This window comes from Aquarana catesbeiana, linkage group LG10 (genome assembly GCF_042186555.1).
Source record: "Aquarana catesbeiana isolate 2022-GZ linkage group LG10, ASM4218655v1, whole genome shotgun sequence".
Classification (NCBI taxonomy): domain Eukaryota; kingdom Metazoa; phylum Chordata; class Amphibia; order Anura; family Ranidae; genus Aquarana; species Aquarana catesbeiana.
The window spans coordinates 171,272,286-171,416,464 of NC_133333.1; the positions used below are offsets into that span (position 1 = coordinate 171,272,286).

General features: G+C 43.0%; 1 protein-coding gene across 1 annotated transcript; it reads left to right on the top strand.

Moving 5' to 3' along the window:
- The first annotated feature begins 7,928 nt into the window (after positions 1 to 7,928).
- On the top strand, positions 7,929 to 102,422 carry LOC141111035 (uncharacterized). Its single transcript, XM_073602962.1, has 9 exons — positions 7,929 to 8,131; positions 15,896 to 15,989; positions 47,645 to 47,798; positions 60,766 to 60,911; positions 62,408 to 62,584; positions 79,549 to 79,668; positions 87,376 to 87,462; positions 89,039 to 89,186; positions 91,422 to 102,422. Exons 1-9 carry the CDS (start codon positions 8,118 to 8,120, stop codon positions 91,451 to 91,453), a joined length of 972 nt encoding a protein of 323 aa, XP_073459063.1. The 5' UTR covers positions 7,929 to 8,117; the 3' UTR covers positions 91,454 to 102,422.
- The last annotated feature ends 41,757 nt before the right edge of the window (positions 102,423 to 144,179 follow it).

Sequence of the window (144,179 nt, forward strand, 5' to 3'; positions counted from 1 at the left end):
CTTGTTTTTTGTTTACTGGTTGGGGCCATTTTTGAATTGCCTCAACCTTATTGGTCTGAGGCTTGACCAGTCCCCGGCCAATAACGTACCCAAGGTATTTGGCCTCCTGCAGGCCTATGGCACATTTTTATGGGTTGGCCGTGAGACCTGACCGGGTAAGGGGGAGAAAAAGTCTATTTTTGTATACAAACACCCTAACGTCACTTTGTTGTGCCACGGACAGTGAATCTGTTATGGGGACGTCAGGTGTCACGGATACCTAGTCTGTTGGAGGCGGGGATGCAGTCAGTAAAGTCTCCCCGTCCTTCCAGGGCTTTAAGAGATTCACATGATAAATTTGGTGTGGTTTCCTTTTCCCTGGCTGGTAGACTTTATAGTTTACCTCCCCCACCCTTTCAACAACCTCAAAGGGACCCTGCCACTTAGCTAGGAACTTACTTTCCACTGTGGGAACCAGTACCAACACTCTGTCCCCGGGGCTGAAAGTATGGACCTTAGCACCCCTATCATAGACCCTCCTCTGGGCCTCCTGGGCTCGCTCCATATGTTCTCCTACCAGGGTCAGGACAGCTGCGATTTGATCCTGCATCAAGGAGACATGCTCTATGATGCTTCTATATGGGGTGGCCTTCCCATGTTTCTTTGGCGACATCTAGTAGCCCTCTGGGATGTCTACCTTACAGGAGCTCAAAGGGGGAATAGCCTGTGGATGCCTGCGAAACCTCACGTATGGCAAACATGAGATATGGTAGCAAAAAATACCAGTTTCTCCCATCTGTGTCGACTACCTTTTTCAGCATACTTTTCAAAGTTTTATTAAATCTTTCGACCAGACCATCCCTTTGTGGGTGGTAGACAGAGGTACGGAGATGGGAGATTTTGTATAACTTACACAGTACCTTGGTAACCCTGGACATAAATGGAGTACCCTGATCGGTCAAGACCTCTTTTGGGATCCCCACTCGACTAAACACCTGGACTAACTCTTTGGTAAAAGCTTTAGCCGAGGTGTTACGCAAGGGAATGGCCTCAGGATTGCGTGTTGCATAATCCAGGATTGCCAAAATATGCTGGTGACCCCAAGCAGACTTCACTACCGGCCCCACCAGGTCCATGCCAATCCTCTCAAACGGGACCTCGATTATTGGTAGAGGAACAAGGGGACTGCGAAAATGTGGCGATGGTGCCGACATTTGGCACTCAGGGCATGATTCACAGTACTCTCCGACATCTGCATACAATCCGGGCCAGAAAAATCTCTGGGCGATTCTCTCCCTGGTCTTTTCGATACTGAGATGTCCCCCCATTACATGACCATGGGCCAGGTCTAGCACCACCCTACGGAAGGGTTTGGGAACCAGTAGCTGTTCTACCTCGTCCTCTCCCCATTTCACTACCTGATACAGTAAGTTGTTTTTAAGGGCCATGTAGGGGGATACACCCCCCCAGTTAGGATCCACCGGCTCCCCATCCACCATCTTAATGTTTTCTCTGGCTCTCATGAGGGTGGCATCTCGGAGTTGCTCGCTACAGAAATCCTCTCTCCTTACCTCTAAGTCGGGTACCACATTCTGGCTACTCTCACTGTCAGGGTCAGTGCTCTCCTGTTCGTTAACCTCGGGCTGGCAGCTAGCTTCCAGGTCCTCCGGCTCCCCAGCCATGACAGGGAAAGGAAGAGGATATCCGGCTTCCTCGCTCCCACCACCAGCATCCCCTTCCCTTTGGCAAAAAGAGTCTGGTGAGAGTTCCCGTGTTTCCCCAGCAGGGGGACCTCTGTCTACCAGCCTCCCTTTGCTCTCCCATAAATTCCAAAAATGGGGAAAATCTCTCCCCACCGCTGTCTGGTAGTCCTGAGTGTCCCCATGGGTGCAAATTACCCCAATAGTACTGGGGTGTAGTTTTGTGGGGTTTACACAATCATTCCTGACTAGAGTCAACACACTACCAGAGTCTAGCGGGGCTGTGAATGGCTTCCCATCCACTGAAATAACACACATTTGTTTTTCAATGCGAGTCTGACCTGATGCAGTACATGCGACCTGTGCAAACAGATATGTGTCTTTTCATATAAGCATAAACGCATTGCATAGGTTCATCATTTATAGGACAGTTTGCAGCAATATGCCCTAATGTATGGCAACGAAAACACCATATATGCTCTACCCCCAGTCCTCTTAGCGGTCCCAAAGACCTTCCTGGCTTCTTTGGCCAGTCTCCAGGTCTAGGACCCACAGTCTCATGAGCTGAACAACAGTCTTATCTAACTTCTCCATGCTCTTGAACCCCGGAACATTCTTACAAGAACCGCTGGGCGATCTTGCACCCCTAGATACACCGAAGTTGGGCATAGACGGGTTCACCAAGTCCTCAGTAGCAATGTACCTCTCCACTAGGTCCACCAAACGGGTTGCAGTTTTGGGATCCCCCGTTGAACCCACTTCCTCAGAGCAGAAGGGAGCGCACGCAGGTACTGGTCTATTACCACATGCTCCACAATCTGAGGGCTTGTCAAGGTCTCCGGCTGCAACCACTTCCTGGAGAGGTGGACCAGGTCGAACATTTGAGAACGGGGTGGCTGGTTGCTGGAGTAGGTCCACTGATGCACGCGCTGGGCCCAGACTGCCATAGTGACACCCAAGCGTGCGCGTATCTCTGTCTTCAGAGTCTCATAGTCCTGGGCCTTATCTGATTCCAAAATAGGCCTTTTGAGGTTGTCCTGTCAGAAATGGACAGCAACTCTCTCAAAAGTCGCAAGGTATGCCCCAGCATCATCGGCAGGTGTCATTTTCTGTAGGTGGTAGGAGGTACGTACCACCTACAGAAAAAGACTGTTCCGGGGTTCAAGAGCATGGAGAAGTTAGATAAGACTGTTGTTCAGCTGATGAGACTGTGGGAACCTTTTTGCAGTTCCACTAGAGCCTCTGCGAACTGCCGATTCATCTCCTGCTTGGCCGCCTGTTGTGCTGCAGCAGCCTCTGCGACTTGGTGGTTGGTTTCCCACTGAGCTGCATTGGCCTGTAGCAGGGCCTTTATCATTTCCTCCATCTTTAGAAATTGCCCGTTGAATCCACCACGTGTGGGAGATTAGCTTGTGGGGATCACCTTTTCTCGAAATGGAGGCCAACGTGCAGGCAGTTTCTTTAAAATCTGGCGGGTTGCCAGCTTTATTTACAAGTGGTTTGCAAAGTCATAAAAAAATAAACAAAAACAGTAAAACAAATCCTTGCCGTCCGGCGCTAAACTAAATAGTAGATTGCTCTCTATACGGTGTGGGGCTGGTCCCCATCACCCACAAAACAAGAGGTAAAGCTAACCTTCTTTTCCAATCCAAACAAACAGAGCTCCTCTCGCTCAGATTCCCTTCTGAGGCTGGATTCACACCTATGCATTTTTAGTGCTTTTTGCATTTTGCAGATTTGCATCACAGTCCATTCACCATGGTTTCCTATGAAACACGTTCTGTAGTGCAAATCTGCAAAATGCAAAAAGCACTAAAAATGCATAGGTGTGAATCCAGCCTAAGACTGGCCATACACTATTCAATTTTCCTGTTCAACTTTCCTTTAGATTTACCAAAACCATATAATAGGAGGTCAAACCTAAACACTTTCAATTTGGATGCAATCAGGCAGGCCCTTGTACTACATAGTTGAAGGTAAATCTAAAGAAAATTGAACAGGAAAATTGTATGGTGTATGGCCAGCTTTAGTCTCAGGCCAGAGCACTACTGTGCTCTCTTCCTGGTCATTTAAAGTCCACCTGAGCATGGACTCAAGTGGACCACAACACCCGGACCGGAACTAAGCCTGCCACAGAGGCTGGAAAAATTCCGGTTCAGTCTCTTACAATAGAACGAATGCGAGGTGAAATATATTGATTATCGATGACCTCACCTCGCATACCGTCACAATATATATATATATACCACATAGTTTATAGACGCTATAACTTTAATGGAAACCAATCATTATACACTTATTGGGATTTTTTTAAACCAAGGGCATGTAGCAGAATACATTTTGGCCAAAGATGTGGAAGAAATGTGATTCTTTTTATTTTTTTTTATTATATACAGTGGGAACGGAAAGTATTCAGACCCCCTTAAATTTTTCACTCTTTGTTATATTGCAGCCATTTGCTAAAATCATTTAAGTTAATTTTTTCCCTCATTAATGTACACACAGCACCCCATATTGACAGAAAAACACAGAATTGTTGACATTTTTGCAGATTTATTAAAAAAGAAAAACTGGAATATTACATGGTCCTAAGTATTCAGACCCTTTGCTCAGTATTCAGTAGAAGCACCCTTTTGATCTAATACAGCCATGAGTCTTTTTGGGAAAGATGCAACATGTTTTTCACACCTGGATTTGGGGATCCTCTGCCATTCCTCCTTGCAGATCCTCTCTAGTTCTGTCAGGTTGGATGGTAAACGTTGGTGGACAGCCATTTTTAGGTCTCTCCAGAGATGCTCAATTGGGTTTAAGTCAGGGCTCTGGCTGGGCCATTCAAGAACAGTCACGGAGTTGTTGTGAAGCCACTCCTTCATTATTTTAGCTGTGTGCTTAGGGTCATTGTCTTGTTGGAAGGTAAACCTTTGGCCCAGTCTGAGGTCCTGAGCACTCTGGAGAAGGTTTTCATCCAGGATATCCCTGTACTTGGCCGCATTCATCTTTCCCTCGATTGCAACCAGTCGTCCTGTCCCTGCAGCTGAAAAACACCCCCACAGCATGATGCTGCCACCACCATGCTTCACTGTTGGGACTGTATTGGACAGGTGATGAGCAGTGCCTGGTTTTGTCCACACATACCGCTTAGAATTAAGGCCAAAAAGTTCTATCTTGGTCTCATCAGACCAGAGAATCTTATTTCTCACCATCTTGGAGTCCTTCAGGTGTTTTTAGTAAACTCCATGCGGGCTTTCATGTGTCTTGCACTGAGGAGAGGCTTCCATCGGACCACTCTGCCATAAAGCCCCGACTGGCGGAGGGCTGCAGTGATGGTTGACTTTCTACAACTTTCTCCCATCTCCCGACTGCATTTCTGGAGCTCAGCCACAGTGATTTTTGGGTTCTTCTTAACTCTCTCAACAAAGCTCTTCTCCCCCGATAGCTCAGTTTGGCCGGACAGCCAGCTCTATTAAGGGTTCTGGTCATCTCAAACGTCTTCCATTTAAGGATTATGGAGGCCACTGTGCTCTTAGGAACCTTAAGTGCAGCAGAAATGTTTTTGTAACCTTGGCCAGATCTGTGCCTTGCCACGATTCTGTCTCTGAGCTCTTCAGGCAGTTCCTTTGACCTCATGATTCTCATTTGCTCTGACATGCACTGTGAGCTGTAAGGTCTTATATAGACAGGTGTGTGGCTTTCCTAATCAAGTTCAGTCAGTATAATCAAACACAGCTGGACTCAAATGAAGGTGTAGAACCATCTCAGGGATGATCAGAAGAAATGGACAGCACCTGAGTTAAATATATGAGCGTCACAGCAAAGGGTCTGAATATTTAGGACCATGTGATATTTCAGTTTTTCTTTTTAATAAATCTGCAAAAATGTCAACAATTCTGTCTTTTTCTGTCAATATGAGGTGCTGTGTGTACATTAATGAGGAAAAAAAAATGAACTTAAATGATTTTAGCAAATGGCTGCAATATAACAAAGAGTGAAAAATGTAAAGGGGTCTGAATACTTTCCGTCCCCACTGTATGTTTTATAGCAGAAAGTAAAAAATAATGTATTTTTTTTTCTAAATTGTTATCCTTTTTTCGTTTCTATTGCAAAAAATAAAAATAAACAGTGGTGATCAAATACCACCAAAAGAAAGCTCTATTTGTGTGAAAAAAAATCAATAAATTTAATTTGGGTACAGTGTTGCATGACCGCACAATTATAATATAGAGCAGTACCAAATAGCAAAAAATAGCCTGGTGGGTAAAATCTTCTGGAGCTCAAGTGGTTAAAAAAAAAAGCTTGTAATCACTTTAATTAGCTCCACTTTCGTAAAATACAAACTGTCAGTATTTTATTTAGAATTTGTGTCACATTGTAATAGTGTTGCATTTCAGAACTGTCTGAATTGGTGTAAGGCTGGGCTGGGCTGCGATGTTAGACATTGCATGCGATTCGCACTGCACTGCTGTGCAGATTGCATGCAATGTCTGTGCGATGCAAATTCAGCCATACAGATTGTATGGCTGAATTTGCATCACATTCGCACCAAAATGGTGCAGGACCCTTTTTTTGGTCCGCACTGGAATTGGATCGCATGGGTGTTCACACTGATTTGCTCGCCACAATGTCACAGTCCTGCTATAAGCCGCAGTCGCCGCATTACTAGTAAAAAAAAAAAAATTTAAATTCCGTTAATCTATCCCAAAGTTTGTACACGCTCAGGGGCAGACTAACCATTTGGCCACTCGGGCACTGCCCGAGGGCCCTGGGCCTAGGGGGCCCCATCAGGGTTGCCAGCCTCAGTAAAACCAGGGACAGTATGTAAAAATCTGTTTTTTTTTTTTTTTTTTACATCTGTCTCTGAAATGTCCCTTACTGACATCCTTTTGGTCTAAAAATCCAGAGATTATAGCTGCCCCACCTCTCCAGTACCTTCTCAGCCAATAGAAACATGTCTGTGTATACTGTGTGATTGTATACTGTGTGTGTGTATACCGTGTGGCCCCATAATCTCTGATTACCTGGGGGCCCCATAATCTCCTATTGCCCGGGGGCCCCATGAGTTGTCAGTCTGGCCCTGTACACGCTATAACCTTTGCGCACACCAATCAATATACACTTATTGGAATTTTTTTTTACCAAAAAATGTAGCTGAATACATATTGGCCTAAATTGATGAAGAAATTTGATTTTTTTACATTTTTTTATTGGGAAAGTTTTATAGCAGAAAGTAAAAAATATTTTTTATTTTTCAAAATCCTTGGCCTTTTTTTGTTTATAGTGCAAAAAAAAAAATAAAAAACCGCAGAGGTGATCAAATGCCACCAAAAGAAAGCTCTATTTGTGGGGAAAAAAGGAAATCAATTTTATTTGGGTACAGCATCGCACGACTGCGCAATTGTCAGTTCCACTTACACTTTAACGCTTCATGTTTTCAGAATGTGATCAGCATTATGTGCTGTCCTTAGTATTATTTGCATAGGTGTTTGAGGGACGTTAGAAACGCCTGCCTCTAATGCCAGTGTGAACTAGGCCTTAGGCGTTGACACTGCAACTGCCTCCATTCCATTCACTTCTATTGAAATGCACCACAGTCACACCTTAAAGTGTTGTTGCAAAGTGTCTAAAGCGATTATTTCCCATTTTAGCCTTGTAAAAAGAAAAAACCAACACGCAGAGCATTTGAGAAGTGCTGCCTGACACAACATGAACGCCTGTACTACACACCCTAAATGCTCATTAGTGTAGGTTTACACTGATGCGGTTTGGAAAACAGCTGAACTCGCACGATTTCCAACCCGCAAGTCAGTCCCGACTTTGGGAGCGATTTCAGAGACATGTGTGTGGGTTCCTGCACAGATATCTATTGAAATCGCCCCCGAAGTCACCAAAAGTAGTGCAAAGTCGGCGTCGCACCCATTGAGGCGGTGCTATTGCCGGAAATAGGTGGCGATTTGACATATCAAATCGCATGTCACAATGGCCCGATGTGAACTCGGGTTTAACACTATAGCTGTGTTAATGCGCTTTTAAAATTTAACGCAAAGGTGAAAGAGCCCTAATAAATAAAACAAAAATCACTTGGAGGGCGTCTGGGGTGTGTTTTTAACGCATGTTATCAATATAGGTTCCTTGGTTGGTGTTAGTGTTTTTTTGAAAGCATGAAGTTATCCTGACAATGTAGAGAGTGTGATTTCCTGGAATCAGCCTGAGCCATGACTCTTCCACCCACACATGCCTGGTCTGTGCATAGCATTGCTATGGGTCACCTTTCAGTCTGCTCTCTATACACAAGGAAGTGGAGGAGATCCCGCAGACTACATGTCCCATGATGCACCGGGAGCCCAGCTAGCAGGCCGGGCACATACACAATCCGGGAATAGAGCGCTAGCCCGCGGGGCCGTGCACAGCTGATCGTGCCGTGTACACGGATCTGGCCACACCATGGACGATCACAGGTATCTCCCGGCGAGGGGGGGAGGGGGGTGACAGCACCGCCTCCGGGGTGCCCAGCATATACCGCCTGTACAGATGAGGGGTGCATGGCTTACTGATCACCCTAACCAACCAATCAGATGCTTCACTGATGGGGCCACACTCTGATGAGGTCTGCTTTGGGGGGGGGGGGGGGTCATCATGGTAGCCGTACACAGTGCGATGAAGCTGATCGATCAATGTCCAATTCAACAATACGATCCAATCAGACATCGCAAGCGAGACGAGAATGGGACGATCAGCAACAGTGATTTTTTTTCATCGACCCAAGTTGATCGGTTGTGGCAGGAAAAAACTGATTGTACCCGGTCGATCAATGGCTTTTTACAAATGGTGGACCGAAAATTTCAGAATGTTATAAACCAAAATGGGACAGTTTTTAAAATATCTATCTATCTATCTGTATTCTATTTGACTTTTTAATAGTTTTAGAAGTGTTTTTGCGTTAAAAATAGCATAAGAAAAACGCATCCCTTTAAATTCTATATATGTCTTCCCACAGGTCCGTTACGCTTCTGTTGCCGCATTTTTTATGCATATTTGGTCAGTTACAAAAATGCACCTCCCCATTGAAATTGCGGTAAAATCTTGCAAATTTTACGGTCGCCACGATCAGCATCTTTTATTTTCTATCAGCAAAACATTGATAACCCTATATCGGTGCATCCCTACAGTCAGTCTACGCGTAAGGGCGCAAAAACGCCACCAGTTGCCCTTCTGCAATTTTTTATTTTTTTATTTTTTCACCTCAGCTGTCACTCTATATAGCGATGTAATTTTATGTCTCAGGTGATTGATGTCCTCTTCGATTGTTTTGTTGATCAGTTTTATTGCCCTGTGCATGGCTGCTAATCATAATGACGATGAAGTTCCCAGGCTGTGGATGAGGAAGGTGCGTCCCTACCAGCATCCAGAAGGGACGGGTACAGCATCCAGCCCCTTTGCCTGTCATTGCCTATGATAGGGCTGAATGCTGTACAGAGTGGTGCCGGCATTCAGGGAATGTAGAGGACACCCACCACTCAGAGTGAAACTTCTGTGGCCAGGCTTTAGGGAAGCTGTAGCTGGACTTCAGACGTGATTCTTATTGCTGTCTTCTTCTCCGTTATGTAGAGTCATCCTCCCTGTCCTGTTTACCGTTATCCTCTAAAGTGAACAAACCTGTCAGATTGGCTGTATAGGGGCCCCCGTGGTTTCTAACAGCAGCCCTGCCTCTTTTACTCTATCCAGAATGGGAAAAAGTTGCCTTTAGTTCTACTTTAAAGGAATTTCATTTTTTTTTTTTTAAACTATTGGAGCCCCCTGACCCAAAACTATTGGGGGGCCCTGACTGCACTGCAATTGCTCTTGTAAAAGTTATAAAACTAAAGCCGGCCTTAGACGGTACGCATCTTGGCCGTTTTGTCAGATTCGATCATCTGGTGGCAGGCTGATTGTAGCTATGTTGATCGATTGATTGGGTACAACAAACATGTTGGATTTTTTTATGCCTTTATTGCCATCAGCTAGATTCACTAGCAAAAATCACTGTGGTTTCCCCCCGCCAGGAGAACACAATAGCTCAGCTGGAAGGATTTCCCCCATCAACACTGAGCCTTGGTTCACACTGGGACGACTTGTCAGGCGACCTAGGTCGCCTGACAAGTAGCGTCCCGTTCAGTACAATGGAACCGTTCTAATCGGAGCGACGCAAGTATCTCCGACTTAGAAAAAGGTTCCTGTACGACTTTGGGGGCGACTTGCATAGACTTTTATACAGAAGTCGTTTTGCAAGTCGCCCCGGCAGTCGTGTGCAGTGTAATGCAGTGTTCATTCAGTCCCCAGCACATGGGTCATAGAGGTTTCCCATCCATGTTGCATCTCTGACCAAGGGACCGGTCTAGGTGCAGTGCATCCGTCTTGCTGTTTTAGTGTGCCCAGAAGAGACCGTTGCAGTTTCCAGCCCTGCTGCCTGCAGCTTGTCCAAGTGTATGGCATGCTGTGGCTGGACAGACCTGAACGCTGTACCAAGTGGTTTAGGGCACTGTGTATTCAGGGGAGAACGTCTGGAACAGAGGCTTTCTTCTAAAACGCTAGGAGGGCCTCAGTGGACCTTGAGGACCCCATGTGCAAGAGGCCTAAGGCCCCATTCACACCTAAACGTTTTGTAGCTTGAAATAATTGCTGGGAGGAAAAATATAAATAATACTTCCTTAACCAAGCAATAGATACCGTCACCTTTATTATAATTGTATTGTGAGGTGTGTTCCTCTGAATTCAAAGTCCGCATGTAGAAAAAAGGGGGAAAGAGATCCCAAGAATTCCTTTAAAGAGAAACAGCCGGTATTATCAAAAAAAGATATCTTTATTGAAAAATCCCACATAAAAACTGATAAAAATAGCAATAGGTATAACCTCCACCACATTCAATTAAAATTAGACAACATTGTCTGAAGGCACAGACATTCACTCCGCTCATAAATCATGGGCCACTAAGTCCACGTGGGCCGGCTCTAATAGGGGATGAATCACAAGACTGGCAGAGCAGATCACTCAGTATAAAATCAGTGTGATACTCCGCAAAAGAGAAATGGCAGCTCCACAGATAATTCCAGTGGGAGATACATGAGTGTGGTCAGTGTTGTGGACATTTCTCGATGTAAGAAATCATATACATCAGTAGGTTCTAAATAGAGAGGCAGCGGAAGTTTGGCAAATGAAACCGCCTAGGTTCTCACAATTGGACAGTCTAGGCTTGTGGTGCAGATACCACCAGGGCTGGTGGAAAGACTGGTAGATGTTTGTATGGAAGGTGAGTGTATATAGGTAATCAATTCCCAGCCGGGACTGCCTGGAACGAACTGGGAACTTAGAGAGCGGTGAGCTGTATCTACATTTACTACACCGGGCTGGGAATTGATTACCTATATACACTCACCTTCCATACAAACATCTACTAGTCTTTCCACCAGCCCTGGTGGTATCTGCGCCCAGAGCCTAGACTGTCCAATTGTGAGAACCTAGGCGGCTTCACTTGCCAAACTTCAGCTGCCTCTCTTTTTAGAACTTACTGATGTATATGATTTCTTACATCGGGGAATGTCCACAACACGGACCACACTCATCTATCTCCCACTGGAATTATCGGTGGAGCTGCTATTTCTCTTTTGTGGAGTATCACACTGATTTTATACTGAGCGATCTGCTCTGCTAGACTTCTGATTCAACCCCTATTGGAGCCGGCCCACGTAGACTTAGTGGCCCATGATTTATGAGTGGAGTGAATGTCTGTGGTAGCTACCTGTGCCTTAAGACAACGTTGTCTAATTTTAATTGAATGTGGTGGAAGTTATACCTATTACTATGTTTAAAGCGGAGTTCCACCCAAAAGTGGAACTTCCGCTTATTTGTCTCCTCTCCCCCTCCAGTGCCACAATTGGTACCTTTCGGGGGGGGGGACAGGATACCTTTCTTTGATAGGTATCTTGTTCCCACTTCCGGGAGTTCAGGCCGTGGCCCGTGACATCACGGCGGGGCTCCCTCCTGCTCCCTCCTCCTCTCCCTGTCGCCCGGCCAGTAGGAGAGAGGAGTGGGGCCTCGCGCATGCGCATTAGGGTAAGGCTACACTACCGGGTACTCTTACCCGCAATGGCGGCGGCAGCACCTGACAGCTGATGGAAATGGAATCGGCTGCAGTGCCGACATCACTGGACTCCAGGACAGGTAAGTGTTCTATTGTTAAAAGCCAGCAGCTGCAGTATGTGTAGCTGCTGGCTTTTACTTTTTTTTTTTGGGCGGAACACCGCTTTAAGTGGCATTTTTCAATAAAGATACATTTTTTTTTCTAATACCGGTTGTTTCTCTTTAAAGGAATTCTTGGGATCTCTTTCCCCTTTTTTTCTATATGGAGTCCTCTGTGCTTGAACACGGTTTGTGCTCACACTGAGACTATAAGTGAACCATGCCCAGGATCAACTCTTCCATACCCGGGCACAGTTTGGAGGACTTGAACCACACAAATGAATCGGACCAAGGCAGTACGATTTAAACTGCCAATGTGCGTACATCCTAAGACCCAACCGAAAGGGGGGAGCAGGTGAATGGGTTGGCTGGAGGGTGAGTGCCAGGGGTCTGCTATTGTCATTAAAAAGAATATATTTCTTAGACCATTAAAGTAAGTACCCAGAAAAGTAATAGAGGTGAAATTTTCCATCGGGACACTAGTTCTGGTGACCAGTGGGTCCCCAAGGGGTTCCCTTAATTTACAGGGATTTCCCCACACTTGCTGTTTGGCTGTGGGACAGGAAGTAAAGAGAAATCTCAGCAATGTGACACAGATAGCGAAAAAAAATTTGACCGAGGTTATAACCCTCCCCAAAACGAAAAAAAAAAGTTTTGTCTATAGTTCCACTTTAAGGGGAAAGTGACAGGTTCTCTTGTAAGAACCCACCCGCTATGCTTTCCTGGCTCTCCGTGTGAGCATTTGTTTGAGTCACAGACCAGGAACAAGCATGCTGAACAGAGTTGTCAGAAAAATTGTACATTTGTTATTGCTAAACCTGTACCAAATCAGTGACTCAGGGAGAATTGAAGCCTAAGGATCAGCATAACAGCTAAGGGACTGGCATTCCCACAGTCTTCACCGTGGCAGCCTGCATAATTCATTTCTGACAATTCTATTCTTAGCAGAGTTGGGCTTCAGTGAAAGCTGCATGACAAAATGATTTGTAGATCCAAGGACATGAGTGGCTGAGGGTATATGCAAATCCTGACTTTTCCTGTAAAAGTCAAGCTAAGCCACACTTGAGCCTCTTTATTAGTCGGGGAGGGCCCCACTTTTTTTTAAAGGACCAATAAGAAAGCTTGAGAGGTGGAGGGGGCTGGGTCTAGCATGACGTTTTCAAGAAAACTGGAGCTCTCCCCATCTCTCAGAAACTTGTACAGTAAAACCTTTGATTGCCAGCATAATTCATTCCAGAAACATGCTAGTAATCCAAAGCACTTGTATATCATAGCAAATTTCCCCTTAAGAAATAATGGAAAGTCAAATGATTCCTTCCACAACCATTTATTCATAGGTCCTTCAGTTTATAGTCCATATAAAAAGATTATAGCAATGTGATAGGTTGTGGAACCATAAAATGTCAATCCACAATTGGCAGCCTCCACAAGGGGATTGGAAGCAAAATCCAGCAGGAGGGACAGAGTATAAAAGAGAAGAGAGGCGCCTCTAATGCCCTCTACACACGATCGGACATTGATCGGACATTCCGACAACAAAATCCATGGATTTTTTCCGACGGATGTTGGCTCAAACTTGTCTTGCATACACACGGCCACACAAAGTTGTCGGAAAATCCGATCGTTCTGAACGCGGTGACGTAAAACACGTACGTCGGGACTATAAACGGGTCAGTAGCCAATAGCTTTTGTCACTTAATTTATTCTGAGCATGCGTGGCACTTTGTGCGTCGGATTTGTGTACACACGATCGGAATTTCCAACAACGAATTTTGTTGTCGGAAAATTTTATAGCAAGCTCTCAAACTTTTGTGTGTCGGAAATTCCGATGGAAAATGTGTGATGGAGCCCACACAAGGTCGGAATTTCCGACAACAAGGTCCTATCACACATTTTCTGTCGGAAAATCCGACCGCGTGTACGGGGCATAAGTGTAGCAATATGTTGCGAAATGTTGTAACTTCATTAAAATATTGCTACACTTAGAGCCGCCTCTCTTCTTTTATTCTCAGTTTGTGAAGTGGCGCTACTTGTATATCAAGACATCGCTTGTATATCAAGTGAAAATGCATTTAAAAATTTTGCTTGTCTTGCAAAACGTTCTCAAACCAAGGTTTTACTGTACCTCCATTTAAGTGTCTTTATCATTGTATGTGAAGTTTGTACAGCCATATTTAGTTCCTGGCTGACCTGGATTAACAGGAAATCACCCTGTAGCAACCTTAACCACTTCAGCCCCTGAAGGATTTACCCACTTCCTGACCAAGCCATTTTTTGCGATACGGCACTGCTTCGCTTTAACTGACAATTGCGCGGTCATGCTAAGCTGTACCCAAACAAAATTGATGTCATTTTTTTCCCACAGATAGAGCTTTCTTTTGGTGATATTTGATCACCTCTGCTTTTTTAATTTTTTGCGTTTATAAACAAAAAAAAGCGACAATTTTGAAAAAAAAAAAAACACATTTGTTACTTTCTGCTATAAAACATTAACAAAAAAAATGTAAAAAAACTAATTTATTCATCAGTTTAGGCCGATATGTATTCTGCTACATATTTTTGGTAAAAAAAAATCCCAATAAACATATTGATTGGTTTGCGCAAAAGTTATCGCGTCTACAAAATATGGGATAGATTTATGGCATATTATTATTATTTTTTTTTTTAACTAGTAATGGCAGCGATCAGTGATTTTTAGCGGGATTGTGGCGGACAGATCGGACACCTAACTGACATTTTTGACACTTTTTTTGGGAACCAGTGACATTATTACAGTAATCAGTGCTAAAAATATGCACTGTTATTGTACTAATGAGACTGGCAGGGAAGGGGTTAAATGTGTTCCCACACTGTGTGTTCTAACTGTATGGAGGACTGTGTGACTGGGGAAACACACAGATCTGTCATCCTGCATAAGAGAAAGACAGGATCTGTGTGATCTCCCCTATCAGAACAGAGATTTGCCTTGTTTACGAGGCAGATCCCGGTTCTGTCACTGCGGGGAACAATCATGGGAGGCCAGCGTACATTGAGTCCGCTGGACCCGCTGATTGCCTCCCCCTCTGGCCAATGGGAACATGTGCGGCTGGTCAGGAAGTGGTTAATAGGCATTTCCTGTTGACAAATTCCCATAATAAAAGAAAAAGAGAAGTATGAAGTAGTAATAGGAAGCGATATGTTGTGGCTGTATGTGCTGATCACTGAGATTAAAGCTGAACTTCAACCTTCCCTTTTAGTGAAATTGATTAGTCTGAATTTACTGTACACTGTGAGCTTCTCACAATGTGTATTAGTAGCTTCAGCAAGTCGGATAGAGCCCACCTCATTTCCTAGACATCTAGCATCATCTAACACTTTCCTCCCCACCCTGATTGTCCCTGGCCCACCCCTTTCTTTATTGCCTTTCAGTTTTTTCAACCAATGGAGGCTCTGCAGGACAGTGATGCAAGAAAGAAACCCGACATTGTATGCACAGTCTAAACTTAGTGTATAAGGGTGAGAGCACCACAAATTAGTGCTAGTCCAGTAGAATTTTATTATTCTTGATAAAATTTAGAAGATAAATCCAGCACGTTTCAGGGGCTCAGAACTCCCCCTCCATCAAGGCTCAGAAGCAAAATGATATAAAGTCATACAAAAAAGATTCATATGTAATAGAAAGTACACAATATATATTTCCTATTTTTTATTTTCCCACTTGGGTCCACCGCTCCTACACATCTTCTGCAATTGTATACACAGTGAGACAAACTGCGTAATTTACCGGCCTGCGCAGTATGCTTGAATTTACTGTATAGATATGGAACATATACCGTAGACTTCCACTTTAACTGAACCCCAAAAAGGAGCATTTCTCTTGGTCCCCTTGTAAGCAGCTCTTTGCAGTGTTTAGAGGATTGTTGTATCTGTATGGTCATAGCTTTGTACCAACCTGTAGGGTCCCATAGTTCAGATTGTTTTGTATCATTAGTGTCATCTCGAGTTAATTGTTTTTTTCTCTTCCACAGGCCGGTCATGTCGCAAAACAGCGATTCTTGTGATGTGCCTTTGCCAAATCTTCAACCACGACACCAGGAACTGATCCCTACACCGTTTGGTCCCGTAAGTACCTATCAGAGGTCTGGTATCACATGCCATGGAACTACAAGAGAAGCTACTGTCAGTGGAAGCCATTGAAATGTTTATTTTTCTAACCTACACAAAGCGATTGATTGCTGGAAGATGATTGGTTGCCATGACACAGCCACTTACCCTTTCCTTTTTTATGATATCAGTGCATTATAAACAACAACATAAAATCAAATTTCTATGACTTTAAAACTATAACCACAAAAAACACATTTTTGGACTTTACTGGTATGAGAGGGGGTAGACACGTGTATGTATATAAAAATACAAAGAATTTTCTTACAAAATTTAAAAAAACTTAAAAATATGCGAGATTCCTTCAAAGCAATATTTGCCATGTACACTATTCACAATATTTATGCTAGATACATCCTAAGAGGTCGACGTGTTTCACATCAAATAGCTTCTTCATGACCTTATAGTCTTTAACCACTTAAGGACCAAGCCTATTTTTTGCACTTGGTGTTTACAAGTTAAAATACAGTTGTTTTTTTTTTTTTTTTTTTGTTGCTAGAAAATTACTTAGAACCTATATATATATATATATATATATATATATATATAATTTATATATTTTTTCAGTCACCCTGAATAAAATGGCGGTCGTTGCAATACTTTGTTACACTGTATTTGCGCAGCAGTCTTACAAACGCAATTTTTTGGGAAAAAATACACTTTTGTGAATTAAGAAAACAGTAAAATTAGCTCAATTTTTTTACATTGTAAAAGATAATGTTATGCCGAGTAAACTGATACCCAACATGTCATGCTTAAAAATTACGCCCGCTTGTGCAATAGCGACAAACTTTGACCATTAAAAATCTCCTTAGGCGACGTTTAAAAATTTTATACAGGTTACCAGTTTTGAGTTACAGAGGGGGTCTTTTGCTAGAATTATTGCTCTCGCTCTAACGATCGCTGCAATACCTCACATGTGTGGTTTGAACGCTGTTTACATATGCGGGCGCGACTTGCGTATGCGCTCACTTCTGCTTTTTATTTTTACACTGTCCCTTTTAAAAATGTATTCCTATTACAAGCAATGTAAACACCCCTTGTAATAGAAAAAAAGCATGACAGGATATCCTGACTGTTAGTATATGGGAAAAAAATGAGAAAAATAGAAATAAAGTAAAAAAATAGAAAACGAGAATAAAAAACAAGACATGGCATATTCCTTAGATGTGGTCTGAGACTAGATGGCAACCAAGTAATCACAACCAGGTTTGTCGAAAAAATAGTAGTAATCACAACCAGGTTTGTAAAAAAAATATAGCTACACCAGATAATGTGGGGAGGGAAAGAAGTGTATGGAAAAATGGATGCGACAATCCAATATCTGTCTATGTCCCTTAGGGGTTCTTCCAAAAAGTGGGAATAAAAAGTGTAAATATAAACAATACATGAAACGAACCCCTATTTAATAAGAGACAGCTCAAGATTGATTTATAAAGGCATTGATATCCCAATCAATGTTGAGTCCATAGGGTATATAACATTTAATTTGGTGTATCCAGAAGGTTTCTAACCTGGATACACCTCTCAGACTGGACTCCCCTCTCCAGTGAGGTACAAACTTGTCTATGATTTGGAATGTAGAACCCATTGGGTTTTGATTATGGCAAAGTAAATAATGCTTGGATATGCTGTAATTTGTGCGTCCTTTCTTTATGGCTGTAATATGCTCATTAACTCGTATGGCAAAATTACGTATTGTCCGGCCTATATATTGCTTCCCACAAGGGCAAGTAATAAGATATACAAGATATTTCGTTACACAGGTTGCAAATTGCTTCATCTCATATTCTCCTCTCGTAGAGGAAGATGTAAAGGTTTCAATTTTACACGCTTTGCACTGTACACTTGCGACATGGGAAGAAACCTTTCATGTTATGAAAGAAGGATGGAACAGTGGGGGGGGGTCTATTACATTAGGTGCAATTTGACTCTTAACAGATAAGGCACCTATATAGATCACTCCAGCTCGTTCAGGGAGTAGAGGGCCTATTATGGGATCATTTTTTAACACTTTCCAGTGTCTACAGATAATATCTTTGATCTGTTTATGTTGGATCGAAAAATTCGTCGGGAAGGACCATTTATGTTTATGTTTTTGAGATCTCTTTGGCTTCTCGACTATCAAGGATGTTCTATCAACCAAGGCTACCCATTAAATTTCTTCATTGATCTGGGAGATATCATATTCTTTATCAGTGAACCTGGATTTCAAAGTTTCTGCTTGTTGGAAGTAGTCAGAAAGATGTGAACAATTCCGTCTAATCCTCAACAATTGACTTCTAGGCACTGATTTTAGCCATGCTGCATGATGGCAGCTGTCAACCGGAATATATGCGTTGCGATCAGTAGCCTTGAAGAAGGTTTTAGTCTCGAGTTGACCATTAGCAGCATTGATTTCCAAATCCAAAAAATGGATCGTAGAGACGCTCGCTTTATATGATAAATGGATACCCACATGGTTATCATTCAATGTGGACATAAATCCATCTAAAGATTCCATACTGCCCCTCCATAGCAGGAGGATGTCGTCAATGTACCTAGCCCACAGGGCCAATTCTGGCGGGTCCAGGGCATAGACGACATCCTCCTCCCATTTGGCCATAAAAATATTAGCCAAGCTGGGGGCGTATTTAGCCCCCATGGCTACACCCTTCGTTTGTAGGTAGAATTGATTGTTATACCAAAAGTAATTGGACCTAGTGGCAAATCGTAGGAGATCCATGATAAACCTCTTCTGAGTTCTGGGGATGGTCTTGTCCCTCGACAAAAAAAGTTCTACCGCTCCTAGGCCCAATTCATGAGGTATACACGTATACAAGGAGGTAACATCGGCAGTAACCAATATCAGATCCTCACTATATGCAACTTGTTGTAGTTTTGCAATAGTGTCTCTGGTGTCTTTTAGAAACGATGGTATAGATTTGACTATAGGTTGAAGGTAATGGTCAATGTATTTCCCTATATGTGAGGTCACTGAGTTGATCCCACTAATAATGGGGCGACCTGGGGGTTGGGTCACATTTTTATGTACCTTAGGCAGATAATAAATTATAGGGATCCGTGGAACAACCAGAATCAAGTAATTCTTTTCTTTTTTATCTAGAATACCCAGCTGTGAGCCGGTATCAACCAGATCAACCAGTCCTTCTTGTCCGTTTTCTATATATAAGGAAACTTAGCAGAGAAATCCCTGCCTCATTAAAATAGTGGAACCATGACTCAACGTCTAGGTCTCCCTGCGGCACCAGAGGGGGGCGGCGCACCAGGCAAAAGAAAACGATCATAAATGATAATGGTATATTTCATTTGAGCAAACCTGGTTGTGATTACTTGGTTGCCATCTAGTCTCAGACCACATCTAAGGAATATGCCATGTCTTTTGTTTTTTATTCTCGTTTTCTATTTTTTTACTTTTTCTCATTTTTTTTCCCATATACTAACAGTAAGCATATCTAATGGTGTCTTTATTTTTATTTGCTTAAATGGAGATTTAGTGTGTCACACATATCTTTCGATTTACCATTATTTTTATATCATCCATCACATATGGTAATAGGATAACTGAGGTTACCCCTTGCCTTTCAGTTTTCAGTTCATTTTGTATTTTTATATATATATATATATATATATATATATATATATATATATATATATATATATATATATATATATATATATATATATATATATATAATATAACTTTAGTGTCTAATGTGCGGTCTGACAGCCTTCATTTGGATTAGAGTTATTATTCATATCTTTAGGTTTTATGATGGTTACATCCATCCATTAGATAGCCATTCTGGTTATAGCAGCTTACATCTGTCTAGTGGGAAGTCTGTTCCGGGTTTATGGGCTCTTTGGAGCGCATTTGCGTTCCAAATTGAGCTGGAATAAGTTCCTGCTTCCTGCCTCCGATGATACAGTCTCCCTGGGCGCACATTGCGTCATCACGCTGGCACTGGAGCATGTAGTTGTCAGGTGATTCTTCTCACCGACGAACACCAGGGAGAAGTTGATTGGAGGATGATACGGAGGCTTGGCTCCATATCATCTAGTTCACACATGATTGGCCTGTAAAGTGTCACATGATAACTGACGAAAACGGACGTCAGCAAACCCGGAAGTCATGCCGCACATGTGTTTTGAATGGATGTTTGATATTTTTATATTTTTATTCATATATAAGCGCAGTTGTTGGCTGGTTAGCCCATACCCCAGCAGAAGTCTTAGCAGACGAAACACGTCGGGTTCTTTGTGCTACCCCAGCCACCATTCACTGCGCTACTCTCTGTTCAATTGAACCAAATTTTTATCGCGCTTTTTTATCTGTTGGAAATATTTTTTACAAATACATTTTTCCTTGCTCAAACGGACTTATACTATGTGGAGGCTCTTTTTTCCTTCTTGTCCCTCAATGCCCACACTCTGAGGTTTGTTGATGGTCCAGTTAAACCGGTAGATGATTTCAGCTCTCACTGGGATAGGAGACCAGAGTCAGGAGATCTTTCCTGTCCACCACACACTTCTCCTGGATTGGAACTGGATTTAACCCATACCGCTTTGACGGTAAAAGCCTATATGACTCTCCGCCAACGGCCTGTGAGTCCAACATCTCCGGTAAGGGCATTACATTTCTCTTTACTGGATTGTTTTTTGTGAAGATCTGGCTTTACATGCTGGTATACCTTATATTTCGTTGTGAGAAGCATTCCCACAAGTTTGGAGCATCTTGCATCCCCAAGAATTTCCACTATACACATGGACTTGTTTTAATATATGATGTTCACATATTATATAATTTTTAGTGATTTACTTTTTTCTCTTGACTATTTTGTTGGTGCACTTGTGTCATGATAGACATATGCTACAATCGTTTTGATGTTCACAGTACCAATGCAATTTTTTAGATCACTCATTGCATTTCTGGCTGCAAGCTTATATATGGTTTATTCAGCTTTCCAATTCACTTTTTGGTTTGTTTGATGTCACATCTAGTGAAACACATACACAAGGTTTATGTTCCCTTACTGGATGTAGTATTCCTTGACATAGTAGTCCTCAGTTCGATGGTATATGCCCTATAGGAGCTGTGCATATACCTGGACACTACTGTGTTCCTACATTCATGTAGATTTCTCAGTTTTGTCATAGCGCTATTTGTTTTTCATTTTTCCTTTCACAATTAGTCTACCTGGTCACTACTGTGTTCCTACATTCACTTAAATGCAATAAAATAATTTTTTTTTTTTTTAATAAAAAGAAATGATCCCCTTTAAGGCCGTTGGGTGAAAGTGATGTTTTTATGTCGCTTCCGTCATTCAATGGCATTAAGTTGAGTGGGGGACATCATTCCCTCACTCGACTGCCTGCCTCTCAGGGGACGGCATCGGATCGTCTTCACCGTTACCGACGCCTCCGGTAAGTGGTGGAGATGACCAGGACATGGCAGGAGGGCACCTCTTCCGCCACCGATAAAAGTAATCTCTCGGCGAATCTGCCGCGGATACCACTTTTTTATCACAAATCGGACTGCCACCGTTGAAGGAAATACCGGGGATATGGCAGCTATCTGCTGCCATAACAACAGTATTTAACATCAAAGGATCGACGTATATCGACGGCGGGTGGTCCAGAAGTGGTTAAAACTATTTTCGTTTATAATAATATATGTAACAATATATTTGCTTTCCTCTAGACCAGAGGCCTCCACACTGCAGCCCAAGGGCCAAATGTGGCCCTTTGCTAACCATTATCCAGCCCTTGGGGCACTATTTTTCCCATTCTTACAATTCACGAATCCTCCCACTAATACCAATGATGGGGCACTCTTTCTCCCACTGATACCAACAATGGGTCATTCTTCCTTCCACTGACACCAACGATGGGGAACTATTTCTCCCACTGATACAAAGCACTAGTCTTCAAACTGACACCAGTGATTTGGACTCTTCCTCCCACAGGCACAAGCAATGGGGCCCCATTCCTCCCATTGATACTAATGATGGGGCATTATTCCTCTCACTAATACCAATGATGAAGCATTGATTATATCCATTTTCTGCTCCCACTGGGCAAAGTCCAGGCCCCCTACAGTTTGCAGGACAGTAAACTGGTCTTTTGTTTGGAAAGATTGGAGACCCCTGCTCTAGATCAAAATTCTCATGCCATATGGGCACCAAAAACACCACATTTGTAGGTGTTCATGCATTTTTTAGTGTGCACACAGGTGGAGAAATATCAGAAAACTAGCGCCGTGTCTGCATTACTGGTCAGTATTGTACAAGTGAGTATGCGCATAAATCACACCTCCCCTGTTGAATAGAAGGTTATAAGAGTTTTCTGCACATATACGTGCACATACCCGTGTTTTTTGAGCAGGAACTTTCTGCCATGGAGATACAGCAGTACCATATGTAAGAACCCTAAGCCAGGTTCAATTCATGTCCACCTTTCTGCATTTTTCAAAAAAAAATTTTTTTAGACTTTGCCTGGCACTCACCATACGTGCATTGTAATAGATGTCTATGTGCCTCTCAACACATGAAAATGCTCTAAAAAACAGACATGCCACATTTTTCAAAAAGAAGCGTAATGCATAGATGTGAACAGTATCATTGGTTATTTTGAGTTCCTACAATATATTCATTTTGTGGCATTTCGGTGGGCGCATTAAACACAGTTACAGTAGTTACGTGAACGAGGCTTTGTCTAAGGGTGGACAGAGTAGGAGTTCCTAAGGCTGGGAGAAGTCCTGGAGGTGAGCATGGCAGGAGGTAATGTGGGAGCTAGAGAGCAGGAGGTTTTCAGAGGAGCGAAGAGGACGGTTTGGTTGATATTTTGAGGTAAGGTGTAGCTTCTGTCGGAGTTGAGGATGACTTTGAATGTTGCTGTTGATATTTTGAATGTTATTCATAGGATGAGTAGAAGCCAGTGAAGGGATAGGCAGAAACTGACTGCGGACACTAAACAGTTAGTAAGTGAATGAGTCTGGCAGCAACATTTGTGAGGACATGGCTTGTGCAGAGGTAGGACCATGAGGAGCATGAGGAGAGAGTTGTAATATGTCAGAAGAGGTACTCACCGAGGCCGAAATGCCGAGAGCGGTTCACCCTTGCGACTAAGCGCAGTCCACCCCCTGGAGGTGTGACAGGGAGTGAATGCACAAAGAGGCACAGGCTACCCAGGAAACAGGTGGTTGCTGGCGTGAAGTCCTTGTCAGAGAGGAGTAGCTGTGCAGCGACCGGCAAGTGGAGTATCACCCGAGCAGGTACAAGAGAAAGTCCAGAACCAGGCTGAGGGTCAAACACACAGGTTAGAATATCCAAACACAGGCAGGTAGATACAAGAGAAGTCCAGGATACAGGCAATGGTTCAAGGGCAAGGAGACAGTAGGCAGGTCCGGGTCACAGGCAGAGGGTCAAACACTGGAGAAGGGCGAAATCCATTTAACAAGCCAAGGGTCAGGTTCAGGAGACAAGCAGAGTAGTCGAGGTCAATCCGGGTCAAAAGCAGGTAATCGGGCAACAATCAGGAAGCAGAGATACACAGAGATACACAGGAAGCTGAAGACAAACCAGCAAAGATCCTGTGTGCCAGAGTCCTTTTTATAGGCAGCCCAAGGGTCATGTGGGATGTGCGCATGTGCGTGCGCCGGATTGCCGGACCGCAAATGCGCATGCGCCGGAGCGCCGTTCCGCCGCGCATGAGCGCAGGAACACGGCTTTGATGCCTGGAAACACTATTTCCCTGACATAATAGTTGAGGTGAGACATAACAAGGGAGTTAGTAGATTAGTGGTGTAATTGGTTAAGAAGGGGCATATGTTGGAGATTTTACTGTGGAGAAGGTGGCAAGATTGGAGCCATAAGGAAAGGTCAGTGTCCAGAATTACACCTAGTACCCTTGTACAAGGAGAGGGACTGATTATTGTTCTATTAATCTCGATGCAAGAGATGGGGGGGGGGGGGGGGTAGAATTTTAAAAAGTGGTATAATTTTTGTACTGATATGTCCATTAGTAATGCGCAAGGAGAACAGAGAGAGATTTGGATGTCGGAATTAGATGGTATTGGAGGACATTGGAGTCGGTGATCTAACCAAGGAAAAAGGTGTAGAGAGAGAATAGAGGGGGTCTGAGGATAAAGCCTTGGGGGGACACCTACGGAAAGAGGGTTGGCAAAGGAGGAGGTAGAATTGTAGGTGACACTGAAGAAAGACAGGAGGCCAAGGAAGTGGAGTTTTTTTGAAGATGAGCAGGTGATCAACGTTATCAAAGCAGAAAAGTCTAATAGTTTGAGTATGGAGTGGCCTGTGGTCTTATGCATTATAGGGTTAATAGAGGGCCAGAGAGCAGCATGTGACTAGGGTAAAGAAAACAGCATGTACAGAGTGGGATGGGGAAGAGGTTAAACGGGTGGTGATTGAAAAAAAAATCCTGGGCTGAATTAAAACCCCCTTTAGCATTTAGTACTACAAGGCCAGTTCTATGGTGGCTTTCAAGCAGCCTGGGCCATGCAGAGCACCATATGGCCCAGGAAAGAAGCTCCTAACATGGCAACAGCACTTAAAGCGGTGCTCCACCCAAAAGGGGTAATTCTGCTTGTTTGCAACCTCCCACCTCCACTGCCACATTTTGGACAGGTACCTGCTCCCACTTCCGTCTCAGATCATCATAGCGATCTGAGCTGGAAGTTCTGCCCCCCTCCTTTCCCTGCAGTCTTCTGGGACACCTCACAGGTCCCAGAAGACTACGGGACTACACAAGGTGAAGCGCCGCTCGCACATGCACAGTAGGGAACTGGCTGTGAAGCCACAAGGCTTGAGGTGCCTGCACCTGAATCCGATTGAAGAATTGGTTCAGGTGAGGAAATCGCTGGATCCCTGAAGGGTAAGTGTCCTTATATTAAAAGTCAGCAGCTACAGTATTTGTAGCTTCTGACTTATTTTTTTGAGGGGAGCCTGGTGCTAAAAAACTGGTATAAAGTGGAGTGATTAGGCATAATTTGCCTTAAAGCTGTTAAACTGCAATCGGACTTCAAAATCCGAACTGCAGATCTGAATGATTTTTCCTGGTTTATGACTAGCATTATCCGATGAAGAGTTCAGCAATAACTGCCTACTCATTTCTCACTGTAACATCTATAGGAAATGGACACTTTCCAGAGCTTGCATTGCTTCATTCTGAGATGTTGTAATCTCTGTATGGTCACTGATCTTACTGGAGAAAAGGGAAGGAAGGGGCTGCAGCTCACACCCTGCAGGTGCTGTCATCTAATACTAAGGGGAAGATTGCAATGTGGATAAAGATCTGCTTATCTTTGAAGCTAGTCATAGATGGGAAGTAGACATAGGTGAATTTTTTGGGATTTTTAAGATGCAAAATAAGGTATAGTGATCTCGAGATAATATAAAAAGTTTTATTTAAAGACCAAATAAAACATTGTTTAACCACTTCAGCCCTGGAAGGTTTTACCCCCTTCCTGACCATAGCACTTTTTACAATTTGGCACTGCGTCGCTTTAACTGCTAATTGCGCGGTCATGCAATGCTGTACCCAAACAAAATTTGCGTCCTTTTCTTCCCACAAATAGAGCTTTCTTTTGATGGTATTTGATCACCTATGCGGTTTTTATTTTTTGCGCTATAAACGGAAAAAGACCGAAAATTTTGAAAAAGAAAAAATGATATTTTCAACTTTTTGTTATAAAAAAAATCCAATAAACTCAATTTTAGTCATACATTTAGGCCAAAATGTATTCGGCCACATGTCTTTGGTAAAAAAAAATGTCATATTTATTGGTTTGCGCAAAAGTTATAGCGTCTACAAACTAGGGTACATTTTCTGGAATTTACACAGCTTTTAGTTTATGACTGCCTATCTCATTTCTTGAGGTGCTAAAATTGCAGGGCAGTGCAAAACCCCCCCAAATGACCCCATTTTGGAAAGTAGACACCCCAACAAAATTGCTGAGAGGCATGTTAAGCCCATTGAATATTACATTTTTTTTGTCCCAAGTGATTGAATAATGATAAAAAAATTTACAAAAAGTTGTCACTAAATGATACATTTCTCACACATCCAATGGTTATATGTGGAATTGCACCCCAAAATACATTTAGCTGCTTCTCCTGAGTACGGGGATACCACATGTGTGGGACTTTTTGGGAGCCTAGCCACGTACGGGGCCCCGAAAACCAAGCACCGCCTTCAGGATTTCTAAGGGCGTAAACTTTTGATTTCACTCCTCACTACCGATCACAGTTTTGGAGACCATGGAATGCCGAGATGGCACAAACCCCCCCCCCCCCCAAATGACCCAATTTTGGAAAGTAGACACCCCAAGCTATTTGCTGAGAGGTATGGTGAGTATTTTGTAGACCTCACTTTTTGTCACAAAGAAGAGTGAATTCAAAAATTTACACCCTTAGAAAGCCTGAAGGCGGTGCTTAGTTTTTGGGGTCCCATATGCGGCTAGGCTCACATGATACCTCACATGCATGGTGCAATTGCTGTTTACATTTGACGCCAGACCGACGCTTGCGTTCACCTTTGCGTGAGAGGAAGGGGGACAGGGGTGCTTTTTTTAATTTATTTATTTATTTATTTATTTATTTATTTATTTATTTATTTATTTGCTTTTTCTTTCTGCTTTATCTTATTTTTAATCTGTTCCTTTCATTTTTTTTTTTTTTTTTAGCATTTTTATTGTTATCTCAGGGAATGTAAATATCCCCTATGATAGCAATAGGTAGTGACAGGTACTCTTTTTTGAAAAAATTGGAGTCTATTAGACCCTAGATCACTCCTCTGCCCTCAAAGAATCTGACCACACCAAGATCCGTGTGATAAAATGCTTTCCCTATTTCCCAATGGCGCTGTTTACATCCGGCAAAATCTAAGTCCTAAAATGCTCATAGCTGCAGGTTTCTTAGGCCATAGAGATGATTGGAGCCATTCTGGTCTCTGATCAGCTCTATGGTCAGCTGGCCGAATCAACGGCTGCATTCTCAGGTTCCCTGTTGGGACAGGAGAGCCAGAGAAAAACATGGAAGATGGTGGGAGGGGGGGACATTCCTTCCCACTGCTTGTAAAAGCAATCTAGAGGCTAATTAGCTGCTAGGATTGCTTTTACATGAAAGCCGAACCCTGGCTGAAAAGAATGATACCAAGATGATACCTAAACCTGCAGGCATCATTCTGGTATAACCACTCAAAGTCCAGCAACATACCAGTACTTTGCTGGTCCGTGTTGGGCATATATTGTAAACTTTTTTTTTTTTTCATGCAGCCTGTGGGCTGAACGAAAGAAGAGATTGATCGGTGGGTATGCCCACCATTAGAATACCTCCCTTCATCCACCCACTTCTAATGATGGGCATACATGCACCGTTTATATATGCCGAAGCATGGGGGCATCCACCACAAAACATTCTCCGCCCCTGCTACCCCCATGCTTCGGCATATATGCTCTTTTTTTTTTTTAACTCTGGTGGTGAAATCACCTCCTACAGCACTGGAGTCACGGCTTTATGTATCGTTGGAGCAAACGCTGTTGCTGTCAAGATAAATAAATCCGCACTGCAACTGAATGGCGTACCTGCTAAGCAAATGATGGTTAACAATAAAACAAAATAACATTACAGTAATGCCCCGTACACACGGTTGGATTTTCCGATGGAAAATGTCCGATCGGAGCGTGTTGTCGGAAATTCCGACCGTGTATGGGCTCCATCGGACATTTTCCATCGGATTTTCCGACACACAAAGTTGGAGAGCAGGAGATAAAATTTTCCGACAACAAAATCCGTTGTCGGAAATTCCGATCGTGTGTACACAAATCCGACGGACAAAGTGCCACGCATGTTCAGAATAAATAAAGAGATGAAAGCTATTGGCCACTGCCCCGTTTATAGTCCAGACATACGTGTTTTACGTCACCGAGTTCAGAACGATCGGATTTTCCGACAACTTTGTGTGACCGTGTGTATGCAAGACAAGTTTGAGCCAACATCCGTCTGAAAAAATCCATGGATTTTGTTTTCGGAATGTCCGAACAAAGTCCGACCGTGTGTACGCCCTATAAGACTTACCATACCTGCAAAGCAAATACAAAAATCAATAGTAAAAAAATAAAACATTTTTTAACGCAACCTGTACCTAAAATATATATATGCCGAAGCATGGGGGCATCCTACCGCAAAAGGTAGGAGCAAATCGTTCCCCTGCCCCTGTTGCCCCCATGCTTCAGCATATATGCTGAAGTATGTAACTGTGGTGGTGAAATCACCTCCGACAGCGCTGGAGTCACGGCTTTATGTATCGTAGGAGCAAACGCTGTTGCTGTCAAGATAGATAAATCCGCACTGCAGCTAAATGGCGTACCTGAAAACAAAAAAATGGTTAACAATAAAACACAGTACAGTATGCTCTACCCCAGTCGTCTCCGGGTGCAACATAAAGGTACTGTGAAATTTTTTGAAACCCCACAAGATGCTAATGACTGGCTAGATCAAAATCTGTGACAACGTCGTCATTTGCAGGAATGTTTTTCAGTACAGTTTTGCCTTTTGTTCACTTTGTTTTCCCTCAGCATATAATACCTGGTTTTATGCTCAGGCCTGCTCCATTTTTTAGTTATATTTTTTCTTTCGCCCCTTTTGTCATTGCATGTTATGCAGCAAAAATTTCTACCTACCTGACCTGATCACTGGGGGAAGAAGATCCCCTGGGAGGTGGAGTGGGGAGAATGATAACACTGGCTTGCTAATGCTTGTGGGAGTCATCCACAGGCTGTATCACACTTTAGCTGCGTGGCCTTATCCGTCATACGATATTCACTAGTTGGAGCCGTGGGGCCTATATGTTTGTGTAACACCAGAACGCTCTTCATCAATACTACACCATATTCGGCATAGTAAGATACAATCGGCTGTACTTCTCCATGGAACTTATAAGGAGTCTTCAGAAGCACAAGAAGGAAAGGAATTTTTCCCCTTTTTTTTTTTCTTTTTTCCCCTTTATGCCGAACTATCGACACTTTTGGTCGAGCTCTTTTGGAGCTTTATGTTACAGGGTGAAAGCTGCATACCGGACTTTTTTGGTTTTGTTTTTTTGGTTTTTGGTTTGTTCTGAAGTTATTAGTTTCTGGTATAACAGCAGGGGGGGAAAGTTTAAACAGCAGTCATATATGTTGCATACCGATTACAGCAATGGTTCATTACCTAAGTACACTCTCAGACGTATATTGTTGGGCTATCACTGTGCTAATGTGGGGAATTGTGGTACTTTAGCTATAACTTATATTATAGATGGAGAATAAGATAAAAATCATCTCATGGAACGTTAGGGGGCTAAACAACAAATTTAAAAGAGCGGCTGTGTTCCAATATCTTAAACAGGTGAAGCCACATGTCGTTCTCCTTCAAGAGACACATTTGGATGGAAACAAAACACTTGCATTGCGCAGGCCCTGGATACAGAGGTCCTTTCACTCATCATACTCAACGTATGCTAGAGGCACAACCATTTTGATCAGCAAGGCGGTTGCATGTAATATCCATCAGGTGTTTACCGATCCAGGAGGACGATATGTGGCACTGGTGTTAGATTTGGCATATCACAAAATACTGCTTGTAAATGTTTACATACCTCCGCCATTTAAAGTACAGTTATTATATGATCTGTTAAACATGCTAGCTTCATACCTACATCTACCTACGTTATTTATGGGTGACTTTAATAGCATAATGGATTCCACACTAGATACCTCTAATGCTGTTAGGACAGCCTCAGCAGATCTCTGCACATGGGCTTCGGTGGCGAACTTGACGGAGGTGTGGAGATGGAAAAACCCCGGGGTTGTGTCGTATTCACATTTGTCTACCACCCACAAATCATCAGCCAGAATAGACTTAGCATTTGGGAATGCCCAACTCCTGCACAGTGTATGTGCATCTGATTACCTAGCCGGAGGGACTTCGGATCATAATCCTCTGTTGGTCACAATGTCATATCCCACTAGAGGACACAAGGGGGGTTGGAGATTGGCACCGGGATGGTTGCAAGAGGAGCAAGTAGCCACGCCTGTTCAGGCTGCCATTGAAACCTTCTGGGTGACAAATGTGGATACGGCTGATCCGACAATAGTATGGGATACTTTGAAAGCGGTAACAAGAGGTGTATTTATATCAGCAATTAAAGCAGCAAGGACGGAACATAATCAAGAAAAGGAAACTCTTTTGGCTAGAGAAAGGGAATGTGCACAGCTCCAGGCGAACTCCCCTTCGGAGACAAACTATGCCTCCGTGCTACATAGTAGAAGAGCAATAGCAGTCCATTTCACAGAACTGGCGCATACCGAGGCAAGAAGAAGGGCAGAAAACATTTTCACTGAGGGGGACAAAAATGGCAAGTTGCTGGCAAACCTAGTGGCAGAACAAAAAATCCCTGTCAGTATACCGGTAATAAAGAATAATGCAGGGATATTGTTATCGGATCCGGGGGAAATTTTGGAAGAATTTGTGGGATTTTACAAGGCCCTATACTCCCCAATACAGTCATATGATGTGGCTGAAATGGAGGAACTTCTTCGGAGCCTCTCCATGCCTAAACTAGTTGATACAGATGCCACTCGGTTGGAGGCAGAGATCTCTGTGCTGGAGGTTGAGGCAGCTATACTTTCCTTCCCTCCAGGTAAAGCCCCTGGCCCAGACGGCTTTCCCGCTGATTTCTATAAAGCGCACATGTCACAATTGGCTAATAGATTGACACTACTATTTAAATTCTGCTGGGAGAATGGTTCCTTGCCGGCTTCAATGATGGAGGCCTATATGATACTTCTCCCGAAGCCAGGCAGGGACCCACAGTTGTGCTCGTCTTATCGCCCAATAGCTTTACTTAACTCGGATTTTAAAATCCTTGCAAAAATTTTAGCCACAAGGCTAGCCACGGTCATATCGACTCTGGTTGACATTGATCAAACAGGGTTTATACCAGGTATGTCCACGGATACAAATTTAAGAAGGCTATTTACGCATATTCAAATAGAAAATGCTGAGTACCCGGCAAAAGTGGTTGTCTCCATTGATATCGAAAAAGCCTTCGATTCAGTGGATTGGCAATATATGCATGGGGTTTTGGAGAGCATGGGATTCGGTCCTGGTTTTCGTCGCTGGGTCGGCTTGCTTTACAGTAGGCCGAGGACGGCGGTGAGACTGGGTTCCATGGTTTCTGATTTCTTTTGTATAGGTAGGGGCACCAGGCAGGGGTGCCCCCTCTCACCATTCCTTTTTGCCCTGATAATTGAGCCATTGGCTAGGGCCCTCCGGCGTTCGGAGGGGGTGCAGGCAATTCAAGTGGGATCAATCGGCGAGTGTATTGCATTATATGCTGATGATCTGCTTCTGTTTCTTAGAGACCCGGGTCCGTCTCTTAGGGCGGCGTTGGAGATTATGGACAGGTTCGCCACTTTTTCGGGGTTAAGAGTTAATTGGAGTAAGTCATCCATATTACCATTAGGTAAAGAGGCTAAAAAACTGGCTGACGATACCTTACCATTGCAATGGGTATCCTCATTCACATACCTGGGGGTTAGGGTCACAGCTAATATCCAAGATTATCTGTCTCTGAATCTCCTACCCTTGATTAGTAGGCTTAAACAAAAAACGGCGGTATGGAAGACCCTCCCTCTTTCCTTGATCGGGCGGATTAGTCTAATAAAAATGAAATACCTGTCAGTGATCCTATATTTTCTACGACACTCCCCGATATGGATCCCCAAGGGCTATTTTAAAACACTAAATAGTATCATTGGAACATTTATATGGTACCCAAATTCCCCACGTATAAGTATCAAAATATTGCAGGAACCATGGGGACAGGGGGGGCTGGCACTGCCTGACTGGCAGAAATATTTTCTTGCCGGACAGATGGTAGTCGCTAGGAAGTGGTTAACGGCGGACTCTGGTGATTCTGCCACAGTAGTGGAGGCTGCACATCTGGGATCATACGAAAGTTTAAAATTGGCTTTGTATAGAGGTCCGAAATCCTGTCTTCCTCTGACAGAGTCAATGAAAACAACAATTAAGGCCTGGGAAGTAGCCACTACATTAATGTCTCCCAGTTACGTAGGAATTACACCTTCAGCCCCCATATGGATGAACCCGAAGCTTCCGCACTTTTTCTCACTCCCTGACCCTATGATTTGGGCGTGTAAAGGCATTAAGACCTTGCAGGACATTACATGTGAGGGGGATCTATGCACTTTTGATCAGCTAAAGGCTAGGCATGACCTTCCCAATTCCTTTTTTTTTCGTTACTTACAACTGAGGCACGCTTTTAAAGAACAAACGAGAGAGCAAAGGGTCGAATATTTTCCTTCATCATTGGAGTCCATGTTGACAGAGGAGGACCTGGCCAAACCGTTGTCCTCGGTATACAAATCCCTATTTAATAAAACCCCCCTAGGAATTACTAAGTGTAGAGAGAGATGGGAGGGGGAGATCGCAGATATTCAGGGGGAAGATTGGGATGACATGTGGGATCATCCATTCAAACACCTAGTTTCAGCCAGGGATCGCCTAATTCACTTCAAATTCTTACATCGGATATATCTCACCCCGGATAGGTTGTCCCGTATCTACCCATCAGTGAGTAATCAATGCTGGCGATGCTCACATGCCCCAGCGGGCGCAGAACACGTCTTCTGGAGCTGTGCACACATTCAAAGATTCTGGTCAGAAGTAACAGAATGTCTAACAGAGGTATTGTGTGTACCAATCCCATTAACACCTAGAGTATGTTTGATAGGACTGGTGGAGGAGGTGGTTCCGACTCGGGCACATCGCACCCTACTGAATATAGGATTGTTTTATGGTAGAAAAGCAATATTACTGAACTGGAAAAAAACTAATGCCCCTACTGTATTATTTTGGAAAAAACTGATAAATTCGGTCATCCCGTTATACAGAGCAGCGTATCACGCCAGAGGTTGCCCTAAGAAATTCTCAAAGGTTTGGCAGGCGTGGCTGGACTCTACAGCTACAGTGAGTTAGGAAGATACGCAAGTGTAAGAGGTAGGGAGTGATATGGAATGATGTTCCATGCTGGATGTTGGGTGCTAATATATGTAAAACCCATCTAAAATGCTCTGTCCTATAATGCACTGTACTCATGTACATGGGGAGCTGAGAGAAGATGGTTTGTTTAAACTTAAATTTATGATGTATAGTTTTCATTTTTGCTGTGTGCTACTATATGACTGCTGTGTGGGTGGTAGTGGGTGGGGGGAGGGGTTAGGGGAGGGGGGAACTCAAGGTTGGTTAGAAGTTATAGCGGCCCTGCGTGGTCGGCTCGATTGGTATGTTGCCAATCAAACTGTATGTGAATGTATGTTTGTTTACAAAATTAATAAAAAGAATTTATAAAAAAAAAAACAATAAAACACAGTAAACAGTAAAGTATAAAAAAATTACATGCCTGAAAAGCAAGCATGATAAAACATAACAACAATAAAACATTGCAGAATAGAATACAGTAAAAAAGAGCAGAACAATAGAGAGAGAGAGAACAAATAAAACAACTATTTTTTTTTTTTTATTTTATATTTTTTTGTGTATTTTTTTTTTTTCTATAACTTTAACTTTTGTAACTGTAACCGGTTCCAGGTTTTGGTCTCTCAAAATGCGATGGCATCTTGGGAGACCCTGTGAAAGTGTGTCCTAGTCTGTGCAGTGCTGTACCCTACGCTAAAACTCAATTAGTGTATGGTAGCGCTCAAAACATTCACCAATGCAAAGACCAGGATTGTCAGGACAGGAGGGACAATAATAGCGGGTGTCACGCCTAGATCCACGCTTTCTGCAGACACAACATTTTCTTTGGGGGGCTCGTTGGGTAGGGGTACGTGGGAGGACATAAGGAAAGTGCCTCTCATGCAGCCGGCTTACTGCATTTGGATTGGGAAGGTGAGGTGGAGCACCATCTGGAAACAGAAGGGCTCTGATGATCTCTTCCTGGAATTTAAGGAAGGATCCAGTCCGTCCTGAAGCTCTGTATAGCACATGAGCATTCAGCAAAGCCAATTGAAATAAGTATACAGACACTTTTTTATAACAGCGTCTGGCCTTACGGGCAACTAGGTACGGCGCCAACAACTGGTCGTTGAGGTCCACCTCTCCCATATTTTGGTTAAATTCGTGGACACGGAGGGGTTTTTCCACAACATCAGTCGCCGTAGTAATTTGGACCATCGTGTCTGCATGAAGGGAGGTAAGAACGAAAACATTCTTATCCCTCCACTTCATAGCGAGCAAATTATTACACTGCAAGCAGGCTCTCTCCCCCAGCCTAAGACGGTAATCTACAAGCCGCTGGGGAAAGCCCCGGCGATTGGGTCGCACGGTGCCACATGCTCCAATCTGATGATCAAAAAGGTGTAATAATTGTGTAACAATTGTCCACATATAAGTGGTACCCCTTTCCGAATAAGGGTGACACCAAGTCCCACACAATCTTGCCAGCACTTCCTATGTAGTTAGGGCAGTTTGTCGGCTCTACGTGGCTATCTTTTTCCTTGTAAACCATAAAACTACATGTATAGCCTGTGGCCCTGTCACAGAGCTTATACATCTTGACCCCGTATCTGGCACGCTTGCTGGGAAGGTACTGTTTGAATGACAAGCGGCCAGAAAACTTAATCAGGGACTCATCAACGCAGACAACTTGATGGGGAGTAAACAAGTCTGCAAAACGTTGGTTGAAGTGGTTTACGAGAGGCCGAATTTTGTAGAGCCGATCGTATCCAGGGTCTCCACGAGGACAACAGAGTTCATTGTTGTTGAAGCGCATGAACCGCAAGATCTGCTCGTATCATGCCCTGGTCATGGAGGCAGAGAACACGGGCATATGATGAATTGGGTCAGTGGACCAATATGACCGCAACTCACTCTTTTTAGTTATGCCCATGTTGAGGGAAAGGCCCAGAAAGAGCTTAAATTCGGAGACCGTAATTGGTCTCCAATCTCTGGCAAGGGAGGACTGGGGAATAGTGGCGATGTGTTGACCAACGTACAAATTGCTTTGGTCCACAATAGATCTATAGAGATCTTCGGTGAAAAACTGAATAGAAATCAAGTGGCGTAAAATCAACTGTTTCCACCTGAATGCCGGGTTGGCCAGTGAATGGGGGCAGTATGGGTGCTGCAGTGGTGGGTTCCCAATTAGGATTGGCGAATGCAGCAGGAAGGGCACTGTGTTCGTCTTCTTGGTGGCAGCGGGACACTACTTGTGCTTGCCACATCACCAGCTTGAACTGCACTTATGGGACTCGCCAAGTCACCAAGTGTTACTGCAGTGCTGGATGTACGACCAGGGTGTACTAGGCCGCTGGTGCTTGCCAGTTCACCAGAAGGAATAGCAGCGCTAGTACTGCTCTGCTCCATACGAGAGCTCTGCGGTTCCTGCACCTCAATAGCAGAAGAAGATGATTGGGGTCTGGTACGCCTGACCTTGGCAGGGACCACAACTCCGTCGTCAGAGCTATCTGTCATGGAGCTGCTGCTGTCTACAGGTTCTTATTCTGAGCCTGAATCTGACAGATGAGTGACTTCCTCTTCACTATCTGTCATGCTCAGAAACCTGTAGGCCTCTTCACTAGTGTACCTTCGATTTGCCATTTTGGGCTCTAAATTTAGTGGTACACTAGTGAGACTCACAGGCAAAAAAGCTCCTGACTGTTAGCGACTGTATCAAAATGCTACCAACAAAAACTGTTAGCGATCGCAGGGATCAGGCCTGACTCTGCGAACGCTGCAGTTATGTGTTTAGTGTTTAGTAAGTGACAGTGATCGATCGATACTGTACTTGGGTGGGCTGGGTTGGGCTGGGCGGAGGGGCAAAACGCAGGTGCTAGCAGGTATCTGGGCTGATCCCCCTAACACTGCGTTTTTGGGAACCCTAAACTGCTGGGGACGCTAGTATAGATCTGATCGGATCAGATATTGGTACTATACCACTAAGGGAGGTGTATGCTGCATGCGTGGGTGTTAGCGGTACTGACGCTCACCTGACGCTGCCTGGGGCGACGCAGACCCTATCTGATCCTAAAACCTAACTTATATTACCTGCCGAGCGATTAGGGGGTTAAGCCTTTAGGTAATAAACGGCGGGTGCCCTGAAACTATAATAAACAAACTAACAAGCGTCACCCGTAACAGTTATACTGTGATCACTGGTGAAAGGGTTAACTAGGGGGCAATCAGGGGGTTAAAACCTTTATTAGGTAGTATATGGGGGTCCCTGACGCTATAAAAAGCTGACGGCGAACCTAAATACTTACCTCCCTAACTAGCGTCACCTGTGACACTAATACAGCGATCAGAAAAACGATCGCTTAGTGACACTGGCGACGGGGTGTGATCATGGGGTTAAAACTTTATTAGGGGGGTTAGGGGGGTACCCTAGACCTAAAGGGGCCTACCACCAACTACCCTACACCTTATAACTGTCACAAACTGACACCAATACAATAATCAGAAAAAAAAACTGCTATTGGTGTCACTGTGACGGGGTACAGGGGGGTGATGGGGGGGGGGGGTGACTGGGGAGTGAAAAGTGTGCCTGCGTGTTCTACTGGAAGTGTAGTGTTGGTGCAAACTTACTTGGATGTCTTCTCTCCTCGGGAGCCGGAACGAAAAGGCTTCCCGAGGAGAGATGACATCACTTCCTCTGCCGCTGTTTACATTACAGCAGCAGAGGAAGCCTGTCATTCGCCAGGAGCGATCGTGAGGGGGTGGCCATGAATCAGTGGCCTCCCCCTCACCTCGGATCGCTCCTGACGAGAATCCGACCGCCGCAGGCACCAGGGGGGTCCGATAGGGCCCCCCGCCTGCAGGCAGGCAGGGACGTACAGGTAAGCCCTTATGCCTGCCTGTGCCATTGTGCCGATATACATCGGCGTGCGGCGGTCGGCAACTGGTTAAAAAGAATTGTGGCAAGTACATAAGACACAGTTTTATGGATACAGCACTTTGAATGGATTCCCAACATGTTTTGCCCATATTCCGGGCTTCTTCAGGGGATGTCTTCTAAATAAGTCAGACATAAGGGAAGTGCTGCCACTAGCACTTTAAAGTGATTGTTCAGGCATGCATCTATATTTTTTTTAATAGCAAACATCTTATACTTACCTGCTCTGTACACTCTGTGGCGGGTTTGGCGGGCGTGGGGTTCCCCTTTAAGATCCTTAGAGCACAAATCGGGTCATCATTATCCGACTTGGATGCGACTTCTATTCAAATCAATGGGCTAAAAGTCGGATCAGTTAAGACAGCTCTCATAGGAAATCATTGATTTTGGGTAGAGGCAGAGAAACGCTGCTAAAAATGAAAGTGGCTAAACATGCGTTAATGCCAATGCAAAAAGCTACTAAAAGCGCATTTTTACAGCTGCTTTTTCCTGGCGTTGGTAGTGGCTTTTCAGGTCGTTTTTTCTAACGCCCATGTGCATGAGGCCTAACAAGCATGCTTTACTGCATATACAGACTGATTTTACTGTTGTGGGTTTAGTAACACTTCAAGTCCCGTTTCTCATTGAAGAGAGAGGAAAGGATCAATCTAGGCTGCACAGAGACTCTTTGACAAACTGGAAATTGCCTTTGAGAAGAGGTCAGAAGCGCTCTTTATTGCCTCTTATGCCCCGTACACACGGTCGGATTTTCCAACGGAAAATGTTTGATGGGAGCTTGTTGTCGTAAATTCCGACCGTGTGTAGGCTCCATCGGACATTTTCCATTGGAATTTCCATCACACAAAATTTGAGATCTGGGTCTGAAATTTTCCGACAACAAAATCCGTTGTCGTAAATTCTGATCGTGTATACACAATTCCAATGCACAAAGTTCCACACATGCTCGGAATCAAGCAGAAGAGCCGTACTGGCTAATGAACTTAATTTTTCTCAGCTCGTCGTACGTGTTGTACATCACCGCGTTCTTGACGTTCGGAATTTCCGACAACATTTGTGTGACCGTGTGTATGCAAGACAAGTTTGAGCCAACATCCCTCTGAAAAAAGCCATGGATTTTGTTGTCGGAATGTCCGATCGTGTGTACGGGGCATTAGAGTAACGCTAAAATGTTTAAACCCCACTGTGCCAAAAATTGGGCTTTATACGACAACTGTTAGGATCTGCCTGTCAATGACTAAGATATTGGTGGCTTTCAGATCAAGATGAGCTTCTATGCTTCCAAAAATCAGGAAAGCTGAACCTAGACCTTTTCTAAGCTTTCCTGAAATTGGGGAAGCAGCTGGGAATTAGCGAAGTGACTAATTCTTATATATAGTATTTACTAAGTGTTCTCGTCATGTTGCAGTGATGACATACCTGACCTCATGACTTACTGACACTGAAGGCTCCAAGTAAGAGAATACAAATGGCAGAGACTATCGGGTCTATTTCACACAGGTTTCCCACATTTTCATATTGAATTTCATTGGTAAATGTGTAAATGCAGTGTGAAAGTCAATGTAAAGCTAAGGCTTCATGTACACGGGACGTTGTTTAACCTGTCCTGAACAATTTAAAGCAAAGTTCCACCCTCACTTTCACTCCTCACTGTGCAGCACTAATGTGCATCCTTAAAATGAAATGGCAATTTATTATTTTTTTTTCTGTTCACTTACCTGATTTAAGCCTATATTTAATTTCACTTCCTCCTTTAGCAGCCGCGGCCGTAAACGTCATTTCTGATTTTTGCATTGGCTCCTGGGAGATCTTGGTCAGCTTGGCATGGCACTGCTCCAGTAACATTTAACATTGGCATCTGTAACGAGCCCCTGCTCGCTCGGTTCTACTCTCCCGACACTCCTCTGCTGCTAGAAAATCAGATTGCAGATCGCAACATCTGATGGTTCGGTCATCCGATGCTCCGGGATTAGAACTACAGCTATGTGCCGTTCTAATCCAGTTGTGTAGCTCAGAACAAACACCAGGCAGGCTGTATGTAAGTTCAACCAGGAATCTCCCTTTATTGACAGGAATACAGTCTCTTTTATACAGTAAAAGAGGAGGTTAAGACCTCCTGCTCATATTACTCTAACAATACACCTGTAACCTAATTAACCTAATTAACATGGGCTAATTAACTAATCCCTTTAGTCAGCCTAGATGACTCAGACATGACCTTTAGGCCAGACTGGCCTTCTTGTAGCTCAGAAAACCCAATCAACATTATCACAATAGCAGATTTATTTAACACAAACAACAATGGGGATCTAATGACTCTTAGATCCCATACTAGAGACTTATTTACAATACACATTCTAGCAGGCAACAGACAGGTGGCTGGAATTGACACCAGCACCTCCCAACAGTATTTGTCCCAGCATTATGAAACAGCCACTATTTCTAATATGGCGAATCCAGGGTCCTCAGAGTCTGTGTGTCCTGGGAGACCAGGACCCGAATCCACAGTAATACCACCTCAAGGATCCCCAGGCACACAGCTCACAAAGAGCACCGTTCCCCCAAATGCCATGGCCCATGATCGATCGGCAAGAGGCTAGCATTCAGTCCCCTCCAAAAGTCTCTCCCGGCTAGGTCTGTCACATTTCTCCCCTTTCGGCAGGAGACTAACACAGGAGGAGACCCCAGACGGGTTGACTCCGAAGTTAGTCAGTAGTTTCGGTCCTCTAATGCCTGTACCCACACAGTACCCCAAACAAATTGTTCCAAGCAAAGCATTACCCACCCAGCCAACCTCTGCCTCTCTCAGAGAACATATCTGCCGCTGGGGAGAGGCCTGGACTGGCCCTTCTCCCTGGAGTCCTTTCTCCTGCTGGAGAGAAGACGGTGTCTGGGCTCACTCCGTCATGCTGTTGGGGATCTGGGCCGACTGCCCAGCATCCCTGGGGTATACAGGTGGAGACTGAAGTCCCATCCACCTTCACAGGAAATCCATCCTCTGTTAGTTGAGGGCAGAGTCCAGCAGTATTCGGCCCTGTTGCCAGCCCTTCTGCTGGAAACCCAACACCATCTGCTCCGGCTAACTGTTGGGGCAGGAGGCTGGCTTCCTCCACTCCCAAACTGTGTAGCTGCCATTGGGGAGGTGAGCCGGCTGCTTCCTTTTCCATTCCCTCATCTGGATGTTGGGACGATATGTCTGTGGTACTGTCTCCCAGGTGCACGGATCTTTGCTGGGGAGGAAAGACCACTTCCTCCACCCTGGCCAACTGTTGGGGAGGGACGACGAACACCTCCTCTCCCTTCTCCCCCTGTATCCTGATCTGCTGCTGGGAAGTGACCACCTCCTTCTCACCCTGAGCCTCCGGAACCGCCGTAGGTGTAGGGCAGAGATCTTGGACCCTCTGCCCGGTTGCCAGCGCTTCAGCTGGGGAAGTTCCTTGTAACTTCACAGATACTTCTGTTGGTGCTGGGCAGAGCACAGTGAAGTTTGGCCCTAATAACAGCTCTTCTTCTGCTGGAGGCTCACCAGGTTGTTCTTCCTCAGCAGAAGTCTATCAAATCCCCTGTCTCTGCAACTGGTGTCTGGGGATAAAGGTTCACCATCTCCTCTCCGTGGAACCCAGAAGATGCTATCAGTGCTGGGCAGAGCACAAGGAAGTTTGGCCCTAATAACAGCTCTTCTGCTGGAGGCTCACCAGGTTGTTCTTCCTCAGCAGAAAAGTCTATAAAATCCCCTGTCTCTGCAACTGGTGTCTGGGGATAAAGGTTCACCATCTCCTCTCCGTGGAACCCAGACGATGCTATCAGTGCTGGGCAGAGGTTAGCAGAGCTCTGCCCTGTTGTCAGCACTTCAGGTTTAGGGACGGCAATCTTCAGATTTTCCACTGCCGATTCTCTGGCATGCTGCTGGATAGGCATACTCCTCCATCCAAGATCATCCCATGCAGAAACAGGATCATCAAGGTCAGTCAGCACTTGCTGCATCCGCCATAAGACCTCCGCCTCCATAGCTGCGGGGGCAGGTTGGCAAAGCACACTGTTACTCTGCCACATTGTCAACTCTTCAGCCACGATTTCAGAGTTGTCAACTGGTATTTCCTGATAGTCCCAGGCAAAGGGAGCCCCACCCTGCTGCTGAGCAGAGTCTAGCAGCTGTCTGTAGGCCATCTCAAGCTCCCATTCCTGAACGGCCAGAAACTCCAAATCTTCCTGTGCCCAGTGCACTTCTGAGACATTCAGTCTTCGCTCTCTGTGCTCCATTATTTCCTCCAAACGCCATTCCCGATCACTCCCAAAGTCAGGGTCCTCGGACAGCCTCCAGTATAACAATCCCAGGCCATCGTAGTCAAAGCCCTCCGTGGGGCTGTCATCCGCTGTCCACGGGCACACTTGGGCTACATACCACCGGAGGGCTCTGTAGCTCTCGTCCAACCGCATTTCTGCCCGGATCAGCCTGCTTAACTCGGCTGTCCACTCCTGGTTCGGCTGTTCCCCCAATAACAGCATTCACACTTCATACTGCGACCAGTACCTTACATGGATGGAGGGGAGAACTTTTCCCTGGTTTCGCTGCTCACGGGCTGGCGCTTCCTTCCAGAGTTCACAGCAGATAGAATCAAACCATCCTAGCAGGACCTGCTCTGATACTGGTCCTCTGTGCTGTATCTGCATCTCTCATCCATGGTGGCTGGTATCTCTCCTCTCCTGCTATCTGGACCTTGGATCCAGGTGATGGTTTGGATGTGTTCACGGCAAGGAAGCATGATCCCACCATTCCCTCCACGGCTCTCAAGTAAGTCTTTCAGCGTGGCTCTCCTGCAGGCTGGTTTGGAGTGTCCCAGTAACTGGAGAGCAAATCCCACAGCTGCCAACCAATGTAACGAGCCCCTGCTCGCTCGGTTCCACTCTCTCGACACTCCTCTGCTGCTAGAGAATCAGATTGCAGATTGCAACATCTGATGTTTACTATGTAGCTGGGCGATCCTCAATATAATACAGCACCTCATCCCAAGATTTAATGATTAAACCAGAGAAAGGGGATATAGGGATTATGACGGTGCCAGGAAGAACACAATATGTTCCAATATTAAAATAGGTAATTTTTATTAATACACAAAAGTTGTAAACAATAGAATCACAAAGACATGGTGTGCATAAATGCTAAAAACATATCTGTAGCGAGCTTCACGTCACTTGGTCTCATGGATGTAACGGCCAATGCAGTAGGTAGGTATTTTAAGTACCCGACATGTTTCGCCAGTATTGGCTTCTTCAGGGATAGGTTATTAATACCTAGAGCGCTACAGTAATTCTATGAGAGAAATATGACAATCAATGAATGTAGTGGGACAAATGATACATCGAATACAGGAAAAATATCAAAAATCCAAATATATACATGTTTGCGAGCTGTCAGTGTAGACTAACCCCCGCCACCAGTCAAAGAGCACCAAGGGGACCTTCTCACATATACAACATCGGGTAGCCAGAAACCCCCCCACCCCAAAACAACCACTCAAACAGACATTCTACAGATGGAAATGAGGTACCTGCAAGTCACCAAGGGGGTGCCACACACTTCCAGGGCTAAGCCTCCAGCAAAGATCACAGTAGGTAGCTGCAGGGGGCAATAGGAAGGACCTGGCCAGATGTATATCTAGAGAGGTATAATTGTTTGCAATGAGTTCAACATCTGATGGTTCGGTCATCCGATGCTCCGGGATTAGAACTACAGCTAGGTGCTGTTCTAATCCAGTTGTGTAGCTCAGAACAAACACCAGGCAGGGTGTATGTAAGTTCAACCAGGAATCACCCTTTATTGACAGGAATACAGTCTCTTTTAATACAGTCCTGCTCATATTACTCTAACAATATACCTGTAACCTAATTAACCTAATTAACATGAGCTAATTAACTAATCCCTTTAGTCAGCCTAGATGACTCAGACATGACCTTTAGGCCAGACTGGCCGTCTTGTAGCTCAGAAAACCCAATCAACATTATCACAATAGCAGAGTTAATTAACACAAACAACAATGGGGATCTAATGACTCTTAGATCCCATACTAGACTTATTTACAATACACATTCTAGCAGGCAACAGACAGACAGGTGTCTGGAATTGACATCAGCACCTCCCAACAGTATTTGTCCCAGCATTATGAATCGGCCACTATTTCTAATATGGCAAATCCAGGGTCCCCAGAGTCTGTGTGTCCTGGGTGACCAGGACCCGAATCCACAGTAATACCACCTCAAGGGTCCCCAGGCACACAGCTCACAAAGAGCACCGTTCCCCCAAATGCCAGGGCCCATGATCGATCGGCAAGAGGCTAGCCTTCAGTCCCCTCCAAAAGTCTCTCTCCCGGCTAGGTCTGTCACAGCGTCTATGGAAAATCTTGGTCAGCTTGGCATGGCACTCTGACCAAGATTGCACCGCACTGCACATGGGTAGTCTGCATGCACAGAATCCAGGAAGGAGGACACTGTAACTTCAGATGCCCACAATGGAGATGGCAGTGCTGTGCAGGAACTTCACAAAGTAAGAAAACGATGCTGCACAAATAGAAAACTGGGCCTAGTTTACAGCATACCTTTGCTACATTGCACGTAGCATGAGTATTCTAGGGGTATATTTATCTTAAGAGTCATGTTTTGGCCGGAACTCCATTTTAACTTGACAGCTAAAAACCGACTTCTAAAAACGTCCATTTAGCAGCGTTTACATGCCATGTTTGGCCGTGTTTGCGTCTAGAAGTGTTTTAAAAAAAAAAAAAAAAAAAAAAAACTCATATATATTATTTTTTTTTGTTAAAATGAAAAACGTCTGCAAATGAAACACTGCTAAACGCGAGTTACTGCATTTACAGGCTGTTGCGGGCATTTGCGATTTCAAATGCCTCTGAACATCTGTCCTGAATGCATTTTTTTGCGTTCCAAAAAAAGCTTCTAAACTCAACTGCCTAGAAAATACCATAAACAACCCTGTGTACATGTACTGATAAGATAACATAGAGGAGAGTTCAGGGGCAGCTGAAAAAAATGCCCAACTGCTCCTAAATATCCGTTTACCAGCAGCAGTGTACGTGAAGCCTAAGAGTGTTTCCTAAACATCTTTTACCACTAGAGGGCACCATTTGTTTATATTTTCATTTGACAGCCATTGATATGGCCATAAGGAGAAACAAGTATTTTAATGTGAATTTTTCATCAGATTTATGCCCGGTTCACACTGATGCAGGAACCACAGAGATTCCTGTGCGGATTCCTGCACCACATCAGAATCACAGGCAGTTCACACTGTGCTTTGCAAACTGCTGCGGGTGTCAATATAAAGTTAATGACACCCCCAAATCGGTTTGCAGAATGCAGTGCGAACTGTGGAATCGGATGGAATCGGTTCGCATGGGTCTGAACACCCATGCGATCCGATTTCAGTGTGGACGAAAAAAGGGTCCTGCACGCCTTTAGTGTGGATTTAGTCCGAATGGAGCCATACATGATGTATGGCTCAATTTACACCGCACTAAATTCGCATGTAGTTTGTACAGGAATCCTGCATCATTGTGAACCCACCCTCAAAAAATTATTTTAGTAACCTGTAATAACTTTATGGCACTGTATAAACATTTTTAAAATGATGTGGATAGTCTCATGCCCCGTACACACAATAAGAAAATTGAGCAAACCTTTTTATCTGAGGAACGATCGTACAATTTTCTGATAGTGTTAACACAACTTTCGACAGCTAATTCCGACCTTCCGAACAAAAATTTCCGAAGGGACCAACTCCAAAATTGTTCTCGTATGGGAACAGAACAAGCAATTTTCCTTTAATGTGTACCATTTTCGTACGATTTTGGTATGAGAAATATCAGATACGGAAGACTGCGCATGATCAAAAACAACAATAAAAAGCCTTTGTCGTACGAGAATTTTCATACATTATTTCTAGCCTTGGTTCTGACTTGTTGTGAAACATCGGGAAAAAACGGCCAATCGTTTGCCTGTGTTCAGTTTCCGTGACACAGGACTGGCTTACAGATCATTTATCAATAGAGATTTGCACGGATCTAATACTTGTGACTTGCACCCACCCTCCACCTACATTGTACTTTTGAACCCACATGTGCCTGTATCCTGACCAGACCTGAAGAATGTGTTGCTGCAGTCTAAATTTACTTTTGCCCAGTGACCATAAAGAGAGTTGCCATCATACAAGAGATAGCCATGTTGGTGAGAAATAATGAAGTATATAATGAAAACGGCAACCCCCCTCCCTCCTTTGCCTTCAGATCACATTTTTAATTACAGACCTCAGATGTAAATGCATATACCCTCTCACTACCAGGACTAGCATAGTGCCAGCCATTATTTGTTTGCATTTTGCAGCACTCCAAGCTCCTATAGTCCATACTCCTCTTACATGTGATGAGCCTAGAGCATTATATACAATCTCAAGCTAGGAACAGGTCGGTGATTATTCCCTATGACTGCTTCCGGCACACACAGGGACAAGAAATATGGATTTCAGAAGTACAAAGTCTTGCAAAATGTAGAAACAGCCCTGCAGTACTACTTTTTTGCCAGTAGATAGCCTCAGTTTTCAGATTGAATGAAGACCCGCATTGTTTAACCTGGCGTCCGAGCCCAGGCTGTAATCGACACATCACACTAAAACACAAAATAGAACAGAGGGCGCACAGGCCTAGTGCATTATCCTCAGTATAAAGCTTTAAGCAATAAAAAAGGGGTGGGTATATACTCTCAAAAGCAAGCTTATATCACAGCTTATCATAAAAACAGCAGCATCAAGTCCATGATAAAACATAGTATGTCGCAGATCAAAAGTCCAGTAGGATAACGCATTTCAAGGCCTTGCCCCTTCTTCAGAGCCAACGTTCTGGAGCAAAACCATGGCTCTAAAGAAGAGGCAAGGCCTCGAAGCGCGTTAGCCTGCTGAACTGTTGGACTATTGATCTACTAATTGATCTACGAAATGCTATTTGTGAGCATATACCCACTCCTTTTTATTGATTGGAGCTTTATACTGAGGATAATGCACTAGGCCTGTGTGCCCTCTGTTCTATTTTGTGTTTTAGTATATTAAGACTTCGAAAGTCGTTTGAGGGCAGCAAGGCATGACCTAGAAAGGACCACATTTGGGCCCACTTCTAAGTGCAGGAGATGTATGTTTTAGAAGTTTGAATTGTCAGGCACACATTCCCTGATGAGCCAAGATTATGCATCCTGGGTTTAAAGTACTGCAGCACAGAACACTGCTCACATATCGTTAGGAGAATCAATCTTTGTTGTAGTAAGGACAACTTGCTGTCACCAGACAGGAAGAGAAAGGATTCAAGATGTCATCAGACAGGCCAGAAAAAGCTAAAAAGTCTTGGGAAAAAAGGTATGCAAACAGATCAGCCATAAATTTATGACCACCCACCTAATAATGAATCTTTTGCCAGCAAAACAGCCCTGACCCTTTGAAGCATGGACTCCAATACACATCTGAAGGTATTTTGTAGTATCTGGCACCAAACCACCAGTAGCAGATCCCTGAGGTCTTGTAAGTTGCGAGGTGGGGCCTCCATGGATTGGATTTGTTTTTCCAGCACATCCCACAGATGCTTGATTGGATGGAGATCTGGAAAATATGGAGTCCAAGTCAACACCTCAAACTAGTTGTGTTCCTCAAACCATTCCTGAACCATTTTTGCAGTGTAGCAGAGTGCATTATCCTGCTGACAGAGGCTACTGCAATCAGGGAGTATCGTTTCCATGAAGGGGTGTAACTGGTCAGCAACAATGTTTAGGTAGGTGATATGTGTCAAGTAACATCCACATGATTGGCAGAAGCCAAGGTTTCCCAGCAGAATATTGCCCAAAGCATCACACTGCCTCTGCTGGCTTGCCTTCTTCCCATAGTGCATCATGGTGCCATCTCTTCCCCATCTCTTCCCCAGGTAAGCGACACACACCCCGCCATCGACATGATGTAAAAGAAAATATGATTCATTAGACTAGACCACCTTCTTCCATTGCTTCATTGTCCAATTCTGTTACTCACATGCCCATTCTAGGTGCTTTTGGATATGGACACGGGTCAGCATGGCCACCCTGACTGGTCTGTGGCTACACAGCCCCATACACAACAAAATGTGATGCCCATTTTTTCTGCTTTCAACACATCAACCTCAGGGACAACATGTTTACTTGCTGCCTAATATATCCCATGACTTACAGGTGCCATTGTAACCAGATGATCATCGTTATTCACATGGCCTGTCAGTGGTCATAAAGTTATTGCTGAACAGTGTATATTGCGACTTATGCAAAGCTAGACCATTGGCTCCCGTTGCTGTCAATCACCGCCAGGGAGCGGGGGGGGGGGGGGGGGGACACTGAGCCAGGGTGCCTCCAGGGCAGGCAGCGTGCTATGGGGGGCACTCGGCAAGGGGGAGGGGCCAGAAGCTCCAGCGGGGGACCCGAGAAGAGAATGATCGGGGTTGCTTCTGTGCAAAACAACTGCACAGAGCAGGTAAGTATGATGTGTTTTTTATCTTAAGCGAACCTTTTAAAAATGCTTTGACAAATTTTTTTTATTTCATTTTATGTTTGTTTTTGTTTTTTTTCCCCCACAGATAAAACCCTGGGCAGAACTACCATGGCCAATAAAAACATATTTTTGCTTTGCCATCGTCTCCCTTCTTTGTGTGCTCGGTTTAACGATCGCCAACCTTGTGCAACAGAGTAATGAAGATTCCACAGTGTCCCTCATACAGCTGATCGGAGTTGGTAAGTGTATGACATATAACTAGCTGCCCATTTCAGATCATAATCCTTTGAATCTAATCTCAATGAAGTGAAAGCATCTAGTTAACAAAAATGTTGTTTTATCTATATGCTGCCAAGTGTCTCAAAAATGCTAATAAATTCCGAATAGCTGTGTCTTTCAGCGTTTTTTATCGCTTTTAAGCTTTTATCAGAGTTAGAGCCTCTTAAAATCCCACTAGTTCGTTTTTTTTTTTTCCAGCCAGAAATCACCCCTGCCAAAATACTCTGATAACAGCCTATGTGTGCATGGACACATAGGATAACATGCTGGGGAGTTTACTGGCTGCAGAAAAAAAAGTTCTGAAGCCAAAACACAGCTGTTGTAAAATGTCCAGTGTGCATGAGGCCTAATAAGCATATACAGTAAAACCTTGGATTGAGAATAACTTGGTCTGCGGGTGTTTTGCAAGATGAGCATAAATTTTGACTTGATAAACAAGCGATGTCTTGATATACAAGTAGCGTCATGTCACCACTGAGTATAAAAGAGAAGAGTCTAAAGTGGGTGACTCACTACAAGAAAATCGGGCGCTCGATCGAAACCGATGAACGAAAATTTGTACGAAAATTCTTGTACGACAAAGGCTTTTTTTTTGTTGTTTATTGTTTCTGATCATGTCTTTTTTTTCTGATATTTCTTGTACGAAACTTGTACGAAGACGGTACACATTAAACGAAAATCGTTCGTTCTGTTCCCGTATGACAAAAATTTTGGAGTTTGTCCCTTTGGGAGTTTTCATACTGAAAGTCAGATTCGGCTGTTGAAAGTTCTTGTACACCATATGAAAATCAGACAAAAATTCTTTGGATGAAAATGTTCGCCTGATTGTCTTATAGTGCAGGGATATGCATATTAGTGGACCTCCAGCTGTTGCAAAACTACAAGTCCCATCATGCCTCTGCCTCTGGGTGTCATGCTTGTGGCTGTCAGAGTCTTGCTATGCCTCATGGGAATTGTAGTTCTGCAACAGCTGGAGGTCCGCTAATTGCATATCCCTGTTATAGTATGTACAAGCCTTACGGGGGTTTTAAACCCTCACGGTTCTTCACCTTAATGGATACTATCCATTAAGGTGAAAAACCTTCTGTAGTGCAGCAGCCCCCCTTTCACTTACCTGGACCCATTCGTTCCAGCCACAGGGACGAGCACAGCAGCTCCAGCCACTGTTTTGGGTCCTCATTGGATAGATTGATAGCAGCAGGAGCCATTGGCTCCCACTGCTGTCAAATCCAGTGACACGGGGGGCGGGGCCGAGTTCTGCTGTCTGTATCAATGGACGCAGCAGCAGGACTCGGGAGAGCGCGCCCGCACGAGTGCCCCCATTGAATGTGGCTCTCCTTGTGGGCACTCAAGAAGAGGAGGAGCCAGGAGCGCCGCTGAGGGACCCCCAGAAGGGGAGGATCTGGGCCACTCCAGTGTGAAAGTAGCCTTAATGTAACCATATTACTACACTTGGAGGCGCCTCTCTTCTCTTTTATACTCTGTAGCTCCTGCTGGATTTTGCTTCTAATCCCCTTGTGGAGGCTGCCATTTGTGGATGGACGTTTTATGGTTACACAACCTATTATATTGCAATAATCTTTTTATATGGACCATAAACTGAAGGACTTATGAATAAATGGTTGTGGAAGGAATCATCTGAGTTTCCATTATTTCTTATGGGAATATTTTCTTTGATATACGGATTGGATATTGGATTGATATTGGATTACAAGCATGTTTACGAGCAAATTATGCTTGCAATCTAATCTTTTACTGTATTGGAGTTCCTGGGACGATATCTAAAGCTGGCCATACAAAACAACCACAGCTACTCTTGTTAGGACTTTGAAGGCAACTTTAGATTAAAATGGGTAAATTTAAAATATCAACATTTATTATTCCAATTTAAAAAAGTTTACCACACACGATTACATTACATAATATATAAAAATGTACAGAGTTGGATTACAACATAATAGATTACAGATCTGAATGTTATCCCCCACAGCTGATAATTGGTTTGCAACCATCAAGCTTGCTTGTTGACCCACTCAGCCTGGGGACTCCAATGCGTTTCAAAAATATTTAAAATAATCTTCCTCAGGGAATACCATTCTGGAATACAGATAATATTTTACTGTTCAATACATTACAGTATACATTTACATATAGCATACCAATAGTTATGATATGTTTTAAAAAAAGCTTACATGATCCCTTTACATTGATTTTGTGTGGAAGAAGGATTTCCAGATCCCCATAAAAGAACTCTCAGATCGCCAGGACCATCATTAGCGCATGCAAGGACCACCATTAGTATATATTATGGGCTGTTAAGGTATACAGAAATATTCCAATGAAAAAGTCCCCCATACCGCTTGCCAAGCATAATCTTTATATCACTAATACGATGATTAATGGGAGGTCTGCCACAGACTATCCCTCAGACCCACTTATTGGGCCATCTAGTGTGGGGAACACCAGCCCAAAGCTGACCCCTGGAGAGTGGGTTAACGTAGGATAAAGTACTTCTAATCTCATGGCTAAGGAAATTATAGAATAGGAAATTACAGAAGCAGCAGTACAAATGCCTACAGAATGTGTGGGAAATGTATAGAAACGCATGTAAAATGAATCTGCTATTTAGAATCCCTGTGTGAGTACTTTTAGCTGCAGAGTTATGACAGGATACATTAGGAAAGACATTTCCTTAGTTTGCTTTTGTACGAAAGTAACTTACACATTTGTGGTTATTGAACCATCTCTGCTTCGACATGAATACGCCTTCATTTGTTTCCTCTTTTCGAAGTAAACAAGACTGTCACATTTATAGATTACTGAGGAAATCCTGCATGGGAGAAAAAAAAAAAATACACAGTGCCTTGAAAAAGTATTCACACCCCTTTCTGTGAAGCCCTCAGAGGTTTGTTAGAGAACCTTAGTGAACAAACAGCATCATAAAGGCCAAGGAACACACCTGACAGGTCAGGGATAAAGTTGTGGAGAAGTTTAAAGCAGAGTTATGTTCTATAAAAATTTCCTAAGCTTTGAACATCTCACAGAGCACTGTTCAATCCATCATCCGAAAATGGAAAGAGTATGACACAACTGCAAACCTACCAAGACCTGGCCGCCCACCTATACTGACCAGCCAGGCAAGGAAAACATTAATCAGAGAAGCAGCCAAGAGGTCCATGGTAACTCTAGAGGAGCTGCAAAGATCCACAGCTCAGGTGGGAGAATCTGTCCACAGGACAACTATTAAGCCCCATACACAACATCAGATTTTCTGCTTATTTTTGTCTTCAGATTTACCAAAACCATGTAGCGCAAGGGCCTGCCTGATTGCATACAAATTGAAACTCCTAAGGTTTGACCTCATATTATATGGTTTTGGTAATCTGAAGACAAAAATCAGCAGAAAATCTGATAGTGTGTATGGGGCTTTAGTCGTGCACTCCACAAATCTGGCCTTTATGGAAAAGTGGCAAGAAGAAAGCCATTGTTGAAAGAAAGCCATAAGAAGTCCTATTTGCAGTTTGCGAGAAGCCATGTGGGGGACAGAGCAAACAAGTGGAAATGTGAAAGAAGGTGCTCTGGTCAGTCTGGTCTGGTAACTTTTTGGCCTAAAAGCAAAATGCTATGTGTGGCGGAAAACTAACACTGCACATCATCCTGAACATACCATTACACCATGAAACATGGTGGTGGCAGCATCATGTTGTGGGGATGCTTTTCTTCAGCAGGGACAGGGAAGCTGGTCAGAGTTGATGGGAAGATGGATGAAGCCAAATAAAGGGCAATGTGAGAAGAAAACCTGTTAGATTCTGCAAAAGACTTGGGACTGGGGCCGAGGTTCACCTTCCAGCCGGACAATGACCCTAAACATACAGCCAGAGTTACAATGGGGTCTTCAAACTATGGCCCTCCAGTTGTTCAGGAACTACAATTTCCATCATGCCTAGTCATGTCTGTGAATGTCAGAGTTTTACAATGCCTCATGGGATGTGTAGTTCCGCAACAGCTGGAGGGCCGTAGTTTGAGGATTCCTGGTTTAGATCAAAGCATATTCATGTGTCTGAACCAGTCAAAGTCCAGACCTAAATCCAATTGAGAATCTGTGGCAAGACTTGAAAATTGCTGATCACAGACGCTCTCTATCCAATCTGACAGAGCTTGAGCTATTTTGCAAAGAAGAATGGGCAAAAATGTCACTCTCTAGATGTGCACAGCTGGTAGAGACATACCCAAAATAACTTGCAGCTGTAATTGCAGTGAAAGGTGGTTCTACAAAGTATTGACTCAGGGGGGCTGAATACAAATGCACACCACACTTTTCACATATTTATTTGTAAAAAAATTTATGAAACAATTTATCATTTTCTTTCCACTTCACAATTATGTGCCACTTTATGTTGGTCTATCACATAAAATCCCAATAAAATACATTTAAGTTTTTGGTTGTAACATGACAAAATGTGGACTGTACATGCAACTTACCCATACCTCCCAAATACAACTATTTCGGCCAAAATGGCGTGTCTTAGTGTGGTGTAAAATCTAGGGCAGTGTTAAGTCGGCCATACATGGATAAAAATGCGTCTGATTCAGCAGGGATTGGTCAAATTTCGATCCATGTATGGATACCCTGGTTGTAGAGAAGTCGATCTATCGGTCAACTTCTGTGCAAGCACCTTGTCTGTTTTTTGCCAAACGATCAGTGCCAACGCTATAGCCGGCAACCCTGATTCTTGTGTTCTGACAGCATGGAAGGCTCTCTGACGCGAGTACGCAATAGCTCAGTAGGAGTGGTTCTCCCATCCATCTTGAATGTGTAGATGGAGGAATCGGCCCCTTTTTTGTTTTTTTCACTCAACCCGGTGGTTAAATGAAAAAAAAATATTTAATGTTTGGGCTCCTTCAGTGAAAGCAAGCACCTGACCCCTCGTTTCTGATACATACGACCAGCTGCAGCTGCTCTCTCCATTTCGGTGACTGGTTGTGACACAGTCCCCCCCCTATTCTTTAGTCGTGCAAAGCTGATGTGCTGTAATTATGTGGATGAATCGTTATTCATATTCCTCTATCTTTACCTGTGACAGCAGCTTGCAGCAAGGGGGTGGTGACAGGGAGAAAAGAACTCCCCTGTCAGCGTCCAAAAAACGTCACTGCAATCCCAAAGGTTGAGGCGATATGTGGTTATATATGACACATTGTATTGTGGTGATCAAAATCAGCACAATTGGCATACACTGTTAACAGAAATATTCATATACACACTATATTGTCAAAAGTATTGTGACACCTGCCTTTACACGCACATGAACTTTAATGGCATCCGAGTCTTAGTCCGTTTAATATTGAGTTGGCCCACCCTTTGCAGCTATAACAGCTTCAACTCTTCTGGCAAGGCTGTCCACAAGGTTTAGGAGTGTGTCTATGGGAATGTTTGACCATTCTTCCAGAAGCACATTTGTGAGGTCAGGCACAGTTGTGGAGGAGAAGGCCTGGCTTGCAGTTTCCACTCCAATTCATCCCAAAGGTGTTCTATCGGGTTGAGGTCAGGACAAGTTCCTCCACCCCAAACTCGCTCATCCATGTCTTTATGGACCAGCATAATAATGCATTTCATCCAAAGCCATGGTCATAGCCATGACCAAGGCTTTGGCTGAAACCTGTTAGAGTTCTGCTAGCTTTATTTGGATGTCCCGGTTGGCATATTTTTTACCAAATAAAGTATTGTGAAGGATTGTTATCCAAATACCCAGCTGAATTGTAACACGTTTCAGTTGAAGCCTTAGTCATAGCTATGACTATGGCTTCAGCTGAAACGCGGGAGCTTCAGTTCAATAACAATCCTTTACAATAGCTTATCTTTTGCCAAATAAAGTATCTGGGACATCTAAACAAACCCAACAGAACACTAATGTTCTAAGGCTTTGACTGAAACGCGTTAGTATTCTACTGGGTTTGTTTGAATGTCCCAGATAGCTTATCTTTTACCAAATAAAGTATTGTGAAGGATTGTTATTGAACGCCAGCTCTTTTTTGCACATTTACTCTTCACTAGTGGTGAGTTATGTAACTAGTGCTGTATGCCCAAGAAACTTTTTACTAGGCTTCAGCTTTAAGTGTTTCACACCTAAAACAAGAACGTTCCTGTAGGCCCTTATTTTATTGTTGGAACTATAGAAGAAAGATTATGGAAATGTTGTACTTTGCTTGCTATTTAGGATAATCTCTTTATCAGAGATCTCCATCTATTTTTATCAGCCTGGAATGTCTGGGCCATTGTCTGCATGCAGTGAAAAAACAAACATGGATTTTATATATCTGGCATTAAACAGTTTAATGTGGAACTTAACTTAACCAATCAACATTGATTATTTTTAACCACTTCACGCCAAATTGTGTGCCTGTACGTCATTTGATTGAAGTGGTTATACCGGGGTGATAGCTGCAGGCTTTACCCTGGTACCGTTTTTAAGAGCTAGCGGTTGGCTCTCTCATGATAACCGATACGGTGAATGAGCGGCTCGGCCGTTATAAGGAGCGGGAGAGCCCCCCCCCCCCATTTTGCCACTCTGTCCGGGTCTTCCGTTCCAGCGGGAGACCCAAGCGACCATCCAGCATGTTCGCCAGCTAAGCGGAGACCCGAACAAAGCCGGAAACGGCTTAGATCAGGTCTCCGAACTAAAAACTCGGAAGCGACGTCACTTCCGGTTTAATCGGCTGCCAATGGCGCAGATTTTTTTAAAAAATGTTAGCATTCCAAAGCACCGATTTTGGCATTTTGAATACTTTGAAGTGCAAAGGAGGGATTGGGGGTCTTTTAGACCCCCAATCCCTCCATAAAGGGTATCTGTCACTGCCTATTGCTGTCACAAGGGATGTGTACATTCCTTGTAACAGCAATAAAAGTGATCAGATTTTTTATTTTTTTTGAAGGGAAACTTTTAAATAAATAAGAAAAAATTTAATAAATAAGAAAAAATAATATATATTTTTTTAAGGCGCCCCAGTCCCCACGAGCTCGTGCACCAAAGAAAACGCATACGTAAGTCGCGCCCACAAATATAAACGGTGTTCAAATCACACATGTGAGGTATCGCCGTGATCGTTAAAGCAAGAGCAACAATTCTAGCAAAAGACCTCCTCTCTAACTCTAAACAGGTAACCGTTAAACATTTTTAAACGTTACCTATGGAGATTTTTAAGTACTGTAGTTTGTCGCCATTCCACGAGTGCGTGCAGTTGTACAGCGTAACATGCTAGGTTTCTATTAACTCGGCGTAACATCATCTTTTACAATATGCAAAAAATTGGGCTTGCTTTACTGGTTTTTTATTTTCTAATTCAAAAAAGTGTATCTTTTCCAAAAAACAATATGTTTGAAAGACAGCTGCGCAAATACCGTGTGACATAAAATATTGCAACGACCGCCATGTTATTCTCTATGGTCTTTGCTAAGTTCTAAGTCATTTTCTAGAAAAAGAAATACTGATTTTAACTTGTGAGCAACAAGTGTCAGAAATTGGCTTGGTCCAGAAGTGGTTAAACTTTATGCTGCTAGCATTAGTAAATAGAAACATTTTGTCATATTTACTTGTTTTAAACTTTTTTTTATTTTTATTTTTTACATTTCTGAAGTTACTTCTTGGTTTCTTGCCTAGGCAAATTATGTCATACATCCCAGAAGTCTTCAAAAGGGGAGGAGAGGATGAGGTATTTTCTCAGCTGAGCACACCCTCCTGCCGCTGTTTGGACAAAATGTTGAACCTCTCAGATTATCAAACTCACTTCACTTCCTGTGACGTAGCATCAGCTGTTCTTCAAACCTGCACGCACTGCGCATGCGCAACACGTCATTGACTATGTCTGTGCCGACGTCGGTGCACGCATTTGCATGTCAAATTTCTCGACCGATGATACAGGGCATGCACACGTAAATACACTAGCTACTGCGCAATTGACGTTGTTTTGAACATTTAACATTGGTGTCTATGGGAAATCTTGGTCAGCTTGACATAGCACTGCTCCTGAACCATAAGTAACAGGGACACCAAACTTGGGACGCATGAGCTGTGCACGCAGATTTGAAGAACAGCTGATGCCATGTCATCAGCTGTGGGTTCAATAATCTGACGGGTTTGACATTTTGTAGAAAACAGCTGCATGTTTGAGCTAAGGGCAGATGGAATCCAGGAAGTAAATGCTACATAAATCATCTGCCCTTACTCAAAAAGACCATGTGCAGAAATGCTGGGGGGGGTCAAAGTGGTTTCTCAGAAAAATAAAGCATACAGACATGGATGGATGGGGGAGTTTGCTCTGAATATTGAAAATGTATTAACCGCTTGCCGACCAGCCGCCGTCATTTTACGGCGACAGGTCGGCACGATCCCGCGAACAGTCTTAGCTATACGTCGGCTCGCAAGATCGAGATAGCAGGAGCACGCATGCGCTCGCTGCACAGCTGGGGTGCCGATGCTCGTGGCCGATGGTTGCGAACGCCGGCCACGAGCGATCGTGAGCACGAGACACGGAACAGGGACGTGTGCGTGTAAACACATACTTCCCGGTTCTGTTCTGAGAGGAGTGACAGATCGTGTGTTCCTATTAGCTAGGACCCACGATCTGTCACTTCCTCTAGTCAGTCCCCTCCCCCTTCAGTTAGAATCACCTCCCAGGGAGCACAGTTAACCCCTTCACCGCACCCAAGTGTTAACCCCTTCACTGCCAGTGACATTTTTACAGTAATCAGTGCATTTTTATAGCACTGATCGCTGTATAAATGCCAATGGTCCCAAAAATGTGTCAAAATTGTCTGATGTGTCCGCCATAATGTCGCAGTCCCGATAAAAATCACAGATCGCTGCCATTACTAGTAAAAAAAAAAAAAAAAGTAATAAAAATGCTATAAATGTATCCCCTATATTGTAGACGCTATAACTTTTGCGCAAACCAATCAATATATGCGTATTGCGATTTTTTTTTTTTTTTTGTACCAACAATATGTAGAATACATATCGGCCTAAACTGAGAAAAATTAGCTTTTTAAAAAAAAAAAAAAAATGGGCATATTTAATAGCAAATGTACAAAACATTGTGTTTTCACTATTGTCGCTTTTTTGTTTATAGCGCAAAAAATAAAAACCGCAGAGGTGATCAAATACTACCAAAAGAAAACTCTATTTGTGTAAAAAAAGGACGTCAATTTTGTTTGGGTGCAGCATCGCACGACCGCGCAATTGTCAGTTAAAGCGACGCAGTGCCGAATCGCAAAAAATGGCCTGGTCATTCAGCAGCCAAATCTTCTGGGGCAGAAGTGATTAAATAGTGTTTTTGGTTTGTGGTGCTCAGATGTAGTGAAGATCCGCTTTAGGCCTCTTTCACACGGACGATCCGTATGTCCGTTTTTCATCCTTCCGTTTTCGGATGAAAAACGGACAACCATTCATCCCTATGGAGCGTCGGATGTCAGCGGTGACATGTCCGCTGACATCCGACCCGCTCTGATCCGAAAAGTGTAACGGAGGAAAAACCTACTTTTCTATCCGTTATCGGATCGGGTGACGACAGACACTACGGTCCGTCATCATCCGATCCCCCCATAGGGGAGAGCGGCGCTCTGACAGGTCCGCCGCTGCACAGCGTGCAGCGATGGACCTGCCATCTTCCTGCTCAGTGGGGATCGGCGGAGCAATCCCCGCTGAGCAAGCGGGTGCTCACGGGGCGGATCATGACTGATCTGCCCCGTGTGAAAGAGCCCTTAATGAGGAAGAGTTGCTCTGGTGAAAAAGTATAGTGTGAGTAAAGCTTATTGCTCCCATAGATATTTATTTCCTCATATGATGGTTGAAACATGAGTGAGTCAGCTCAGGAAGTTTATTATTAGGAAAGGTAATTTGCCGAGAATGTCTTGCACAGACTCCTTGGTATATTGCTGTCTGATTCCTTTAAAGTTCTACTGAAAACTAAACCAAAATACTGTATATGTTGTTTTAAAGAGTGAAGAGTGCCATGTCCAGATGTTAGAATGCTTGTATAGGGTTATCATTATTTTAGGACCCAACTAAAGCTAGATACACACTATACAATTTATTTTAGTTTTTTTCCTTTTAGATTTACCAAAACCATATAATATGAGGTCAAACCTAAACACTTTCATTTTGTACGCAATCAGGCAGGCCCTGACACTACATAGTTGAAGGTAAATCTAAAGGAAATTGACTTGTGAGATCTCATGTTAGTTAATAAGAGCTGTCTTTAATTAGCACTTCTGAGGTTGCTTTGACTTTTGAAAAGGTTCTTGTACTACTTCAAGGCGGGTTCTATCCGACTTGTGCCCATAGACTTTAATGGAAGTCGCCTCCAAATCTGATCCTCTATATTGATGTGATTTGGATCCGACGTTACAAGAAGATTACCAAGGCATTCCTGAAAGTCGTTTCTAAAGTCGCATCAAAGTAGCACTCAAGTCGCCAGCAAGTCACCAGAAGTGACAGTCACAATGTCGCAGCAGCGTAAACCGAGCCTTGGGCCCCTTTCACACATGTGGACTGTTCAGGTCCACCTGTCAGTTTTGTAGGTGGACCTAAACGGACGCTCCATGCAGGTCTATAGAGGGACGAATGTCAGGGGTGACATGTCCTCTGACATCCGATCCGCTGAATCCAGAAGGATGGAAATCCTATTTTCCATCCGTTTGGAGGATCGGATCGGATGAAAACGGACATGCGGTCCGTTTTCATCTGATCCCCCTATAGAGGAGAGCGGAGCTCTGACAGGTCCGTCTCTGCACAGTGAGCGGAGATGTCACGGCTCAGCGGGGATCAACGGAGCGATCCCTGCTGAGCAAGCGGAGTCCGTCAAAACGGACATGTGTGTGCGAGGACCCTAAGGGTTACATTTTATTTATTTATTTTAAAACAAAGGTCCCCCTGGAGGACAAACCAAAAAAAAATCTACATTAATCACCTCTCTGGCACTGTCCACTGCTTTCTACCACTAGATGTCCTCGGTTTTCTGGGTTGTTTGATGCCCAGTGCCATTTAACCGGGAAGACTGCACTGTAAGTGCAGGGCATTATAGATCCACCCCCCTAAGGGGACATCACTGCGTCCTGCATCATCCAGGGCCTTCCACTACCAGTAGAAGACTTGAAGAGGACCCTAAGGGGACATCACTACGTCCTGCATCATCCAGGGCCTTCCACAACCAGTAGAAGACTTGAAGAGGACCCTAAGGGGACATCACTGCGTCCTGCATCATCCAGGGCCTTCCACTGCCAGGAGAAGACTTGAAGAGATCCCTAAGGGGACATCACTGCTTTCTGCATCATCCAGGGCCTTCCACTGCCAGGAGTAGACTTGAAGAGGACCCTAAGGGGACATCACTGCGTCCCGCATCATCCAGGGCCTTCCACTGCCAGTAAAAGACTTGAAGAGGACTCTAAGGGGACATCATTGCGTCCTGCATCACCCAGGGCCTTCCACTGCCAGGATAAGACTTGAAGAGGACCCTGTGTGTCACATGACTGGCCTTGGGGACTTCTGGAAAAGGAAAGTAACTAGCATTTCCTTTTGAAAATGTGAGTTAACCGCCTGGCTCTCCATTTTTTTTTTTCTTCTGCAAGACCATATCTGTATATTATGACCTAAATAATAGTTTAAAATTGGCCTGAGCCTTAGGAAGGAAAATGTCAGACAGTGTTCAGTGAATCGGTCTTAACATAATGTCATTGCGTATTTCTAGGCTTTTCAGAGTCAGATTTATTTGTATATAGTAGACAAAAGATGGGGAACCAAAAATTTGTAAATGACAAAGTAATGAGGTTGCTTTACTAAAACTGGAGAGTGCAAAAACTGGTGCTGCTCTGCATAGAAACCAATCGGCTTCCAGGGTTTCTATGTCAAAGTTTAATTGAACAAGCTGAAGTCAGAAGATGATTGGCTACCATGCACAGCTGCACCAGATTTCGTACTTCCCAGTTTTAGTTAATCAAACCCATGGTGTCAGCTGTAGATACTTGGGGGGAGTGACATTCAGGCAGAGCGAGCCAATCTGAAGATCTTTTGGAACACTGCTCCTCCCATTTAGCAGGGACCATGTGACTAGTGCCTGGAAATTAGTGAGTTGAAAAACTCAAAATACCAGCAGTAAGGTGAGTATTTTAGATGTCTCTTTAGTGTTAGGTGTATTAACTGTCTGGGAGGGGAATATGGGGAATTTCATTAACATGCGTTTCTTCAAAAGTCATAAAACTTTTTTTTTCATTACCTTGTAATTACCTAAAATCTGTGCATTAAGTGCCACAAAGCAGCAGGCAGTTGAAATTTGGCTTGCAGTGTGAATACCAGTGGAGAAGCCTAGGGGATTTGTAAATAATATGGTTCTGTGGGCTAACTTGGGAGGTCCATAAATGTTTGATTCTGTAGGCTAGCCTAGAAGGTTCATAAATGTATGACTTTGTGGGCCAACCTAGGAGATTCACAAATGTATGATTCCCCGGGATAGCCTAGGACAGTGATGGTGAACCTTGGCACCTCAGATTTTTTGGAACTACATTTCCCATGATGCTCATGCACTCTGCAGTGTAGTGAAGCACCATGGGAAATGTAGTTCCAAAACATCTGGGGTGCCAAGGTTCGCCATCACTGGCCTAGGAGCTTACTAATGCATTGGCTAGCCTAGGCACAATCGGCATGGCTTCTTTAGAGAAAAAACTTTTCTCTAAAATGTTATAAAAATGCACAAAAAGTACAATCCGTACAATACATGTTTTGAATCTCCTGTTCATGCTGAACCGGCTGAGATTTGAACTGTCTATAGCCGGCATAAGTAAAACCATAGTATAATCATAGAGAATAAGTAGAAATTATTTTCTGGAAGGTTATGAGCTATATTGGAGCAGGTATTTAAATATTTTAATCTGTTTATCAGTGTTCTGCATCTATTATGTGGTTCGGGGCATCCTACAGGAGAACCGCCAAGAACTCATCGCCTTTATAGTCTCCATTCTGCTTGAAATGATTCGCTCCATCATCAACTTCAGTGTTCTCTCCAAAGATGCCAAGCCCGATATACAGGTGATGTTTGCTCATGTGTTTCTTGTGGCATTTCATCTAGAATCTTTTTGTGGTTGTGGGTTCAGCAGTACAAACTCAGAATATATTCTTATAGACATGCCATTATGGGTCCACTGAAGCAGATCACTTTAGTGCTGGGTTCACACTTATGCAAATTGGATGCGGGTTTCCCTGCATCCAATTCGCATGACAGGAGACTGTGACTGGCTTTCAATGGAGCTGGTTCACACACCTTCAGGGTGGCTCCGGTCCCCACTGGGAAAATGTCCTTTGCATGTTTGGCTCTGTTTCAGATCCGAATTCAGGCAAAAATTCGGTCTTATTCGTCCCTGAAACGGATAACCGAGATGCACAGGACCCCTGCTGCAAGCCAAGGCTGCAGCTAGTGTGAACCCGGCCTAAAACATGTTCACATTTTTCTGTGTCATAGACTCAAAGTGGAACTCCAGGTAGCAATCAATTTTGTGCATCCATCTATCCCTCCCTTTTCATCCCCCCTCTTCTTACCTTACTTGTCTCCACACCCAATGCTTATGAAACCATTAAAGTCCACATCAGAATAAAAGCCAACTATAATTTTTTTCGAAGGAGATGTCAGCAATGTTAGCTTCCATGTTTCTCTTATGATAGGCATATTTTAAGTCGTGTTAGCATAGTTGCTGGGCATACGTCACTTTGTTTTTGTATGAGAACTGAAAGCAAGGAAACTGCCTGTGCTACCTGTTGAATAGCAAGCTGGAAAATGAGTATGACTTTGTTTTACCAAACTCTGGCATCTAAAAAATGCCTGCACCCCATGATCTTCGAGGGGCAGCATAGTTTTGAATCTACTCTGGGCACCATTATCAAGGACACTACTGGTGGTAAACACATCCATCTTTTATTACATTATGTCAACAATCTCTAAAGCCCCCCCCCCCAACCCTGGCTTCCAGTCCACCTACAAGTTCTGAGACTACCAAACCCTCAGAATAATCCTCTTCGGATGGTCTTTGTGGGCACTTCACCCTTGTGCTCCCAGAAGTGGTTTATAGAGGCTACAAACTAGAGTTTTCCCCCAGCCCCTCCTTGGTTTCTGGTAGTAGGAGGGGTAATACTGGGCTGGCCTACAGTTTTATGTTTGTGTCCAGGCCTCCTTTATAACATGAAGGTGAATGACTTCTTGTGTCCCTCAATGGATTGGAAGAAAAGGATACATGGTGAGTGGAAATATATAAGTCTCAGATGGACTAGTGGATCTTAGGTGGTTCCTGCTAAATAAAAGCAAACCTCAAACTGTTTCTAGCTATCTATGGGAATTCATTTTTTTAGGGGGAATCTCCTGAGTGGACTCGCACGCATATACTTACAGCTGCAGCATGCTTGTGCTTTAATGATTATGTAGAGGTTGAGGAATGACCTCTGCCATTAAGAAAAAACATTTAGTTGTTAACCTTCTCATGTGGTTACTCTGTAATAGTTTTATGTCTTTTTTTTATGTCTTTTCCACCATCTAGCCGCGATTTATCGTGATCCTCCTTGTTGGTCTGTTCCATGTGGTTTGTGCTCTGAGCCTGGTGCTAGGGCAGAATATGATGGCATTCCGGGTAGGGGGTGCACTGGAGAGTCTGCAGGTGCAATACAACATGCTGAACCTTTGCTTCTCACTGCTGACCTTTGACCTACAAGCACAGGTACGTAGTTTGTAATCTGTAATTCTCACCAGCATGACATAAGTCCACACTCATGTGGTCACAAAGCAATAATATCAGTTGACTTTCTTGCAGACCATTGCTTACCCCATTCTGCATGGTGAAGGTATTCATTGTCGGGTGTGGCCAGATTCAGAAAAATCGTTACATTGCATGTCACTACATAATTGTTTAATAGTAATAAAAATTATATATATATATATTATACACAGTGGGGACGGAAAGTATTCAGACCCCCTTAAATTTTTCACTCTTTGTTATATTGTAGCCATTTGCTAAAATCATTTAATTTCATTTTTTTCCCTCATTAATGTACACACAGCACCCCATATTGACAGAAAAACACAGAATTGTTGACATTTTTGCAGATTTATTTAAAAATAAAAACTGAAATATCACATGATCCTAAGTATTCAGACCCTTTGCTCAGTATTTAGTAGAAGCACCCTTTTGATCTAATACAGCCATGAGTCTTTTTGGGAAAAATGCAACAAGTTTTTCACGCCTGGATTTGGGGATCCTCTGCCATTCCTCCTTGCAGATCCTCTCCAGTTCTGTCAGGTTGGATGGTAAACGTTGGTGGACAGCCATTTTTAGGTCTCTCCAGAGATGCTCAATTGGGTTTAAGTCAGGGTTCTGGCTGGGCCATTCAAGAACAGTCACAGAGTTGTTGTGAAGCCACTCCTTCGTTATTTTAGCTGGGTGCTTAGGGTCATTGTCTTGTTGGAAGGTAAACCTTTGGCCCAGTCTGAGGTCCTGAGCACTCTGCAGAAGGTTTTCATCCAGGATATCCCTGTGCTTGGCCGCATTCATCTTTCCCTTGATTGCAACCAGTCGTCCTGTCCCTGCAGCTGAAAAACACCCCCACAGCATGATGCTGCCACCACCATGCTTCATGCAGGCTTTCATGTGTTTTGCACTGAGGAGAGGCTTCCATTGGGCCACTCTACCATAAAGCCCCAACTGGTGGAGGGCTGCAGTGATGGTTGACTTTCTACAACTTTCTCCCATCTCCCGACTGCATCTCTGGAGCTCAGCCACAGTGATCTTTGGGTTCTTCTTTACCTCTCTCACCAAGGCTCTTCTCCCCCCAATAGCTCAGTTTAGCCGGACAGCCAGCTCTAGGAAGGGTTCTGGTCGTCCCAAACGTCTTCCATTTAAGGATTATGGAGGCCACTGTTCTCTTAGGAACCTTAAGTGCAGCAGAAATTTTTTTGTAACCTTGGCCAGATCTGTGCCTTGCCACAATTCTGTCTCTGAGCTCTTCAGGCAAGTCCAATCAGTATAATCAAACACAGCTGGACCCAAATGAAGGTGTAGAACCATCTCAAGGATGATCAGAAGAAATGGACAGCACCTGAGTTAAATATATGAGTGTCACAGCAAAGGGTCTGAATACTTAGGACCATGTGATATTTCAGTTTTTCTTTTTTAATAAATCTGCAAAAATGTCAACAATTCTGTGTTTTTCTGTCAATATGGGGTGCTGTGTGTACATTAATGAGGGAAAAAAAAAGAACTTAAATGATTTTAGCAAATAGCTGCAATATAACAAAGAGTGAAAAATTTAAGGGGGTCTGAATACTTTCCGTCCCCACTGTATATCGAGACAGAGAGACAGACGCCCCTCTGTAGCTACAGGCACTGTGGAGCAATTCATCATTTCACATCAGAGGCAGTGAAGTTGTCTAAGGCAGCTGAACTAGCCCTTCTCCCCTGTCTCAGCAGTGAATTGGCAGCTTTGCAGTCATCTAATCTTAATTATGAACACAAAGGTAGCGGAGCTTCTGAGAGAAGGAAAGATAAATTGCCCCACAGTACCTGCAACTATAGAGGTCAGCGAGGGCTTATTTTGAAGCTCATTTACTACTTGTTAGGGATGTGTAAAGGCTCCAGTCAAATTTCTAAGAATTAAAAGTCAGCAGTCACCAAAAGCTTCTGACTTTTATTAAACAGATACACACCTGTCCCAACATTCAGCACTGTGCTCACCCAAGCCTTTTGTTCTGTAAATCTTTGGTCCCCGGTGGTGGCATCTTAACTGCGGGCACCAGGCTGTGACAGCTTGTGGTCTCACAACCGATTGTGAATGGTCCTGCAGTCTTCTGCGACCTCTGGCATGTCCCAGAAGACTGAGGGGCGAGGAGAACTAGGCCTAGGGAGTGGTTACTGTCAAAACCAGGAACCCGCTCCCCGCCCAAAAAAGAGTGGCATTTGTTAATGAGGAACGCGGGAGAAGGCCTTGAATCGGTTGTATAGTCTTTTTTTTTACTTTTACCTACAGGTAAGCCTATAATAAGGCTTACCTGTAGGTAAAAAAAATATCTCCTAAACCTTTACGGTTTAGGAGATATTCCCCTTGCTATGCGCCGCTGACTGCAGCGGCGCATGCGCACAGGGGATTCTCGGCTGAAGCCCGGCAGCTGCCGGACCTTGCCGAGTAAGAAATCTCCCGCGCACATGCGCGGGAGTGATGACATCGCGGCTCCAGCCACTCACAGCGCTGGAACCGCGATACCCGGAAGACACGCCGAGGCAACATGACAGCTCCCTCGGCGTGGACCAGGTAAGATACTAACACCTCGTTCTAAGGTAAGTATTTCATAATGAGCTAGTATGCGGTGCATACTAGCTCATTATGCCTTTTGCTTTACAGGGTTAAAAAAAAAAAATTTGCGGGTATACAACCGCTTTAAAGCTGAACTTCCCCTTGGGTTAAGCTCCGCTTTAAATGCCTCTAGCCTACAGATACAGTGAAAAAAAAGACAGTCCACTCCAGGTTGGCAAACATGATCTGGCTAACCAACAACACCTGTGATGGCCCAGCACTCTCTAAACGCAGTGTTCCAATGTTACACTTAAAGCGGAGGTCCGCCCACCGCTGCAAAAATTAATAGCCAGCAGCTGCACATACTGCAGCTGCTGACTTTTAATAATTGGACAGTTACCTGTCCTGGAGTCCAGTAATGTCGGTACCGCAGCTGATGTTTCCATCAGCTGTCGGGTGCATGCCGCCTCCATTGCGAGTAAGGGAACCCAGCAGTGAAGCCATACGGCTTCACCCTGGGAACCCTACTGCGCATGCACGAGGCTCCGCTCCTCTCTCCTACCGGCCCGGCGGCTGGGGAAGGAGGAGGGAGGGAGCCCGGGCGGGGACATCAATACCCACAGCTGAGGCTCCCGTAAGTGGGAACAGGATACCTGTAAAAGGCAGGTATCCTGTCCCCCCTCCCCCCAAGAGGTGCCAAATGTGGCACCGGAGGGGGGGAGGAGTACAACGAGCGGCAGTTCCGCTTTAACCAGATTTTCCTGTTTAAGTCAAGACTACCACCCCTTATCTTTTGGTTGCAACCATAACATTTGGAGTAGGTTTTCTGACCTGTTTGATCAATGAGTGATTGGCCAAAGAGTGACTGCCTGACCCATAGGCATGATATCTTGGGCTGAAAACTGCTGAATCAGGCAAGCATTGTCTCATATCCGTAGGGCAGCTGTAGTTCTATCACTTGCTTAATATTATTCTATGTATCTATCTTACTGTGTGTTTAAAATACAGAATGTTCAGTGTCCCTTAAGCGATCGCCAAACCAGTTTTTTTTTCTCAGTAACAGGAGCCCATCTATATATATATATTATACGGTGTATATATATATGTATTTCTCTATCTATCTATCGATATATATATATATATATATATATATATATATATATATATATATATGTATAGATATATATATATATATATATATATATATAGATAGATATATCTTGATCGATCGATATATATAGATATATCTTGAAAAATGTCTTTGTCATGTGTTCATTCCTCAGTTCTCTTGTGCACAAATTGCCACAGGCCTGTTTACAAATGTTCAGTCTTATTGAAAAGTGTGGTATTTGATGGCAAACAATCAGGATTTATCTTTTATTAAATTACCAGTGGTAAACTGAAATCTGAATTTATTATCAGTTATTACTCCTTGCAGATAGTTTTACCTTTGAGTTTAGTTATGAACAAGCAGAGATTTTCCAAATTGGTTTTGGTCCATTGCCTTTTGGGTTATTCTGCCTTCTTCCAGAGGATTTGAAACTGGCTTCAGTTTTTGCTATGACCTAGAAGGATGGAAACCTTTTCTTCAGCTCTTTTAGGGACTAAACAATTTTTGTTAGTATTTTATCCTCGTTTTTGGTTCAATCAAGATTCCCAACATCACTGTTAGAGCTGGTCTCTACTTTGCAGCTGCCTTGCATGGTTTATCCTTAACCTCTCTTTTGGAGTGCTGCAACCAGCTCCTGCTGGACTGGATGTTGTAGGGAGAGCTTGGAAGTGACCTTTCGGCACTAGGTTTAATGTAAGGCGCTTTCCAGACAACATTCTGGTAACAAGTAAGTCATGGAGCACTTTCTAGTTGCAGAGTTCTTGGCATCGCCTTACTGCTTGCACTTAAAAGGAGTCACTGAGTAACTCTCTGAGTAGGCCAGTTAGGCTGAGCATTGGGAGCTACCACATTTGTTCAGAATGCTGGGCACCCTGAATCCTGTCTTGGGGTGTCCATTCTGGATGAAGTAGTAAAGCCGAACCTCTTTGGATAGCAGCATTCTACGTTTGGGGAGAGGGTAGTGCCTAATCAGCAGATTTAGATTGACTGACTTGACTAGCAAAGTGAAGCTGAACTCCGGCTAATAGTTTATAAGCCATTACAGCAGTTTTTTTTTCTTTTTGGGATAAAGATTTTACATAAATGAATAAAAGCCACCACATCTAAGAATCGGTGAGCTTCAATTTAATACATTTTTGTGTTTAATACCGATTTAAGAATGCAACAGGTGGCAGGAGCACTCATCTACTTCAGCGAAAGAAAGCCTAAGGCACAGTTCAGAGAGGCTCATTCCTGGCTTGGTAATGGTGTCATTGCACTGTTTTCTGTGACAGAACAGTTTTAAGGGTTCATCTGCCTGATCTTGGATCTCTAGCCCTCAGTCCACAGGTCTGTCATAGCCTTTTTCACAAAAGAGATTTCCTGGCCTTTGTGGACATCAAGGAATTGTACCAAAATATCCCTTACATTTCTCCATATTTCCAGCACACCAGCATTTCGTACACATTTTAGTGTGGTTCCCCTACACTTTTTAGTCTGTGGCCCTGCCATTCAGCCTCTTTTGTGCATCTTGTTCTCCAAGGTGCTGGCCCCCCGGTAATATTCCTGTTGCCCTCTTGGGGCATTCTCATTGCATGATGGTTAGAGGTCTTTTGTTGGGGGAAAAAAGTCGGCGCAAATTCTGGCAGACAACATAACCTTGACTGTCCAGATGTCATAGATGTTTGGATATACAGTATCTTGAACCTTGCACTAAAAGGTGATTTTCCTTCACTGCCTAGTTGTAGTCTCTGATGCAAGAGTCTCTAAGCCGTTGATTCCTTTAGAAAAGCTGATTCTCTCTATGTAATGTTGGATGGTCCCGCCAAAGGGGCAGCAGCTTCTAGCCCCACCTTCTCTACGTTGATCAGACAGACCATGGTCTCAAGTATCAAGTTCCACCCTTTTCCATAAAGCACATTCCACTAGATTTGTGAATGCTTCTTGGGCTTTTCGACTTCAGGCTACTGTTACCCAGACTTGCAAGGTTGCCACCTGGTTTTGTTTTCACACGTTCTCTAAGTCCTAACAGATGGATGTTCAGGCCTTTGCTGATGCCAGTAACAGGTGGTCCTTTGAAATGCAAGCAATCCTAGGTTCTGTTTTCATTTTTTTGGGCCTGCTAGTATTGTTTGCTACTCCTCAGTTGGACTGCTTTTGGACGTTCCAAAGGTTAACATGGCCTCTATCCCTCCATTGACGAGCAAGAAAATAGAATTTTTGTACTGACCATAAAATTATTTTCTAGGGGTCCACTGGGGGGGGGGGGGGGGGACAGAACCTACCACTCTGTGTTTATGATCATGCTGTTTTTACTGCTTGTTGCAAAACTTAAGCATGCTGGTAGAAGGGGTTATTCTGGGCTGATCTACATTTTTATGTTTACCAGTGTCCAATACTCCTATAAGTAACAGTATAACCCAAAGTTGAAAAACATTCTGTTCCCCTTAATGGACTCTAAGAAAAAAATGTATGATGAATACAAAAATCCTATTTGTCCCGGGAATTCCTTTTAAAAAACCCATCTCCAGGCAAAACTTTTTGGGATTTGGATACTGTGGCGAAGTCGCCTGGATAGAAAATAACAAATGGCAACAAAATGCGGTCATTGACTCTACCCTTCCCTGCTATGCCTTAGAATAGGTAGTCGTCATCGTCTGTGTCCCCATTGTGGAGAGCAGGAATGTATTTTTCATAATTTCCTGTTCTGACTCAGGACAGGACATTGGAACACCCTCTCTTTGGTGTGACAGGGACAGCAGTAAAACCCCCAACATAGGTTCTAACTATCCTCCACTTGCTGGAGTTGAACTTGAAATGACTTAACTGCAGTGCTGACAAATGCTTGCTGTCAGTAAATGCGTCTAAAGCAGAACTAAAGTTCACTATTCTCACCTCTTCTTCAACAATGTGATGTTGGCAAGTTCACCTTGATATTGCCAATATCGATGTTTAGTATTCTTCTGGATTCAACATGTTTGGCAATCTTCTGCAATAAAAGCCTCCTTACTAGCAATGTTTTATTTTATTTTAATTTTTTTTAAATCAGAATTTTAGGTATGGCTTTTTTTACATAGTTACAATCATCCAGCTACTCCAGTGATCTTCACTAGCTTTCAGGTCCTGTGCCAAGCTGCTGCCTCGCTGCCCCACCTCTCCACCTCATCCAATCAGAGAACACATTGCATTCATTGAGAAAATGTAAAGTTATCTCTTGATGGCGCACGTGTCAAGCAGCCAAATTCCTGTGTTTACAGTGGGGTGCCCGAGACCCAGAAGCTAATGGAGAAGTGTCTACTACAGTGGTTTTGATCTTCCACAAGCATGGTATATACTGAACATAGCTACATTTGGTCCAACTCGGACCAATGTAGCTATGTAAAAAATACCATACCTGTAAATCTTCTTTAAAGCAGAACTCCGGGGGGGGGATCTGTTAACTATTCGTTTCGTTCAGGGGAACACAGAAAGGCTATACTTCCTCGATCCTCCGGAAAACAGCACTCCCCCCACGTCCAGCAGTGGACTGTTCCTGTTGTCCATTGTAACTTGCAAATTTGCTTACCTAACTGACAGGATAGACATTTAGAGAGGGGTAAAGAGAAATATTTTTACAGATTTTTGGCTCTCTATTGACCAACATGGCTGACAATAGTGATAGATAAGTCAGCATTCTTCCCCATACCAGTCTGTCCTTGCACTCTTAGTGCATTGACAGTCTTGTTTACATTTACTTTTATGCTTCAGGCCAGTGTTTTGTGACTTGTCCTTCTTTGGTATGTATTATAATGTTTTATGCTGGATGGTGTTCCCAGCAACCTTTAAAGTCAATGCTCACATTTTCAGTTTGTGACACATTTTTTTTTTTTATTTATTGAAATATACATTGTTATTACAGTTAAAACAGTGTGGGAATAACAAGAACCTCTGTCAGATTCTTAATGCTGTCCATGACCCCATTAGGAAGAATTGCCCCCTTTTCCTGTGTTGGTGACCCCTGTCATAGGGATTGTAGAGTGGTCAATGACACAGCAGTAAAATCCTGACAGGTCTCCATTTAAGAACAAAAAAAAAAAACGCATCAAATTTTTTTACTTAAATGTATTGCTTTTTTATTTTTCCCGGTAAGAAGAGGCACTGCAAAGGCAGCTTATGTAGCGGGAGTAATGGGCAGCACAGTGAGACCTGGAAGACCTAGGGATCTGACACTTCCAGAAGGGTCGTATTTCCTTCATAATTGCAGCACTTATAATTTGACTTGTGCAGATCATTGTGGCAAGCAAATTGAAATTCACGGGAGTATGTAATTTATTAAATTAAAAAATGCCTTTAATTTACAGTGCCTCGAAAAAGTATTTATACCCCTTGAAATTTTCCACATTTTGTCATGTTGCAACCAAAAATATAAATGTATTTTATTGGGATTTTATGTGATAGACAAACACAAAGTGCCACATAATTGTGAAGTGGAAGAAAAATTATAAATGGCTTTCCAAATTTTTTACAAATAAATATGTGAAAAGTGTGGCGTGCATTTATATTCAGTCCCCCAAAATCAATACTTTGTAGAACCACTTTTCTCTGCAATTACAGCTAAAAGTCTTTTTGGGGATGTCTCTACCAGCTTTGCACATCTAGAGTGAAATTTTTGCCCATTCTTCTTTGCAAAATATCTCAAGCTCTGTCAGATTGAATGGAGAGCGTCTGTGAACAGCAATTTTCAAGTCTTGTCACAGATTCTCAATTGGATTTAGGTCTGGACTTTGACTGGGCCAATCTAACACATGAATATGCCTTGATCTAAACTATTCAGTTGTAGCTCTGGCTGTTGTTCTAAGATTGCCCTGTATTTGGCTCCATTCCATCAACTCTGATCAGCTTCCCTGTCCCTGCTGAAGAAAAGCATCTCCACAACAAGATAATGCCACCACCATGTTTCATGGTGGGAATGATGTGTTCAGGGTGATGTGCAGTGTTAGTTTTCCTCCACACATAGTGATTTGCTTTTAGGCCAAAAAGTTCAATTTTGGTTTCATCTGACCAGAGCACCTTCTTTCACATGTTTGCTGTGTCCCCCACATGGCTTCTCGCAAACTGCAAACAGGACTTCTTATGGCTTTCTTTCAACAATATATTTCTTCGTCCACTCTTCCATAAAGGCCAGATTTGTGGAGTGCACGACAGGGGCGGATCCAGGGGGGGGCAACGGGGCAATTGCCCCCTCCGAGAAATTAGTGATGGACAGGCCAGTCAGGGGACGAGTGTGCGGGAGGGCCAGTCAGCGGGAGTTGACAGGTGAGTGAGCTCCTGAGCAGGCCGGTTGGCAGGTGAGTAGAGGTGCTGGCCAGTCAGTGGGGTCGGCAGGTGAGTAAGCGCCTGAGCGGGCACTGCAGGTCGGCAGATGAGTAAGGGGGGGTTAGTAGGCAAGTGTGCGGGCGGGCAGGGCAATCATCGAGTAAGTGGGCGGGCCGGTCGGCATGAGAGTGGAGGTGCTGGCCAGTCAGAGAGCCAGCGGGCAGGGAGCAGAGAGATGACATCATCTCTCACCGCCCATCCTGCATCACTGCAGTTCCGCCCTCACTGTGCAGCCGTGGGCAGCAGAGAGATTACATCATCTCTCTGCTGCCTGCCTTCACTCTGACAAGTGACAATCTGCATCTTAGCAGGCCAATGACAATCTGCAACATGTGGCAGGTGACGTGGCAAGTGAAAATCAGCAACGTGTGGCAGGTGACGTAGCAAGTGAAAATCAGCAACTTGTGGCAGGGACGTGGCAAGTGAAAATGAGCAACATGTGGCAGGTGACGTGGCAAGTGAAAATCAGCAACTTGTGGCAGGGACATGGTAAGTGAAATTCAGCAACATGTGGCAGGTGACGTGGCAGGTGAAAATCAGCAATGTGTGGCAAGTGACAATCGGCAACATGTGGCAAGTGACAATCCGCAATGTGTATCAGGTGACATGGCAAGTGACAATCCGCAATGTGTGGCAGGTGATGTGTCAAGTGACAATCAGCATCCGGTGGCAGGGATGTGGCAAGTGACACGCTCAGGGATCCCACTGATTCTGCATTATGGTGAGTTGAACCATTTCATTTTATATTACAATGTAATAGTAGAAATGACACCATAACAACCATGGTGCCGTGATGATGAAAGCGCTAACACCAGCCACTGCCCCGATAACTTTCCCGCAAAAAAAAAAACTATTTTCTGCCAGTGCCCCTCCCGAGACTAGGCTCTGGATCCGCCCCTGGTGCACGACTAATAGTTGTCCTGTGGACAGATTCTTCCACCTGAGCTGTGGATCTCTGTAGCTCCTCCAGAGTTACCATGGTCCTCTTGGCTGCTTCTCTGATTAATGCTCTCCTTGCCTGGCCTGTCAGTTTAGGTGGACGGCCATGTCTTGGTAGGATTGCAGTTGTATTATACTCTTTCCATTTTTGGACAGCTTCATCCCTGACCTGTCCGGTGTGTTCCTTGGCCTTCATGATGCCGTTTGTTCACTAAGATTCTCTAACAAATCTCTGGGGTCTTCACAGAACAGCTGTATTTATACTGAGATCAAATTACACACAGGTGGACTCTATTTACTAATTAGGTGACTTCTGAAGGCAATTGGTTCCGCTAGATTTTAGTTAGGGGTATCAGAGTAAAGGGGGCTGAATACAAATGCACGCCACACTTTTCAGATAATTTTTTGTAAAAAAAAAACAAAACATTTATCATTTTCCTTCCACTTCACAATTATGTGCCACTTTATGTTGGTCTATCACATAAAATCCCAATAAAATACGTTTTTGACGAAATGTGGAAAATGTCAAGGGGTATGAATACTTTATCAAGGCAATGTAGAAACATTGTTGTGGATACATGGTTAGACTATGTAATAAGTACATAAATAATGCAAGTCTGATGTACTATACTATCCAAGCAGCAGGTAGGCACTGGGCCCTTTCACCCTGTTGCTTACCAGGCCAATTTTCAGCTTTCAGTGCTTTCACACTTTGAATGACAATTGTGCAGTAATGCAGCACTGTTACCCATAAGACAATTTTATAATTTTTTTTGAGACAGGTGGAGCTTTCTTTTGGTGGTATTTAATCACCACTGGGTTTTTTTATTTATTGCTTTCCTCTCCTCACACAGTGACAGCGCTGAGGAAAGGAAATGTCGAACTGGCATTTGATTACATGGGATCATCTGTAATTGCACACTGCTGATCATATGTTAAGGGCTGCTGTGATTGGTCCTTTACCTTGACATGTGATGAGCTGTGTCCAAAGGACACAATGATCCCAGAGTGCGCGATGCACGCCCCCAGGGGGGCGGGGTTCTGGGAGGACGTCAATAGACACCCTGGTTATATCTGCAGGACAGGAGGTGAAGGGAAATCTCCCTAACTGGACACAGATAAAATATGCTTACAGGGTTTCTTACCATTCCCTACTCTATCCAAAATGTGATGGCTTTAGACAGGCTTCACATTTCTTGGGTCTAAGGTAGGCCATACATTATGCAATTTTTGTTCCTTCAATTATAGGTTATAGGAAAGGGGAAAATCAAGCAATTTTTTCTATCAACACAGTCAGTGTTGATGGGGGAAATCCACTCTGCATCGCTTTTGTGTCTTCCCCACCAGCAGAATACAATGATCACTGCTGGCGGATACAGCGGCCAGCAGTTATTGGGCAAAAGTACCCGACAGGCTGGTTGTACTGAAGTCAATCGATGGATCAACTTCAGCACTGCCTGTAGCCAGAACGAAATTCGGTCCACCTATGGCTGACTTAAGTCTTGAATCTGGCTATGGTTGAGTTGAACTTTTCTAATGGAATTCTAATATTTGCAGTACTCCGTTTTCCATTGCAGTAGTGCACTTCAACATTTAATTTTCTTTTAAAGTATCTTGTCATTTAATGTGGATGAAATACTTGGGTCTCCTGCCATTATTCATAGGGCAATATTATTTTACATTTTATTCATAGTAAAGAAAATCTAAGTTTATCCACCCTTGAATGCATGTCAGCATTTAGGGCCGGTAGTGTACAATCGAATGCCTATGGGGTGCAATAAAATGCCGAAGGATATATCAGGCCTTATGTTAAAGGCCATTGGAAGTTGGAGGAAGACCATTAAGGTTGGTGGTGTGTCAGAGGCTTGGCTTGAAATGGAAAGAAGTTGCTATAAACTGACACAGCCACTTCCTCTGATGTTTAATAGCATGATAATGTGCTGTCCTATCAATAATTCTGCCTTGTCTGTATAGATTGATTTTTTTTTTTTTTTTCTAAAGGTATGAACTTGAACGGTAGAATACTGGCTGTGTGCTGTTTATGACACCTTCCAGTAAATGCAGTCTGAACATTGCTAATATTGGTGTGTCCCTTTAAATATTGTGTGAGATGATTTTCAATGTACAATTACCCCCAGACTTCAGCTTGTTTGCCCTTGGAGCTATGGGATTCAAGGAGGGTAGCTTTAAAGTGATACTAAAATCTTGTTTTTCTTCAAAAATAACAAACATGTTATACTTGCCTGCTCTATTGCAGTGGATTTGCACAGAGCAGCCCGGATTCTCCTCTTCTCGGGTCCCTCTTCTGTGATCCTGGCCCTTCCCTCCTGTCGAGGGCCCACACAGTAAGCAGCTTGCTATGGGGGCACCTGAGCTGAGCCGCAGCTCCGTATGTCGGTTCATCCCCGCTCCCTCTCTCCTGATTGGCTAACTGACTTTGACAGCAACGGAAGCCAATGGCACCACTGCTGTGTCTCAGCCAATCAGGAGGGAAAGTCCTGGACGGCTGAGGCAGTCGTGTACATCGCTGGATATAGATGGGGTTCAGGTAAGTATTGGGGCTGCTGCACACAGAAGGTTTTTTATCTTCATGATAACAAACCTTCTGCCTCTACAACCAATTTGAAGCTGAACTCCAGTAGAAATATTTTTGGGTACACAGCACCAGTCACATAATTTACCTCTAATTAAAGCAATAGTTAACGCTTTCCTTTTTATTTTTATTTTTTTCTGGGCCCGCTGCAGCTTTGTGAAATAAAGTGCTAGTATGCACTGCACACTAGCACATTATGACTGACTTACCTGTCAGTGGAAACCCTTCAGCACTGGGCTGTCAGTGTGGGAGCACTACTTCCATCTTCACCCAGTCTTTCTTCTGTGTTTGCTCCATTCGGTCGCAATGATATCACTCCCACGCATGTGGCTGTGATGGTGAAAGACTTGTGCATTCACCCTCCCCTTACTGTCCACTAATCTGTCTACAAAACTCCTAGTATTCTTCTTCCAAAATGTAATACATTCTGTAAATAGACAGGGGAGATCCTGTCATTTCATCTGCCCATCCTCCTTTCACAGAATGCCTTGCATTCTGAAAAAAGAATACCAGCAGATTTGCCAATGGAGCTAAGGAGGTGTGGGCAAACGCAGTGAGCCCTTTACAGTTGCAACTGCTTCTTTTAACTTCAACAGTGCCAGAAGATCAATTTTGTGGGGAGTACCCAGCATCACTGGAGGGAAAATTTAGTAGCCAGCCAGTAAGTACCCAGTAAACACAGGATATTCTTTATTAGAGGTAATTTACGTGACTGGTGCTACGTGGCACAAACTTTTTTTTTTTTTTTTACTGGATTTTAGCTTAAAAGGGTCAGTCCACCAGTGTTGTGATGTGAAAGGGTGACAACACAAGAGTAAAACTGGAAGACAATGGTCCTCAGTAACAGGAAGTGCCTGTTGACCTTCATGGCAGGATTTTTTTTAATCAAAACTTTTTTTTTTTTTATTGAGACAATGCATGAAGTGACATTACAACTGTACAGAATATACATCCAACATCAGCAGATCACCGCTCATGTAAAACAGTCAACATTATCCAAACAACTTGTGAACTAGTATTCTGTACTATATCTGATAGAATAGTAGGAAACACTCTGTTTTAGCATTCGGATTTGATTAGTCCGAGCACCTTTAAATATACACACAAACAACAGGTAGTAACAATTGTTCTCTTCCCTCTCTTCCCAACCCCTGGCTCTAGGTGTTTCAAAATCTCCATTACTAACTGCGGTGGGGCAAGACTAGGATTATTTAGCCAAGGCTGACAGATAAAGTCAAACTTAAAGGCCGCATTTCTGTGTTGGTAGGCCAGTTGTTCTCTGAGAAGGAGGGAGTTGACATAAGATATTTATTGCTTCCCTGTGGGTACTGTAGCCGCCATCCAGTATCTAGCAATATGTTTCCTAGCCAGGTACAATAGTCTAGTGATCATAAGATACATTCCCTTCTGGTACATTTCCTCTATGGCTCCTAGCAGACATACTAAGGGAGTCATTTGGACAGGTACCTGGGTCAGGCTAGAAATGTATTATACGACTTCAGTCCAATAGCGATTACGTTTTGGGCATCTCCAGTCGCCTAGTTGTGCTTTACATTTCAGGCATAGAGGAGATTCTCTTATCCCCCAGTCATACAGTCTTTTGGGCGTCCGATAAGCCCTATGTAGTAAAAATAGCTGTGACAGCCTATGAGACGCCGAGATAGAGACGACTGGGATTGATTCCAAGGCCATATCCCACTGGTCCCCGTCAATGTCAGCCACCCATTTTGCTCTACATTTCAAAGAAGCCGCCGGATCTTCGATAGAGGACAATAGAGTTGCATATATTTTAGATATTAAACCCTTCCTTGCATCCGCCTGAAGGATTTCCAGCAGCAGAGGAGAGGTAGTCACTGTCAAAGAGAGTTTTTTGTGTCTGCAGAGCATGCCTGAGTTGGAGGTATTGGTAAAAACATTTTGAGGGCAGTGAAAATTCAGCACTAAGCTGTGCAAAAGATTTTAGTATATTATCCATGTATATCTGTGGGAAGAACCAAATCCCTTTTTGTTGCCATGTAGAAAATCCCTGGAGTTTATTTCATTCCATATATCCAAGGGAGTAAACCCCAAAGGGCCCTCAATAGACAAGGCCTCTCGAAAAGCCTTCCAAACCTTTTTAAGGAGGACAGCCGTTGGGGAGGAGGGGGGCACACTCAGCAAAACCATTTCCATATGAGAACCGGCCTTTAGTTCCTGGTTAATCTAGTTCACTAAATGTACTATGGGGTCGTCTTTACTAGCCCAGCGAATTGCTGCGTTTGGGAAGCCAAGAAGTACATTTTAGGGTGGAGAACCGCCAAACCACCTTTGTCCTTCCCATACTGTAATATATACAAACCAAACTGAGCCCTCCCACGTTTCCAGATGAGATCATGCATCTGTGTGTCCACCCTCTTGAACCACTTATTAGAAATCCACATAGGGGAATTGTGAAAGATGTACAAAAGTTGTGGGGCCCATACCATTTTGATCAGATTCACTCTTCCTACTACCGAGGGGTAGTTTACACCAGCTAAGGCATTTTTCCCGTTGTCTATCTAGCAATGGGCCCAAATTTAGCTGGAGGTAACTAGAGGGTTCCAGGGACACTATCACACCCAAATATCGAAAAGAGTTGGCAATGGCCATCAGTCCGGTGCCCGTGGGCAAAGGCACAGTGAGTGAGTCTAGAGCAGTGGTCTCAAAGCACCGGCCTGCGGGCCATTAGCGGCCCGCAGACTGGTTACAAATGGCCCACAGGCAGGGCCAATCCTGGATGCGTTTGCACTGCACCCAGGCACCGCAGAGGGGGAGGCGCCGAAGAGCTTTATGTCTCTCCATCTCCTGTGTCCTCTCTGCTGCACGCTACTGTAACCCAGAGAGAAAACAGAGCGGAGGAAGGATCCGCCCATCGCCCCGCCCACCTAGGCATGCTGATGATCGACCAGAGCCCCGGATCCAGGGTCCTGCTACCACCTCAGGGTGGGAGATTGTGTCCTTCTCTGGGTGCCCTGTCACTAGGCCTGTGTTGAAGCCAGGAGCTGACAGGAGGAGAGGTGAGTGAGCCATCACACTGAGGCAAGTCCTTAGTGGGGTGACTGGGGTAGAAATTGTGTGTAGGGGGTTATTTGTGGAGTGTGGGGGTTAATGCTGGGTTAAATAATGCGTTTGCTGACACCAGTGCTAGGTTAAATAATGCGTTTGCTGACACCAGTGCTGGGTTTAATAATGCATTTGCTGACACCAGTGCTAGCGGTTAATAATGAGTTTGCTGACATAATGCTTTTGCTGACATCAGTGCTAGGGGTTAATAATGCGTTTGCTGACAGTGCTGGGTTTAATAATGCATTTGCTGACATCAGTGCTAGGGGTTAATAATGCGTTTGCTGACATCAGTGCTGGGTTTAATAATGCGTTTGCTGACATCAGTGCTAGGGGTCAATAATGCGTTTGCTGACACCAGTGCTGGGTTTAATAATGTGTTTGCTGACATCAGTGCTAGGGGTTAATAATGTGTTTGTTGACATCAGTGCTGGGGGTTAATAATGCGTCTGCTGACATCAGTGCTAGGAGTTAACAATGCGTTTGCTGACACCAGTGTTGGGTTTAATAATGCATTTGCTGACATCAGTGCTAGGGTTTAATAATGCGTCTGCTGACACCAGTGCTGGGTTTAATAATGCATTTGCTGACATCAGTGCTAGGAGTTAATAGTGCGTCCGCTGACACCAGTGCTTAGGATTAATAGTGCGTCCACTGACACCAGTGCTGGGGGTTAATAGTCTGTACGCTGACACAACTGCTGAGGGTTAATAATGTGTCTGCTGACACCAGTGCTGGGGGTTAATTGTGCGTCCGCTGACACAACTGCTGAGGGTTAATAATGTGTCTGCTAACACCAGTGCTGGGGGTTAATTGTGCGTCTGCTGACACCAGTGCTGGGGGTTAATGCTGACGCCAGTGCTGGGGTAATTATGCGCCCCCTGACACCAGTGCTGTTTTTGAAGTTTGAAAGTTTGCATGCGGCCCCCATGGGATATGAAAGCTTGTCTTGTGGCCCTCAGGTAATTTGAGTTTGAGACCCCTGGTCTAGAGGCATAAGAATTGATTTTGACCAGTTAATAGAGAAGCCCGAGAAGTCCCCGAACTTGATAACCATTTCCTTTAGCATCTGTAAGGAGGTGGCCATGTCCCCTAAATAAGTGTAGAGGGAAATCTTCTCTTCCAAGGGACCACCTTCATGGCAGGATCATCAGGTATTATTGTAATGAAAGCTGCAAATATAAAGCGTTTGAGATTTTAGTCAGTGGGGTTAGATCAACGTCAAGGAATGAACGTCTTTCTCTTCATTATTTCTCCTTGTCCAGCAACCATTGAAATGTAGATTATATCTATAAATACCTGTGTATTAATGTGATATTTGTATTGTTTGTTTCTTTCAGCTTTGTCTCACTGTCCTGGTCTTGGTCTCTGGCCTATATGAAATCTCTACAACTCATAGCATTATTCTTGCCATTGGCTTATGCTGGGCTGTTCTGAAAGTCACCATTGGAATTCTAGCTGTGAGTATTGTTCTGTGGCTCTTACTTACATATATGTTTCAAAGCAGGAACCTTGTATTTTCGGGTTCTAAAGGGCCATTCCACCCGAAAAGTTAAACTGAATGTATAAGTAGATTCGATTGAATTTCCTACTGGGTAAGAGTCCATATATCTTTGGAACCTCAGATGTGAACTTCCTCCACTGTCTTGCATATGCTTTAGTCTCACGAATATAAAATAAATGAAAATGGCCAAAGGAAAAAGAGCCCTCCATCATCATCTTCCAAAATGAAAATATCAGTTTTATCAGTTTTTGGTAGAGGACCTCATTATATGATCTATATTTTTAGAGTTGGTGGGTTTGGTTGTGCAATGCATAGTGTGAACAGGGCCTTAGGATTAGGGCCTACATTTCAAAGCAGACCTAAGGTAAAAAAATAAGAACATTTCTGAGGGGAATTTCTCTCTTGGACCTTTATCACTTAAAGTGATTGTAAAGCTTGTGTTTGTTATTTTAGTAAAAAACAAAAAACTGTCATGTTTACCTGCTCTGTGCAATGGTTTTGGAGAGTGGAGCTGGAGAGCTTCAGATGATCCTGGATTTCTTTTGGTGAAGTCCCACTGTATTGTTTCCCTTTAAAGGAGAAACAGAGGCTAAAGGGAAATCCCCATCTATAGCGGATCTTTTGCTTAACAAGGAGCTGTAGGTAGGGTTTCATTGTTCTTGCCACCTGCAATGGTCTGGGGTGCCAAGTCCTGAAATAGTTGGTAGTTGGTGCCCTGTAGAGATGAAGGCTGGTGGTCTCTTGAGGCTTGAAGAAGGACTTCCTTTGTACGGAAGTAGTATAGGCAAACTATTATATCTCTCAGTGGGCCATCTGGCACTCTGCAGGTGAAAGCTCAGTGGATCCTGTGCTCTTCCAAACACTTAATTGGAATAGAAGGCGTCAATTCTTGAATCAGTGCAGTGACTATATATTGTAAGTCTAAGATTCAGGCAGACCCCTGATCTGTAAGTTAGAATGGTGGGACCTGTTCTCTGCATCCTCTAAGTCAGGGGTCTCTAAACTTTCCAAACAAAGGGCCAGTTTATTGTCTTTATGGCTTTAGGGAGGCCTGACTTTGGACAGTAGAAAATGCCCCAACGACAGTGAGATTAAACAATGGCCCATCATCTGTGTCAGTGGGAGGAATTGTGCCCCATCATTGGGTTTAGCCATTATTTATTTAGAAATTAAATACATTTTTTTTTTACATACTGTCACCAGTGCAGTACATCATATGACTGGTGTGGTGGTGACCAGGGATACTGACTGGTGACACTATGTAAAAAAAAAATATATATACTTTTTTTATTATTACATTTTGTAAACTTTTTTTTTTTTTTTTTTTTTTGCTTTTTTCTGCTTTTCAGGTTTATTTGTACATCCTGTCATCAGAGTAGTTCAGTGTCACCATAGTACACTACTACTCTGGGGGTTATCAGGGATTGTTTGTGTAGCACTAACTCACGGTGGAGCTGCTGGTTTAAGCGGGTCTGTTACCTTCACTTTGCTTCCCTTTCACCGGCACCGGGTCTAGGGGTTCTGTTGAGTCTACTGCTGGACGACACACGCACCAACAATGGAGTACGTTTTCAATGCTTTATTGAACAGTCAAACTTTAGGAAGTAGCAGGAAAGAGACGGAAAAGGAAACCTTCAGGAAAACTCAAATATCTTCTTACAAGATCTTAACGACAAATGTCCCGGTAGAATTCAGATAATTATGTGGAATGTGTTCCCCTCATGGGATGCACTCTTTGCTCGTCTGGATAGGCCTCTCTCACGAGTCTAGAAGCCAGTACGCAGCACAAATCTAAAGTCTCTGCCACAGACTTATTTGGGGGATAAATCTGCACGATCCTCTGCCACAAGATGTATCAGATCTTCTGCAGTGAACAGTCGGTCACAGTGCCTGAACCTTTAAGCCGAACCGGCGACACTATGCTGTATAATTACTTCTTTTGGATACGTCCTCCAGCCGAGTCACCAGGCCCCTCTATAGACCAGCACGCTGCGTGATCTCTCCAAGACGGGTCCTCCCCTGGGATCTCCTCGGCTGTCCAGCTTAGTCACATAGGACCGACAGCTCAGGACCATTCCTCGGCCATGGTGGTAGTCCCCAGACAAGCCTCTGGACCCACCCCTGTGCCGTAGCATCGTGGGCCTCCCGATCGGAGGACCACGAGGTAGCTCCTTAACGCATACCTGTGGGCCAGGAGGGCCAGCAGGTGGCTGCAAAAAAACCTTAGAACATGGCGTCTGTCCCATAAATACCCCCTTCCCAGAATGCAACTCGGAGGACCACCTCCACCGAGCTTGTCTCCGAGACAGAGGAGCATCTATACACTTCGACACGTTGGCCCTTCCAACACTAACTAATGGTAACAGCGACACCCACCGGTCAGCACGGAAGCACACACAAGTCAGCCAAGCTGGAACAGAGGCGAACTTTTAACCTTCCTAACACAATATTTACTAAATTTACCTAATCTGCAATAGATTGTAAATCTACCAGCGCTACATACTCCCCCCCCCCCCCCCCCAATACAATAGACGTTGTCCCCAACGTCTGTCCTGAACGCAGTAACAGTAACTCTCAAGCCTGAGAGTAGCATTTGAGTTTCTCATAACTTTAGATAGGCAAAGAGAGAGAAAAAGGACAGTTTAAAGACATTATGAGACTTATATCTATAAAACATTATGTTCACAGCCGCGAACAAAACCACAATATAATTTTTTTTTTTTTTTTACAACCTCACTAACTAACTAGCTGAAAAGCCTCCCAGCTATACATATGATCCCTGAAAAAGAAACATATTTAAACACACATATATACACACTACGCAACACCAGGAGCAAAGCCTCATTTAAAATGAGACTCTCTTCCTTTTGATTTGTATTCGAAAGAATATGCACTTTTGGAGTCCATCCCTGCACAAGAACTTTTCTTATAAAAGAAATCCAGCTAGCAAACAGAAGTCCTTGGATTTAAACACAGAACAGGATCTGTAGATCTTGACCACGCAGATCTCTTTGCCCTGTCGCTATCTAACTAGCTAACTTCAAAGTAATAGTGTCCATAATTACCAGTAAGACCGAGGATCTGGTAGAGTCACATATTTTCCTTATTTATCTACAGTGGTAATAAAATATACAGCATTGTCCTTTCCCGGTCTGCAGATCACCACTTTATCAGCATAGATATGCCGACCATAGTTCCAATGAACAAAGCATCCGTCAAAACGTTCATCCATCCGGACAGAACATCCAGTCTTTCTAAAGGGCTTAGGCACAGACGATTAGTCCCATATAGCTTCATTGTACCAAAGTTCCCGATTAGCTTCAATCTCCCGCATGACATCCTGGGGCACATAGGGGAATTCTAATCCATACTCTGCGGCCACACGCTTGTTTAACATCCTTTGCAAGCGATCAAGTTTTGGCAAAGATCTGTCTTTTCCCATACCAGGCGGTACACAGGAGTCTAATGACTTTTTCACCATAGACCCAGCCGGTGTCTGTAGTGAATCAATAACTTTTGACAAAGTCCCCACAACAGCACTGTGCGTCTCCACACAGGGCGACATCTTCCCAGAACTCATGGCAGTCCATTCAGGAAGGGTCATTGTGGAGGCAACATCCTCGCCTTGTGACCACAATAGCTCTTGTGACATGGTTTCGAACAAGTCATCATCCCCAGAAAGATCCGACATGGATTCTATTTCCGAGTCTCTCAATTCTGCTGGCAAATACTTATTTACAGTCCCCAACAATGGCTTACCCGTTCCAGACGTAGATTCTGGTAGCTCCGGCTCAGGTAACCTCTGGGGTAGGCCTCGACCACAGCCGCGAGAAGCATTCACATAGCCCACCTTCTTCTGAGTAGGCACCATAGGAACAGGTGTAGTGGACTCAGGAATCAAAGTAATGTCTCCTGATGAGACGGCAGCAGCAGTGTCTCTTTCTGAAACATTGTCGGTAACAACAGGCGAAGTGGCGGCCCGTCGCTCTCTCTCTGTAGCGATAGCAGCTTCCACTGTAGTGATACCTGTCACCCAATCCATCCGATAGGCACGGGGTGGCATAGTAGGTGGCTCCACTACAAACAAATACTCTCCACACTGCGGACATTGGCCGAATGGACGAAGATGTACGGCCAATCCTCCACATCGATGGCAGGTCATGCCCAGTCCCGCAACATCTCCCGAGGTATACAGGACAAACTTCCCCTGCGGTTTCATTCGAACTCCAGTATCCGTGAGCAGAGTTCCAGATTGCACAGTATTCATCACGGTGCTTGCAGGGAACACTCTGGGTCCCACAACCGATTGGAATGCCGGAAAAGACATGGCCACACTCTGATCTTTTCAGCATGATCACGAGGCTTCTCTTTACCTCCGGCGCCAAGCACACTACACGCGTCCCACGCGGTAGCAAGTAGGGTAACTCCTCCCACTTGTTCTTTCAGTCACGTAGCTCCCGGGCCTTTTCTGGCACCCAGCGTCTACGCACCCAAAAGCAAAGTCCTGCAGTTTAACCTTTCCTCTTCCTGAAAAGATTTTTTTTTCAAAGTCCAGCTCTCTCTGTAAACTCCCGGTAAAACACTCCACTGGGTTGCAATAATTGTCGGTCAACAAATCCCGGACGACGCCCCAAAATGTAGCACTAACTCACGGTGGAGCTGCTGGTTTAAGCGGGTCTGTTACCTTCACTTTACTTCCCTCTGTTTCACCGGCACCAGGTCTAGGGGTTCCATTGAGTTTACTGCTGGACGACACACGCACCAACACTGGAGTACGTTTGCTTTATTGAACAGTCAAACTTTAGGAAGTAGCAGGAAAGAGACGGAAAAGGAAACCTTCAGGAGATACTCAAATATCTTCTTACAAGATCTTAACGACAAATGTCCCGGTAGAATTCAGATAATTATGTGGAATGTGTTCCCCTCATGGGATGCACTCTTTGCTCGTCTGAATAGGCCTCTCTCACTGGTCTAGCAGCCAGTATGCAGCACGAATCTAAAGTCTCTGCCACAGACTTATTTGGGGGATAAATCTGCACGATCCTCTGCCTTCTGCAGTGAACAGTCAGTCACAGTGCCTGAACCTTTAAGCCGAACCGGCGACACTATGCTGTATAATTACTTCTTTTGGATACGTCCTCCAGCCGAGTCACCAGGCCCCTCTATAGACCAGCACGCTGCGTGATCTCTCCAAGACTGGTCCTCCCCTGGGATCTCCTCGGCTGTCCAGCTTCGTCACACAGGACCGACAGCTCAGGACCATTCCTCGGCCGCGGTGGTAGGCCCCAGTCAAGCCTCTGGACCCACCCCTGTGCCGTAGCATCGTGGGCCTTCCGATCGGAGGACCACGAGGTAGCTCCTTAACGCATACCTGTCGGCCAGGAGGGCCAGCAGGTGGCTGCAAAAAAACCTTAGAACATGGCGTCTGTCCCATAAATACCCCCTTCCCAGAATGCAACTCGGAGGACCACCTCCACCGAGCTTGTCTCCGAGACAGAGGAGCATCTATACACTTTGACACGTTGGCCCTTCCAACACTGACTAATGGTAACAGCGACTCCCACCGGTCAGCACAGAAGCACACACAACGTCAGCCAAGCTGGAACAGAGGCGAACTTTTAACCTTCCTAACACACTATTTACTAAATTTACCTAATCTGTGGTAGATTGTAAATCTACCAGCGCTACATTTGTTTTTTTTTTTTTGTTTTTTTTTTTTTTTACACTTGTTAATGCTTATACTGTACACTGATCACTGTATAAGCAATAGTTTTAGCTGTCATAAATGGGTTAACATTCATAAACAGCTTGCTTATGGTTGTGATCTGTGGTTGGCTACAGCCAATCACATGGTACAGGTAGCCAGATACCAAGTGATTTCTGGGGGTCAATCACAGATCACAACTGTAAGCAAGCTGTTTATGAATGGAAATCCGTTCATGACAGCTTGTTTTACATTGTTATCATGTGATTGCTATGACCAGTCATAGTGATCACATGATACCTAGTTACCAGTAATTGTAATCTGCTACATCTGGAGGAAGATTGTGAAGGGGTAGTTGACCCAGGGAATATCCGATTGCCTCATTGTGGATCAGGAAGGAATTTTCTTTTTCCCCCACTGGACCGAATTGGATCATGCACTATTGGGCTTTTTTTGGCCTTCCTCTGGATTAACTGTGGGGATAGGATAGTATATATAGAGGGTTTCTTTGTGTCTTCTGTGTTTTTTTTTTTTTTTTTTTAACTAGATGGATCGGACCTTTTTTCAACCAGACTAACTATGTAACTATGCACTCCCCCCCCTTAAAGTTCCACTGTAAGAAAACTTTATACAATGAGGCAGGATGCCAAACATACTGAAAACTAGATTTATGGTTTATATAAACCTTAAGTATGTGATTTACCAGGAAAATCCAATTCCATCTCCACACGATGCATGCCGAGACACCAGTCACTTTTCTGAAGAATCTCATGTGATTTACATCCTGCCAGAGGCAGCTAATGAGCAGCGGTACCTGACCTATGATCCTGTTCTTCCTCATGTCAGAGCTGCCTGCTGATGACTGGTGGGTGACCATTAAAGAAGCAGCACCAGGGGTTAAGCAGTAGCGTCTGAGGCCAAGTTCACAATGTTCCTGGTGCAGGACAGCATGTAAATCAGCAGATTGTGGGTGCAATGCGTGGCTCTTGCAGATACTTAGTAAGTTGTCTGCCTGTGTTGAAGGCAATTACTGAATGGCAGGAAGAATCAATGGAAATATGAGGACGCCCACCAGTGAGCACTACAAGCCATTGAGAACTACAAACCATCAGCTGCAGAGGCTGATGGTACTTGTAGTCTAATTAATTCACAGGAAACAATGAATGATGCAGTGATCTGGGCTGAGTGAGGGGAGCGTTGGCAAGAGGAGGTGGGTCACTAGGAGCATGTTACATCCTAAATTTGGGTGTAACATGTAACCTGCTCCTAAAGGTGAACTTATCCTTTAACATTCCTAGATGTTCCACTAGGTCCACTTTAAAAAAAGCATCAAATGTTTTGTATATATTTTCTTTATAATAGTTAGGACTACAAATGTATTCATTTTTTTTTCCTTTCTGATAAAAAAAAATTGCATATCAATAATTCACATTCCAACTAACCAGTAGGTGCAATTTTAAATCTTATTCATGATTACCTGTCTATTGTTAGCTGTTTTTGTAAAAATAGTCTAACACCTCTTCATAGCTAAAATTTACACACACAACTTAGATAAGCAAAAATGACTCCTTTTTTCTCCCTCCTTGATGCTGTGTTTAGATGGGATCATATAAAATTCCAAGCAGAGAGAGTCTCAAGGCAAGCAGCTTCTGTTGTGTTTTGTTCTTGGTAAACCAAGAGGGGGCGGCGCCTGTACGGCCTTATGGACGCACAGCCACATAATGTTCTGTCATTCTCATGTTGGGTGCCAACAAATAAGAAAATTAACAGAGGCAAGTCATGGGAACTGCAGTGTAAAGATCTCTCCACTGGTTCCCTAGTAGGTATCAAAAATCAGTGAAAAATTCATATTTGCAGCTCAGACTGGAGGTGGATGGACATTCTGTGGATGCTTTGCTTAGTATAACCACACATTTAAAAAAAAAAGCCACATTGATAACTACAGTTTTGTTTATACAGATCATAAAAGAACTAAAGCCACTGGTGTGGATCTTTTTGCTGCAGAACCTTCCTGAAGTGGCCTATCTCATTTATCTCCTGTACAAGGTACTGTATGTCATTTACTTGTATGTTTAGTATAAATAATTATTTAGAAAACCTAGTTCCCGGAATCCTTTACAGTTGTAAGGTGAGGTGGCCTTTACAGACAAAAGTGCCTAGTTTAGTAGGAAGGGTGCAATGTGTACACATTTCTTCATTTTTGCGTCTCACATTTCGCCAATAAAGCAGCCATGAGGTACACTATTTGGCCAAAAGTTTGTGGACACCTGACCAACACATTTATATAGATTTGTTGGACATCCTGTTTGAAAACCACATTAATTTTAATGAAGCTGTGTTTTCTGTGCATTAATATGGCGCTGCTCCTTTGTGGATATAATAGCCTCTACTCCTCTGGGGTTTTATTTCACATAGTTTTGAATTGTGCATGCTCAGCCAAAGAGCATTTATAGGGTCAGTCACTGATGTAGAATGAGTAGGCCTGGCTCTAATCAGCATTCTAACTCAGCGGTCCCCAACCAGTGGTCTGTGGACCACTCATGGTCCACGAGGAAATTTTGGTGGTCCCCAGGGGTTCTGCCGCAAAACAACATTTTGCCGGATGTATACCGCCCAGTGTTCTCAATGCACACTGAGTCAATACTCATAGCTTGCATTGATACCTGATGACTCCTCTGTAGTTCTGGCTTCTGTGAACTCAGAGGGAGGCACCGGGAGTAGTGCAGAGAGCAGGAGGTGAAGGAGGGGACTTCCAATGGCACCACTAATCAGACTGTGGGAGGGGAGCACGGAGCTCAAGCACATGGCTGGATAAGGAGGTGAGATCCAATGATAGGTCTGTGCAAGGCAGCAGTGTGATGCGGGGGGTTGACAGAGAGCCGGATCAATGTGTGTGTGTATAAGGTAGCAGTGTGATCCAAGGGGAGGGGGGCAGAGAGCTGGTGTATTGTATGTAAAAGGCAGCGGTGTGATTCAGGGAGAGAGAGGCAGAGAGCTGATGTATTGCGTGTGTATAAGGCAGCAGTGGGATCCAGGGTAGGGAGGCAGAGAGCTGGTGCGTAGTGTGTATATAAGGAAGCAGTGTGATGCAGGAGGAAGGGGGCAGAGACCCGGAACACTGTGTGTATAAGGCATGTAAAATTCATGTTAGTGGTCCTCAGGATTCAAAATTGTGAGATTGGTGGTCCATTAGGTCTGAACCACTGGTCTGATTCCAAAGGTGGTCGGTGTTGAGGTCAGGGGTCTGTGCAGGCCATTTTGAGTTCTTCCACACTATGCCATGTCTTTGTGGAGCTGACTTTGTGCGCAGGGCATAGTCATGGTGGAACAGAAAAGGGCCTTCAACAGACTGTTGCCAAAAAAGCTGGAAGCGCACAGTTGTCCAAAGTATTTTGTATGCTGTGTATTAACAGTATCTTTCACTTGAAACACCTTAACTCAATAATTAGAAGGGGTACCCATATATTTTGGCCAATTTGAGATGTTAGGTCTCCTAGAGTTGAGCTCTACACTACAGAAGCATTCAATATTTTACTGGTCAAGTCTTCCACAACCAACATAGGTCATTAGACTCCAGCTCAATTGTATCCATGGTGTCATCATATTGTATTTTTTCCACCAGGTGGCGATAGAGTGGGGGAAGGGAGACTCCTACACCTTGGAAGCTGCTGCTGTGATGGGCTCTTTCATCTCGGTGGTCATTAAGTCTGTGCTGTTTTGGAGTCTGTTCCATGTGTATCGGAGCTTCGGCCAGGGACTAAGGGAGAGAAGTAAGCATGAACTGTCTTTAATTACTATGGCATTTAACTGGTGTGAAGTAGAAGTGGCTGAACTACCGTAATGGTTGTGTTGTGCATGTGATAAGATGCTGACACCGGTGGAAATGGCCCAGTTGCTGCATATGGGAAGGAGCACGCCGACTCCTAATGTCTGAAACTGCAGCTACTTTTGTTTTCCACCTGCTCACTACTAAACATATATTAATAGTTTTTATATTGGTACTATATGGGTGGGACTGCTTACTAAATCACATGATCAGCCCCAGTACTGTAGTAAGTGAAGAACTGCTGAAATAATGCAGAGAACCAATCACATGTGCAAGCACTTCTTTATTGTGAGAATGCCTCAGCTTTTATGATTAAAAGAACCATTTTAATGCTGGCCATACACTATGCGAAAAATCTGCCGAACCCATTTTCAAAAAACGAACATTTGGCCGTGAGCACAAACGATAGTGCCATCATGTAATGACCGATAAATCGTTCAGTGGACATAAATGAATGCATTTTTTGTTCGTTTTTTTACATATACCTAGTGCAGACAGTTCGGACGGTAAACACATTAACCTTTATCGTTCGTTCGCAGAAATTTTCCAAACTTGTTCTTCCTTTTTTCCGGCTCAAAAACATCCAACGATTATCGATTTTGTGCCCATTAACCGGCCGAAAACGAACAAACTGTCTAAATGACCGAATTTTGTCTGATTTTTCGTATAGTGTATGGCCAGCATAACTTTTTGAAAGCAATAGAAAATCAATGATGGCTACAGCTTGAAAGTAAAAAGGTAATTTCTAATAATGTTGCAGTCCAATCAAAGTGTTTTAGATAAAGAATGAAGAATGTAGATACAGTAAATATAGAGAAAAAAAAGCTAACATTTAAATTTCTCACTCTTTTTTTAGTTGTTTAAAGTAGAGATATGGCAAAATTGATAAAAAATCAAATATGATGCAGTCCTGTCACTAGCATTAAAGGAGAATTCACACTGCAATGGACAGCGGCCAGAGTGCGATGCGCAATTCAGCTCATCACACAAGCTCCTTTTTTTTTTTTTTTTTTTGTTTTGTACAGACTTTAAGGTGTACAAAAGTACACTTCATTCGTGTTGCGGCACAGCAGCATGATGCGCTTTGCAGTTCCATGTGGTTCTGTACAGTGCACTGCGATAAAGTGCAGCATGCCTACATTCTGTCACAGCATTAATGGGGCACACAGAAAACAACCTGTTTTCTGTGTGTTTTTGCGGTGACCGTGCAGTAAATAAAACACCGCACCATGTGTGAATTAGCCCTAAGGCCATATATTGCCACCTGAGTGCTCGTGTTAGCCGTAAAGTCCATACCACAGTGAAAAAAAAAGGAAATTATTTTTGCAGGTAAAAAAAAAATGTGCATTTATTTTATTTATTTTTAAGAGCCTGTAAAGCATTGCACCAGTGATCAACAAATCATGGGTGCAGTCTCAGGCTCCTGCAGACTGTCAGTGTATTTGTCTGCCCGTACCTTGTGCGACCAGGCAGTTACTGAATGACAGGAAGGATCAATGAACCACCTAGAGCGCTCACCGGCAACCTGGTAGTTCATTGAGAGCTACAAGCAAATTCGCAATGGCTGATGGTAGTTGTAGTTCTCCCATTCACAGAACTCTATGAATGAATGACGTGGGCGGAGCCCTGCACGGCTGCGTTTTTTTAAAATTGTGACGGCGGGTGCGGGGAGAAGATCCCCAGCCCCGCTGTCATAACGGGGGGGGGGGGGGGGGGGTGCATGCAGGGGCTGCTAATTATGGGTGTAACATAAACTAGAATAGCTGCGCGCTGCCACCCTAATAGTGCATGTGTTCCCACAAATAAACAGATTCAAATATATCAAATGTAACGGCGCTGCTAATGAATTAATAGGTAAAAAATATGACAATCACATCTAAACAGTGCATAAAATTGAATAAAAGTCCACAGGTGACATAAAAGTAATAAATCTACTTTTATGTCACATTTGGACTTTTATTAAATTTTATGCACTGTTTAAATGTGATTGTCATATTTTTTACCTATTACCTCATTAGCAGCGCTGTTACATTTATATATTTGATTATGGATGTAACGTTACTAAAGGTGAAATTTGCTCTAATTCAGGGACGATGTACATTTAGCCAAAATAAAAAGCACAATTTCCAAATTAGGATGTTTATTTGTATCTAATTTTATTCATTCTTTTGTCTTGCAGTGTTTTCTTCCTATGGAAGGATTGATTCATAAGAAGCGACAGGCGCTTTTCTCAGAGCCATTTTTCCAATGACCTACAAGGGACTCCTGTACTTCTGAGAGGTGGGACAGTAACTGCACTCTAGAGATGTCTCTGGAAACAGAAGGGAATGTTTCTATATTTCATCGCCAAGTTGTACAGTATTTTACCTTTATGCTCCTTCGGCCTAGGCCTGCCAATGTCTGCACTTTGCAAAGCGCTGCAGTAACACATAAACTCCACTAGGTGGTGTCACAGATTTCACATACACCCTGATCAATGTACCCAGTGAGCAAAAAAAAACAAAAAACAAAAAAAAACTTGATAGAGGATCTGAGTGTTTTGTAGACTTTAATTTAAGACCAAAACACGTTTTCATGGCTTCTGTGAGATTAGTCTTTGACAACCCATCGCTCTGGAGGTGTTTTAGTTGGCAGAATAGGCTGCGCTGTCCCAATGGCACCCTTTTGCATCTCTTGCACAACAAATTGCAGATATTGGTAATCTCCATGTCATATAATATTCCACAAATGTTATGTTGTTGCAGAAGACAATTATACCACCCAAAAGTGGTATTTTAGTTATAGGAGGGGTTTAATTTAGCCCCTGGTGTCTTGGATACTCTATGAGATCTTCCTGCCATAATCCCTGACTCTGTTTAACTTGACAGATTTGGGAGTTCCAATCCCATCCCACCTCTGTGTGTTACACATCCTCCTGTTACCATTTCCATGATATTAAATATAATAAGTAAAAAACCAGGAGAATGGAAACTTCTCATATTGGGCACAGCAGGTGTGAAATAGAGTACCCAAGAAATGTAGGGAGTTTTCAGGAGGTTCCAGGATCCCTCAAATGCATTGCAATTCACGTGCCTCAATTTGTATTGTTTTTCTTATGTGTATTGCTTTATTGTCCTGTCTTGCTTTCTAATAGCAAAATTTACTTATGGAGTTCTGCTGGGCCTGATCAGCAGCCTACTGTGTGCAGCCTGGTATACACTGAGTTTTTTTTTTTTTTTTTTCGTTCAATCCTTCGGGCTGAATGAAAATAAACTGAGGAGCTTGCTGTACTAACTATGCGATGCTAGTACTGTGATCTTCTCGTGACCCCCCTGCCAAAACACACTGTTCAGCCTTGATCGGATGCTGGTTTTCCAGCAAGCCTGCTCGACAGAAGCCAGCCAGGCTGATGTACACCCTGGCCAAATGTCAGCTGGTTTTTGTTAAACCGGCCGATAAATGGCATGTGTGTACCAGGCTTTACTCTCCTTTATAAAGTGTACAAGATATAAAGCCAAACATTTTAGTTACAATTTGGATAAAGGGTTAAACCCCTGTTATTGGGGGGTTTTCTGGGTTTATTTGGGGAGATTCCATTCAACTCCTGTACTGAAGATGCAACAGGAAGTGAGAGGAAATAATTACCAACAGGTGTCCCCATTGGAAGATTTACCCTCCCTTCTGTTTCATTGACAACTCTAGAATATTGGACATCCCATCATATTAGTGATGCCACATTGGCAGTGAGAGAGAAAAAATTTAAACTTGACAGGGGTTCTAATCCTCCCCTACTCTATCCAAGACTAAAATAAAATTGGTGTACATATTCTTTATTCTGCCACTTGACAAGGCTTTCAAATCCTTTTATTCCTTGCTGCAAATATGTAACAACTGAAAAAAATCCTAGATAGTTTTCAGAAATGGCAAAGGAAACCGAATTTAAAATCCTGTTTCTGAAGAAAGCAAAAGCCTCAGTTTTGGTAATTTTGAGCAAACATGTTAAAAACGGCACTGCAATCAGGGTGCCCCAACAAGAACAGCTTCTGTTGGAGTGGCAGCAGTGGTACAGGTATACATCTTGCTAAAGTGGAACTCCAGCCATCCTTCCCCTTGAAGTCCCTCGCGTAGTAATTGAACTAGAGCTAAAAATCGTGATCTCGATTCAACCCCCCTGACGAACTCTATTGCAGATTTTGCCGATTCTTTCATATAACAAGTGGAGAGACTTATCTGCTCACTCAGCTGCCAAAAGAAAACATCCGGGCAGTCTGCCAAGTTTTTAACTTGAAACATTGTAACTAACTCTTCCTTCTTAGGCCCCTTTCACACTGTTGGACCATTCAGGTCCGCCTGTCTTTTGTTGGCGGACCTGAACAGGCGCTCCATGCTAGTCTATGGAGCGACGGATGTCAGCGGTGACATGTTCGCTGACATCCGACCCGGTCCGATCCGCTAAAATCAGACGGATGGCCCTACGTTCGCATCTGTCCCTATCGGATCGGGTGAGAGCTGATGAAAACGGACATGCTGTCTGTTTTCATCCGATCTCTCCATAGCAACCAGCGGCGTTCGCAAGCCCCTCCCCGCTCAGTGAGCAGAGAGGGACCTGTCATCCGCCGGCTCAGCGGAGATCAATGGAGAGGATCTCCCGCTGAGCTGGCGGACAGAGGCGGGCTCTGTGGCAGCAGATCTGAGTGGGAACGAAGCCTTAGATCAAAGGGATAAACTTCTGTGTGAAAGAAAAAAATCTGGGCAGTCTGCCAAGTTTTTAAACAATGTTTACATGCAGGAAGTTTAACCACTTAAAGTCTAAATCTTTTTCTGACACTTCTTTCTTAAGTTAAAATCAGTATTTTTTGCTAGAAAATTACTTGGAACCCCCAAACATTATATATATATATATATATATATATATATATATATATATATATATATTTTAGCAGAGACCCTAGGGCAGGGATATGCAATTAGCGGACAAGTCCCATCATGCCTCTGCCTCTGGGTGTCATGCTTGTGGCTGTCAGAGTCTTGCTATGTCTCATGGGACTTGTAGTTCTGCAACAGCTGGAGGTCCGCTAATTGCATATCCCTGCCCTAGGGAATAAAATGGCAATTGCTGCAATATTTTATGTCACACTGTATTTGCCCAGCGGTCTTTCAAACGCAATTTTTTCGGAAAAAATACACTTCAATGAATAAAAAAAACAACAGTAAAGTTAGCCCAATTTTTTTTGTTTTAATGTAAAAGATGATGTTATGCCGCGAGAATCGTGAGAGAATCGTGATCCATCTTCTAAGCAAAAAAAAAATTGTGATACCCATTTTAGCCAGAATCGTGCAGCTCTAAATTGAACAACAAAAAACACAATCACTTTTTTTTCTTGCAGTCCTTAGGCTGGTCCTGTGGCAGTCATACTGATCATGTCATGATGTGTGATTGACGCTCAGTCTGAGAGTATTGGGGACATGGTGATGTGTACAAGTCATTGCATGGAGAGGGTGAAGTGCTTGGTCACATGTTTTTTTGATGGAGTTCGGCTTTAACGGACAGTAAACTCACCTGGAGGTAACAACCCACGAGAGCTGTAGACACATTTCCATAGCAAACACTGCAAAGAGCGGGTCTTTCAAAAAGATGAAGATTCATATTGAAGGAATACCTGCAAGTAAATGAATTGCACTTAATTTTTATTTGTATGATTTCAGGGTGATTGGGCTGTACTTTGAGTGGTAGCAGATATTGTTTTAAAATGACTCTATTTTCAGTCTCCAAATAAGCTGCAAGCAGAGAATTATTTTCCAGATATAGGAAACTATTTTATAAGATTATCTTTCACTTAGTTTGGTTGCCAGCAGTTTTGTATCGAGAATGTTAGTTGTTTGTTGATTTGTGCAGATCACTACTGTATAATGCTATATAATCATTTCTAATAAGTCATTTATATGTATAGTATGTCCCAGTGGTGTTTCCTTCTAGAGTAAGACACATGTGCAGATTTATCCTGATAGCAATGTGTCACTTCCAGGTTTTATTTATGGACCCTGATGACTGGCAAGTCTCATTAAAGAAGGAGTGGTAGTTGAGATATCCAGTTTAGTTTATGATTTCTTGGTAATTTTGACATCATCCTTCATGACTGTCCTGTTCTAAGATATTATGTTTTAGTTCAAGTGCTGAACTGCGTGCAAAAACACAGATGGCCCGTTCACTTTTACCAAAAATCACAATACTGTGTCCCAGATGCGCATAGCCTGCTAAACCACCTTTGAAGCCTGGGCTACCTTTCCTTTTAAAGAATGTAGTCCAAAGCTGCTATTAAAAGAAGCCGCCTTAAAATCTGCTGCAGCCTGTGATGACTCCATGTATACACAAAAAGGAGAGAAAAGTACTGCCTAAGTGTACCATTTATGAAATGAAAAACAATAAATATGCACTCACATTTACAAGTCAAAGGGGGCCACATCCCCGAAACATGTTATGACACCATCACAGCCATCGTATGGGCCTGTAACACTTCCTTGCTGTCCACAGTGGTTCTCATCTATGTGATGTACACATACAGTAGGCATGGAGCAGCTGTTAGGACCAGCTCCCCTTCATGCCATCCTGTTCTTTCAGGCCACACATGCACAGTGCTTTTTCTTCTCTTGCCACAGATGCTGAGCTCATCATAGGTGACAGGAGAGCATACACTCTTTGCATGTACAACCCAGAAGAATAGGACGGTGCTCCCTCCCACACCACCAGGGGAAGCTGGTCCCTACAATAACTGAGGACAGACACCTCACAGGCTACAGAGGATTTTACAAATGTGGTGTGGACTACATTTTCTAAAAAGAAAGGGAGCCCTGGCTGAAAGGTCGGTTTAGTAGAGTATGCTGCTATACACATATTGGACAACATATGCTTTATGGGAAAGCTGAACTTTCACTTTAAAGTCATATTAAACTTTAATTTTTAAGCACTTTTTGCATCAGATTTAAGCACGTCATAGTTGGTTCAAATCTCAGTCAGGGACTGGCTGAGATTTGAACCATGTATGGACAGGCTGACTGTACCTGAGCCAGCCTGTCGGATTTTACATGCAATTATTGACACTAGCAGTAATCACTGTGTTATCCCAATGGGGATGGTTCTTCCCCCAGCCAGGAGAACACAATGGCTCCACGGGATGTATTCCCCCTTCAACACTGGCTGTGTAGAAGGGGGAATCGAGCAATTTTCTTTGTTGCAGGAAAGAAAATCACTCTATCTGTGGCCGGCTTTAATCACTTAGGCTGGGTTCACACCTGTGCGAATTAGATGCGGGTTTCCTCGCATCCAATTCACATAGCAGGAGAATGTGACTGGCTCCCTATGGAGCCGGTTCACATATCTCCGTTGCGGCTGCCGAGCACACTGCACAGAAACGCTGTGCGTTTTTTACTCCGTTTCAGGGCCAAATTCAGGCATAGATTTGGCCCTGATTCGTCCCTGAAATGGGGGAACAGGGATGCGATCCGCAGCGGGTTACAGTGTGAACCCGGCATATTGAACGTGCAGCTTCTTTATCTTTTAATCTTTGGGTTCCTGTCTATGCTGTTGCTATGATCGCTACTCCAGGTTTCCTATTTCAGGGTGACTTCTTTTCTCTTGCACTGTTCTATGGCGTCACTTTTGCATTCAGAGACCACAGTTGTGTCTCCCTTCACCATGTGCACCAATAGAAACACACAGCATTTTGTAGCTTAGGATGGCAAGGCACCTTTATGTCTCCCTACTCCTCCAACTTAAAGTGGAACTTCAGTCATTTTTTCATCTTTCCATCTATTAAAGATTCTGCCCTTGTTTTACCTTTGGATAGTAAAAAAAAATTCTGCCAGGAAAATACCTTATACAGCCCACTTCCTGTTTCTTGTCTGGTAAAAAGCCTAGGCTTATGACATCATGCACAGCTCTCTCTCTTGTGAGAGTTTGGCAGGAAGGGAGGGGGGATGAGTCATAAGAGGGCCAATGAGAGCTTCAGGTGTGCCTCTGTGTGCCCACAGTTAAAATGATTGCAGCCAGACTCAGTGGAGGGAGATTTTGCAGCATATTTGGCAAATACAGAATCACAGTATATATGAAATAATGTGCAAAGTGGTTGGAGGGAAGCTTCAGAGTTGCAAAGATGTTTTTATTACATATGATGTGAGCAGACTGCAGTTCGAATAACTGGAGACGGCACTGTCCACTGTTAACTCTTTCCTCTGACAACAAACTGCACGAAGAATTGTAATAGTTTACTGAGAAATCTTTATTTTATTCTGCACAATGTGTTAAGGGAGGAGAAAAAAACACTAAGGGTTTAATACTATTTTCAGCGTTAAGTCTGTTAATGAGTGTTATGGCACGCAGTAACGTGCATTGCATTGAGCCTCGTACACACGATCAGATTTTCGGATGACCGTTCGTCCATTTTTTGTTGCATGCTAGTCTCATGTCAAAAGTGAAGCGGTTACTCACCATACGAAAATTCTCGTACAACAGATTTCAACTTCGGAAGTGACGTAATGTGTTGACGTGTTTTGTTTAGTTTCTGAGCATGCGAAGTCTTGCTTTTACGATTTTGTTCAGATGAAAACCGTACTAATTATCTGAAAATCGGACGTTGTGTTCACCTACGATTAAAATGTTATAGTCCGTACATCCAGTTTTTGTCGTACGAAAGTCGGTATCGGCTGTCGAAAGCACCGTACTAAAGATCCGAAAATCGGCAGATCGTCGGATGAAATTTTACTTCTGATTTTCGTGTCGTGTGTACGGGGCTTTAAGGGAGCCCATTCATTATTAATTGGTTGCCTATACACCACAATGGATTAAAAAAAAAAAAGGTATATACTTTTTAAAAAAAGGCAGTGTACCACACAGCCCTTGGTATATGTGTTGTAGTCTGCTGTGGTGTGTTGCACTGTACAATTAGTTGGGGGGTGTCATCACAATCAATGGCAAAGTACATAGAGCAGATGTGCTGCCATGCACTGTGGTAACTGCCAAAGAAGACATGCATTTCAGGCTCCATGCCAAGGATTTTGCTTATGTGGCCATAGAAGGACAGGGGTTGAGGCAGCCTATCAAAATCAATGACCTGAGAGACACAGTGACTTTATGGATCTTATTGCACATGCCAGTGTTTATACCCACACAGGGATGGATGCACAGTCAACAACTGTCATTCAGGCATATAAATACAGCCCTCAGCACAGAGGTACATGTATGAATGAAGCTGAGTGTACATTGCCACAAGTGTGAATGGAACCTGATGTTTCTGCACATAGCTGGTGCCCACCTGAATTCAGTTGGAACCTCATTACATACAGTGCCTTGAAAAAGTATTCATACCCCATTGAAAATGTTCCACATTTTGTCATGTTACAACCAAAAACGTAAGTGTACTTTATTGGGATTTTATGTGATAGACCAACACAAAGTGGCACATAATTGTGAAGTGGAAGGAAAATGGTTTTCCCTATTTTTTTTACTAATAAATATGTGAAAAGTGTGGCATGCATTTGTATTCAGCCCCCTTTACTCTGATACCCCCCCCAAACTAAAATTTAGTAGAACCAATTGCCTTCAGACGTCGCCTAATTAGTAAATAGAGTCCACTTGTGTGTAATTTAATCTCAGTATAAATACAGCTGTTCTGTGAAGCCCACAGAGGTTTGTTGGAGAACCTTAGTGAACAAACAGCATCAGGAAGGCCAAGGAACACACCAGACAGGTCAGGGATAAAGTTGTGGGGAAGTTTAAAGCAAGGTTAGGTTATAAAAAAATATATATATATCCCAAGCTTTGACCATCTCACGGAGCACTGTTCAATCCATCACCTGAAAATGGAAAGTATATGGCCCAACTGCAAACCTACCAAGACATGGCCGTCCACCTAAATTGACAGTCCGGGCAAGGAGAGCATAAGGCTTCATGTACACAGGACGTTGTTCAACCTCTCCTGAATGATTTCACTTGACAGCTAGAAACCGGCATCTAAAAACGTCAGTTTAGCCGTGTTTATGTCTAGAAACGTCTGTAAACGATAAGCTGCTAAATGCGAGTTACCGCATTTAGCAGCGTTTACAGACTGTTACAGGCATTGGGCTTTTCGAATGCCTCTGAACATTCGTCTGAACCCATTTTTTTGCGTTCCAAAAAATTGCTTCTGAACTCAACTGCCAAGAAACTAGTATAAACGACCCTGTGTACATGTACTGATAAGATAACAGAGGAGAGTTCAGGGGCAGCTGAAAAAAACTGCTCCTAAACGTCTGTTTTCCAGCAGCAGTGTACATGAGGCTTTAATCAAAGAGGCAGCCAAGAGGCCCATGTTAACGCTGGAGGAGCTGCAGCAATCCACAGCTCAGGTGGGAGAATCTGTCAACATGACAACTATTAGTCGTGCACTCCACAAATCTGGCCTTTGTGGAAGAGTGGCAAGAAGAGGGGACACAGCAAACATTTGGAAGAAGGTACCCTGGTCAGATCAGACCAAAATTGATCTTTTTGGCCTAAAAGCAAAACGCTATGTGTGGCAGAAAACTAACTGCACACCATCCCTACTGTGAAACATGGTGGTGGCAGCATCATGTTGTGGGGATGCTTTTCTTCAGCAGGGACAGGGAAGCTGGTCAGAGTTGATGGGAAGATGGATGGAGCCAAATACAGGGCAGTCTTAGAAGAAAACCTGTCCAAGTCTGCAAATTGCTTGAGACTGGGGTGGAGGTTCACCTTCCAGCAGGACAACGACCCTAAACATACAGCCAGAGCTACAATGAAATAGTTTAGCTCAAAGCATATTAATGTGTTAGAATGGCCCAGTCAAAGTGCAGACCTAAATCCAATTGAGAATCTGTGGCAAGACTTGAAAATTGCTGTTCAGACGCTTGAGCTATTTTGCAAAGAAGAATGGGCAAAAATGTCACTCTCTAGATGTGCAAAGCTGGTAGAGACATCCCCAAAAAGACTTGCAGCTGTAATTACAGCGAAAGGTGGATCTACAAAGTATTGACTGAAGACAAATGCATTCCACACATTTCACGTATCTATTTGTAAAGTATTTAAAAAAAAAACATTTATCATTTTCCCTCCACTTCACAATTATGTGCCACTTTGTGGTAATCTATCACATAAAAACCCAATAAAATAAATTTACGTTTTTGCTTGTAACATGACAAAAATTGGAAAATTTCAAGGGGTATAAATACTTTTTCAAGGCATTGAATCTTGGCAAATGTATGCAACAAAGACCTCTGCTTTCAATAATGGTTTTGAAGCAGCTATTTTAAATAATCCCCTGCTAGCCCAGTGCTGAAGTGTTTGTGTACTTTTTGTGTAGAGTGTGTTTTTGCGTTGTGAACCTGCCTATGCTGGTTATGAACTCTTGAGCCTCTGGCCTGTTTTTTTTTTTTTTTTCTCCCAATTAATTTAAAGTGGTTGTTAACCCACTTATACCACTTTTCATAATCCTGCTGGTTCCCTAATGACAGCTGCTCCTGTCTGTGTGTTTTATTAAAAAATGCCTCGTTTACCGGGTTTCAGAGCGGCTCCTTGCAATCACATCACCGGCCGTCTGTCTCCTCTGCTCTGCTGACAGATGCAGCGGGCAGGGCCAAGATTCCCCCTCTGTCAGCATTGACACGAGGAGGAGAGAGGCGGCCGATTACATAATCGCCGGGAGCCACTCTAAAACCCAGTAAACGAGGCATTTTTTAATAAAACACAGACAGGAGCAGCTGGCATTAGGGAACAAGCAGGTTATCTAAACTTTAAACAGTTTACACTTTGAGAGCATGAGGAGTTGCAGGGGCAGACAGGAAGGATGACAGGAGAGCTGCGGCTGACAGAGACACGTAAACTGACCACAGTGTCAGGTCTCAGCAGCCATGATGAACAGTTTACAGGGGGGAGGACAGAAACTGGCAGGATCAGCCAGGTATTTCAGGTGCTAGAGGGGGCCAAATATAACAGCACAAGCACTGTGCTGTATAACATGCTTTAAAAGAGCAGGATCCATTTTTTTTTTTTTTTTGGGGGGGGTGGGGGTTAACAAATGCTTTAAGCAGGGAAATGTTGGCCAGTTCCATGAGTATCACAAGTGCTTAAAAAGGGAATGTAATTCAGAGACTATTGTAGTGCAGATCATATGAATATAAAGTGCCAATTGCAAGTGGTTTTCTCTGGAACCCTCCATTATAATAGGAATCTCACTATCCACTGTATCCTTGTAACTGTTAATATTTAAACTGGTCTGGGAGAAACATCTGTATGCTCTGATTTAACAATCAATACATGTGACTTTTGCTTCTGATTGCGAGATAATCCACTTCCTGTTACAGTGACCACACAGGAAATTAAAATTCTCCCCAGCAAGGACACAAACAAGTTAGATTTTAATTAGACACAGTAAGTAATTATTGGATCATTAAACAGAATGGCTTAGAGCCCATTCAGATCTGTCTGTTCCTGTGTACTGCATGAACACATATGATTGCGCCAAAAAACCCCATACAACATTTTTTTCAGACACAGCATATGGTGCCATACACGTGTCAGAGCTGTGTTGCTTTATGACATTTGAGGTGGCATTCAAATTTAATGACAGCAAAGCACTAGTGCAAGTAACATATGTTAAGGTATTGTGCTCATTTTTAATCAGCCACACAAAACTGTGCCAGCCTTACATCATTCTGTAGGATTATTTCTATGGGCCTTCAACTACTTTCCTCACCTTGCAGTAACAACCTCTCATAATTGATTAATGGAATCTTCATTTTGCTATTGTCTTCGATGTTCAGTGGAGTGAAGGCCCACCATTCAGATGGAATAGTTCTTGATATGGATGGTCACACAACTATACTGAATTTCACTGGGAGGTGGAACCCTAGCGGAAATCTGTAATAATTGGTCAAAAATAAATTAGATTTTTTTTTTTCTTTGAATCAGTTGTAATTTTGTAATTGTTGATTTGATTCCACTCCCTACTTATTGTTCTTTTCTAATACACTGTTTTTACATGTATGTTGTTTAACCTATGAAGTACAAGTTGGTTTTAATGCCATTGCACTAAGCTTACACTAACATTATCTAAATGCCTGAGCCGTGACAGATGGATATGTTGTACTGGGATGTATGTGTAGAACTTTTTATACAGTTATTTTTAATAAAATGCCAATGCTGTTACACTTATTGGATGTCTTTGTGCTACTCTAACAGCTATAGAATGGTAACATTTGTAGGAGACCAATCAGGAAAAAAAAAAAGAACTAGGGTACCAAAAGACATGAGATGACACACACCATACTGGAATCCTGTCTTTGGGCAGTCCCCACACCTGTATGGGAGAACAGTTGATAAGGCAAATTAATAAACATATCCCAAGCATTATTGTTCCCTCCCTCCCACCCCCTGTGATAAGGCGGCCCCTGCTTTCCACTCTACTACTCTCCCCCATTTCAACTGAAGCTGACTGAGCTAAGTTTGCAAGTTAATAAAGTGTGCTAGAGGGCTTGCCTTAATGTAGGCTGGATAGGACCCTATCAATCCATAGGCAGCTTTGATGCTAGTGTTGTATACTGAAATAAAGGATGCCACAGAAGTTAATCATCATCAGGCAGAGTGGCACTGATATTTTATATACATATTATTGAAGCGACTGTCTACTGTGTAAATTAGCAGCACAGGTCCAAGAAAACCATATGCTAAACAGAGTCTAATGGTAAGAAACCCGGTACATTTCTTGTATGGCCCTCTACACCGTCCCTGCAGCCCAGAATGTACAGTAGATGGCATTAAATGGGCATGCTTTATCTTATCGCCAGCTGATATCTTAACCTTGTAATGCATGCTTTTATCATCTCAGTGTTGGCCTGATAAATACACTATATTACCAAAAGTATTGGGATGCCTGCCTTTACACGTACTTGAACTTTAAGGGCATCCCAGTCTTAGTCCATAGGTTTCAAAAGCGAGTTGGCCCACCCTCTGCAGCTATAACAGCTTCAACTCTTCTGGGAAGGCTGTTCACAATGTTTAGGAGTGTGTCTATGGGAATGTTTGACCACTCTTCCAGAAGCGCATTTGTAAGGTTGGGCACTGATGTGGACGAGAAGGCCTGTCTCCGCGCTAATTCATCCCAAAGGTTTTTTACCGTGTTGAGGTCAGGACTCTTTGCAGGCCAGTCAAGTTCCTCCACCCTAAACTCACTCATCTATGTCTTTATGGACCTTGCTTTGTGCACTGGTCCAAATCATTTAGTGGAGGGGGGATTATTGTGTGGGGTTGTTTTTCCAGGGGTTGGGCTTGGCCCCTTAGTTCCAGTAAAGGGAACTCCTAAGGCATCGGCATACCAAGACATTTTGGACAATTTCATGCTCCCAACTTTGTAGGGAGAGTTTGGGGATGGCCCCTTTCTGTTCCAACATGACTGCGTACCAGTACACAAAGCAAGCTCCATAAAGACATGGATGAGCGAGTTTGGGGTGGAGGAACTTGACTGGCCTGCACAGAGTCCTGACCTCAACCCGATAGACCTTTTGGGATGATTAGAGCAGAGACTGCAAGCTAGGCCTTCTCGTCCACCATCAGTGCCTGACCCTTTACAAATGCGCTTCTGGAAGAATGGTCAAACATTCCCATAGACACATTCCTAAACCTTGTGGACAGCCTTCCCAGAAGTGTTGAAGCTATTTATCTTCTCAGATGGTAAAGCTGCCCATTCCTCTTGGTAAAAAGCCTCCAGGTCCTGTAAATACTGGAATGTCCAAGTACGTCCCATGCACAGCTTCCTGACTGATGAATGCAAAGTGTTTCTCCAGTATTTTTTGATAACATGCTGCATTCATCTTGCCATAATTTTGACCAAATTTCCTGTGCCTTTGTAGCTCACACATCCCCAAAACATCAGCGATCCACCTCCGTGTTTCACAGTAGGAATGGTATACCTTTCATCATAGGCCTTGTTGACTCCTCTCCAAATGTAATGTTTATAGTTGTGGCCAAGAAGCTCAATTTTGGTCTCACCACTCCAAATGACTTTGTGCCAGAAGGTTTGAGGCTTGTCTCTGCTGTTTGGCGTATTGTAAGCGGGATACCTTGTGGCATTTGCATAGTAATGGCTTTCTTCTGGCGACTCCACCATGCAGCCCATCTTTCTTCAAGTGCCTCCTTATTGTGCATCTTGAAACTGCATGTTTTCAGAGAGTCCTGTATTTCACCTGAAGTTATTTGTGGGCTTTTCTTTTCATCCCAAACAATTTTCCTGGCAGTTGCGGCTGAAATTCTAGTTGGTTTACCTGACCGTGGTTTGGTTTCAACAGAATCCCTCATTGTCCACTTCTTGATTAGAGTTTGAACACTGCTGATTGGCATTCTCAATTCCTTGGATATTTTTTATACAGTTCAACTACCTTTTCCCGCATATCCTTTGACAATTCTTTTGCTTTCCCCATGACTCCAGAAACGTCAGTGCAGCACTGGATGAAGGATGCAAGGGTCCGTCAGGAGTCCAGAAATTCATTAACTGTTACACACACACACACACACACACACACACACACACACACACACACGGTTACCTTTAATAGCCATTCAAACCCATTTGTGTCAACTTGTGTGCATGTTATCAGGCCAAAATCACCAGGGTATGTAAACTTTTGATCAGGGTCATTTGGATAGTCTCTGTTGCGATTATGATTTAAAAAGAGTAAACACAGTGGATTGATAATAAATGGTTTCAGCCAAACACTAACCACGAGTGAAAGAAAAGTTTTTGTGTTATCAGTCATATTCTCTAAAAAATGGCCAAGAAATCATAAATTCCGCCAGGGTATGTAAACTTATGAGCACAACTGTATGTATACACATGCACTTACATCTATCTATCTATCTATCTATCTATCTATCTATCTTATATAGATGTATGTGTATATATATCTTCCATTTGGTCTGTCTTAATTATTTTTCATGATATATTCCTCCACAGTACCCTTATGCCCTGTACACATGGTCGGACGACGGAATAGGTGTGATCGGAGCTTGTTGTCGGAAATTCCGACCATGTGTGGGCTCCATCTGACTTTTTCCATCGGAATTTCCGACACACAAAGTTTGAGAGCAGGCTATAAAATTTTCTGACAACAAAATCCGATCCTTTAAATTCCGATCGTGTGTAGACAAATCCGATGGACAAAGTGCCACACATGCTCAGAATAAATTAAGAGACGAAAGCTATTGGCTATTGCCCCGTTTATAGTCCCGACATACGTGTTTTACGTCACCGCGTTCGGAACAATCGGATTTTCCGACAACTTTGTGCGACCGTGTGTATGCAAGACAAGTTTGAGCCAACATCTGTCGGAAAAAATCCATGGATTTTGTTGTCAGAAGGTCCGATCAATGTCAGGCCGTGTGTACGGGGCATTATAGTCCTAAAGAAAAGAAAATACTCCACACATAGAATCATCTATAAGTATAATGCATACAGCATAGTCACTATGTTTTGATAAGTTAAAAATTATTCCATAGACCTGTTCATAATGTCTCCTTATATATAAAAAATAATGATTTATTCTGACACATACCTTTTTATATATTCCTTTTTTTGTTTCAATGTTTTTTTTTTATTCAAGTTTTCACAAAAGAGTATACAAAAGAGTTTACAATGAACAAATACAGCTTAAAATATATACTTAATAGATGAATATGTGCTTAAGATCTACCTTGTACAATACTGAAAGGGATCTACACCTTCATAGCGAGAAGACCAAATCCCTCGTCAACCTGAAAACAGACCTCGCGCTAAGGAGATAATCCCCATTCCGGGTGTGTTAGGGAATAGGCCAGAAGACCCTCATTATACTACAGCAGAGATCGATAAGAAAAGAAAGATTGAAAAAAGAAAGGCGGAATGACCCCACGCTCTGAATCCTGCCACCCTGCTCTAATCTGGTATAGGTTGAGGATCTCCAGTCAGATACCAGACCCATGGGTCCCAGACTTTCTCGAACATCAGCATTCTATCGTTTAAGGTTGCGGTCATACACATTAATCACAATCCAGGAAAGTTTGTGCTTGAGCTGTTCAAACGGCACTACAGCCGATTTCCAAGATTTTGCGATTATGATTTTTGCCAAAATAAATATAAATGCTATGAAACATCTCTGGGGCTTCGACACTGACGCCACCCTGCAGCCCAGCAGCACCTGTCTCAGGGATTTGATAAGGTTTACTTGGGTGAGTGTAAATAAAATTATACACCCTAATCCAATACCGCCTTACCTTAGGGCATTGCCACCATACATGGTACATCGTTCCCTCCTTTTCCGCATCCTCAGAAACACAAGGGAGACGCCCCCAGAATAAAGGTTGCCAGCCTGGCAGGGACCATGTACCATCTTAGGAGTACTTTATAATTCACTTTTATTATAGAAGTGTTTATAATTGACTTTGAGGCCCCCTGGGCTATAGTATACCATTCATCCAGCTCAATATTTTCCTGGAGAACCGCTTCCCATTTTTCCATGTAACCTTGCTTAACGGAGGAATTAGTCAAGACAGTATAAATTTCAGAGATATGTCCTTTGATTTTATCAAACTTCTGAAACAAATATTCCATAGAGGACATAGTTGCTATATCAGAATTCCACGATATAGTACTCAAAAAGTGTTTTATCTGTGTATAACGGAAGTACTCTGAAACCGGCATTTGATATTTCTCCACTAAAACCCTTCTAGTCAGTATTCCCTTATGATCACATAAATATGCTATATGTAGCAAACCTTTATTGGTCCACCATTCAAACGTTCTTGGGGTGAGGCCTGGGGTGAAGTTCCCATTTCCAAGAATAGGAGCCAGTGGGGTATGCTGGAATTTAAATTTATAAAATTTTGTTAACCTATCCCAAATATTCAAGGAGAAGGAGAGAGCCGGGCATAAAATTGGGTCTTTCCTTGGGTGGTAGCCAAAGGATATGAGAGATCAACCGTTCCCGACAGGCATAGGCCTCCACCTGCATCCAGATTGGGTAGGGCTGAGTAGAGTGATTTAATTGGTCCAACTGTGCTGCATGATAATATTTTTGCAAGTCTAGAGCCCCCAATCCACCTTTTCTTTTGGGAGTGTATAACGTATGCTTGTTCACCCTAGGCCTCTTATCCCCCCAGATCAAGCATACACGTTTTGTCTCAAATACTGTCAATTCCGAGCGAACCAGTGCCACTGGTAATGTGTGGAATAGATATAATACTTTCGGAAGTATATTCAACTTCACAGAATGTAATCTGCCAAACCATAATGGTGAGTGGAGTAGCCACCTTGCCAAATCGGCCGTTAGACTTTTGAATAGTGCAGGATAGTTTTGTGAGTATAAAGTGCGCCAGGATGGAGTGAGTTTAATGCCTAAGTATGGGAGGGCCTCTGCTTGCCATATGAAGTTGTAAGATTGTTTGAGAGTTGAGAGGGTTCTTTCCTCTAGAGAGCTGTTCATGGCCTGTGACTTATGATTTATTTTGAGACCCGAGATTATGGAAAATGGTTTAAGTATGGTGTATAAGTTGGGGAGAGGGGTGACAAGGAAAGAGACCAACATCAAGATGCCGTCCGCAAAGAGGACACATTTATGTTCACTATTGCCGCATTCTATTCCTCAGATATCAATATAGGCATGAATTTTTATCGCGAGCAGTTCCAGGGCCAGGACGAAAAGTAGCGGGGACAGTGGACATCCCTGACAAGTTCCCCTTCAGATAGAAATGGGACTTGAGAAGTATCCCTTTACCATTAAAGCTGCTGTTCGGAAGCTGTATAGGACCTGGAGTATGGACATAAAGTATGACCCGAAACCCAGCTGGGCTAAGACATAAAAGAGGTAGTCCCAAGACAAGGAATGGAACGCCTTGTGTATGTCAACATTCCCTGTCTTGGTCCTCTCTCATCCCAGTCAGAATGTATTGCTGAGATAATGTCTGACTCTTCTGGTATGGTCTGTCGCTTGGCAACCAGGAACAAATACCGCCTGGTCCGGGTGGATGTATTGCGCAAGAAATTAATTTAGTCTAACCGCCAAGACTTTTGTCATAATTTTTAAATCAGTATTTATCAAAGAAATTGGATGATAGTTCGCACAAAGCCCGTGGTCCTTCCCCAGTTTAGGAATGATGTGTATATACGTGTTTTCCTGAGCTGGAAGATCTGTGCCCCGTCAGAGAGATGCGGGGTCAAAACCTCTTGAAATTTTCGATAATATTGTCCTGAGAATCCGTCTGGGCCCGGCCCTTTAGAGGGATTTAAACTTTTTATAGCCTTATTTCCATTTCTGAGAATTCCTTGTCCATAAGTTCCGAGTGATCTCGTGTCAATTTGGGCATGGAAATATTACTAAAAGATTCATCCATTTTACCCTGTCCAACTTTCGCTGGTTCACTATATAATTTGGAGTAGAATTTAGTAAATTCCTTTAAAATGAGTTCTGGGCTTTGGGTCTAAGTTCAGGTAAGGCCGGCGAATAAAGGCGGGGAACTAATTTCAGTGCTAATAGCATGTTGGGTTTATCACCCATCGTATAGTACCTGTGTCATTACCACTGACTCGGTTAAATTGATGATAGGCAACTCCTATCCTCATATTGATTAGTGGTTCCAAATTAATAATAACTACTGCAGTAGGGAACAGACACAAAAGATACGCTCAGCATCTTTCCACATAACTTTTCTGCTTTATTATGACGCAATTGAAGGTTTTTATGCACATGATTACGTAGGTATCACATTAATATTACAATTGTACATTTATGGTAACAAGGGGCGTTACATAGGCAGGCTAATTCTAATCAGGACTCAAAAGAATGTAAACATTTACTGAAAACATTATTAGTGCTGTGTGCACAGTGAGGGCAATGTGCAATACATACAAAATAGAACACAATTATATACAGAACTTACAAATTTCCATTACAGTCTCCCCTCTTTTGATCAATATTTTGATCACTAACCATACCTGCTATAACCTTTAACCTGGAACCACCACACACTTAGGTGGAGGTAGTCCTGGCCAAAGAGGCAAAGAAACTCCATTGTGGAGAAAATAATAGCTGAGCAACTTTTTCATTACCAAATGACTTTTCATTGTGAAAAACAAAATGATTGATAAGACATATTTACAGAGTACTGGCTGTACACTCCTGTGGCCAGAATGGCCTTCTAGCTGAATTGTGGGCATGCTGACTTATCAGCATATGTAAACACAGACAATTCTACATAAAATGGAAAATGTACAAAAGACAAAATATGACTTCAACATGGCTAACTACTTTTCAAATATATATCCCTTACAATTAAAGTAATTGAATCAAGAAGTACCCTAGACTGTGATGACAAGAGGGAAACAAATCAAACACAGAGATTTCTTTATTTAAGTCATTTTTGCAGTGCCTGGTGTGAATCCAGGTGACTTTTCCTTCAAGTTTTGCAAAAACTGTACATGAAATAGATGCTGTATTGAGTCTCCAAACATTTCTTTATATATAAATGTCTCTTAACAATCCACAAGTCACCTGGCTTTAGTTTTAGATCCTTCCAAACTTTTAGGATCTGGAATTGGGGAGAAAACACATAAATGAGTTTGTCAAAAACCTTAAAAGATCAGCAACATTCTCTGTGAGATCCGAATGGAGGACTTCAGCTGCTGAGACAAAATATAAGCAAGTGAGTAGCACACTCCCAAACCAAATCCCATAGGGAGAGAGTCCAACATCCCCCTTAGAGGCTTGATAAAATATAAGAAAACATTCAGGCAAAAGTTTTCTAGTTTCTTTCTTTACTTTGTCCGCTATATTGTAGACAGTAGGGGGTGTAAAAATAAAACCTCAAAACTTCTAGTAAGGACTCTCCTATAAAAAATGATTTCTTTTGTTATTCTCTGTACTTTCTGCACTCTATATTTACAAACTACTTCTGATAACACTTTTTACTGTGGCCTTTGCAGTAGCATTTGCCACTGGACATCCAAAAAACATGTTCATACAGACAAAATGCATACTTGTGAGATCCTGACTTGGGCATCTGGATATATCTTTTTTGTAATCTCTGGAAGGGATGTTCAGCTTTTGGTAACACCTTTGGTAACAGGTAAAACAAGAAGTGGTATCTTAGTAAAACAACTGTGGTGAACCCTGGCTCTATCCCATGCTCATTTACTAAGGCAGCCATAACTGCTTGTGACTGATGACGCGGTCCATGTGTCAAGCTGGAGGGAAAAGAATGGCTGGCAGACATAAATGATCACCTTTTCCAAAGTCCTGTTTCATAAGAAGTTGCCCCCTGTGGACCACTTGTTCTTCTCGTTCTGGGGTCCTTAAAGTTGAATTATTAATCCCAGCTATACTGGGCCAGAACTAGGGTGGAATCTGTGAGTTGCACAGACCCATCAAGTGTCCGGGGCTGTTATGCAGCATCCTTAGAGTCGCCTGGTCTGCTTCCATGTGTGAAAGTTAATATGGCTACCTCAGCAAGAAGCTGGAAGGCTGAAAACAGCCAATCAAATTAACTTGGCATGCTTTATTGGTTTACCTGCTGAAGTAAAAACAAACTTCTGGCCCTTCAAATGGAACCAAAAGCTCTCTATATCTCGACTATCTATATAAATATACACTCTTTTTATAGCTCACAGGCTTTGCTAAAACATGGAGCTCTGCTTCTTGAGCTGGGGAAAAAGGATCCAATGACTTTGAATACAGAGTATCCTTCTGGGTGATAAACTGCATACTCAAATCTACAAAAAAATTTATATCTGGGTCTTGAGGGAGTGTGTCCTGCACTGGGCTCACAGCAGCTGATTCCTACACTATCAATTTAACACATGTGTCTTTTCCTTTCTTTTGAATAAATGTACGCATTTTTCATTGTTAGATTTGTACATAAACAAACTCATATTTTAAACCTTTCATTAGACAAACATTTAGTTAGCTGTATATTTGCTGCACAGAATGTTGGACCATTAAAAATTAAATGTTTGACCAAAACAATATCTAACTTTGTCTAATAGCACCTTTGCATAAAAGCTGCAGCTCTGATATATCAGGATGAACCCTTCATTACTGGGTCCAGCTTGCATAAATATATTACAATCGTTTTCTATCACACTGTTTGTGTAAGAACTCCAGTTTCATGTTTCAAAAGACAACTTCTTCCTGGCAATATTATAATAAATGATAACAATACCCTGCGGTCATGCAGAGATGCCCATAAATCCAAAATATTCTTCTGCTTATACCACTGCACTTACAAGAAAAAGGGGCACATCATTTCACAATCCACACATTCTGCTTTGGATTTCAAAAATAAAAATAAATAAAACAAAAGGATCAACAATCTGTATGATGGATCAGAAAGCATTAAAAACTATAAAACAACTGGCTGCAGGTGGCATCTATCCTAACAGGGTGTGTGGACTTGATGTGATGGGTCTGTTATATTTAAATGTTATTTATAACAACTCTCACATCATGGACCGCACATCAAGTTGTTATCAAGAACCTTGAAATTTTTTGTAGAAAAACTTCTTATGTATCCCATCCATCTTGGCTTTGTTAAATATTATGGCAGCTTTATTCAAAATAACAACCTCATCTTAATCTTTTTTTTTCTCTCAATAAGAGCTTATTGTATAAATGTAAAATTACAAAAATTGTTATCTTAATCTAAACTAATCCCATTTTTACAAATTTCCCCAATAACCTGGATTTCATTTCCAACCAAAGGTTGTCTAAACCAGTTTCAATATATCTATATAATTGTTAAACTCATATTAGAAATTAATACTCATTACTTAATTTTACTTAATTTCCCTTTTTTAAATGCACTGTTTCCACTATCAAAGGATTTTCAATTTGTGTAATACACGGTTAAATGTAACCTTCATTTTACCATGTCTGGAAAACAGATTCAAAATAATTGTGATCACATTGTTTACCATTAGATTCGTTAACCTGGCACATTTTGTTATAAATGTTTTGTCTAAAAAACAGAAATTGGCATGGTGTCCTTCCAGCTTATCACTAACCTCTCATCCCAGCCACATTCTTTCATGAGAGCGCAAAGGAGGGGGTCACATCTTCGTACATGACACACACAAGGGATAGAACTAAAGGTCCCAGCATTCGCACACACATACACCAATATCTCTCTAAAATCGCTTACATTCTTCCCATTTGTACACAACACATGCATATCATTCTCTCAATTTCTTTTAACTCTCATTAATATTTTCCTGCCTAAATTCTGCTTTCCTTATTTTGTTCAGATATCTTTATATCTAGCTTCTATGATCAGACGGGCAGCCAGAGTGCTCATCCCATCTTCCCTCTCTGACAACATATAAAGTATTCTGTTTTACCTCTCATTTCTCTGTTTCTGACTCTAATAGTTGTAGTGCCTGACCCCAAATTCATCGCACAACTTAACATGAAAATGTCCCTTTCTGTTTAGTGTTAATTGTCACCCTTGATCCATCCTGCTCACATAGATAGCTGTTTCTCTAGCTGTTTACTCTGCATGATTCTTAGTCCCTGTGGACCTTGGTAACCCAGTTACCGATTGTGGATCCCTGTACACTTTAACCATTAATCTAGGGGCTCAGTATAGGCGGAACCGCACCTTCGGTTCATATATAGCGCTCCTCTTGCGCTGGGCATTTTTGAGGGTCTCTTACCCTTCATTCCCTTACTTAATTCAATGCCCATAATGACTGGCCAGTCTTCTCTACATATGCCTATACCCTCTTGCCTCTAAACTACTTTATCTAGCAGATGTACTACATATACCTGTGAACAGTACTATTCTTCCCTTTCTTATCTATAACACTCCGATGGACAATAGACAGGGACAACATAACATATAACCACCAATCAATACAGTTCGATTAAGGGGAGTAAAATAGGTACCCTTTGTCCCAAAAATGCCTTACCGATCAAGGAAGTCTGATAACTCAAATGTAAGCAAAAGGCTTACCTCAGCCAGCTGATTATCAGAAATTCCCGGATCGTCTCAAGCTCCTCGTTTCAGATACTCAGGGTCACCTGGAATCCCCTCCTGGCTGGCTCGCCATGCTGACTCAGTTAAATTGATGATAGGCAACTCCTATCCTCATATTGATTAGTGGTTCCAAATTAATAATAACTACTGCAGTAGGGAACAGACACAAAAGATACGCTCAGCATCTTTCCACATAACTGTTCTGCTTTATTATGACGCAATTGAAGGTTTTTATGCACATGATTACGTAGGTATCACATTAATAATACAATTGTACATTTATGGTAACAAGGGGCATTACATAGGCAGGCTAATTCTAATCAGGACTCAAAAGAATGTAAACATTTACTGAAAACATTATTAGTGCTGTGTGCACAGTGAGGGCAATGTGCAATACATACAAAATAGAATACAATTATATACAGAACTTACAAATTTCCATTACACCACCGTATACGCTTTTTTTGCCTGAGTGGTGAAACTCAAATTTAACGCCAACCTGGCCATATCAATTTTTTGTCTAATGTCTATCTGTGGCAACTCCTGTTGTTCAGATAGTAGATCATTCAAGTCCGTCTCTTGTTGTGTGATCGTGCTGTCCCGGGATTGTATGATTCTGGTTGCTATTTTTATCAACTTACCACGAATAATGGCCTTATGGGCTGCCCAATTAATAATTGGGGATGTGGCCGAGGGCAAGTTCTAGCAAAAAAATGAGCGCATCTCCGCCTCGGGTCGTTTAACAACTTTGCGTTAAGACGCCACGGGCAGGGGTATGGTTTTTTCTACAGGTCAGAAAGGGATAACTGGACCAGCGAGTCATCCGACGTCACGTATGGTACCAACGAGGACACTATAAATATATGATCTATTTGGGAATATGTGCCATGGACGTGCGAGTAGTAGGTATAATCTCTGGTGGAGGAGTTATTATTACTATGTAGCAACCGTGCTAAGTTACTGCTGCTTCTGGGTACGTGATTGAATATGGATTTATTAGGAGACGACTTATCTAACATTTGGTCTAAAGGTAAATTACTGACCCCACCCAGGATCAACTGTCCCTGCACCTTTGGAAGTAGTACTGCTAGCATGTCATGAAAAAACTCCAGCTAACCTGAATTGGGAGTATAGTACGAAATAAAAGAAGTCAATTTATAGTCCATACGGCCCACTGCCATTATGTACTTACCCACAGTATCCCTCGCTACCGTGATGGGGGTAAAGGGCACCTTTCGTGAAAAACCTGGTGACACCCCGTTTTTTTCTCAGAGCTTGAGAATACGTAAAACTGCGGATAGCGGGTGCTGAGATACCTTGGGGTTGATGTTTTGGAGAAGTGGGTCTCTGGTAACATCAGTAAATCTGCTTTTTGTTTGTAAAAATAGAGGAAAGCCTTCGCTCTCTTGGGAGAATTAAAACCCTGCACATTGTGTGTGATAATAGAGTACTTAGTCAGGTAATCAGCCGCCACCATGGTTTGGCAGAGCACACTTACCTTGACACAGATGTAGAGCCTCCATGCTCCAACAACTGGAGGACATGAGCAGTTTAGGAATCCGTAAGGATGTGGCAGGATCGGAGCACGAGGTCAGAGCCCAAGAAAGGAATAGAAAAGCAAAAAAATTAGTAAGAATTTGAAGAGGAATGCAAGGCCTGAAGCCTTGCACTGTATGCAATACGTTAACTTTAAAATAAGAACAGGAGGACAAAGCCCTCCACAAGTCATGATCCTGGTTAATCAAACATGAGGTTGCCCCCATCAGAAGATAGGAGCAAGGTCACATAAGTGGCTTGTGAGTCCACGACTTAAAACCATACTCGTAAGTGAACAGGAGGTTGCGTAAAAAAAAATTAACCATTCCTGCAAATATTTCCACAACAGAGATGCCCAGGTCACCACCACCCACCCCAAGTACACGGGGGTAATAGTGGCGGGCCGGGTAGTCCAGTCACCCTGCAGTGTTAGAAATCAACTCAACTTAACTTAGCCAACCTAAAAACCTTAAAACAGCAACTAGTGTACAGCAGGCAGTCAATAGTAACATCAATAATATGACAAAACTTGGAAACCGTAAAGTCTGTCTAACCAGGGAGACAGTCCCCTCCATCTGTGGACCATATCATGCCCAGTCAAAGAGCGACTCCATTTGCAGACCTTTAGGGGGAAAAAAAAAAAAAAATCCTTCCAGTAAGGGGGGAACCTTGGCATCTCAGGTATGTGGTGGAGTCCTCCTGTTTTGCCTAGAGCGTTGTGAAGACCAAATCGGGGACAAAGGACGATTCATTCAGGTAGAAGACGATGGGGTCGGCCGATCCCTCAAGATGATGCCCAGCTCCAGTAGTAAATCTTCGCTTCCATGGTAGGTTGAAAAGGAGTGGGATTTGCCCTGGTAGCTAAAAAAAAAACAATGACCAAAAACACGTGGCCAAGGCAACAAAGGAGTGGCTCAAGAAGAAGCACATTAAAGGTCCTGGAGTGGCCTAGCCAGTCTCCAGACTTAATCGCATAGAAAATATGTGAAGGGAGCTGAAGGTTCGAGTTACTAAATGTCAGCCTCAAAACCTTAATGACTTAGAGAGGATCTGCAAAGAGGAGTGAGACAGAATCCCTCCTGAGATGTGTGCCAACCTGGTGGCCAACTACAAGAAACATCTGACCTCTGGGGTTGCCAACAAGGGTTTTGTCACCAAGTACTAAGTCATGTTCTGCGAAGGGGTCAAATACTTATTTCACTCATTAACATGCAAATCAATTTATAACTTTTTTGAAATGTGTTTTTCTGGATTTTTTTATTATTCTTTCTCCCACTGTTAAAATAAACCTGCCATTAAAATTATAGATGGATCATTTCTTTGTCAGTGGGCAAACGTACAAAATCAGCAGGGGATCAAATACCCTTTTCCCTCATTGTACTTGCATTTAAAATATTTAATTACTTGCAATCAATACATAACTGCAATGCATAACCTTTTTCTTTGTATCTGTCTGAAAATGTACTTTTATCTGTACAGCAAAAATAGAACTATGCCTCAACACATTAGAGATTATGAGCTTTTTCATCCGCCTAAATTCTTGCTATTCAAAACACGAAGGCACTGGTCACAGTACATTTCAACTTCAAACTAAATTACAAATGCTAAAAGGTATTTTGTTATATAGCAGAGTTCCTTGTTTCTGAAAAAGTTTCTGTTCCAGTGACAATTGGTTGATTCTACAAGAAAGATATTTATAGAGGTGGTCAGGTTCTAAGAGCCAGCAATAACGGGTAAATTGTATGTTATGAATCTGGTGAGGATTGCTGATGGAAAAAGGCACAACCACAATGAAAACTTAGATGAAAGCCATTCAGAATGGTCAAGAAGATACAGATAATGGCTCCTAAATTAATCTCAGAGATAGAGGATGTTCTAGGTCTCCTATGACCTTAGAAAACATCTAATACTTTTCCATTAATGGCCAGAAATAATTTGTAACCACTATAGCGCTCTTGTCACTTTAACCCACCCCAAGAATACCAAACCATATTCAGTGATATATGTGAAGGTTCTTATCCAGATCTTGGTATAACTAGAAATAGTTGCAGTCAACCGGACTTGTTCTGTAATGATGATGATGTTTCAAAACTCATACAAGTATTTTAATCAGTTCTAATTCATTTTAGGAACATGCCCCAACATTTATAGCCACATAGTACTAGTGTAGCCACATTATAAGCCTCCTTCACCTTAAAGAGAAGGAACATTCTAAGACATTAGGTAGCATATTTTGGACAGGGGACAACTGCCTTGCAAGAGGTGTGATAGACGCCATCCAAGTCAAACTGGAACAATCATCAGTAACAGAGTTGGGGGTCAACACCATCTGCCACCCACATATACTCTTTAACCCTGCGATTTGACAATTTACACCTTCAGACATATAACTCGAGCAATTAACCTCTTGCCGACCGCCTAACGCAGATATACTGCGGCGGAATGGCACGGGCAGGCAAAATCACGTAGTCGGCTTCATTAGGGGAGTGATCCAGGCTGAGGGGGAGACCACTCATTTGTGGCCACCCCCTCGTGATCGCTCCCGACGAATGAGAATCTTCCTCTGCTGCTGTATAGTAAACAGCGGTAGAGGAAGTGATGTCATCTCTCCTCGGCTCGGTATTTTCCATTCCGGCGCCGAGGAGAGAGGACATCTGAGTAAGTGCACCAACACAACACACACACAGTAAGGCACACATTTCACCCCCCCATCACCCCCCCCCCCCCCACAGTGACACCAAGCAGTTTTTTTTTTTTTTTTCTGATGACTGCATTGGAGTCAGTTTGTGACATCTAGAAGTGGTAGGGCAGTTAGTAGTAGCCCCCTTTAGGTCTAGGGTACCCCCCCTAATAAAGTTTTAACCCCGTGATCACCCCCCATCGCCAGTGTCACTAAGCGATCGTTTTTCTGATCGCTGTATTAGTGTCACTGGTGACGCTAGTTAGGAAGGTAAATATATAGGTTCGCCGTCAGCTTTTTATAGCGTCAGGAACCCCCATATACTACCTAATAAAGGTTTTAACCCCTTGATTGGCCCCTAGTTAACCCTTTCACCAGTGATCACCGCATAACTGTTACGGGTAACGCTGGTTAGTTTGTTTATTTTTTTATAGTGTCAGGGCACCCGCCGTTTATTACCTAATAAAGGTTTAGCCCCCTGATCGCCCGGCGGTGATATAAGTTAGGTTTTAGGGTTTAGGGTTCCCAAAAACGCAGTGTTAGCGGGATCAGCCAAGATACCTGCTAGCACCTGCGTTTTGCCCCTCCGCCCAGCCCAGCCCACCCAAGTGCAGTGTCAATCGATCACTGTCACTTACAAAACACTAAACGCATAACTGCAGCGTTCGCAGAGTCAGGCCTGATCCCTGCGATCGCTAACAGTTTTTTTGGTAGCGTTTTGGTGAACTGGCAAGCACCAACGGCCTAGTACACCCCGGTCGTAGTCAAACCAGCACTGCAGTAACACTTGGTGACGTGGTGAGTCCCGTCAGTGCAGTTCAAGCTGGTGAGGTGGCAAGCACAAATAGTGTCCCGCTGCCACCAAGAAGACAAACACAGGCCCGTTGTGCCCTTCCTGCTGCATTCGCCAATCCTAATTGGGAACCCACCACTTCTGCAGCGCCCGTACTTCCCCCATTCACATCCCCAACCAAATGCAGTCGGCTGCATGAGAGGCATTTTCTTTATGTCCTCCCGAGTACCCCTACCCAATGAACCCCCCCAAAAAAGATGTCGTGTCTGCAGCAAGCGCGGATATAGGCGTGACACCCGCTATTGTCCCTCCTGTCCTGACAATCCTGGTCTTGGCATTGGTGAATGTTTTGAACGCTACCATACACTAGTTGAGTATTAGCGTAGGGTACAGCATTGCACAGACTAGGCACACTTTCACAGGGTCTCCCAAGATGCCATCGCATTTTGAGAGACCCGAAGCTGGAACCGGTTACAGTTATAAAAGTTACAGTTACAAAAAAGTGTTAAAAAAAAAAAAAACACAAAAAAATATATAACATAAAAAAAAACTAAAATAGTTGTCGTTTTATTGTTCTCTCTCTCTCTATTCTCTCTCTATTGTTCTGCTCTTTTTTACTGTATTCTATTCTGCAATGTTTTATTGTTATTATGTTTTATCATGTTTGCTTTTCAGGTATGCAATTTTTTATACTTTACTGTTTACTGTGTTTTAATGTTAACCATTTTTTTGTTTTCAGGTACGCCATTCAGCTGCAGTGCGGATTTATTTATCTTGACAGCAACAGCGTTTGCTCCCACGATATATAAAGCCGTGACTACAGCGGAGGTGATATATGCCGAAGCATGGGGGCAGCAGGGGCGGAGGAGCGATTTGCTCCTAACTTTTGGGGTGGATGCCCCCATGCTTCGGCATATATAAATGGTGTATGTATGCCCATCATTAGAAGTGGGTAGATGAAGGGAGGTATTCTAATGGTGGGCATACCCACCGATCAATCTCTTTTTTTCGTTCAGCCCACAGGCTGCATGAAAAAAAAAAGATTACAATATATGCCCAACAAGGACCAGCAACGTACTGGTATGTTGCTGGAATTTGAGTGGTTATACCAGAATGATGCCTGCAGGTTTAGGTATCATCTTGGTATCATTCTTTTCAGCCAGCGGTCAGTGTAATGGAAATTTGTAAGTTCTGTATATAATTGTATTGTATTTTGTATGTATTGCACACTGCCCTCACTGTGCACACAGCACTAATAATGTTTTCAGTACATGTTTACATTCTTTCGAGTCCTGATTAGAATTAGCCTGCCTATGTAATGCCCCTTGTTACCATAAACGTACAATTGTAATATTAATGTGATACCTACGTAATCATGTGCATAAAAACCTTCAATTGCGTCATAATAAAGCAGAACAGTTATTTGGAAAGATGCAGAGCGTATCTTTTGTGTCTGTTCCCTACTGCAGTAGTTATTATTAATTTGGAACCACTAATCAATAGGAGGATAGGAGTTTCCTATCATCAATTTAACCAAGTCAGCATGGCGAGCCAGCCAGGAGGGGTTTCCAGGTGACCCTGAGTATCCAAAACGAGGAGCTTGAGACGATCCGGGAATTTCTGATAATCAGCCGGTGAGGTAAGCCTTTTGCTTACATTTGAGTTATCAGACTTCCTTGATCGGTAAGGCAATTTTGGGACAAAGGGTACCTATTTTACTCCCCTTAATCGAACTGTATTGATTGGTGGTTATATGTTATGTTGTCCCTGGCTATTGCCCATCGGAGTGTTATAGATAAGAAAGGGAAGAATAGTGCTGTTCACAGGTATATGTAGTAAATCTGCTAGATAAAGTAGTTTAGAGGCAAGAGGGTATAGGCACACGTAGAGAAGAGAGAAGACTGGCCAGTCATTATGGGCATAGAATTAAGTAAGGGAATGAAGGGTAAGAGACCCTCAAAAATGCCCAGCGCAAGAGGAGCGCTATATATGAACCAAAGGTGTGGTTCTGCCTATACTGAGCCCCTAGAATAATGGTTAAAGTGGACAGGGATCCACAATGGGTAACTGGATTAGCAAGGTCCACAGGGACTAAGAATCATGCAGAGTAAACAGCTAGAGAAACAGTTATCTATGTGAGCAGGATGGATCAAGGGTGACATTAACACTAGACAGAAAGGGACATTTTCATGTTAAGTTGTGGGATGAATTTAGGGTCAGGCACTACAACTAGTAAAAGTCAGAAACAGAGAAATGAGAGGTAAAACAGAATACTTTATATGTTGTCAGAGAGGGAAGATGGGATGAGCACTCTGGCTGCCCGTCTGATCATAGAAGCTAGATATAAAAGATATCTGAACAAAATAAGGAATGCAGAATTTAGGCAGGGAAATATTAATGAGAGTTAAAAGAAAGTGAGAGAATGATATGTATGTGTTGTGTACAAATGGGAAAAATTTAAGCGATTTTAGAGAGATATTGGTGTATGTGTGTGCAAATGCTGGAACCTTTAGTTCTATTACTTGTGTGTGTCATGTACGCAGATGTAGAAGAAAAAATTACAGCGCACACATGCAAAAAAGACATTTACCTCAAGCAAGGCTAGTTTAAAACACCTAAACATTTCTAGAAAAACATTTTAAAAAATATGGGGATTTGGTCACACCATATTGCTATATGGTGCTAAGCCCACTTACTGCGACAAAGTACCCCATAATCAGTGGGTCCTACACTATCCATGGAGTGGGAGAACCTGCATCTCTGAACCATGAGAGCATTGCACTCTTCTAAATGGGAGAATCATAAGGTCTCCACCCATGACACAAGTGAACACTAAAAAAAATCCCCATATTTTTTGAAAATGTTTTTCTAGAAATGCTTAGGTGTTTTAAACTAGCCTTGCTTGAGGTAAATGTCTTTTTTGCATGTGTGCGCTGTAATATTTTCTTCTACTGTATGGTCTTATGGCTGCACCATCTTTAATGCATTTTTTAGAGTGTGCCCCCCAAATATCTTGTATGTACGCAGATGTGACTCCCTCCTTTGTGCGCTCATGAAAGAATGTGGCTGAGATGAGAGGTCAGTGATAAGCTGGAAGGACACCATGCCAATTCAGTTTTTTAGACAAAACATATATAACAAAATGTGCTGGGTTAACGAATCTAATGGTAAACAATGTGATCACAATTATTTTGAATCTGTTTTCCAAACATGGTAAAATGAAGGTTACATTTAACCGTGTATTGCACACATTGAATATCCTTTGATAGTGGAAACACTGCATTTAAAAAAGGGAAATTAAGTAAAATTAAGTAATAATGAGTATTAATTTCTAATATGAGTTTAACAATTTTATTAATAATATAGATATATTGAAACTGGTTTAGACAACCTTTGGTTGGAAATGAAATCCAGGTTATTGGGGAAAAAAATGGGATTAGTTTAGATTAAGATAACAATTTTGTAATTTTACATTTATACAATAAGCCCTTATTGGGAGAAAAAAAGATTAAGATAAGGTTGTTATTTGGAATAAAGCTGCCATAATATTTAACAAAGCCAAGATGGATGGGATACATAAGAAATTTTTCTACAAAAATGAAATTTTAAGGTTCTTGATAATAACTTGATGTGCGGTCCATGATGTGAGAGTAATAATAAATAAAATGTAAATATAACAGACCCATCACATCAAGTCCACACACCCTGTTAGGATAGATGCCACCTGCAGCCAGTTGTTTTTTAGTTTTTTATGCTTTCCGGTCCATCATACAGATTATTGATCCTTTTGTTTTATTTATTTTTATTTTTGAAATACAAAGCAGAATGTGTGGATTGTGAAATGATGTGCCCCTTTTTCTTGTAAGTACAGTGGTATAAGCAGAAGAATAGTTTGGATTTATGGGTATCTCTCCATGACCGCAGGGTATTGTTATCATTTATTACAATATTGCCAGGAAAAAGTTGTCTTTTGAAACATGAAACTGGAGTTCTTACACAAACAGCATGATAGAAAACAAGCCATTGTAATATATTTATGCAAGCTGGACCCAGTAATGAAGGGTTCACCCCGATATATCAGAGCTGCAGCTTTTATGCAAAGGTGCTATTAGACAAAGTAAGATATTGTTTTGGTCAAACATTTAATTTTTAATGGTCCGACATTCTGCGCAGCAAATATACAGCTAACTAAATGTCTAATGAAAGGTTTAAAATATGAGTTTGTTTATGTACAAATCTAACAATGAAAAACGCGTACATTTGAATCCAGCCACCTTATTGCCTCTATTGGAGGAGGCTGGAGACAAAGGAAGACACATGTGTTAAATTGATGACGTAGGAATCAGCTGCTGTGAGCCCAGTGCAGGACACACTCCCTGAAGACACAGATATTTAATTTTTTGTAGATTTGAGTATGCAGTTTATCACCCAGAAGGATACTCTGTATTCAAAGTCATTGGATCCTTTTTCCCCAGTTCAAGAAGCAGAGCTCCATGTTTTAGCAAAGCCTGTGAGCTATAAAAAAAGTGTATATTTATATAGATAGTCGAGATATAGAGAGCTTTTGGTTCCATTTAACCACTTCAGCCCCGGACCATTATGCTGCCTAAGGACCAGAGGACTTTTTCCAATTTGGCACTGCGTCGCTTTAACTGCTAATTGCGCGGTCATGCAATGCTGTACCCAAACGAAATTTGCGTCCTTTTCTTCCCACAAATAGAGCTTTCTTTTGATGGTATTTGATCACCTCTGCTGTTTTTATTTTTTGCGCTATAAATGGAAAAAGACAGAAAATTTTGAAAAAAAATGATATTTTCTACTGTTTGTTATAAAAAAAATCCAATAAACTCAATTTTAGTCATACATTTAGGCCAAAATGTATTCGGCCACATGTCTTTGGTAAAAAAAAAATGTCAATAAGCGTATATTTATTGGTTTGCGCAAACGTTATAGCGTCTACAAACTAGGGTACATTTTCTGGAATTTACACAGCTTTTAGTTTATGACTGCCTATCTCATTTCTTGAGGTGCTAAAATGGCAGGGCAGTACAACCCCCCCCCCCCCCCCAAATGATCCCATTTTGGAAAGTAGACACCCCAAGGAAATTGCTGAGAGGCATGTTGAACCCATTGAATATTTATTTTTTTTGTCCCAAGTGATTGAATAATGACAAAAAAAAAAAAAAATTTACAAAAAGTTGTCACTAAATGATATATTGCTCACACAGGCCATGGGCCTATGTGGAATTGCACCCCAAAATACATTCAGCTGCTTCTCCTGAGTATGGGGATAACACATGTGTGGGACTTTTTGTGAGCCTAGCCGCGTACGGGGCCCCGAAAACCAAGCACAGTTTTGAAGGCCATAAAATGCCCAGATGGCACAAAACCCCCCCAAATGACCCCATTTTGGAAAGTAGACACCCCAAGCTATTTGCTGAGAGGCATGTCGAGTCCATGGAATATTTTATATTTTGACACAAGTTGCGGGAAAGTGACAAATTTTTTTTTTTTTTTGCACAAAGTTGTCACTAAATGATATATTGCTCACACAGGCCATTGGCATATGTGGAATTGCACCCCAAAATACATTTAGCTGATTCTCTTGAGTATGGGGATACCACATGTGTGAGACTTTTTATAAGCCTAGCCGCGAACGGGGCCCCGAAAACCAATCACCGCCTTCAGGATTTCTAAGGGTGTAAATTTTTGATTGCTCTCTTCACTGCCTATCACAGTTTCGGAGACCATGGAATGCCCAGGTGGCACAACCCCCCCCCCCCAAATGACCCCATTTTGGAAAGTAGACACCCCAAGCTATTTGCTGAGAGGCATGGTGAGTATTTTGCAGCTCATTTGTTTTTGAAAATGAAGAAAGACAAGAAAAAACTTTTTTTTTTTCTTTTTTTAATTTTCAAAACTTTGTGACAAAAAGTGAGGTCTGCAAAATACTCACTATACCTCTCAGCAAATAGCTTGGGGTGTCTACTTTCCAAAATGGGGTCATTTGGGGGGGGGGGTTGTGCCACCAGGGCATTCCATGGCCTCCAAAAATGTGATAGGCAGTGAAGAGTGAAATCAAAAATTTACGCCCTTAGAAAGCCTGAAGGCGGTGCTTGGTTTTCGGGGTCCCGTACGCGGCTAGGCTCCCAAAAAGTCTCACACATGTGGTATCCCCGTACTCAGGAGAAGCAACAGAATGTATTTTGGGGTGTAATTTCACATATTCCCATGGCATGTTTGAGCAATATATCATTTAGTGACAACTTTGTGCAAAAAAAATAATTTGTCTCTTTCCCGCAACTTGTGTCACAATATAAAATATTCCATGGACTCGACATGCCTCTCAGCAAATAGCTTGGGCTGTCTACTTTCCAAAATGGGGTCATTTGGAACTGTCCTGGCATTTTATGCACAACATTTAGAAGCTCATGTCACACATCACCCACTCTTCTAACCACTTGAAGACAAAGCCCTTTCTGACACTTTTTGTTTACATGAAAAAATTATTTTTTTTTGCAAGAAAATTACTTTGAACCGCCAAACATTATATATTTTTTTAAAGCAAATGCCCTACAGATTAAAATGGTGGGTGTTTCATTTTTTTTTTTCACACAGTATTTGCGCAGCAATTTTTCAAACTCATTTTTTGGGGAAAAAACACACTTTTTAAAATTTGAATGCACTAAAACACACTATATTGCCCAAATGTTTGATGAAATAAAAAAGATGATCTTAGGCTGAGTACATGGATACCAAACATGACATGATCTGACGTTCGCGTTGACACCTCACATGCATGGTGCAATTTCTGTTTACATTTGACGCCAGACTGACGCTTGCGTTCGCCTTTGCGCAAGAGCAGGGGGGGACAGGGGTGCTTTTTTTTTTATTATTATTTTTTTGCTTTTTTATCTTATTTTCAAACTGTTCCTTTCATTTTTTTTTTTTTTAATCATTTTTATTGTTATCTCAGGGAATGTAAATATCCCCTATGATAGCAATAGGTAGTGACAGGTACTCTTTTTTGAAAAAATTGGAGTCTATTAGACCCTAGATCTCTCCTCTGCTCTCAAAGCATCTGACCACACCAAGATCAGTGTGATAAAATGCTTTCTCAATTTCCCAATGGCGCTGTTTACATCCGGCGAAATCTAAGTCATGAAATGCTTGTAGCTTCCGGTTTCTTAGGCCATAGAGATGTTTGGAGCCACTCTGGTCTCTGATCAGCTCTATGGTCAGCTGGCTAAATCACCGGCTTGTAAAAGCAGTCTAGAGGCTAATTAGCCGCTAGGATTGCTTTTACATGAAAGCCGACCGCTGGCTGAAAAGAATGATACCAAGATGATACCTAAACCTGCAGGCATCATTCTAGTATAACCACTCAAAGTCGTGAATGGCGTACCTGAAGACAAAAAAATGGTTAACAATAAAACACAGTAAACGGTAAAGTATAAAAAATTGCATACCTGAAAAGCAAACATGATAAAACATAATAACAATAAAACATTACAGAATAGAATACAGTAAAAAAGAGCAGAGAACAATAGAGAGAGAATAGAGAGAGAGAACAATAAACTGACAACTATTTTTTTTTATTTTATATAATTTTTTTTTTTTTTACACTTTTTTTGTAACTAACTTTTATAACTGTAACCGGTTCCAGGTTCGGGTCTCTCAAAATGCGATGGCATCTTGGGAGACCCTGTGAAAGTGCGCCTAGTCTGTGCAATGCTGTACCCTACGCTAATACTCAACTAGTGAATGGTAGCGTTCAAAACATTCACCAATGCAAAGACCAGGATTGTCAGGACAGGAGGGACAATAACAGCGGGTGTCACGCCTACATCCGCGCTTGCTGTGGACACATCTTTTTTGGGGGGGTTCCTTGGGTAGGGGTACTCGGGAGGACATAAAGAAAATGCCTCTCATTCAGCCGACTGCATTTGGTTGGGGATGTGAATGGGGGAAGTACGGGCGCTGCAGAAGTGGTGGGTTCCCAATTAGGATTGGCGAATGCAGCAGGAAGGGCATTATGGGCAGGACGGGCCTGTGTTTGTCTTCTTGGTGGCAGCGAGACACTACTTGTGCTTGCCACCTTACCAGCTTGAACTGCACTTATGGGACCCGCCACGTCACCAAGTGTTACTGCAGTGCTGGTTTGACTATGACCGGGGTGTACTAGGCCGCTAGTGCTTGCCAGTTCACCAAAACGCTACCAAAAAAACTGTTAGCGATCGCAGGGATCAGGCCTGACTCTGCGAACGCTGCAGTTATGTGTTTAGTGTTTTGTAAGTGTCAGTGATTGATCGATACTGCACTTGGGTGGGCTGGGCTGGGCTGGGCGGAGGGGCAAAACGCAGGTGCTAGCAGGTATCTGGGCTGATCCCGCTAACACTGCGTTTTTGGGAACCCTAAACTGCTGGGGACGCTAGTATAGATCTGATCGGATCAGATATTGATCCGTTCAGATACTATACCACTAAGGGAGGCGTATGTTGCGTGCGTGGGTGTTAGCGGTACTGGCGCTAACCTGACGCTGCCTGGGGCTGGTGCTTGCCAGTTCACCAAAATGCTACCAAAAAAACTGTTAGCGATCGCAGGGATCAGGCCTGACTCTGCGAATGCTGCAGTTATGTGTTTAGTGTTTTGTAAGTGACAGTGATCGATCGATACTGCACTTGGGTGGGGTGGGCTGGGCTGGGCTGGGCTGGGCTGGGCCGGGCCGGGCCGGGCCGGGCGGAGGGGCAAAACGCAGGTGCTAGCAGGTATCTGGGCAGATCCCGCTAACACTGCATTTTTGGGAACCCTAAACTCCTGGGGACGCTAGTATAGATCTGATCGGATCAGATATTGATCCGTACAGATACTATACCACTAAGGGAGGCGTATGCTGCGTGCGTGGGTGTTAGCGGTACTGGCGCTAATCTGACGCTGCCTGGGGCGACGCATATCACCGCCGGGCGATCAGGGGGCTAAACCTTTATTCGGTAATAAACGGCGGGTGCCCTGATACTATAAAAAAATAAATGAACTAACCAGCGTCACCCGTAACAGTTATACGGTGATCAGTGGTGAAAGGGTTAACTAGGGGGCAATCAAGGGGTTAAAACATTAGGTAGTATATGGGGGTCCCTGTCGCTATAAAACGCTGACGGTGAACCTAAATATTTACCTCCCTAACTAACGTCACCAGCGACACTAATACAGCGATCAGAAAAATGATCGCTTGGCGACGGGGGGTGATCAAGGGGTTAAAACTTTATTAGGAGGGGGTAGGGGGGTACCCTAGACCTAAAGGGGGCTAACCCTAACTGCCCTAACACACTAACTGTCACAAACTGACACCATGCAGTAATCAGAAAAAAAAAAAAAACTGCTTGGTGTCAGTGTGACGGGGGGGAGGGGTGATTAGGGGGTGATCGGGGGGTAAAGGGGGGTGTTTTGTGTGCCTGGCATGTTCTACTGTGTGTGTGTGTTTGGTGCACTCACATTGAAGTCTTCTCTCCTTGGCGCCGGAACGGAAAATGCCGAGCCAAGGAGAGATGACATCATTTCCTTTGCTGCTGTTTAGCATACAGCAGCAGAGGAATGATCTGATTGGCCGGCGGTGATCGCGAGGGGGGGGCCACGCACGGATGGTCTCCCCCTCACCTCCAATCACCGCTGGTCAAAAGCGGACTGCCTCGGGCATCGGGGGGGTGTTCGATCGGACCCCCCACCCGCGGGAGGCAGATCACGTACATGTACGTGATTCTGCCTGCCCGTGCCGCCTTGCCGAGGTACATCGGCATGAGGCGGTCCTTAAGTGGTTAAAGGGCCAGAAGTTTGTTTTTACTTCGCCAGGTAAACCAACCAAGCATGCCAAGTTAATTTGATCGGCTTTTTTCAGCCTTCCAGGTTCTTGCTGAGGTAGCCATATTAACTTTAAAACTCACACATGGAAGCAGACCAGGTGACTCTAAGGATGCTGTATTACAGCCCCGGACACTTGATGGGTCTGTGCAACTCACAGATTCCACCCTAGTTCTGGCCCAGTATAGCTGGGATTAATAATTCAACTTTAAGGACCCCAGAACGAGAAGAACAAGTGGTCCACAGGGGGCAACTTCTTATGAAACAGGACTTTGGAAAAGGTGATCATTTATGTCTGCCAGCCACTCTTTTCCCTCCAGCTTGACACATGGAGCATGTCATCAGTCACAAGCAGTTATGGCTGCCTTAGTAAATGCGCATGGGATAGAGTCAGGGTTCTCCACAGTTGTTTTTATAACATACCACTTCTTGTTTTACCTGTTACCAAAGGAGTTACCAAAAGCTGAACATCCCTTCCAGAGATTACAAAAAAGATATATCCAGATGCCCAAGTCAGGATCTTACGAGTATGGATTTTGTCTGTAGGGACATGTTTTTTGGATGTCCAGTGGCAAATGCTACTGTAAAGGCCACAGTAAAAAGTGTTATCAGAAGTAGTTTGTAAGTACTGAGTGCAGAAAGTACAGAGAGTAACAAGAAATAATTTTTTTATTGGAGAGTCCTTACTAGAAGTTTTGAGGTTTTATTTTTACACCCCCTACTGTCTACAATGTAGTGGACAAAGTAGAATAAAAAAAACTAGAAGACTTTTGCCTGAATGTTTTCTTATATTTTATCAAGCCCCTAAGGGGGATGTTGGACTCTCTCCCTATGGGATTTGTTTTGGGAGTGTGTTACTCACTTGCTTATATTTTGTCTCAGCAGCTGAAGTCCTCCATTCGGATCTCACAGAGAATGTTGCTGATCTTTTAAGGTTTTTTGACAAACTCATTTATGTGTTTTCTCCCCAATTCCAGATCCTAAAAGTTTGGAAGGATCTAAAACTAAAGCCAGGTGACTTGTGGATTGTTAAGAGACATTTATATATAAGGAAATGTTTGGAGACTCAATACAACATCTATTTCATTTACAGTTTTTGCAAAACTTGAAGGAAAAGTCACCTGGATCCACACCAGACACTGCAAAAATGACTAAAGTAAAGAAATCTCTGTGTTTGATTTGTTTCCCTCTTGTGATCACAGTCTAGGGTACTTTTTGATTCAATTACTTTAATTGTAAGGGATATATATATTTGAGACGTAGTTTAGCCATGGTGAAGTCATATTTGTCTTTTGTACGTCTTTCATTTTATGTAGAATTGTCTGTGTTTACATATGCTGATAAGTCAGCATGCCCACAATTCAGCTAGAAGGCCATTCTGGCCACAGGAGTGTACAGCCAGTACTCTGTAAATATGTCTTATCAATCATTTGTTTTTCACAATGAAAAGTCATTTGGTAATGAAAAAAGTTGCTCAGCTATTATTTTCTCCACAATGGAGTTTTTTGCCTCTTTGGCCAGGACTACCTCCACCTAAGCGTGTGGAGGTTCCAGGTTATAGCAGGTATGGTTAGTGATCAAAAGAGGGGAGACCGTAATGGAAATTTGTACGTTCTGTATATAATTGTATTGTATTTTGTATGTATTGCACACTGCACTCACTGTGCACACGGCACTAGTAATGTTTTCAGTACATGTTTACATTCTTTCGAGTCCTGATTAGAATTAGCCTGCCTATGTAATGCCCCTTGTTACCATAAACGTACAATTGTAATATTAATGTGATACCTACGTAATCGTGCATAAAAACCTTCAATTGCGTCATAATAAAGCAGAACAGTTATTTGGAAAGATGCTGAGCGTATCTTTTGTGTCTGTTCCCTACTGCAGTAGTTATTATTAATTTGGAACCACTAATCAATATGAGGATAGGAGTTGCCTATCATCAATTTAACCAAGTCATGTAAAAGCAATCCTAGCGGCTAATTAGCCTCTAGACTGCTTTTACAAGCAGTGGAGGGAATGTCCCCCCCTCCCACCATCTTCCATGTTTTTCTCTGGCTCTCCTGTCCCAACAGGGAACCTGAGAATGCAGCCGGTGATTCCGCCAGCTGACCATAGAGCTGATCAGAGACCAGAATGGCTCCAATCATCTCTATGGCCTAAGAAACCGGAAGCTACGAGCATTTCATGACTTAGATTTTGCCGGATGTAAACAGCGCCATTGGGAAAGTATTTTATCACACTGATCTTGGTGTGGTCAGATGCTTTGAGGGCAGAGGAGAGATCTAGGGTCTAGTATACCCCATTTTTTTCAAAAAAGAGTACCTGTCACTACCTATTGCTATCATAGGGGATATTTACATTCCCTGACATAACAACAAAAATGATAAAAAAAAAAATAAAAATGAAAGGAACAGTTTAAAAATCAGATAAAAAAAAAAGCAAAAAAAACCCAAAAACACCCCTGTCCCCCCCTGCACTTGCGCAAAGGCGAACGCAAGCATTGGTCTGGCGTCAAATGTAAACAGCAATTGCACCATGCATGTGAGGTATCACCGCGAAGGTCAGATCAAGGGCAGTAATTTTAGCAATAGACCTCCTCTGTAAATCTAAAGTGGTAACCTGTAAAGGCTTTTAAAAATGTATGTAGTTTGTCGCCACTGCACGTTTGTGCGCAATTTTAAAGTATGTCATGTTTGGTATCCATGTACTCAGCCTAAGATCATCTTTTTTATTTCATCAAACATTTGGGCATATAGTGTGTTTTAATGCATTAAAATTTTTAAAAAAGTGTTTTTTTTTTTCCCCCAAAAAATGCATTTGAAAAATCGCTGTGCAAATACTGTGTGAAAAAAAAAAATTAAACACCCACCATTTTAATCTGTAGGGCCTTTGCTTTAAAAAATATGTAATGTTTGGAGGTTCAAAGTCATTTTCTTGCAAAAAAAAAATTATTTTTTCATGTAAACAAATAGCGTCAGAAAGGGCTTTGTCTTCAAGTGGTTAGAAGAGTGGGTGATGTGTGACATAAGCTTCTAAATGTTGTGCATAAAATGCCAGGACAGCTAAACCCCCCCCCCCCCCCCCAAATGACCCCATTTTGGAAAGTAGACACCCCAAGCTATTTGCTGAGAGGCATGTCGAGCCCATGGAATATTTCATATTGTGACACAAGTTGCGGGAAAGAGACAAATTATTTTTTTTGCACAAAGTTGTCACTTAATGATATATTGCTCAAACATGCCATGGGAATATGTGAAATTACACCCCAAAATACATTCTGTTGCTTCTCCTGAGTACGGGGATACCGCATGTGTGAGACTTTTTGGGAGCCTAGCCGCGTACGGGACCCCGAAAACCAATCACCGCCTTCAGGGTTTCTAAGGGTGTAAATTTTTGATTTCACTCCTTACTGCCTATCACAGTTTCGGAGGCCATGGAATGCCCATATGGCACAAACCCCCCCCCCCCCCCAATGACCCCATTTTGGAAAGTAGACACCCCAAGCTATTTGCTGAGCGGTATGGTGAGTATTTTGCAGACCTTGCTTTTTGTCACAAAGTTTTGAAAATTGAAAAAAGAAAAAAAAAAGAAAACATTTTTCTTTACTTTCTTCATTTTCAAAAACAAATGAGAGCTGCAAAATACTCACCATGCCTCTCAGCAAATAGCTTGGGTGACTACTTTCCAAAATGGGGTCATTTTGGGGGGTTTGTGCCATCTTGGCATTTTATGGCCTTCGAAACTGTGATAGGTAGTGAGGAGTGAAATCAAAAATTTACGCCCTTAGAAATCCTGGGCTTGGTTTTCGGGGTCCCGTACGCAGCTAGGCTCCCAAAAAGTCCCACACATGTGGTATCCCCATACTCAGGAGAAGCAGAAGAATGTATTTTGGGGTGCAATTCCACATATGCTCATGGCATGTTTGAGCAATATATCATTTAGTGACAACTTTGTGCAAAAAAAAAAAAAAGTTTGTCATTTTCCCGCAACTTGTGGCAAAATATAAAATATTCCATGGACTCAACATGCCTCTCAGCAAATAGCTTGGGGTGTCTACTTTCCAAAATGGGGTCATTGGGGGGGGGGGGGTAAACTGTCCTGGCATTTTATGGCCTTCAAAACTGTGATAGGTAGTGAGGAGTGAAATCAAAAATTTACGCCCTTAGAAATCCTGAAGGCGGTGATTGGTTTTCGGGGGCCCCGTACGTGGCTAGGCTCCCAAAAAGTCCCACACATGTGGTATCCCCATACTCAGGAGAAGCAGCTAAATGTATTTTGGGTGCAATTCCACATATGCCAATGGCCTGTGTGAGCAATATATCATTTAGTGGCAACTTTTTGTAATTTTTTTTTTTTTTTTGTCATTATTCAATCACTTGGGACAAAAAAAAATTAATACTCAATGGGCTCAACATGCCTCTCAGCAATTTCCTTGGGGTGTCTACTTTCCAAAATGGGGTAATTTGGGGGGGTTTTGTACTGCCCTGCCATTTTAGCACCTCAAGAAATGAGATAGGCAGTCAAACTAAAAGCTGTGTAAATTCCAGAAAATGTACCCTAGTTTGTAGATACTATAACTTTTGCGCAAACCAATAAATATATGCTTATTGACATTTTTTTACCAAAGACATGTGGCTGAATACATTTTGGACTAAATGTATGACTAAAATTGAGTTTATTGGATTTTTTTTATAACAAAAAGTAGAAAATATTGTTTTTTTTTCAAAATTTTCGGTCTTTTTCCGTTTATAGGGCAAAAAATAAAAACTGCAGAGGTGATCAAATACCATCAAAAGAAAGCTCTATTTGTGGGAACAAAAGGACGCAAATTTTGTTTGGGTACAGCATTGCATGACCACGCAATTAGCACTTAAAGCGACGCAGTGCCAAATTGTAAAAAGTGCTCTGGTCAGGAAGGGGGTAAATCCTTCCAGGGCTGAAGTGGTTAACACCTGAAATTTCATTGTCATTGGATCGTGGAAATAGTACAGGATGGTATCACACATTTTCACTGACGCATTCATGTTCTTGCACAAACAACATCTGACTTGACACAGTACATGCCCCTAAGGTGAATGAGTAAGGCCACTTTCTAAGGCCCCTTTCACACTGGGGTGGTGGGTGCATCGGCGGTAAAGCGCTGCTATTTTTAGCGCTTTACCATCAATTTTGCTACGCTATTCGGCCGCTCACTCCCCCCCGCTAGCTGCCGAGAAAGGGTTAAAACCACCCACAAAGTGCTGCTGCAGCAGCGCTTTGCCAGCAGTATAACCGCGCTGCCCATTGATTTCAGTGGGCAGGAGCGGTATACACACACCGCTCCTTCACCGCTCCAAAGATGCTGCTAGCAGGACTTTTTTAGCGTCCTGCCAGCGCACCACTCCAGTGTGAAAGCTCTCGGGCTTTCACGTTGGAGAGACAGGAGCGGCTCTTTCAGGGCGCTTTGCAGGAGCTATTTTTAGCGCTGTAGCACTTGCAAAGCACGCCAGTGTGGAAGGAGTCTTAACCATAAGACTATACATGCTGTGGTACATTGCTGAAACTCAGAATTGAGAAAGCGATTTGGATGAGTGTCAAAACGTCTTTCCTTTTACAGAACAAGTCCAGCTGAATGTCACTACTGCTAGCCATGTTCAATAATGTAAAACAAGGATCTTACTATAATGGCAACATGGACAGTTAAATGACAAATGTATTATTGAAAATATTAGGGTTACACACCTAGGCCATGGTATCAGCATTAAACCCTACACGTTAAATGGAATATAGACTGCCCTTTGAATTAGCAGTAAACTTAGTAGCACGAATTAACGTTCTGCTGCAGCTGCAAAATCAAACAAATCATAAAAAACAGTATTGCCCCTACTAAAATTACTTGTACAGCTACATCTTGAATAAAGTGTACAACTTTGGACACCACATTGCAAAAAGAACATGTGTTGGAGATGGTGCAAAGTTGAGTATCCTTTACAACTTAACCAACATTTGCCCAGCAGCTAGTACAAATATATAAAGAGGAACACCAGAACCTTTTCTCCTATTATTCTTGTGCATAACTCAAGTGCCCTTACCTTCTGCAGAAGGTTCCTTGGTCTGGAGATTGAAAGCAAGAACTTTCCCCCACACAGTTGCACCACATTAAGATTGCATGACGTATAACCACTCCCAATTACAGCAGAGTTCAGTTTCCCACATTGTGGATGCTCATCTTCTATTGACATCCAGTGGAATTTGATTACTGCCAATCTTCTAGTCGACTTCTATAATAGCAAACCTGTCCTTGCCTGCTTAGTTGGGTAAGTGGCAAAGTAGGTTCCACATGAAAATGTTCTGAGATATTTGTGTTTTGTGTGTGGACATTCGCTGTCTTTCTTGGATTGGGGGGGTATAATATCAGCTCAACAGATAATGAATAATGGTTGCCAAAAGTAAATATATATATTGTGACAGCAGGCAGGTAAAATCACCTGGCTGCATCCAGGATGGAAAATATGTATGCCCTAGATTCAGGCTTTATGCTGACTTATATCACTAGGGGGAGTACTGGGAGTCCCGCAGGGGAAGAGTTAATGAGCCCAGCTGAAGTAAGTGGGCTCATTAGACCTCAATAAAAAAAAAACAGCATGCTTAGGGAGATGCTCCACCCTGGAACCAGTTCTGTTTGTGTAGAATGGTATCTAGCCTGTGTTGTGAGTTAACGCCTGTGTGGCAAACTTCTAAAACAGGGAGATAAGGACTGGGGCAGCACAAGGCTGCAGCTAGTTGTTAGATAGGGAATCTATGCGTGTAGTAAGCGGTCAAGCTGACCAGGATTTCATTCCATGTTTTTTTGTTTTGCTGTTCTATTTTTCACTGAATATAGTATAAATAAACCGCACCTTTGTTTTATTTTTTCACCTTCAATGCTGTCTGCTGTGCATGATTTTGTGAAGTGAACCCATCCAGGGGGTCACACACACCCGCTGCCGAACTAACCCCCTCACAGTTGGTGAAGTCGGGGCAGTATTTTTTTTTTTAAGGCCAGCATGGAGGAGATGCTGAGACAGCTGGCTCTAGCAAATGCAAATCAGCAGCAGACAAATGTGGGTTTTCAAAAAAGCCTTGCAGCTCAACAACCGAGCCTCGCAGCCCAGCAGCAGATAAATGCAACTTTGCAACAGAGTCTGGAAGTTCAGCAGAAAGCTCACCAGCAGAGTCTGGAAGCTCAGCAACAAGCCCAGCAGCAATCTGAGACCCACTTCATAGACCTGTTACAGAAGCAAGAGCAGAGTCTCCAACAACAAATGGACATTAATGCAGCAACGTCCACAGACCAGTGAGGCAAGTGGTTCCACTAATACCGCATCCTTTGGTGTGAGTCGGTTACTGACAAAAATGACTGAAGAGGATGAATCGGAGGTGTTTTTGACCACATTTGAAAGGACTGCTGAAAGGGAAAAGTGGCCTAAGGAGCAGTGGGCTGGACTGGTGGCCCCTCTGTTAACTGGGGAATCGCAGAAAGCTTATTACGACCTAGAGCCTGACCAAGCAAGACTATGTAGTGCTAAAAACAGAAATATTGGCACATCTGGGTGTCACCCTGGCCATCCGGGCTCAGCGTGTACATAACTGGACTTTCCGACTTGGAAAACGCCCCAGGTCTCAAATGTATGATCTCATTCACCTGAGCAGGAAGTGGCTGCAGCCAGAGACTTTGACTGCACCAAAGATGAGAGCTCTTCCTACTGCCATCCAAAAGTGGGTAAGCCATGGAGACCCAGAAACTGCAGATAAGCTTGTGGATCTCGTTGAGAGGTACTTGGCTACAGAGAACCTGACCGCCTTTTCCAGGGACTCACAGACTTTCCACCCTAAGACCAGACCATCCCCAGTGCCGGGTAAGATGACTCCAAGGGGTGAGGGTGGGAGTTCTACCTAATGTCTGGCGGGACCAGCCCGGGAAGCCCAGGCCGCAAAAGGCAGCGAAAAATATTATTTGCTACTGCTGCCGGCAAGAGGGACATATTGCAGCCAACTGCCCAGTTGTGGATGAGTCTATGCATTGTGACTTTATCAGGGACAGACGTCAGTCGCTGTTTGCGACAGTTGCATCCACTGCCATTCGGGGACCTGAGAAACATTTATGTAAAATGTGTATTAATGGTAGAAATGTTGTTGTGTTGCTGGATTCAGGTAGCCTGGTGACATTGATAAAAGCTGAATTAGTTACTACAGAGGTCTCTGGGAATAACAAGGTGGCTGTTATTTGTGTGCATGGTGACACCCGAGAGTATCCTGTGACTTCAGTGTTTGAGACCCCCAAAAGGTAACCTCTCTCATCAGGTGAGGTTAGTGTCTCACTTACCACATGATGCCATTGTGGGAAGGGATTTTCCAAAGTTCTGGGAACTCTGGGATTGTCCTGAGCCCCCCCACTGGTGCCCCTATAGACCAGGAAGGTGATGACCAGAATTCCTCAAAAAGTGGTGAGGACTCTCCAGAATTTCCCTGGGGAGGAGGCAACATCCTCAGATGAAAACATGCCGTCTGTGGAGTTTTCGGATCTCGAGGTTCACAAAATTTTGCCACAGAACAGTTAAAAGACCCCACCCTAATAAAGGCACGGGAAAATGTGGTGAAAATAGATGGCGAGTTAGTGAACCCAGCTAAGACTTGCACTTACCCGTACTTCATTGTGGAAATGGGCCCGGCTTTATCGAGTGGCTCAAAGGGCAGAAGAAACCATTGAGCAACTTGTGGTGCCCAAACCTTACAGGAAGTTGGTGTTAGAATTGGCCCATGGGCACATTCTTCGAGGTCATCTGGGGACAGAGAAAACCAGAGAGTATTGCAGAGATTCTATTGGCCTGGGGTCATGAAGGAAACAGAAAATTATTGTTCCTCCTGCCCAGTGTGTCAGAAGTCGGCACCTATGCCACATTTCCGTAACCCGCTGGTACCACTTCCCGTCATTGAGGTCCCCTTTCAGAGGATCACAATGGATTTGGTAGGTCCAATAATGAAGTCCACTAGGTGGCATCAGTACATTTTGGTTATATTGGACTATGGCACCTGTTATCCGAAGCGATTCCTCTTCGAAATACCTCGGCCAAAACCATAGCCAAAGAGCTATCTCTTGTTTTTAGCCGCGTGGGTATTTGTAAGGAACTGCTTACGGACCAAGGTACACCCTTTATGCTCCAGGTTATGAAAGAACTATGCAAGTTGTTCAAAGTGACATAATTGCATACGTCTGTTTATCACCCCCAAATAGATGGGTTGGTTGAAAGATTCAACAAAACCCTAAAACAAATGTTAAAGAAGGTGGTGGATAGAGATGGCAAATATCAAATAGGTTATTAGACAGTGCCAATTCTTTCCATTAGGGAGGTACCCCAATCCTCTACGGGTTTCTCACACTTCGAGTTACTCTATGGGAGACACCCAAGAGGGCTGCTGGAGATCGCCAAGGAAACTTGGGAAAATGATGCAGGATAGAATTTCACAGGTAATGCCAATCGTAAAGGAACATTTGGCCCAAGCGCAGTTAGCACAGCAGAGTGTGTACAACCGTGGGGCCAAGACCTGTACTTTTTCCCCGGGGAATAGGGTATTGGTGCTAGTCCCTACGGTTGAAAGCAGATTCATGGCCAAATGGCAAGATGCATACAAAATAATTGAAAAAGTGAGTGAGGGACTACAGGGTCAGGTAGTCAGAAAGGAGAAAGCCAGAACAGATATCACGTCAATCTGTTGAAAGCCCGGAGGGAGAGGGAATCCCTAGTCGCAGAGACTTTGCCACCGGCCCAGTCTGATTGCTTAGTTCCTGGGTTTCGAATTGCAGTCACCTTATCAAAACCCCAACAGGAGGTTAAAGAGTTTGTACTTCGCAACAAAGAGATTTTCTCTGAGCTGCCGGGAGAAACATCTGGCGTAGAGCATGACATTATCACCCCGCCAGGAGAAAGGGTAAAACTAAAACCTTATAGAATACCAGAAGCCCGACAGGAGGCAATACATGGGGAGGTTCAAAGGATGCTGTAATTGGGTGTGATAGAGGAGTCCCAGAGTGACTGGTCCAGTCCTATCGTACTAGTGCCCAAACCTGATGAGAGCTGGTGATTTTGTAACGATTTGACAATTGAATAAAGTTACAAAATTTGACACCTACCCCATACTGTGTATAGATGAGTTGATCGACCGGCTGGGAACAGCCCGATACATGACAACTCTCGATCTCACCAAAGGGTATTGGCAAATTCCCCTGGCCGAGTCAGCCAAGGAGAAAACTGTGTTTGTAACCCCAGATGGGGAGTTCCAATATAAGAGAATGCAGTTTGGGTTTCAGAATGCACCGGCAACATTCCAGCGGAAAAAGGACAAGATTCTGAGGCCCCATCAGAAGTATGCTGCAGCTTACTTGGATGATGTGATTATCCATAGCACAGATTGGGTCACACATCTGCCAAAAGTGCAAGCAGTCTTAGACTCTATCCGGGAAGCTGGGTTTACGGCCAATCCAAAGAAGTGTTCCATTGGACAGGAGGCGGCCAAATATCTTGGGTACACTATTGGGAGGGGAGTGATAAAACCCCAAGTCAATAAAGTCGAGGCCATACAGAGCTGGCCATGTCCCAACAGCAAGAAGCAGGTACAAGCCTTTCTAGGAATCGCTGGCTATTATCAGCGATTCATTCCCCATTTTGCTTCCCAGGCTGTGCCATTCACCAACCTGACAAAAGGGAAAGAGTCTGTCATTGTTAAATGGTCCCCAGAGGCTCAAGCAGCATTCCAGTCCTTAAAACCAGCTTTATGTAGCCATCCAGTGTTGTACTCACCAGACTTCTCTAAGGACTTTGTTGTACAAACTGATGCATCAGACGTTGGGTTGGGAGCAGTGTTGTCCCAGGTCTGGAACGGGGAAGAGCACCCAGTCATTTACCTCAGCAGGAAATTGAAGACCCATGAGGTAAATGACGCCACGATTGAGAAGTGTTGTGTTGAAGTAGGTGAAGTAGGCTCTAGATTCCCTTCGGTACTATCTGCTAGGTAGGCACTTTGACCTGGTTACTGATCATGCTCCTTTAAAGTGGATGGTTCAAAACAAGGAGACCAATAGAAGGGTAAATAGGTGGTTCCTGGCCCTACAGGAATTCAACTTTACAGTAAAGCATCGCCCTGGCGTTAAAATGGGGAATGTGGATGCTTTGTCTCGGGTACATGCGTGCCTGACTGCTTGTGTTACAACCCCAAGGTTGAAACAAGAGGGGGGGGTGTATGTGACAGCAGGCAGGTAAAATCACCTGGTTGCATCCAGGATGGAAAATATGTATGCCCTAGATTCAGGCTTTATGCTGACTTATACCTCTAGGGGGAGTACTGGGAGTCCTGCAGGGGAAGAGTTAATGAGCCCAGCTGAAGTAAGTGGGCTCATTAAGACCTCAATAAAAAAAACCACAGCATGCTTAGAGAGATGCTCCACTCTGGAACCAGTTCTGTGTTTGTGTAGACTGGGGAGTATGGTAGCTGTCCTGTGTGGTGAGTTAACGCCTGTGTGGCAAACTTCTAAAACAGGGAGATAGGGACTGGGGCAGCACAAGGCTGCACCTACTTGTTAGATAGGGAATCTATGTGTGTAGTAAGCAGGCAATCTGACCAGGATTTCATTTCATGTTTCTCTTTGTTTTGCGGTTATATTTTTCACTGCATATAGTATAAATAAACCGCACCTTTGTTTTATTTTTTCACCTTCATTGCTGTCTGTTGTGCTTGATTTTGTGTGGTGAACCCATCCATGGGGTCACACACACCGGCTCCCGAGCTAACCCCCTCACAATATTTAAATAATTAAACTTGTTTTCAACTGATTACCCCCCTTCCAATACATATTTTGCATTTCCATACTTTTACTGCAGTAGTATAAACTTTTTCTTTCCTTTTTTTTTTTCCCTATGGTTTGGCCATGGAAGGTTTAGAAGAATTTACCAGGTCCTGCTCTCATTAAGGTTCAGAACAACTGCTCTTATGTAAAAACACAGCAACTGTTAGGCCTCATTCACATGACCACAGACAGCTGTACACCATTCAAAAGGAGTGTATTTCTTATTTCTGTTTCCCAGGTTTCACAGGCGACAGTCAGTATAAACCAATGATAGACTGACAGACACCATTGCTGGACGCATATAACTGCACATCCAAGTTGTTCCATACATACAGGGATGAAAGGGCACATTCACACATTCATGATGGTGTACAGCCCTCTACCGCCATGGTAATGTGGCCTTAGACACCAACTTAGGCTGACTTTATAGTCTATATTGTGAACTTTGGGAATGAATAACTTCACAGTACAAACAGCTAGGAAGGTAATAGATGGCTTGTTAAGAATATGTAAGTATTTTAATGACCATGATATGGGTATAGGTGCACTTTAGGGAAGAGTCTGTTCACTGAGGGCAACACACTGTTCTTCGACACCTACACACATATCCAAAATTGAATTATGTAAATTAACGCTGACTCCATTTGGGTTTTAAATTTTTTTATAGCGAATTCACTGCACCAAAGTGAAGCTCTAGAATAGAAAAATGTCTGAACAAAATAAGGTCAATACATGTTATGCAAGAAAGCATAATAAGAAATTGCACATTACGGCAGGTTTTTGTGTACAATGAAAAGTTTGCTTACATCATCTGTATTAAAAGAGGTTAGAAAGATCACTATAATTTACATTGTAACAAAGAATCTTTCTGCACAGTACCAGCTATATTTTAATTTTACGCTCAAAGATAGGTGAACTAAAACCCATAATTCAGTTAGGGGAAGGACAATGACTTTCACATTGAATGGGGATATTAAGTCCTGTAAATATAATTTCCCAGTTCCATCTTTGCTGTGTCCTTCATGAAGCCCAAAGGGGATCTAACTCCACCCACTGCATTCAAAGCAATGTAAAATAAACAGAACCCAGCAGGTGGGTGGCACTGGGAACTCAGGTTTGGGAATCTTGCCACTGGTGTCCTCTATCAGGTCAGGGGTTTGGGTCAACTTTCCCCAATCCAGCCGATATAAGTTTTGGGTTGACATACCTCTTAATGTAAACAGTGAAACAATCATGTAATAGTGCCCTTTAGGAAAGCTGGGCAACGTCAATGCAGTTTTGATAAAAATGCAAATATAGCCGATTCAAAACAGGACAATACATCTTTACAAACATAAATTATTAATTTTCCCATCCTTATGCCACCACTTGCAAACAGGGTTCTACCAAGTTTAGAAAGAGACACGCAATCACAAGATGAAACAAACAACATTTACAAGTATCTGTTTAGTGTGACTGGGTACTCTTTGCAAAGTGAAGCCTTACCTCATTTACTCTGTGCACCCAGTAGGGTAACCACGATGCCACCGGATCACAGTTACCATTTACGATCATAAGCCAGAGACAAGCTCCTGATCATGTAATCACTGTGACCAATCACAATGATCAGGGAGTCCATCCTCTGCTACCTGACCCGGAAATTGAATACACCTCAGGAAAGGTAACTTTTGTATACACACCTGACTAAAAAAAAAAAAAAAAAAAAAACCTGGGCCTGGAGCTCTGTTTCAAGAATACAGCCTCAGGGCTGCAGAGTGGCAGTTGCTGTGGAAGGACAGTGAGAGCAATGAAAGGAGTACAATGACAAGGGAAACTCACATTCCTGGATCCACACTAACATCTGGTTTGAGCGCTTTTTTTTTTTTTTTTCAGTGATAAATGTCGAAATATATAAATTTCAGTCCACTTTGACATCCTATAAAAAGTTATCCCTTTGAATTATGAATTTTTGGCACAGCAATACAAAAGTCTGTGCAAAAGCAGGAATTTCATCACAGACCATTCTGCTGCAAGGCAGGATGAGGAAAAGCTTGTCCATGGTGCTGCACATGCATGTCTATATAAATCTTGGAATTTACTGACTACTTAGATTTTCTGTACTGTCCTCCAATCAAATCAACAGGAAGTCAGTTGTGTGTAAGAAAATGTCCTCCCTTTAACAAAAAAAAAAAAAAAATTATCTAAAATATATTCAACATATTTGTAAAATAATGTATTTTCTCTGTGCGCCTCTATGTAAACTTCATTGTTTTAAGCTGGGATGGCTGAAACAGATCACAAAACCACACAATGGGCTTCACAATTAAACTATGCAGAAGTATTTGTTGTTACAATGTTTCAAATGAGTATTGTTCTAAAGCTTTCCCTAATTTTTAATAAGAGGGAAAAGGATTTAATTCTGTAAGATTTTTTTATTGCTATTTGTCACCTCGACCACTGGCCTCCCGGACAGACGGTAAAAGGGAAATCTAACATTTTGCAGTTCCCTTGTGAGGATATCATGCAATCAGAACACCTGTGACTGGTGGTAACTTCCGAGGCTGGGATTTTTTTTTCACTTTGGATGGAACTGCCACACTATCATGACTCTAGCACACAAAGCATGGGAAAGCCCCCCCCCAGTGGGGACATAGACTGCAAGAAAATCTTGGAAGAAGCGCTAATGCCTCCACATTCTATGCAAAATATATATATAAAAAAAAAAAGGTTGGATGCAGTTCTACTGCCTTTGGTGTGGTCCACTGTATTAGACATCAGCACTACTGAATGTCTGAAGAATCAGGGCTGACAATTTGGCATCTCCATATTAAACTCATCACAAGAGAAATAGGTAAGAAATGATAGTTATGCGGACACTTGGGTTTCAGTAGTTGAGACACTGCCTCAGAAAAAGGTACAGATCAGGAAAATCAGATTAAAGTCTAAAGTCTTAATATGCAAACCTGTGGCAAATGAATGACCCAAGCTACTTAAAAAAGAGGGCCAGCATAACAGCCAGAAATGGAGACTTTTCAGCACAGCCCAACAATGTACCCCCCATTTTTCTCTCATGTTTCTTTCAAATGAAGCCACAGATTTACAATTCAGATGCTCAATATTCTAATTATATCCACAAGAAATGAAAGCATTTCTGGGCAAACTTTCAATCAGATTATATTAAAGTCATTATATTAAAATCACAGTATATTAAAGTGCAACTAAGCCCTCGTTCACATTAAATGCGGCTTTGAAATCGTGCAAATTCACCTGAAATCACACAATTTCAAAGTCACATGTCAGTGTGACTTCAGGTGCGTCTTTGAAGACATCTGTGGGACAAGCCGCTCCAATTTGAATGAGGGCTAAAGAGACTATATTGCTGATTTAAATGTTAAAAAAAAAAAAAAAATTGCACACAGCAGCCTGGGGCTGTATGGTGTAAAAATTCAGGTGCATTTCCCCACCCAGGAGCCGCAGGGGTTGCGTACAGCAAAAAGTGTACGGAAACAATTTTACCGGCACAAAAAACTTCTCGCGCTCACCTATATATGTAAAAGTGTGAAACGTGCTGAAAATGTGTGAAAAGTATGTGATCATATGAAAAAACAAATACACGTAAATATGTTTGAAAAAACAGCAGCACTAAAGCTACCAACTTTCTACAAACTTGCAATATTAAAACAGCACTGTGCTGTTGCAATGGTGCAAGTTATACAAGTGCATTAATAACAATATTAACCTCACATGTGATAAAATGCAATTGTGATGTTCTCATAAAGCTATAAAAGTGCAAAGTCCATTCAAGTGTAAGTCCGCATTAAAATTGTTGGTGCATAAACTCTTCACTCAAAAAAAAGTCCTAACAGCAATAAAGGAAAGCTCCACTATCAGTTTGACAAAAGATGGCGACTCACCATTTTTAATCCAATACAGAGAGCACTATCCGTTTTTCCTTTTTGTATCTTTTTATGGGCATAATTTGAATTTTGGACATTGGAGCTGCCTTATTTGGAATGGTTAAAAACAGCAGAATGCCAGTCACCTTAAAGTGGAACTTTACCCATAAAAACTTGATAAAAAATAATAATGTTCTTTAGCAAGGAACATACAATCCACAATAATAATTACGCTACCAAAATAAGTGTGCGCTGTAAACTGCCTCCAGCAAAGTTACTGTTTCTTCTTGCTGGAGGCTGCCATTTTGCTGGA

Excerpts from the sequence above, each read along its gene's own strand:
- LOC141111035 (XM_073602962.1), top strand. Across the intron at positions 47,799-60,765 it reads CATACAGCTGATCGGAGTTG|TGTTCTGCATCTATTATGTG; the intron begins GTAAGTGTATGA and ends TCTGTTTATCAG. Across the intron at positions 89,187-91,421 it reads CCAGGGACTAAGGGAGAGAA|TGTTTTCTTCCTATGGAAGG; the intron begins GTAAGCATGAAC and ends TTTGTCTTGCAG.